Source organism: Leptodactylus fuscus, chromosome 8 (assembly GCF_031893055.1).
Source record: "Leptodactylus fuscus isolate aLepFus1 chromosome 8, aLepFus1.hap2, whole genome shotgun sequence".
Taxonomy (NCBI): domain Eukaryota; kingdom Metazoa; phylum Chordata; class Amphibia; order Anura; family Leptodactylidae; genus Leptodactylus; species Leptodactylus fuscus.
In genome coordinates, this window is record NC_134272.1 from 27,230,096 (window position 1) to 27,374,274 (window position 144,179).

A 144,179-nucleotide genomic window follows, 5' to 3' on the forward strand; every position below is an offset into this window, starting at 1 on the left:
ATTATTGACATGCTTGGATTTCCAAAACTGCAGCGTTTTTGGGAACCGTACTGTTAATGATATCTGTATTTTTCTGCAATGTGTGGATGGGATTTGTGGCATTTACACCTGGGGCCCCCGTCCTTAGCAGCGTTTTACGGTATCTGCTAAATGCAAGAGATTCTGGCTAATCCCATCCACACATTGCAGAAAAAAAAATGGCAGTGGAAAAGCTGCAGTATGTCAATCATACCTGGGGAAATGCAAAATCTGCAAAATCGCAATGAAAAATATTATGGAAAAAAATGCAGCAGAAACGCATAGGATTTCTAAGTCTTGGACTGAGTCTTGTGGTGCCGCACAACAATGGCTAGATGTGCCAGATACAAACTACTGTAGAGACCATGACCAGCCGGGGCTTTCTCACCAGAGAACCAGCTAAGACAACAAGGGTCCAACATTGGAAGGGATAGAGGAGGCAGCAGGAATACAAAAAGGAGCATAATAGCAACGTCAGTAAGGTGACGCCTGAGGAGGGGTGTATCTATACAGCAGAGTAACTACTGGGGAAGCAGCAGTAGCAGCTGCCACAAGGCCGGGATATTAGGGGGCCTGGCGGTAGCCACAACCACTGCAGATTTTTTTTAAAAATAGGACCTTTACCTGCTGGAGTCACTCCAGCAGGTAACAGTCCCTATTTACTTACCAATCCTGGCTCCTACTCACGACCGCCTGCGCTTCCCCTTCTGTGGAGGCAGCTGTGAGCAGAGCCAGGATTGGTAAGTAAGGCCATGGGCCCACAAACCCCACAAAACACCATCATTATACTTGGGGGTCTTTTCAGACCGAGTATAATGATCGGAGCGCTAGGAGAGGTGAAGGAACATAAAAAATACTGTTACTTACCTCTCCTGGTTCTGGAAGGCTTCGGGCTTACTTGGTGACGTCACAGACATCACGTGGGCCGAGCTTGCGTCTATATGTGTCACGACGCAAGCACGACTCAAGTGACGTCTCATTCATCATTGGAAATGTCTGACATCAGTGGGGAGTGTGCTGGAGCCCAGGAGAGGTAAGTAACAGTGGTTTTTATGTTTGTATTCTCCTATGGATCTTCAATTATTATACTCTTGGGTCTAAAAAGTCTGGGGGGGGGATTGATAGGGGGGTAACCCATGTCAGATGTTTGCCTTGGGGCCCCACCAGTTCTAGCTCACTGTATCTATAGGGGTTGGAGCCGTCACTACTGGGTCCAGGACCTTGAAGGGGCCCTAAAGGTCCCTCTACCGCATAAGATATACCACTATTATTGTCACAGGTTTTATATTGGGGCCAAGGAGCTTCAAGATATGTCTCTGTACCTAAGTTTTCATTATTTATTCTTAAATTTTGTTTTCTTTCTATATATCTGCACTAAACAATGGGCCATATTTAGTAATACAGTACAAACCTAGACAGTCAGTCTTAAAATATACCAGGTTTATCACAGTGATCGATCAGTTGTATCTTTAGACTGTCTAATCTCCATCGATACCACCATTTAGTCACCTTACTTCGTGCCAGGACTTTTTAACGCTACTTTGGCACATCGAGGTCCATTTACGCTATGCCTACTTCTTCTGATATTCCACATTTCTAGCATGTAGAAAAATTGTAGCCAAACTAGATTTTCCACATTCCGCCAGAGATGTTCCACCGTGCGCCATGTTCACACCCGTGTCTAGTGGTAACCACAGTAGTAAACCTGGCCCAGTCTTGTGTTATTCTGCTGGTCTGAAGGTTTCTATGTTTCCATATTTCTTAGCCACTGGAGTTTTATGAGGTTTGTTGCTTATTTTTACTTAATTTTTTTTCTTTCCAATAACCATATAAAAGCGCTGAAACCCCTGAAGGATAGGCTGTGTGTCGGTTAGTAGAAGAACATTGTGACCTTCTTCACCTTGTTATTTCCTTCTCTGTGGTGGAGACCTGTTTTATAAAAGCAGTAGGAAGGAGTGTACATGCCATGCCGTATCGAGAGGAACATCAATTCACTCCACAGGAAGCAAAGAAACTCACAGAGGACTCTTCATTCCTCGGAATTCTTTACAGAAAGCCTCCTATTACAAGATGATTGGAAGACGCGGCTCTTAGAGCCATTATTGTGTGCAACTTCTGTTTTCCTGAAAGAATACAATGTACCTCATTAAATGCCACAAAGGTCGGTCAGGTGCACAGAAGAGTCCAATATAAAGGCAGATAGAAAATTCCTATTACACTGTAAATATCCTATATAAATAGGGATCGGGTCATGGCGGTGGGTTACACCTTTAGGGCAATTTTATTCTATTTCATAAAAGTAAATATGGCAAAGAATGAAGGAGAGTTAGTCCAATATTCTTGGGAGATTTATGAGATATTTAAAGGGATTCTATCATTAAAATTATATTTTTTTTCCCTAACACATAGGAATAGCCTTAAGAAAGGCTATTCTTCTCCTACCTTTAGATGTGTTCTCCGCACTGCCGTTTGGCAGAAATCCTGGTTTTCTTCGGTAGGCAAATGAGTTCTCTCGCAGCACTGGGGGCGGGCCCCAGCGCTCAAACAGCACTGGGGGCGTCCCCAATGCTCCGAGAGAAATCTCCAGTGCCGCCTCCATCTTCATCCGGAACGGCCTCTCTATGCGTCTTCTATCGATGCTGGGGTCAAACTTCTACGCATGCGCAGTTGAATTTTCCGTCGGGCCTCGGGCAAAGTCGACTGCACATGCCCGAGGCCCGATGACAGAGCTGACTGCGCATGTGTAGAAGTTTGACCCTGGCGCCAAAAGAAGACGCGGAGCGAGAACTCATTTGCATACCGAAGAAAACCGAGATGACATCTAAAGGTAGGAGAAGAATAGCCTTTCTTAAGGCTATTCCTACATGTTAGGGACAAAAAAAAAATGTCATTTTAATGATAGAATCCCTTTAATACCCTCAGAGCAATGCAGGATAATAAAGCAGAAATAATTGGTCATCATTGCTGTGTTTTACTTTTTACAAAATTATTAGTCAAATTTGGTACTCAATGTTTAGTGAAGACAAAATTCGCATCACCAAAGCCAGTCCTCTAAAGACAATACGTCTTCAATGTTGTAGAGATCAGAGACCTTGGAACTACAACTCCCAGCATGCTCCAAGAAAAGCAGAGCAACAAGGCATGCTGGGAGTTGTAGTTCCACAAGAGCTGGGGAGCTGGAGGTTGCCTATCCCTGTTCTATACATTGGAAGTATGTATACAATAAATCCATACCTGTATACTGTACTGATGACATATACAGTGCCCATTTCTTATTATAGATATCTATAATAGACTATGGGCTGATATTTTGTACTCCAGTCTTAGACAGGTGTAAGATGACCCACTATGGGCGCTGTAAATGGGACTTTTTTTCCTCCCCATTGTCATATAAATCCACATTACTATATAAACACGCATCACACAGGACAATATCCTGCTACTTGATTCTCTTATACCACATAGGTGACCGAATCTAGAACTTCTGAACCCACTTGTATTTTCCATGAATGAATGCCAATGAACCAAGCCCAGATGGTGGCGTTTGTGGGTGTAGACGTGCTATTGTAACAAGACCTGACTTCTACACTTCTAACTCACCTCTAGGCTTCACTTCTGTGGTTTTGTTTTGTTTAATGTTATGTAATATATCATTTTATTATGAAAGGTTTCCGAAAAACTGATGAATAATCTGCTAGGGGGGAAACTGAACACCAAAGAAGTAGCAAATCACTAATATGCATTCAAGTGACTATGAGAAAAACAGAAAACTGAAGACTGGAAATTATGATTAACTAGCATTTGTCAACCCGCCTGCGCCCGCATACAGATCGGGATATGCACAAGTACCCAACTCCCGAGCGTCCCCCTTTACCCTCTTCCAAATTCCTCTTCTGTGTGACCCCCGGTGACGCTGGTCCCCACACCCTTTCCCTCTCTCAAATTCCTGCCCTGTCTCACCCCCAGTGACGCTGGTCTCTGCCCCCCCCCCCAAATTCCTGTTGCAAGGGCAACTCTCCCATGCGCCCCCGTGTGGGTCTTTCTAAAGTAGTAACTCGTGGCCCCTGGCCCGCGTGGCTCCAGCCCACCCAAACCCTTGTAGCGCAGCCCCCTCCTCCCGTATGTACCCCCAAACCTCACCCCCACGGCATCCTTGCTAAGGGGGCCCTGGGCACCCCTCTGGTTCCTCAAACCCCTCTTGTATGCCCCCCTCCCCTCCTACACGACCCCCTGCACCCAAAAAGTCATCTACCGGGGCCCCCGGAACGAACACTACAGGCCGCGTGTCCGCATTGCTCCAAAGCTGTGGGCATGCACCGTTGTTTCCGGAGCGCAGACTGTGCACACCTGATCGGCTCGTCCTGCACCGCACAGCCAGCCCACATGCGAGGGCAGTGCAAAAGTGTTAGGCAGGTGTGAAAAAATGCTGCAAAGTACAAATTATATAACAAAAGTGTTAGGCCTTCTTCACATCTGCATCGGTAATCCATTCAGGAGAGTCCGCATGGGAACCCCCCCCCCCCCCCCCAAATAGACTACTTAACGCATTGACAAGTGGTATGCAGTGAAAGTACATGAACCCCATAGACTATAATGGGGTCCGTATGCTATCCGCACGGTCTCCACACGAGTCATGATCATGAACTACTTTTATGTCCGCATGTTCCATGCGGAAAGACACGGACCCTGTTATAGTCTATGGGGTCCATATGCTTTCACTGCACATCGCTTTCCAATGCATTCGGTAGTCCATTCAGGGGGTCCCCATGCAGACTCCCCCGAATGGATTACAAAAGAGAAATTTTTCGGACTGGACTATAAGACGCACCCAGGTTTTAGAGGAGAAAAATAGGGAAAAAAAAAATTTCAGGCAAAAAATGGTAAAATATTTAATATATGGGAGTTGTAGTTTTGGAACAGCTGCAAGGCCACATTTGACAGGTGACCCTGCAGCTGTACGGGGATGTATAGGGCGTTTTTTTTGTGGGGCCAGGTGTACTTTTTAGATATACCATTTTGGGAAATGTTTATTGCTTAGATCACCTTTTATTTAATTCAGAGGCAAAACAGAGAGAAAAACCCGGCAGTTTAGCACTTTTGATTTTGACGTTCACTGTACATAAAAATATTAGTAGACCGGGCATTTTCAGACACAGGGATACCTAATGTATATGTTTCACAGTAATGTTATACTTTTATATGTATTCTAGGGAAAGGAGGTGAACTTTTATTTATTTTATATTATATTTTTTTTAAGTGTTTTTTTTTTTTTACTATTTTAATATCCCCCGCCTAGGGGGCTTGAACCTGCAATCATTTGATTGCAAGTCCCATAGACGGCAATACAAGTCTATTGCCGTCTATGGGAGATTCTATACATTACTATCGCGGAGGGTCATAGACCAGCCGCGATAGTAATATATATCTATGACAGGCCTGGGAGCCTTCATTAGGCTCCCGGCTGTCATCGGAACAGGTCGGCTCCTGCGGCCTCGCCGTGCAGGAGCCGGCCTGCATCACTAAAGGTATGGGGCCGGTGGGGGGGCTAACTGACTGCGGAGGAGGAGTGGGTTTGCAGCATGGCCGCGCTACTGCCACCGCTGGTTTTCTTCAGCGGCAGTAGCGCGGCAATCTGCAGGACCCGGCAGCTAAGACAGTCCCCGGCATCTGCTGTAATAGGCCGGCGGATGCCGGGGAGTCTCTTAGCTGTCGGGGCCTGCAGTATAGTCACACTCCTGCCGCTGAAGAAAACCAGCGGTGGCAGTAGCGCGGCAATCTGCAGGCCCCGGCAGCTAAGACACTACAGCAGATGCCGGGGACTGTCTTAGCTGCCGGGGCCTGCAGATTGCCGCGCTACTGCCGCTGAAGAAAACCAGCGGTGGCAGTAGCGCGGCCATGCTGCAAACCCACATTCAGACTATAAGACGCACCCTCATTTTCCTCCGAAATTTTTTGGGAAAAAAGTGCGTCTTATAGTCCGAAAAATACGGTAAATCCCATTGATATTTGATGTGACCATCCTTTACCGCCAAACAGACTAATTTCTTCTAGGTACACTTGCACACAATTTTTGGAGGAGGTTGTTCCCGCCATCTTGGAGAACTAAGAACAGATCTTCTGTGGATGTTGGCTGCTCCAATCCGTCTCTCTGTATATGTAATCCCAGACAGACTGGATGATGTTGAGATCCCTACTATGATACTGAACCCATATATCATTTTAGGCCCAAATCCAGAGATTCTGGGATGCCTAGATGCATTGGGTCTGGATACTGCAGGAATTGGATCATTATATCTTATTTCAGAACTGACGGTTACCTTGTTGTTACCTTGTTCAAGAATTTTTTTTTTTTAGAAACAAGGATTAGGGGTTAGTTGCTCTTCTAACATGGTAATTTGAACCCTGTGTTATCCCTTTGTCTACATTTTGCTGTCAAGTACAGCTGCACCTCTGCGAGAGGCTGAATATGGGTTAATCTTCAAAGTTCTCTCCCCTGCAAGGTTGCACGGATCTAAGAGAGCAATATAATTACACAGAGTAGTGCAGAGCTTGGCGGCACACATCTCCGTCTATTTATCTTCAGGTCTTTGTATGAGGCCTTTATTTACCAACACAGGTCCCTTGGGGAACAAAGGATGTGCTTCTGTTTGATGTGTATAAAACACAGGATAAGACTGGGGGAAAAGGCAGCGCAGGAGACAGCTCCAACCGGCCTCACCTCCCCTTCATGCTCTTTGATAATGTTCAGGCCTTCGGATTGTTTGTTGGAACTGGTTATGCCGGCAGATATTGAGCGCAGGCCTATAAGACTGGACGCATCTTTAGCCTTTCGCTGTAACAATGCAAAATCCACCCAATATGCATGTGCGTCAACGTAAAGGGGTCCTCCACGTTCCCAATACATTTCAGAAAGGCCATACACCAATGTGTAATGTTATAAGTAACTGTAAAATGCTTCTGGGCTTACCTTGGCTATCACCAGGAAGACCTAGTACCATAGGTAATGTTTGTAACCTTTAATAGTGTCTATACGGTATCAAGATGGTGCCACATCTTCTACTTCTACCACTGACAGCGTATAGCACATGCACAGATACAACATATATTGCTGTCTATACCTGCATCTGCACTGAATACTTTCACCTCCTGCCCAGTAGAGAGCGTATTCACTGCCATCTTGGAAAGACATGGACATTTTGCATGTGCCCCTGTACTGGACACTTTCAACACCAGTATGGTATAGGATGCAGACATCACTATCTTGGTAACCATTATACATTGGCATATGGTGTTTCTGAAGTGTGTTGGGATAGTGGACAGCTCCTATATGGCTAATATTTCCCAGTACAGAAGTAGCTAGATTCTCCTTTACTGGAGCAAATATTCCACTCTCTGCTTTATTCCTGCACTAGCTGTACCCGCGACTTCGTCCGCAGACCCCCTGACCCTGGCGTGAACCACCTGCAGCGCGGGCCGTGGCCTCCCACGTCCCTTTCCTTGCGGCCGCCGCGGGCCCCTCCTACAGGATGATGGGTTGGGAGGCCACGGCCTTGCTGCTGTGCCTCAGCCCCCCCCCCTTTCCCGCTACCCGCGCCCCTGCCCTTACTCACCACCCGCTCCCCCGGCCCCCTGCCCCCATTTAGAGATTACAGTGACCTCCTACATCTCCCCCTTACCCCCAGAACCAGCCACCCATGACCCCGATGACCCTAACCCCCCCTCCCTTCCACATGTGCAATCTGAGCCCCCCCCTCCCCTAATCACCTTCGGCCCTGTGGTCCCATTTCCTCCCCCACCAGGCCCCCTCCCTAATATGTAGGTGTGTGGAATTTGTAAGAAGTCCGTTCAGCCGTTCGGGTGTGACTGAGTAACAAACATCCAGACACACAAACCCAGAAACATCCAAACTCACAAACTTTCACATTTATAATATTAATAGGATTAATAGGATATAAATACCCTGGCCAAGGCAGAATGGCTTGTTACTAACCTTCTATGGCATGTGCCCAGCCAGTCTCTACTCTCCTCCCTAGTCCAGTGTATTTAGGTCATATTTAGAAGACTTAAAATGGGTTGTCCATAGGTTAGGCTAGAAATATCTGATGGGGGGGTTGTCTGACACAGATTAGCTGTTTAGGGGTGCATCCAATCTCTGTGTTGTGCAGTGCAGGGAGCTATAAGCAGTAAGCTTCACGCCCTGTAGTAACTGCACCTGGCCACTATACAGTGCATGGAGATATCTGCTTCCAGTGCATTCTATAGTATGTATACTATGTACCTCTCATACAGGTGATACTAGGGATAGGCCATAAATAAACAAAATTTGTGGAATCCCCCAAGGTAGATTAATAGGAGCATGCTTGTTATTAAAATATAGTTATTGCAATATCCCTGCCCATTAACAGTGAACAAGATGACAAGATAAAGCCCCAGTCTCACAGTCCTCTCCCTACATCCACAGCCTACTTAAAATTAGAAAACAATCCCTTCCATCCCTAGATAGGTCCATTGTTTGCTAAGTGTACGTATCAATCCATTACAGTATTATAGCAATATTCCACCTGACTGGAGTATTATAGTTCTTATCCATACAGCCTGCCTTCTTCTAAAGAACTTTCTGTCAATGGATTTTCCATGATTTGTATATGGAATTATATATTTAACAGATATCTCACGTCATTTTTACTAGTTTACTATTGAACACTTATTCTATAGAGGACATTGCTAATCATTATGTATAGAAATTGTCAGATTCTGTTCTGATTCCATGCTGTTAGTGTCGTGTCATCTTAGGTAGATGGAGATAGCATTTCAGATAATTAAAAATAAATTACGGTAATCAGTTTATATACTCATTGATGGGTAGACGGGAGGTGTTCTGCAATGAGTGCAATGCAAGGTACAGGGGTATAACTAGAAGGGGTGCAGAGGTAGTAATCACTGTAGGACCCCAAAGTTACCAAATATACCACCATTCTAAATGCTAAAACATAGGTAGTGACTCCATTATGGATTTAGCATGGGCCGGGCCAGGCCAGGAACATGCCATGTAATATATTATGCAGTAGAAGCTTCATGCAAGCAACAACTAAAATATTGTATAACTGTATTCATGAGTCTGACCTCTCCCAACTGCTAATGCCGTAAATCAAGAAATTTGCTGATAACATCAAGTGTGTGTAATAAATAATCTTCAGTAATTTGCTTTACTACCTCTCTTACACAGGACCTTTCATCACCTCCAGGATGACACCCACATGACTGGAGTATATAGGGCACTAAACCTAACAGCACCAATTGCTCAGAAATAGTGGGGACTGGAGGAAATCTTCAAAATGTGCTGAAATCAGTTCAGCAACATCTATTAAAGGATAGATGCATAGAGCTGGAATTGGTGGAAAGTCCTCTTTAAGACGAGCTCCTACCTTCTGTATGTTGTGGCAATTCTCCTGATCTGATAAGTACAATCACATATACTGACACCGATGTCCTGACGTAAGGCGCTCAGCTACTATTGGATACTATTGGACATTACATAGCCAATTCAGTACTGAATGGGAAATATAAAGCTGACAATTTGTATTGGTTGGGGTTGAGCCGATCTTGAGATTTCAGGATCTATTTTAAAATCCAATTTCCGATCATTTTCCAGTCGATCCCAATCGCCGATCGGGATGCAATCTTTCCCGTTCCCGATCGCTCAACCCTAGTCAATACTTCTCTATGGAAAAAGTCACTTTTAGGGTGCATTCACACTTCGGATACGCTACAGATTCTGAATGTTAAAACACGTTCAGAATCAGCGCGTATAAAACAGATCCCATTCATTTCAATGGGAGCTGGCATACGAGCGCTCCCCATTGAAATGAATGGGCTGCTTTTTTCTCTACGAGCGCTCCCATTGAAGTGAATGGGAAGTTAGAAGCGCTCGTGTGTACGACTCAGAATGAGCCGAGCGCTTACGCCGTGTGAAGGGGCAAATAGAGAAGAAAGCAGCCCATTCATTTCAATGGGGAGTGCTCGTATGTCGGCTCCCATTGAAATGAATGGGATCTGCTTTATACGCGCTGATTCTGAACGTGTTTTAACGTTCAGAATCAGTAGCGTATCCGAAGTGTCAATGCACCCTTAGGGTTAAATTGATCTTCAGATTTCAAAATCTGATTTCTGATCATTTTCCAACCAATCCTGATCATGAAATTTGCTCGATCGCCGATCTGGATCCGATCTTTCCCGATCCCGATCGCTCAACCCTAGTAATGGTCTATTTGGCTGATAAAAATAATCAGGTGCACAAAAGAGTGAAAACCCTTTTATTCACTAAGTCTTGGCCAAAAAAATGCAACAAAAGTCAAACTTCCACTCCAAAACCCCCATTAATACTGTGTATAAATACACTATATATTTCAATTATGTTAATCTTTCAATTCTAGCTTCACGTATGAAATTGGATTGTAGACAATTTATAGGACAGAGACCAGAAGGCCCAGCACCGGCACCGGTATAATAATGAAATAAGGCTAATGGCAGAGGAGATTGGACACAAGCCAAATGTACATTGCTTTCAAGACGGACTGTGTAGGATGCTGGAAATTAGAGGCTGGAGACGCAGCTTAGAGGTAAGAAGATGCAGGCCTGTAATCATGGACAGGATAATGGGACATTTCACAAGATATACGTTGACAAGATAGATACGAGATCTATAACCCCTTCTTACCTGGAGATTCTTCCAGCATTTATAGATGATGTCCTTTAAATCACATAGGATTTTTTTTTTTAACAGAGATACATTCTTGTCTTGAGAGTGCCCTACTCTAGAAATGGCTGAAAAAGGCAATCTAGGCCATTTTCTACTGATCGGTGAGTCTACAGATCAAAGGCAGATGTATAGAAGTTGCTGAATAATTTCAGTTATTATCACTATCACTCTCATGCCATATGATAGAGGTGTACCCTGTCAACAGAAATCCAGGCCAGGTCACAGAATAAAGGTAACCTTATTAATGTCCATTGCGGTCATCCTTCATAAGACGACAGCAACGGACAATGACTGTAGCAGAGTAATGGACAATGTTATGTAAACAACATGATGGACACTTTCTTCCATAATGTTCTGTAACAGAAGAAAAGTCCTGCATGCACAACTTTCCCGTCCATCAGAAAAGGGAAAAACATGATGAAAGAAAGTTTTGAACATATCTTTACTCCACCCGACGGAGGGGGCACAGTCTGCATCTGTCATTTAATGTCCATTGCTCTTATCCTGTTATGGATGGGAGCAAAAGACATTAACAGCGAGGTAGTGTGAACCCTAAAGCTCCATTCAGATCATATTTATTACATCCGTTTAATGTATGCAAAAAATGGGCACAAATAGATGGCCATCACTTTACATAGACATCATATCCATTTTTTTGAAGAATACAAAAAAAGTAGTGTACCATATTTTTGTGTCCATCCAATAAAAGATTTTTTTTTATATTGATGTCTATAAAAACCACCCATTTGCATCTATGTGAGCCAGTTTTTTGGACCTGTTAAACGGTGGTCCTAAAAGAATGTAAAAAGCAGGATCTGAATAGAGCCTTAGACTTCTCTGTGAAATACAATGCATGTGCAGACTGTATTTTCTTGACTTACTGGAACTTACTGCATCATAGCGAGGTATATCAGTTCGATATCATGGAACACTGGCCATTCAAGAGCTCAATAAATCACAAGCACAATAAATTTATTGTATACATACCACAAGCTGTACAAATTGTAGTGGCAAGTGTGAGTACTGCAGTACAGCCCCATAGATTTTAGTGGGACAGCGATGCAGTACTCATACTCGCTGCTACAGTACTCATACTCGCTGCTGCAGTATTCATACTCGCTGCTATAGTACTCATACTTGCTACAGTACTCATACTCGCTGCTACAGTATTCATACTCGCTGCTATAGTACTCATACTCGCTGCTATAGTACTCATACTTGCTACAGTACTCATACTCGCTGCTACAGTATTCATACTCGCTGCTATAGTACTCATACTTGCTACAGTACTCATACTCGCTGCTACAGTATTCATACTCGCTGCTATAGTACTCATACTTGCTACAGTACTCATACTCGCTGCTACAGTATTCATACTCGCTGCTATAGTACTCATACTTGCTACAGTACTCATACTCGCTGCTACAGTACTCATACTCGCTGCTATAGTACTCATACTTGCTACAGTACTCATACTCGCTGCTACAGTATTCATACTCGCTGCTATAGTACTCATATTCGCTGCTGTAGTATTCATACTCGCTGCTACAGTACTCATACTCACTGTTTCAATTTATATGGCGAGTGAGAAGCATGGATCTCGGAAAACAGACAATACCAAGAGGCATGCTGTGGGGGTTCTAAGGATAGGCCATCATTGTTAGAAACCAGATACCCCAGGACTTAAAGGGGGTATCTCAATACTATGAGCCACAGGTAGTATGTGGGAAAGGTGACTGCTACAGGTGAGGTCCAGCTCTATTCTCATTGTAAAACCTTCATTAGATCAGACAAATTCTCTCTCCTTCAGAAGGAAGAAAACTGTCTCTAAAACCACCTATATGCCATTACCTTGTAAGTCAATGTCTGACCCAATAAAAAGCCTTGAAACATGACTAGGGAAAAAAAAAAAACTGTGTCAGAGACTTCTCACTTCGCCCCCCAGCTCTGTACTGTGGATAGACAAGAACCCCGGGAGCCGGCTTTACACGCGCTCCCATTGAAGTGAATGGGATGTGTCTTGAAGCGCTCGCGTGTACGGGTCTAAATAAGCGGCGCGCTTACGCCATGTAAAGGGGCCCTTAACATGCTAGCTGCTTCTATGTGCCATGAGAGAGACATTCGTCTTTCTTATAGATGAGAGCTCATTTACTTATCTTTTCTAAGGGAGCATTGCTTCATAAACTCCCTATGCCTGAGAACGGTCTCCACACGAGGAGAAACAGTCCTCCCTCTCCCCGTGAGTATCTTTCAATTTGTCACGACCCATTACCAAAGCTTATTCACTAACAAATTATTATTTTGGATAATTCTATTATTACAGCGGAGGTCTTTTGCTCAGTTAGTGCTTAATGGAAGTTGAAGTAATAGATGAATGTACAATGCCGGTAATACACAACAGTAATATTAGCACTTACGTAGAAACTTCGTAATAATCCAAGAAAAAGGAAAAATACATTAACAAAATGGTGCATGATTTCAGTTCTAGTTCTTCTACAATATCTCCAATGAAGATACTGAGTCTTTTAACATAGTATACAGAAGAGTATAGTTAGTCTGTTTCTCCAACAATTGCCAAAATGCCTAGTCTCCAACACTCGAGCGCTCCTACACAACTTAGACACTTAGTATGTATATGTGATTGGCGCCTATTACTACGTATGTCACCTCTGGTAAAACATGACATATGGAAACGCGTAAGGTGTTATTGGAGGGAGCTAGGTGCTGCAGCAAAACTAGATCGACATTGGCCCTGTTGGAGATCTGATATATGTATAAGCTGCATCATTCCTTACTAGTAGGGATCAATGATAGATGTTTTTGCGTTTCCTTGTTTTTATCAAGACTTAATAAAAATTAGGTTTTAATCTTCCTATTTCTCTACATTTCTCACCCATGGTGCCCATTTTTCTGGAATCAAATCAATTCCATATAATGCATTCTGAAATCCTAGAAAACACCTGCCACACTATGATGTTAGGGATTTTTTTTAACCTTATTTTTAGGTTCATTGTACGTATGCCACCAAGTTTTCATTTTAAGCTATCCTCTATGAAAATGTAAAATTCTTTGACTTGCTTTTACTTATATACTTATATTTACTTAGGAAGAATATACAAATCTGTCTTCCATGATGTAATTAGGAATTCAGTGCCTCAGGCATGCAGCCCAAAAGAGGGCGCTCACTCTGGTGGTGTGCATGCCTGAGGCACTGACTTCCTAATTACATCATGGAAGTCAGATTTGCATATTCTTCCCATGTTCCTTTGCACAGTGGAGCGCTCATGGCTTAATAAGACTCCACACACCTAAATGGTGGTCTCTCCCTATGGAGTGACGATATCCCACCAACCCTATCTAAGCCTCTCACCTCTGCCAGGTTAGTCCTCTCTGCGCCAAGCTGATGAGATGCCATAACATTGAAACAGCTGTCCTTGGCTGAGAGACTACCTGGTAAAATCCCAACATCATTGCAAAAAAAGGCCTCTGAGGAGGTCGGCATGATGTTAAAGGGAGCGCCCTCTATTGGATTGCTTGACTGAGGCTCTGTCTTCCCAATTACATCATGGAAGATAGACTTGCACATTCTCAGTGAGCGCCCTCTATTGGGCTGCATGCCTGAGGCACTGACTTCCTAATTACATCATGGAAGTCAGATTTGCATATTCTTCCCATGTTCCTTTGCACAGTGGGGCGCTCATGGCTTAATAAGACTTCACACACCTAAATGGTGGTCTCTCCCTATGGAGTGACGATATCCCCTCAACCCTATATTTACCAGTCAGGTAAATCAACCTATAGGTAAAGCTGAGATCCACAAGCTTATATGATCTGAAGAAGGACTGCTGAGCAAAATACAAAGAGAATCCTATCGAGACTCTTAGGAGAGCAGCACGGTGGCTCAGTGGTTAGCATATCTGCAAGGAGTTTGTATGTTCTCCCCGTGTTTGCGTGGGTTTCCTCTGGGTACTCTGGTTTCCTCCCACACACCAAAGCCATACTGATAGGGAATGTAGATTGTGAGCCCTATATGGGACAGTGACTGACAATATCTGTAAAGCGCTGCAGAATATGATGGCGCTATATAAGCATAATAAATAAAAGTCCTGCTTACCTTGCCCACACATGGTGGTTGACAGCCGTCTATGTACAGTCACTGATACAAGGAAAGCTGTCAATCTCTGTGATATAAAGTTGTGTGTGAGCAGGGTATACAGGACTTTCACTGTCTCTATGAGGAATCCTGATAGGGTTGTTTTAAGCAGGAATAAAGAGAAAAGGTCTGCGGCCGAAAGACATTGTGGATTTCTGATGGTGACACTGCATATATCAGCAATTTAATATTAGTGACATGCCGGTGGTGGCTCAGTGACATTGGGGTTTGGGATTGGAACTGACAAGGTGCAACATTTGCATGGATGACCTAGGCTCTAAGATTCCTAAAACACTCCTAAAAACATACTAATAGATTAATTCAATATTTTTATTTGAGTTCATATTGTATGTAAGCGGATTAGGTTTGCATGTCAGGGTTTCCTTTTAGTCCCAGTCGAGCCCTGCCACTCCATTATCCAGACCTTCTTATACAGACGTGCTAAGGCGAATGTATGTAGATGTGCTTTGGTGTCCATCGGGTTCTGACATGGACCGTAATGATTTCACTGGACAACAAGTTATACTATCATCATGCCTTAGGATCGTGACTATGTGATGGCCTAACCACTGTGACATAAAAGCTTCCGTTAAAATGAATTGCCACTTTTAGACTTTGGGACTTCCTTGAATTCTGCCAGCTCATGTGGAGCCCTTTCGTGCAGGTTCTAACATAGTAGAGAGAAATATAAAGACGTTTTACACTTGCTAAGATGTAACTAAAACTGCAGCAAAACTAGTGAATGAACATGGTGTGGTAAAGTGTACGGTAAGGTGGTGGATGGAGTGTATATCTCTCCTGGTTTCCTCAGCCAGGCGAGATAAAGGAAAGCCAGGGTAATCAGGTTCGAGCAGAGCATAGTCTGCTGGAACTCTTGTTCCACATTATGGGCTGGCTTTTCTGGACTGGAGGGCAGGTTGGTAGTGGGAGCCTTCCAGTCCACACTTACTCCACCACGGGTTTTGCCCTGAGTCCGGGGCAGTCACAGGTGAGGCTTCCTTATAGCTATTTTACTGGGGAAGGAAGCTCAGTTAGGAGCCCTGGTACACACAAGGAGTGTGTGAGGAAAACAGGTACCTTGTGGACTTTGACTGGCTCATATGGTGACTCAACCTGCTGTAGGTCAGAGAGGTAACCTGCTGTATAGGTAGAGCCGGACAAGGCTTAGGTTTTGTTTGTTGTTTTGTTTTTTTTGCTGGCACAGTGTTTTATGCCGAATGCTCAAATAAAACACTGGACTTATTTATTTTACTACCTGTCTGCATGGTGTCATTGCCGTTCCCTACCGTGTGAGCGGAACCCCTTACAATGAGTTAAAGCACGTAAATGCCTACATTGCTGGTAGAAAATCTCTATAAGGCTGAGGCACCACCTTACAGAAACGCAGCTTTTTTGTTGCAGATTTTGCTCTGTTTTTTTGAGCCAAAGCCAAGAATAGCTATAAAAGGAATGGGAAAATTATAGAAAGCTCTTATATTTCTACCTTCTGATCAATCTGGTTGAGAAACGCAGAAAAATCTGCACAAAAAAGCTACGTTTCCACAACTTGGGCCTCAGAACTAAGACTAAGGGCCCACAATGTGGAAATGCAACATTTTTGGAAAAGGGCAAAAAATGTTCAAATATTAGAGGACTCCCTTGGTGTTTCAAAAACATAAAAGAACCGCAACAAAATAGCAGGGGTGAGCCTAGCTTTTATGCCGCCTGAGGCGGACAACAGAAAGCCGCCGCCCCCCCCCCCCCCGGGAGGAGGGGGAGGGGCGGAGCGAAGGGAGGCGGGGCGGACAAAGAGGCGTTAGCAGGCAGAGAGCAGGCAGGGAGAGGACCTGCACTCTGCCTGAGCGTGAGGGGAGGCCGGTGGAGCAGCGCTGCGTCCACAGGGCCTCCCCAATCCACCGCTCACTTCCCGTGCCGGGCTGCCGAGACGGTGACACTAGGAACAGCTTGTCCTGGACTGGCTTAGGTCAGCAAAAATGCCGCCCCCCCCACCCCCTCGCCTCATGGGAGGTGCAGCACTGCAAAATAGTATACATATATTTAACATGTACCCCCAGGACTAGGAATACTGTACATTCCACTTACTTATAAGTCAAGTTCGTATTGCTATTCCTCATATGTATGAATAAATTGACAACTGGGTGTCACCTGCTGTGGACTGACACTGTCCAATCAGAGCTGACCATGCCATACTATGTAGGAACACAGCCACATAACAAAAAGGTATGGTAACGCCCAGTTGTCTATTTCTAGGACGAATAATGCACAATACAGTTGTAAGAAAGGTTGCTCTAGGATTGTTGTATTACGAGGAGCATTTACTATAATGTCAGGAGCGGTGCGCGATCCTCTTTACAATCACATGGCTTCTATCCATTAAACTTTACCACATGTAATCTTTTATGTCTACGTGGGTTTAGAGCAGCTAAATGATGTTACAATGCCATTAAGTGTAGATTACAAGTCTCAAGTCCCCGTCAGAAGTCTGAGCTGTAGCCATCCTGGTCCCTCTTGTTTTGAATAGTATCAAAGCACTTGGCTGGAGATAGAAATCTCTGGTGGTGGGCTTATACGGAGCACAGACGTAAGTCTATCAGCTCTCCTATCAGACTAATGTGGTATTAGATCCCCTTTAAAAACAGGGCTCACATAAGTCTTGCTGGGCTTCGGTAAAACGTGGATGACGGGTATAGGTTCATTCAATGTAGCAAATGTAGATGTCAAAAACCCATCTAACCAGACACATTACTAAAGAGACACAATGTCATAGGTGTCAGAGTTTATAGAGGAACTTATATGTAGATGGTCACAAATGTTAACTTAAGAAATATTACATATCTATGGCAAGGTCTAATAATAGGTTCCCCCTCACGCTCCGTTCTTCCATAAAACATTGAAAATCTAAGAATCTATCTTTTGGGGATTTTATTCCCAAATAGGCTTAAAAAAGGAAGAAAGAATAGCATTAGCATTTTTTGGTTAGAAACCCTGTGGACACCATTGTAGTCTATGGGGTCTGGTGGTTTCTGCGGGTAACTGCTTTGTAAGCGGGTTGGGTTTCCAAGGAACGGAAACCCAACCGCAGGTGTCAACTTAGTAAGTAATGTCCACTGGATTTCTTTCTGGAAACATTTTATATTGCAAATGGTTTGCACCTTTTTATAGAATAAAAGTGACATAGGGCAATGATAAATCTGCATGATAGAGAACAATATTGAAAGAATTTCCCCACCATTAGAAGTGATGGAATATTGCAAGAATATACGATACTGATGAATAAAGGAGCTACAGTTATTTCATAGTCAGTGGAGAATGGATACAAAAATATAACCCCTTTACTTTTGATATGGTTGGGGTCCCAGTGGATGGACCCCACTGACCCTAATATTATGGCATATCCTAGTGATATAAGAGGGAACTACATGGAATGGAAATACATAGCTTAATGTCCGGGTCACTACAAAATCTACAGAGAAACCAAATGCAAATGTGCTACGCTGTTTCCATAACCCCCATAGAAGTAATAATGAGCTACAAAAACAGCATTACACAGCAGGTAACACCTTTTTTTTTTTTTACAATACAGTCGTTGCAGAAATATAATCTGCAGTTTCTATAGATCTGGTTTACTTCCATGGGTTTTACAGAAACAGCATAATATACCTGGATTCATTGGTTTTTGTAATCACAACCAAATCTCATTTTAGACTTTCATGGCTACAAAGTTACATAGTAGATGAGGTTGCATGAAGACATCAGTCCATCAAGTCCAACCTATAACCCTACAATCCCTACACTGTGGATCTAGGGGAAGCAAAAAAACCCCATGAGGCTTATGCCAATTGCCCCATTTCAGGGCTCCTTTAAATGACATTCTACAGTAATATTTAGCAGGAACATTTCAATCTTTGCAATCTCTCAAAAAAGGGAGTGAGCACCACGAATGCAGGTACAGTTCTATAAGAAGCTACTTATTATATATGATAGAATGTGGAGCTTTGATACTTGGTACCTCTACACTCGCAGGAGCTATGTGTATTAAGCACAAAAACATCAACTCTCAAATCATTAGGGTGGGAAGAAATCTTTTGTTTGTTCCGTCTCTTGATCATATTTACTCTTCTGGACACTAAACATTCCAGGATCGGCTTGTCATACTCAGGGTAAGTGGCAGCTTTGTTAATTACGGAATTTGGTCCTATTAAGACACAATGTCCTCTGGCACACTCTGCATTAAGGAATCATGAGGCATTACCTATTAGCATCGCACTACTCCAGTGAGCTACATGTCATTAGGAGACTCGGCTCCTGACTGACAGCCAGCACATAGCTAATAGGATATTATATTGTTAATTGGACAGTAACGGAGCTCCAGTGATAGACTTAAAGGGTCATTCAGGGGCTTACATACAGGGGTCTTTAAAAAGGGTGGCACCCTTTTCATTCATGCTAAAGATCCCTGTGACAGAAGAATGTCCCATAGCGGCCCTCCACACAGAATAATGTCCTACAGTAGCCCCTTCATACAGTATAATGTCCCATAGTGGCCTCCATACAGTGTAATGTGAGATATTGCCTCTTCACACATTATAATGTCCCATAGCGGGCCTACACACAGTATAATGTTCCATATTGGCCCTCCACACAAAATAATATTCTACAGTAGCCCCTTTACACAGTATAATTCTCCATAATGGCCTCCATATAGTATAATGTGGGATATTGCCCCTTCACACAGTATAATGTCCCATAGTGGCCCCTTCACACAGCATAATGCCCCATAGTGGCCTCCATACATTATAATGTCCCACAGTGGCCCCTTCATACAGTATAATGCACCATAGTGCAACATACAAAGGGATGACCATATAGGTCCCCATTCCAAATGTTACCAAATATTTTGTGTTCGGCCACAATTTTGGGGTTTATCATCTCACAAACTACTATTTCTGTGGGGACCTGAATACCACAGCCCAGGGGAGGTGAGTAACACTTATGTTTACTCCCACTCCCCTCCCCTGGGACCCTAGAGTATAATAATGGCAGTTCCAATTTGGATGCTTGGTCTTAACTAAACCGTCGGGAAACCACATGAGGCAAATTTTGTGAGGTTCCATTGACAAATACTCACCTCCAGTAGGCTCCCATGTCTATCTACAGTAATTGTATATAATAAGGGCAAAAATCTACGTGAAAACGCAATGAAAAACACCATGGAAAAAAAAAGTGATGCGTTTCTGCTGCAGAACATTTTTTTTTGTTGCTTTTTGTTGCTTAATGTTAGACAGCGCAGACGAAGACTAGACAGTCTAAAAACTGCAGATGTCTACCAATATAGATAACAATATAGATGCACCACTTAGTGATCCGGTAGTCACGCCTCGTGCAAAATCCATAATTGCTTCAATATGAGCCATGGGAAGGCGCTCAATAAACATCTAATAAACCTACAACAAATGTATTCAGCTCAACTACCAATGAATAGAAAAATCAATGATCTTTATCATGTCAGTAATATAATACAAAAATCATTAAAATAAGACTTACAAGGTGATAAGCGGCATCACGGGAGGAGATATAATTACACCACATCAATATCTTCAGTAATAACCCAATATACATGTATCAATAATCTTATTTAACAAGCACACGTATCAGTATACCGCAGTATAGTCAATAACCCACAGCACAAGGAAGCGCCGACTTCTAGTATAACACACGTGTATCCGGCTAAAAGTAAAAAAATCATCCATAACTCGATGTAGAGAAAGATATATGCATAGGTTACCCGCACTTCATAGAGCAAACCTCTCAGGGTGTATATAAATATACGTTACAGTACCATATACCTGCACAGTTATGGCTATTCACAGGATATGACTTTTTGGCATTTTGTTGCACTTCTTCAATACTTGACAATATCCTACTGTCCTTAGGAGCCGTTACTGGACATTGTATGGAGTTCCTTAGTCTATGATCTTCAAGTACATCCATGTCCTTCTCTACTAGTGACCTGAGTCAGACTGGGCTGCCATGGACCCACCACTAGAATTCATTTTGGGCGCCCAAAATCCACATACAAATGTTACCCGAAACTTGTTTGCAAATTCCAACATACACTTATATTTCAGTAGTATCTCGCTGGCCAGCCCTTGCCTCTGGTTGTTTCTGTCCTGGGGTCTTGTCAGTAGTCTGCTCTCTGGCTCTTGCCTTGGACTAGGTTTGTCTTAGCTCTGTGAGCCTGGGACATGTGCACACACAGCAGCAGACCTTAGGCAACCGAAAGATGCTGATCAGTGATTGGGACCCCTGCAGTGTCACTGAGAAGATGGGGCCCAAGGAGGAAGGGTAGTGTTTGGCCTCACTCTCTTCCAATTTTTTTTTTTTTTTTTTTTAATGTAGATTGTGAGCCCCATATAGGAATCACAATGTACATTTTTTTTCCTAAATCAGTATGTCTTTGTAGAATGGGAGGAAATCCCAGCAAACACGGGGAGAACATACAAACACCTTGCAGATGTTGTTCCTGGCAAGATTTGAACCCAGGACTCCAGCGCTGCAATGCTAACCACTGAGCCACCGTGTTGCCCCACTCTCTTGATTTGTCATCATATATCTACAGTGTATAGAAATACATAGGGTAGTCTCTTAAATAATCTGCCCAGTATGTTACCCCAACCCATAGCCTGAGATGCTGTATGATGAGGTTACTGTGCCATGCTAGGATAAGCTGGGGGCCACATGACTTAGGGGCCCTCTAAGGCTAGTCCGAGCCAGGTTGTGATTCTACCAGTTCATGTTGCATGAATGTTTTTTGCATGTATAGAAACATGAATTCACATTTATCCATATTAAATTGCATTATTAGACACATAACAGATGAATACATTCTTCTACCATAATAAATAATAATAATAATACATTTTATTTATATAGCGCCAACATATTCCACAGCACTGTACAATTTATAGGGTTCAGATACAGACAGACATACATAACAAAGAACGTCATTTCACACAATGGGACTGAGGGCCCTGCTCAAAAGAGCTTACAATCTATGAGAGAGCTTACAATATTACATGACTCTAGAATTTATAAATTAATTCTACAATATGTGCTGAACCGTATACTGTGTATACCTCTAATACATGGGACCATTCAGAATACCTCTAATACATGGGGACCATTCATTATACCTCTAATACGGGGGGGACCATTCAGTATACCTCTAATACATGGGGATCATTCAGTATACCTCTAATACGTGGGGACCACTCAGAATGGGATCAGTATTGATCAGGTTCTTAAACCCATTTTCAATCTAATTACAAACTTTACTTACTAAACCAATGTGAACAGTGCCAAAGCCTTTTGTAAAGTTGACAAATACTATATTCCTATTATTTAACATACTGTCTCAAATTCTACAGAACTCTTCATCACTCATCATCTAACCCTCTATCTGATGGCGGACACGTGACAGAGATGCTATAACAACCTTGCTGTGATATAGGCAGAATAGCGGATGCTGTAAGAGGTGGTTTGGTATCTGTTGACGGACAGAAGTAATGTATAATGTCTGTGGTTTGTGTCTCTCATCGCAACTCATCTCCACTGAAGTGAATAAGACTGAGTTGCAGTACCGCACACAACCTGTAGACAAGAGGGGCACTCTGCTTAGAAAAAAAAAAAGTCATGTCGACTTTTAGGATACTGTAAGATTAAACATTGAGCTTCGTGCTTATTTTCTATGATAAGTTTTGCTATTAACTTTTTATTATCAGCATCGCATGTAATCCATTTCCTTTAACTGACCACGCTGACCTGAAAGCGTCTCCTACATCTACGGGTAAATCTAAATCTCATAAGCTGTTAATGTTTGACTTGAGAAGTGCGTGGTCAGATAGCAATGGAAATGTCGGCATTTCTTAAGTTACTAGTGTAGGACTTCATGGCTCAGTGGGTCAACAAACATATCCGCGCTTTTCATCTCCCCTGCGGCCGGTATATAGCCTGGCTTCTCTGATACTGTATTAACTCTTTAAATGGCTTGGATTACTATCGTCATATGTACAAGAAACTTGTATATTCAGTGTGTTTAGCTAATAAGCATAGAACATTCTGCAAACACGGAGAAGATCTTACGGATATACAGAGAACAAGAGGGCGATATCCTGCGTACTCAGCGGCATGCACCGCCATCACCATGGTCACATACAGATGAATATGTAATATAGATGTAATATGGTAATATCTGCATTATTCATTTATAAGTTACTTTTTCTAGATGGATTTAGTTTGAGGCAGATGATCTGACTTTCAATGACTTTCCTATTACTTAGGCGTTCACACTACCACCGCTGTCCACCCAGGGGTTTGCGTCCCAAACCCCCCAGGGAAACTGGACAGGGGACAGATTGCCGGAGGTCAGCTTTAACACCCATTCATTTGAATGGGATTTTAAAGGTGACCGCCGGTGTCCATATGCAGCTCTCCGAGGGGAAACTGTTTTTATTGCACGGACACAAAGTCGTACATGCAGGACTTTGTATCCATGCAAAAAAACGGAGAGGCCACATACGGACACCGACGGTTACCTTTAAAATCCCATTCATATGAATGGCTGTTAAAGTCGTCCCCTGTCCAGTTTCCCTTTGGTTTAGGGTGGATATCCCGGACGGACAGCGGCAGTAGTGTGACCGCCCTCTTAAGAGAAGATACATTATGGTAAACAAATCAATGAATATTTATTTGAGGGCGTATATATTAGTTATTAAAGGTAATTGTGAAGACTCACAAACAATTACAATACACGTCACCTTTAACAACACGGTGACCCATACGTGAAACAAGCCAAGCCTAGAAATAAAACATTTTATCCCTAGATCAATAAAGAACTAAGAATATCTGTAACAATTTACTTACATTAATGGATATATCCTGATCACGCTGTGTACATAATATTACATTTACATATAAGTAAACCCACAACTAGGGTTCGGATTGTCACTGACTCCCAGGAGTGGGCTATTGGAAACCATATTTGTATTTGTAGTGCATAAAGTAATCCTAACTATCCCACTCCTGCCCATCATTGTATAATCCTCCACTCACTCACGTACCTGAAAGCCTTGCAGTAAGACACACTCAGGTGCACGGCTTCTTCCTCGCTCCGCCTTTGTTAGTAATATATTCTTTGTAAGGGCAGAGTCATTTACAGTGGGAAATTCCTTCACCTGGGGAGGGCTGGGCAAAAGATGAAAAGATCCTAGAGAGGAGAAAATGACAGGGAACTCATTTAAATGTCTGGATATTTGGCTTGTGCCTGGAAACTCACCTGCTCATCCGTCAGACGCAGGGAGGCTCACCTGTTGTATCCTGATCTCTGCAACACCGACACTTACAGGAGATTCTCAGCTCTAGACCATTTCAAAACTCTCTTAGCAACAAACCAAGATGATCCAGGGATGATTCTCTATCTCAAGCCATAGTCCTGTAGCCTCCATCTTGACCATAATGGTAGGATTCAAGCACAGTGATCAAGCCAGATCATGACAAGGTTCATTTATCCCAACTTTTGGGGCCATGAAGACTTTGCGTTCTAGCCTCTAACTAGTGTTGACAGAGATTTGTGAAAATTGGACCCTATGTTTGAGAAACTCCACTGATGTCTGCCTTGCTCCCGGTCTGTCTTTGGGTTGTCTTAAGCTTAACTACCGGTCTGAAATCATGGACACCATGCACAGGTAAGAACGTCAACGTATAACTATTTCAGCGTTGTGTGAACTTGGCTTCGTTGCCATTCATTTCACCTTTAAAGGTTGCAATCGCCCTGATTTTTAGGAGAACTTTTTAATATTACACTTTGACAACCGCACATTACTTGTGCTTGCTAAGTGGAGAAACACCAACACCGCTAAGGTGCTAAAAGCAACATTAAATGGTATTAATAAGAAGGCCGAAATGTCACATTGATAAAATGGGCACTGTACCTTGAGTTTTCCGCTAAGTGGCTCAGAACCCTATAGGATAAGCTTATGGAAGTAATTGCTAAACCTTGCAATATCACATTTAATAAGGACATGTATTTTTTTGATTCAGTATCGCACAGAAGTATAGTAGTAAATGGTACGGGGTAAATAGTATAGGGGTGTACCCCAATAACAAGAGCCCTTCTTCTAGCGTTACATTGTAACTGTCATTAGATACTTTCTTATCTTACATTCTTGCCTATTACTATGATTGGGAATATTCTGTAACCTGCTGAGACCACTGATGGACCTTGAGACTTAGACAGTTCCTTGACACTGTCTTATTATAGCGAACCCAGTGACAGCCAATCACTAGAAAAGTCGGAGCCCAAGTTGTCAGAGAATCACTATTCATTACACAGAGTGCACAAGGCACATGATACTTTCTCCTTAACCTTGAAGGATAATGATAGTGTTCACACCTGGGGATCAGACTACTATACAATTGCCTGGGAAATACAATATATGATAATTATGAGGACTAGCAAAAGGATCATTGAAAGTTTATCATTTTACATCCAGTAAAGGCAGAATGAGAGGAAGTGCAGGAAGTCGGACGATCTTCTACCGCAATGGCTTAGTTTACACTCTGCAAGGTGTTTTTTTTTTTAAGCAGACCTGTCGCCTTTGTGGGTTCGGGGAGAATTTTAATTAGGTCTACTTGGTTATCTACAGCAATTAAAATACACAATATTAACGATGTATCTCTGCTGAACCGTCAATCCAGTAGCAAGAGGTAAAGCAAAGGCTTCATTCAAGTGCAATAAGCTGTAACATTGAAATGTATTATTCTGTATTACACCAACACGTTCTTCCCTGTACAGAGATTGTCACGCTTCAGCCAGTCTCAATGCAAATATGGAAGAAACAGAATTTCATTTAGATATCACCTTGGGCAGTGGCATAACTAAAGTCTGCAATCTTTTGTCCGGGGCCCCCTACCTCATCCCTACAGTGAATTCTTGATAGTGATGGTTACGGGTGCTCAGGAGTTTAATCCACCTTAGTGTGGTTACAGATAATCTGTAGGTCTCCTTGGCTTATGGACCAGATGGAAACTGCAATACTGATGCCAGTGCTTATGGGCCCCCTAAGGCTCCCGGGCCCCGGGGCGAATGCACCCTCTGCACCCCCTCAAGTTATGCCCCTGGCCTTGTTTTAGATTTTAACCCAGTTCCCCAGAGCTAGAAAACAGCACTACTAACCCCCGAGCCCTGGATTTCCTGCACTATGTATGCAACTTCTATTGGTGGGCTCAGCACTCATTTTTAAACATGTTTAACCCCATACAGAAATCTACAAGTACAAACAATATCTGTTGTGCTATTTTCTGGAAGAAAAATGAAGCTGTTCTAGTCATAAAAAAGTGCAAATAAATTCTGGATTAAGAAAGCAACATGAAATTTAACTAGACATTCAGAAGGGTGTAACTCATCAAAGAACTAATAAAAAGCATCACTGGAGGCTATATATACACACACACACTTTATATATTTTTATAGTATTATTTATATTTTATATTTTCATATATATAATTTCTACTTTTTAACCTTTTCAATATAATCTTCCTACTGGGGCCACATGAGTCCTGGTGCTCAAATCCTGCCAAGGGCAAAAAAAAAACCCATCTGCAAAGAGTTTGTATGTTCTGCCTGTGTTTGCATGGATTTCCATCCCATATTCCAAAGACATACTGATAGGGAAAATGTACATTGTGAGCTCTATGTGGGGCTCACAGTCTACATAAAAAATAGAGATGAGCGAGTACTGTTCGGATCAGCCGATCCAAACAGCACGCTCGCATAGAAATGAATGGACGTAGCTGGCACGTGGGGGGTTAAGCGGCCGGCCGACGTCAAAGCAGAAGTACCAGGTGCATCCATTAATTTCTATGGAGCGTGCTGTTCGGATCAGCTGATCCGAACAGTACTCGCTCATCTCTAAAAAAGAAATTTTATATATATATATATATATATATATATATATATATATATATATATATATTATCTTCCTACAAAGAATAAAGCAACAAAATGCAATAAAATGAAAACAAAAACCTCATCCCTTCCCTGGTAAACCTCCAACCCTCCAGCACTGATGTTGCGTGAGTCCCTGCAGGCATTGATGTTACGCGAGTCCCTGCAGGCACTGATGTTACGGGAGTCCCTGCAGATGATGATGTTATGTGAGTCCCTGCAGGAATTGATGTTGCGTGAGTCCCTGCAGGCACTGATGTTACATGAGTCCCTGCAGGCATTACTTTCATAGTCATGATATGGCTGGAGTGGTGACGCCAGTAGGTTAAGGAAAGAGTAGCTAGTACTAGAGCTATGGTGGATTATATAGGTGAGCTTTATGGGATTTTTTTATTGTGCTATATTTTCTTCCAAAAGCTTTTTTTGACTCTTTGACAAGTCCTTTAACAAAACTTTGTTTTAATAATTGTCAAGTAATTCTGCAAAAAATTGCTACCATTATATATAGAGATGACTCAGTATCAGGGATAATATATTTTGCCTATATTGTCTACCTCTAATGAAACCCAATCCAGTTTGCGGAAATCTGATCATACATATACAAGAGGGGAGTCTTATAGTCAAAATCTGTCCCGTTCACAAGAGTGTTCGGTAATGCTGCTGGTCACATCCTCCTAAGGGGGATTAGGCAAATGTTATACAACCAACCCTTCTCCAGGCTCCATATCAAGAGCAAAAACAACCTCTGTGCAACACGATACAAGGCTTAATCTTATATGGAGGTCAATATTGTATTAAGTTTCTTATAAGATGACATATCCCATAGTTGTGGTAGACATTAATAAGTGTGTGGGAACATAATTCTGGGATAATTATCCATAATACATAACCAGACCAGCGACTAATGAAGTATAATGGCTTATATGTAGGCTATAGGTATCGTAGGGTCACCTGGTGATAGACTCCCTTTAAAGGGATGTCCACAGAAATCATACAGTACAGGATCTTTAATATTGATGGTTAGTCCTTCAAGGGGTTTTTCTTAGGATAGCTCATCAGTATCAGATTGGTGGGGGAGTTAACGTCCAGCTTCACTACCAATCAGCTGAATGAAATGACGCCATGTGCACCAGTCATGTCAATAACATTTAATTCAGTTTAGATAAGGTGCAATACAAGTCACAAGCACAATGCAATGTGTACCATTCATGTACACCGAAAAGGTAAACCAAATCATGTTGCGACAATTTGATGAAATTGTTGCATCTAGGTCTGAATTTACTAATCTACCTAATAGACAGCATTAGGGGAATAACTTGAAGGTTCTGGCTCCCAAAGCAAAAGCTCCTACATACCCTGTGTACTTTTGAGTATATTCATGTGCCAGGATCCATTCCTACCATGCACCCTCAATAGCTGAACTCCTGGACAGCATTAGTAAATGTGGGTCATTGGTGTACATTTCCTAATCCATTTATTACACAGCTAGTTCCATGCATTGCAGAACTAATGAACTATATAACAAGACATACCCAATGAGAATGATCTGTCAGGAACGTCCTTCTGCACAGCAGTGCCTATAGCGCTGTACTGTGAGAGTGGGGCGGAACGCCCCCTCGCTCTGCTCACAGTGCTCGTCCATAGACAAGTATTATCAGGAGGGGAGGGGGTGTTCCTCCCTGCTCTCACAGTACAGCGCTATAGGCATTGCTGTGCAGAAGGACGTTCCTGACAGAGTGTCAGAAACACCCTTCTGACGGTACCGGCACCAATAGCTCTTCACCCAGGCACAGATCGGGAAAGCCACTGAATTCAGTGCACTGTTAGCTTTCCAGCGGTATATAACACCGCATGTGCCAAAATCCATGTAAGGTCCTCTTTAAAGAACATTTCACTTGTACAATGAAGTTGGGTATATTTGTGTAGAAAAATAAGAAACTCTATAGTATAAAGGATTTCTTATGATTTTCACTTTATGTAATTTTTACTTGTATTTCACTTAAATTGTCACTATCTTTTCAGACAACTTAGTCTCATTTCATAGAGCAATGTTTCTGGGTCAAAATGTAATGTACTTTCTGCTTGAAAAACCTACTGCCACTAGGCGCCTCTCCTCTAGCTATTTTGAAGTTTACTCCTTGTTAATAGGGAAAGCCTGTCCATAAATACAAGAAGCAAGAAAGCTTCAGAGTGAGTGTAAGGAAGAACAGATTGCTCTTTGGTTTGGTTTTCCTTACAGCATGTCTGCAAACAGCTTTCTCTGTGCACTACACTGCACATCTTATTGCTTACAATGTAAGAAGAGACTTCTATGTACTTGTATAGGCTGCTTATTGTGCTCGCAGATTGCTCTTTTCCTGTGTCAGGGATCTTGCATCATGACTAAGGGGTAGTAATACCTTGAAACTCGTTGGCGTTTATTTTATCTCACCATACGTGTTTTTTCTGACTTTTTTCACTTCTTTGGATGTGTGGAGTGTCTTTTGTTTTAATGGCTAATTAAAAGTTACATTTTATGGAACCTGGATAAGTTGCAGACCAGCTTTATTTCATCAAACATATTGATCTTGCACCATGCCTGTGTATATCTGCCCTATATTTGCAGTTTAGTGCTCCTAGGTTGGGGCTGAACCCGAGACTTTTGAGAACTGCAATACTGATTTACAAAGTACTAGAAGGAGGACAAGAATGGACAAATGGGTCCATACTATGATGGACAGAGACGAAGCCTTATTGACACCATTGAATATAATAGGGTCTGTTGGTTGTCTGTCAGATGTCTGTCCTTTTTAACTGAAATCACTGGACGAAGAAGGTCAGTCTTGCAGATTTCAGACTGATCTGTCTTGAAGGCTCCAAACAGAGACTCCAAGGCGGATGTGAACCCAGCCTTACGAACAATAAATACAATAATTCAATTAAAGCAGGGATAATCCTAAATCTGTGTGGTCTATCAGTGGTGAAATGATAAGGTAGAACCATCAATGGGGGAAAGTCATTTTTCTCATAGAGTGATGACTTTGATGCGTACATCTGGGTTGTATATTACGACTGTATGACAGTCCGAATGTGCCATACATAGCTAGGGTTGAGCGATCGGGATCAGGAAAGATCGGATTCCAATCAGTGATCGAGCAAATTTCACAATCGGGATCGGCTGAAAAATGATTGAATATCAGATTTTAAAAACGATCCTGAAATCTCAAAATTGGCTCAACCCCACTCCATAAACAAAGTAACTAGGGTTGGGATCAGGAAAGATCGGATCCCGATCGGCGATTGAGCACATTTCATGATCGGGATCGGCTGGAAAATGATCGGAAATCGGATTTTAAAAACGATCCTGAAATCTCTAGATCGGCTCAACCCTATACATAGCCAATAATCTAACTGTACCCAATGTGAACAAAGCTAATTAACACCATAAGTAGCAATTAATAAACATGCCTAATAAAACAATAACTGATAAAACAACAATCCCTAATACATTGCACTGGTTCTCCAAAGCTTTTGTTACAGGGACGTTTTGATAGTTTTACGACTTCACTGGATTTCGCCGAGCTTATTTAACCTACTATACTAGAGATCCGTGTTAAGCCGCCATCAATTGTTAATGATTTACTGCAGTTGGAAGCTTTCGACTTGCCAAACATGTCCCTGGCTGAAGTACAATATATTCATATCATTGTGCAACTCCCTGTTGGAATTGCCTTGTTACTTCTGAGTGCTGGGAGGTTTTCTATTATCCGTCGATACTGCCTGCTGACAGCCGACTATACTGTACTGGGGACGGCCTGGAGAGATATACTAAGAAACCCTCTGTGAGGTACAAGGCACATACAAGTCCTTCCCTGTAGTGCCACAAGGTATTATCCCACCCTGCAGAGTGCATGCATTGCTCTAATGACATGTTCTTAATAGAGCGTGATAATTGCAAAAATCCAAAATTAAAAAGCACCCTGGAATGAGGATGAATGAGTAAATCTAGAATTTCCCGTTGACTGTTACTACATGATTTTAGAGCATTTACTTCTAAATAAATGAAAAAGTGATTGTTATTAATCCAGTTTTTATAAAAAAAAAAATATTTGCCAGTTTCACAATTAGAATATATTTACATTTCTATAAGGGTATAAAAACAGATACCATGTAGTCCTCATGTGACCAGATGCCGGCAAGTGTACGAGCTGCAGGTATTATAAAGTCGGAAGAATTCTACACTGTGGCATACATGATCAACCTGTGAACTCCTGTGACTGGATTAAAGTCCTATATGCACTTGAGAAAGGGCTAGTGCCCGAAACGCGTAGTGCCTTGTCAATAAAGGTTCTGGAAGAATTTATGTCCAGCTGGTTTCTGTGCGCCTTACCCCACTCCTCTGCTACCCGATTGGTCTTGGACTTTGAGGGCCACCTGTACGTTTAATAGACTATAACGGGTCAGTGTGATTTCCGCACGGTCTCCACATGAGTCATGAGGACAGGAAAGTAGATTGTGAACTACTTTTCTGTCTGCATGTTCCGTGCAGAGACCGTGCGCAAAGCACACGGACCCCATTATAGTCTATAGGGTCCATGTGCTTTCACTGTACACCACTTGCCAATGCGTCTGGTAGTCCATTCATGGGGGTCCCTATGTGGACTCCCCCGAATGGATTACCGACACAGATGTAAACCAGGCCTTAGAGCCGCTTGCAATGAATTGCAAGCACAGACTGTGCAACCAATTTATTAAGAATTTTCTATGCCCTCTTTAAAGGGGTTGTCCCATCTCAAAGATTCTATCTATACTGGTAGTTTTCCTAAATATATTGCTTTAGAAATGCTGCATTGTTTACCCTCTGGACCTGCGAGATAGGACAAGTGACATCACTCACTGCTCTGCCAGCAGGACAAATAGCTCAGCTAATTGCAGTTTGCTGATAAAGGCGAGTCTGTTATCTCTCTATGTAAACACACATAACACTGAGCTGGGTTCTTGAGCTTTTACAGGATTATCTAATTATTTTGGTAGTGTAGCAAAGTCCTATAGACTTCAATGGGACAGCACTATCTAAAGACACAGCTACAGTTTGTAGGGTGAGCAGGCAGCTCAGCTTTCATCATGTAGATATTACCAGGAGCCCTATTGTCTTGGAGCAGCTGATCTGCAACAGTCCCAGTTGCCAGACCCCCACAGATCTAATATGGACGTCCCATAATAAGGATACACCATCAATATTAGAAAGTGGATAACCCCTTTAATATATGTATCATCTGGGGAAAAACAAACTGTGAATGGAACAAAAATTATCCTCTGCACACGGACACCATTATTTTGTTCCTATCAAAGCAATCTATACACATTAGCTCTGAGGCTTTCACGTGAACTTGATGGCCTATTGGCTCCAACATTACAGCTGTTTACTTACACCAGCAATATCCATAGTGACATTACGGTCCGGTTAAATGTCAGGTATTATGTCGTATTTCTACTAAGGGTTGACTTTAGCCTCAAATCTCTTTTTTCTTATAAAATATCAGGGTGTAAATACAAACTAAAATGCTTCAGACATGGAGATTTACTATTAGAAGTATCGTCAGTATTACTAATTGATATTATATGATTCCTATACATATATTCTTATATTATTAGATCATATTTATTAATAATTATTATTATTATTATTATTACTAGCCTCTGCTCATGACTTCGTCTGCATGTTGTTGGCGTCGATCCATTTATATTCAGCAAATTGATGCCGTCGATGGTTCGCCTGCTCCGGCACTCTCAAGCTGTCCTGTTGTTGAACTTGTTCCTTGTGCCGTGCCTGTGATTGTTTCGGCATCTCAGCTGACTGGGATGTCACATAATGAGCATGTTGTTGACATTGATGATCTGTCCATTGCAGCGTTTCGGCAGCTGTCAAGCTGGTCTTCCACTGAACTTGTTCCTAGCACCATGCCTGTGATTGTTCCGGCATCTCAGCAGCTTGCTGGGACGCCATATAATGAGTGCGTTGTTGGCGTTGATGATCTCCTTGAGAAGTCTGTGACTTCTGACTTCCTTCATAGCTCTCGTTGTTTTAGAATTTTACGACAAATTAGATTTTTTTTTCCCAGCATGTTTACAATTGACAAACTGCCAATTTGGATTAAAGGGTGGACTCAGTGTTAGCTGTGTATTTACCTAGATAGATAACAGACCAAGCTTTATCAGCCTGCTGCTTAGAGCTAGTGTAATATAGTATGTGAACATAAATTCATAACAGTCGTGAAGCCATGTCATTTACCAGGATAAAAAGTAGCCTATGTGTTAACCGAGGTAACAAACTATCTATGTGCCGAATTTTATCCAAATCCGTTCAGCCGTTTTTGCGTGATCGAGTAACAAACACACAAACATCCAAACTTTCACATTATTATTATGTATTTTCATATCAGAATAATAAAAACAGAATCAATTAGAGTTCCTCTTTGCAGCACTAAGAGCACATGTCTCCTTTCCTCTCTTTTTAGCTAGTCTGGTTCAGTAACAGAAGGTTGGGGCTCTCCAATCATTGAATAAATGTCCGTAGTATTTACAATTCATGATACCCATCTGCTACTATGTGACTTCTCAATGGCCTTCCTTGATCATTAGTAGATTGTCCATAATGTACAGAATGTTTTGTGTTACAGTGATATATCATTGTTGGGAAAGGGCCAGTTCATTGTCCAGGTCCAGGATTTTCCATCACTCTGCCAATGACTAAAGGGGTCATCTGGGGAATAATAAAGCTTACATTCCCCACACTGGTTAAGCTTTATTACTAATGTATATGTTGACCCTCAGGGGCCTAAAGTTTACCGCTGCAGAAGGAATCTGGGAAGGCCAAGGCTCCTGTGCCTAGCCTTGCGCTGCCCGACTCTCACGCACATAGTTAAGTCCATTCTACTCAATGGACCTCTGGGGAGACAGCGCTCATACCGTTCTGGCATCAAGTAACTTTAGGATCTCTGGGGACCTGGCTTTATATTAGTAATAAACCTTAACTAGTATGGGCAATGTTCATGTAAGCCTTATTATTCCCTGAGTAACCCCTTTAATAGAAGAATATCTTATACTCTACTATATGCAAAGTGATCCGTGTATGTCAGTACATTGTGGAGCAGATTTATTAATCCTGGCATTGCCACATGATCTGTCCCTGACCTGACTGATAAATGATGATGAATAATCGTATGCAGAGCAATGCTGGCATCAAGGGAAGTCTTCATGGGGATCAGAATTACCTACTCCATCTACTATTCGCATGTGCTATGAGTGATATGTACTTAGTTTACTAAGCGTGTACAAGGAAGTCAGATCTATACGAGGTCTTAGCTAGATTTTAACTATAATCTACACCAGTTTCAGTGACTTTGTCAAGTACCGGAGGCCCAGCTATCTCTAGCTAATGCACAACCACTTTTTGGAAAAGCGGCAAGGACAACAAGTTTGGAAATACTCCAAAGGCCTGACGTATGTACAACAAAGCGCAATAAGAAAATCTATCCATACCCAGCTATTCGATGATACATTTCCTTGAACTGCAGTGCCCATATGTTTTCCTATCACTGACATTGTCCTCCAGCACTTCAACATTACACTTGAGTCATTCCCTTCCAAGATATTGTGGTGCTTAATGTGTCCATCATTTCGATCAGGCAGACTTGAAAAATGTGGAGTGTTTTGTTTTTTATCTTGGTGTCCCTGGAACTATCATTAGAGGCCTCTCTTTCTAGTCTTTGGTCTCTGGATTGCAGCCTGGAAACATACTAGATGCTTTTACAAAAGAAACATCTGTGCTAGGGCGACGCGTTTCAGAGCAGTTGTATCGTGCTAAAAGCTTGTCTATCAAGTGTCACTCACTATGTGTGCAACTTGGCAACTGTCTGCACCTGATGTACTCCAATGTTTTTCAGAATGCACTAAAAACAGCCATCTGCAAATAGGAGATGTTTATTCGCCATGAAGAGACAAAAAGCGGACCTGGGCACAAAGCAAAAGGCCATCTACATAAAGCGATGGCTGTCCAGTCCAACTGTCCAGCAATATGTCCAGTAATCTGGCCAACATTATTAATACTTTTGTTGGCCAAAGTTAATGTAATTGCAATATAGTTAGGAGAATTAAAACCAAGTTTGCATCGAGAGCTCATAAAGTAATGTGCTTTGCATTTCAATTGCTCAGCATTTAGATATTTGTTTACTGTCCGTCTTCTCTACATTCGGAGGCAGCGAGTCTGTGCATAGAGCTGCTGAGGAATCTTAGACCGGGTACAATGTCATTCTCTTCTCGGCTGATGGCAGGGCTAGGTGAGTTCCTGGTTGTTACCACTGAATATACACAAGAGTTCTTTGCTGAGTTCTTCACATCTGCGTTCGGTATTCCATTTCGGGAGCCCACTTGGGGACCCCCCGAATGGAAACCTACACACATTAAAAAGCGGTGAGCAATGAAAACACACGGACACCATAGACCAGGGGTCCTCAAACTGCGGCCCATGAGCCACATGCGGCCCGCCTAGCACTTCTGTCTGGCCCCGCCGGCAGGCGTCCATTTATAATGAAGCTCCTGGGGAGCTCGGGCCAGGCCATGGAGCGCACTTCACTTTACCTATTGGAGGGCACCGCTAACGATGTTTGTGCGACCTGCTCTGCCTCCAGCCCACTGTTTAAAAAGTTTGAGGACCCCTGCCATAGACCATAATGTGGTCAGTGTGTTTTCCGCGAGGAGTCCACACGAGTCATGCAGAGAGAAAAGTACTGCTTGAAATACTTTTGTCTCCGAATGATTCGTGCAGACACCACGCGGAAAACACACAGACCCCATTATAGTCTATAGCAGGGGTGCCCAATACGTTGATCGTGATCTACCAGTCGATCGCAAAGGACGTATGGGTCGATCGCGGGATGCAGCCAGGGATCCCCGGTGTCTGCTTATTCATAGTGCAGGCTGAGAGTCGGACACTTGCAGGCCGAGCAGCAGCAGCTCCGGGGGATGACGCACAGCCCCGCTCTTAGGGATGAAGGGAGCCGGGGTGCTGCTTGTTCATAGCACAGGCTGAGAGTCCCAGCCTGCCAGTGTCCAGAGATAACGTTCAGCCTGCGCTGTGAACAAGCAGACATCGGGGATCCCTGGGCAGCCACAGAACGCCGCTGTCTCCTGCTCTCACACTCTACCCGACTCCGCCCACATGCCAGACCCCACCCACAGACACGCCCCGGCCCCACCCCGCCCACAGGCCCACCCTGGCCCTGCCCAGTAGCTCACATGCTGAAAAAGTGTGAGCACCCCTGGTCTATAGTGTCCGTGTGCTTTCTTTGCTTTTTAATGCATTCGGTATTCTGTTCTGGGGATCCCCAAGCAGACTTCCCGAACGGAATACCCAATGCAGATGTGAACCTGACAGCAAACAAGGACTTGAAGCACAAAGTACATCATCCAATCTGTCTGGGATTACATTAAGAAACAGAAGGATTGGAGCAAGTCTACATGAACAGAATATCTGTGCTTAGTTCTCCTAGATGCTTGGAACAATTTCCTTGTCGAGATCCTTTAAAAACTGCCTGCAAGTGTACCTAGAAGACCTGATGGAAGGCAAAAGACGGTCACACCAAATATCGATGGGATTTAGATCTCTCTTTGTTCAATCACTCAATTTTATTAATTATTTACACTTCTATATTCAGAAAGCATTCTTACTTTGCAGCAACCCCACCTGCCTAAAACTTTTGCACATCATTGCATGTACAATGCAAAACACCCTTGCAATCATATAAGCAATGCAATGTAAGTAACATATCTTTCCATTAAGTTTTCAATGTAGATTTATACAGAATCCGTTTGCACAGATGAAATAAAACCGTTGCACTGCTTTGACATTGACATCATTTCTGGCACTTTCCTAACCCCCAGCTGCTTTCTCTGGAGTGATTTTTACACCTCTGTGAATAGTTATGTCCTAATTCATTGAGCTTTGTAAAGGGATCTCAGCAGCATTTGTACAAACTCGAAAACAGAAATGGAAGACAACTTGTTCTTAAACCTGAGAACTATTAGCAGAACGCCCAGGGATTTATGGGGTTCTCGGGGTTTATGGCGATAACTGCGGATTTCTAATGCTTTGTCTATCTTGCTGATTCTATGTTTTACTTCTGATGGCAACTGTTAGAAAGTCCATCCGGGCAGATTTTGTGTTCATAGAGGAGAATGTGAAATATCCAGTCCAGTCTATGGTCCAGTGATTCTAAAAAGGATTTATTCTCTTTATAAGGTTACACAGCGGTGTTGTATTCATGTAGAGCTCGGCAGCAACCTGACACTAAGATAATGCTGCCGTATCTGAGCTCAGCGTGTATTAGTGATGGGGATGCTGCATAGAGGAGATCTCCCGCCTTGTATACCCGGTCATGGCCAGTTTAATTGTCATGGGTTTGTGTAGACATGTTGGATGGGCAGCCCCCTCTGCATTCGATCACCCTGCGCACTTTAATTGACATTTCTCCTCTTATACACAGATGGTCACAGATTTTCTTAAACGCCTATTTTGTAATGATGGGACTACCGCCATAGTAACCATACCGCCATAGTAGCCATACCGCCATGGTAGCCATACCGCCATCCGCTTTATTTCGGGTTGATAAGCTATGTAAAGTACAATGAACCAATAGATAGTCAGCTCTTCTATACAGATATGGGACAGCCATTTCTACTCTACCTGACTCCTAAGATGGAAAGCTAAATTTGGCCTCATTTACACTTCCGTCACTCATATTGTGGTATTTGTGTAATCATCATATTGTCTATTTCATGTGGTAATATTGTGGTTACATTTTTTGCAAAACATCAGGACCGATTAACTAAAAATGATGGCTGTCCACTATATTAGGGACACCTGCACTTTCACAACTGAAGATTACTTCACAATTTTGGGGGTTTTAGTTTCTTTTCCTTGTAACAAAACACAATTTTTAACTATTTTTTAAGCATGTATGCATTTATAATGCATTATTACACATATTTCCCCCCCAAAAAAAGCTAACTTCCCTGATGTGTCTGTTCCCTTGAGATTAGCTTTGTGCCGTATCCAAGAATGCGCAGTACGAAATGGCCAAACCTCAAGTTTTTCCTTTTATGGAACAAATGTGAACGTTCCTTCTAAACTTTGTAATACTTAAGGACTGCGAGACCACAAGAATCTGTCCTTAGCATGACATCAGAGAAGGAAATTTGTCAGTCTCAGAAGTTGTAAATGAGTCTCTTTGTAGATGTCGCTGGTTGGTGATACTTCACACACAGCTGTTTAACTCTCGCAGCTCACTGACACTACGCCAAGGAGATAAGGACGGGATTATTTGATGAATTTTGGTTAATGTGTGGCTTGTTACAAGTGTTCATTATTGAAATACAATGTCAAAGTCATTCCAAGATCACAGTTTAAGACACTTCCTTGCAAGTCCAAGCTAGACATTATAAGGGCCAATGATTTGGGTGGAGATAGTCATCGGTCTGATAAATCGGATACGGCCATTTTTAACAGATTTTCTTTTCATCTTTCTAGACCACTTAAAGGGATTTTTTCCATTAACAACCTATTGTACTTAAGTTCACTATAAGGAGATACAAACAGTAATGCACTTCATACAACTGAACTATCATTGCATATTTGTGGATGAGGCTGAACATTACCCTGCTGGTAACGTCGATGACAAATAAATGGTATTTTACAGCAATTTAATCCCTGTTATAATCCCTACTTTTGTTGGTGCTGACTACACATGGACTTGCTCAATACGACTTTGTGCGTAAATTATCTTGAATTTTTGATTCCACAATATCATTAAATCTATCAGTCTAATATCGTGTTGATACCTTTAATGTCACCGAAACAGCTCTGACCTGTTAAGGTAAAGACTCCAAATAACCTGGTGTTCTTCTGTTGTATCTGGCACCAAGATGTCAACAGAATATCCTTTAAGAGCGGCTTCTCCTCTACATACTGTGTGCAGTGCAGTTACTTACTCCAATAAGTCTGTGGGTGCACATAGAAGTTGCAATGCACTGTGTGTTCTGACATCTTCCTATTATAGCCAACATTAATGTTTTCTAGCAATTTTTGCTGCAGTAGCTTTTCTGTAACTAGCCTCTTGTGGCCTGGTTCACATCTGCGTTCGGTATTTTGTTCGGGAAGTTAGCTTAGGGACCCCCCCAAACAGAATATTGTCCGCATTGACAAGCGGTGAGCAGACCCCATAGACATTAATGGGGTCCGTGTGTTTTCCGTGCAGTGTCTGCACGAGTCTTGCGGAGAGGAAAGTAGTTCATGAAGTACCGTATTTTTCGGATCATAAGACACACCGGACCATAAGACGCACTAAGGTTTTAGAGGAGGAAAATAGGGGAAAAAAAAAAATTTATGAAGCAAAAAAATTTGTAAAATTTTTAATAACATAATATAATATTTCACCAATGTAAATAGAACCGGGGGGTTTTGGACACAGGGATACCAAATGTGTATGTTTTCCAACAGTAATGTTTTTGTTTTCTATGTATTCTAGGGATATGGGGGTGATTTGAACATATATATATATATATATATATATATATATTATATATATATGTAGCGGAGACTCGGTAACTATGGCAATCACTCTGCAGGAGCGGCCGCCATCTTTAAGACCCCCGCCCCACCCGGTCCAGTCCTCTATCCTTCACATGTCTTTAGAGCGCCCTGTAGAGATGCAGGGAGTAGGCGGGGCTTGGTGCGGCTGGAGAGTGTGGGCGGGGAGACTTAAGTGCATCGCTCACGTCTCCCCTCCCAGTGCCCACCCACACTCTCCTAAGCCCCACTTTCTCTATAATACTAGTATAGGGAGGTGGAGGCAGGTGCGGGGCGCAGGGCGCTCTGAAGCCACATGAAGGACAGAGGAACGGACCAGCAGAGTGCGGCGGCAGCAGGTAAGTTGAGTGACGTTCACGAGTAGATAGATATTACTGTACATAGATACTACTGTACATTGACTTGTCTATCTACTCGTGAACTTGCCTCGTCGTCCTCACAGCAGCGCAGCACCTGCTGCATTTGGACTATAAGACACCCCCCCATTTTCCTCCCATATATGGAGGAAAAAATACGGTTCTGCGCGGACATCGCATGGAAAAGACACAGACCCTGTTATAGTCTATGGTGTCTGTGTGTTTCATAAGCTCACCGCTTGTCAATGTATTCGGTATTCCATTTGGGGAGTCCCCAAGTGGACTCTCTGAACGGAATACCGAGCGCAGATGTGAACCAGGCCTTAGGGTGGAAACAAGTGTATAATTTATATCTCAGTACAATTATTCACATATAAATGTAATATCTTGCAGAAACATTCCACCGATAGCAAATTATATTCAGGACAGTGAATTCGGGTTTTCCAGATTTCGTTTTGAGGAAGGAGGAATAGCTTTAATGTAGAATAGCATGTACTCATTTTGCAATTATTGTAGAACATCGACTTGGCGAGAACACACATGTGACATAAATAGGTATATTAACAGTCATTTGTAGGCAATGATGACAATTAGAGCTGCGTTTGCATTCATAGGCAAAACTGACGAAAGACGAGGACGCCTCGAGAAGGCGAAGATTATAATTGAGCAGCACTTCAATTCTCTTGGCTGCATTAGGGCTCTGAAGGCAACAGCTAAAGATATGTCTCAGATGTTCCATGAAGCCCTCATGAACCCTCTGAGAAAAAGTAGATATTTCCATGCCAGCCTTGCTGGAGATCAGTCCTTTCAGAGGATTCTGCTTTTAAGAGGTATATTCTCTTGATGTCTAGAAATACTGTACTATCCGCCTCCAGAAATAGAACAGAAAAAGACCCCTGGGGGAACCTGGCGAAATGAGGCAGGAAAAACTTTGAAAAAACTGAACAAGACATTGAAAAATAAACACTTCAAAACTTCAAGCTATGGGGTGATCAAGGAAGCTTTATCCTAGTATATCAAGGTGATAAGAGCCGAGACCAAGCAACGTTACGGGACTTTATTTACCAAGGAGGATTCATCAAACGGTTAAGAAGGAGCTACATGGGCCTATTATCTAAGACGTCTCTTTACAAAGATACCGGCTATTTTTAACTTTTTACAATTGCATATTTCAGAAAAATGAAAATGGGTCAGCAAAAATATTTAAGCCTTGTCGAAAGCAAAGAAGAACTATTTTTCATTACGACTATTTTTCAGTCTGTAGATCAACAAATGTCACAGGTCAAGAAGACCTATCGAGATATTGTCTATGGATGGAAGAATGCACTCCAGGATTAAAATTAGACGCATGAATGGGTGAATTCAGAATATTTCTGTGCAAGATGTCTGATTCACTTTCATGCAATCTCATGTCAAATTGACCCTTCCTTAAAGGGATGGTTCTATAGAATCCAGCCAAGCAAACTATTGATCATCATGGGGTTGGTTTCTATAAAGCATAAAGATTGCCTCTGGCTATACACGGGAGTGCTAAGCGTGACTTTTAGTTGCTAATAGGGCATGAGGTCATTCCTTATCCATATTTCTCTAGTTGGTTGAAAAATCTATATAATAGTGCTCCATGGTTTGCGTCTGTTATTGTAACTGAACTTCAATGAAGTGAATAGGTTTGAGATACAAGGGTGCAGCTGAGGAGGGAGGGGGGAGAGGGAGAAGGGGTGCATGTGCTTCGAGTGCTCGTTGTATGGAGAATGCCAGGAAGCCACTTTGATGCATTTAGATATACAAGGTGGGTCATAAGTATGGATACATCCAAGGGCTCCAGATCTCAATCACTTGGGCTTCTATCTCTGGGGCCATTGATGTATTGACAATGGGCAGCACTTTGATCCTTTAGTGGGTTACTATCGTTGCTCCATGTCACAAACATCTCAATAATGAATAAAGCTATGTTAAAATGAGCACAACATTCTTTTTCTTGTGCAATTATCCATGTGTTTGATTTGTCACATGACCCCCTTCCCATTGAAAAAGTAAAGTTGAATCCAAAATGGCGGCTTTGCAGAAAGCCGCCATGGGCATCACCCTGCCTCAAATGTTTCTCCCTTCCCATGTACTAATATGCCACTAACGGTAAGGTGATATCAGCAACCACTTCCATTTTATCTCTTTTGTATCCATACTTTTGGCTCATCCTGTAGAGTAAGAGGAGGGGGCCATAAGTATGGATACACCCAGATAAAATGAGTGTATCCATACGGAAAGCATCCATTTTTATAAATCCTGTACAACCCCTTTAAGAATGGGATGACTGGTGTTCTCTTTCTGAGATGCAGATGAAAGGAAAGCAAAGAAAATCAGTTAAAGAAACTTCAATATCTCACTATAGAGCCCCCTGCGGAAACACCCTGCCAAAAAACGGAGGTGTTATAGGACTCACAAAGTAAATGGGGTTCTGGCTAATCCCATCCACACATTATAGAAAAAAATCTGACGCAGAAAAGCTGTGTTTTAAAAAAAACCCTGGCATTTTCCCTATAGGTATAATGAGAGCAGAAAGTCTGTAGTCGAAAAGTCTGCAAAAACGCAATGATAAATGCTGCGGAAAAAAAAGCGTAAGCTACTTTGTTTTCCTTTGCAATTTTTGTTCACACCGGGGTTTTTTTTGCATTTTTTTTCACCTACAATGAAATGAATAGATCTTATACCCTGATCATGCTTTGTTCTGAAAATAATGACAAGCAAGCCAAAAATGCCAGTAAAAATACATGGAAAAAAGTGCAATATACTGTATGTAGAGATTCAGAGACCTGAAAACGGCTGTCTACCAACGTTCACCATCCAACCTGACGGAACTGGAGAGGATCTGCAAGGAAGAATGGCAGAGGATCCCCAAATACAGATGGGAAAAACTTGTTGCATCATTCCCAAGAAGACTCCTGTCTGTACTAGCTCAAAAGGGAGCAAATACTCAATACTGAGCAAAGACTCGCAATACTTATGACCATGTGAGATTTCAGTTTTTCTTTTTTTAACATATTTGCAAAAATATCTACATTTCTGTTTTTTTCTGTCAAGATGGGGCTGAGTGCACATTAATGAGAAATAACATGAACTGTTTTGCTTTTAGCAAATGGCTGCAATGAAACAAAGAGTGAAAAATTCAAATGGGTCTAAATACTTTCCGCACCCACTGTATGTAGTAAACCAGACCACATACGGTATACCAAATACACAGAGGTGCACGGCTCGTTACAGTAATTATCTGCCTGGTAACGAGCTGTGCACCTGTGTGTCCATCACATGACCATGAACTGTATAGCACAAGCCCATGAACTGATTTTTATCCACTAGAAATATCTAAAAAATTCTGATGAATTGATACACATATTGGTAATTTTACCTTATATCCTTCAAAAACAGTCCAAGTCCTGACATTTGACTGCTTTAAAGAGGTTAAAAGTCATATGTGTACTGTAACTAAAGTTCATCTCTGTATTGTCTCTATTGTACTGTATAATGAGAGGACAAAACCATAATAAATATAGTAATTCATATCTTATTGGTATGATGGTATTTCTGGACTACAAAGAAATCCGAATAAATCCCCATAAGGCTCCATCGTCTCACCTTATGTACTGTGTATACTTAGCTATGGAGGTAATCGGAGTGTCCCTGCACAAATCACAGCATCTCCTCATAGCATCTATAGGGACATATAGATACCTTATCAGCACACTATATCCAGAATGCTGATGGGTAGGAAAAATTATTCATCACCCCAGGCAAGAAAGTAAACAACATGGAAAGCTACTCATGTATAAGGATCCTTTCCCCGGCCGCGCTCCCCTGTGCCTTTTTGTACCGTTTCTGCAGTTTTTACTGTTTCTAAATTTGGAAACAGACATATTTTAATGTTATTGCTAAAATAGTTGCGACACAAGCCATGCCTGAGATAATGTCTGGTATTGAACTTTGAAAAACGGTATGATATCGATTTTTCGAGAAAGATCAATACTTTCCTCTATGTGTTTTAATGGCCTCCTGTTCACATAAATGTCACACAAGATTAAAAAACACATTTACTATGGTGGAAACAGCTTCTATACAGAGGAAATGTAGAATGTAGTATACCGGTACTTTACTGAAGAACGCCGCGGGATTGTCAACAGGTCTGGGACACGAGCTCATTGAGACTCCTACGGCACTTAGGGAGGTATGAGGGACACAGTTTCTGTTGTCATACATTTTAGATAGATAGATAGTGAAGTGGAGAGAGGTATAGTGTGGGAGAACCGCTATTTTTCCCCCAAGACTGTTGCAGTATGCACAGGCATTTAGCTTGTAGGTCCCGGACTGGAGTAAAACTTCAGGCCGGTCCTGCAGGGCCATCCACTCCGGACTTGGGAAACAGACCATCAGGGCTTGGTAAGTAGCACAGGTGGGCTAGTTAGTGAGGGAGAGAGAGAGGAGAGAGACTGAAACACACACTCAACCAGTCTGGGAAAGCTCTGCCAAAAAGGACGCTGTTAAAGGCCTGGGTATGTGTACCCCTTGTTTACTTGTGAACCTTGTTTGTTAGGAGGTCAGCAGTAGGTTGACCCCCTGGTTAATGAGGGAATAACTCGTTTAGTAAGCCGCCGGAGAGGCGTAGGTCTTTATTTTCATTTGTTTGTTTTGACGTGCTGAACTGCTAAGCAGCACTACCTGTACCTTTAAGCTTGTCTGCTGCAATAAAGACTGCTTTTGGGAAAGAAACCAGAGCTTCTGAATCCCCCGTACATTGAGATATATATATATATATATATATATATATATATATTTATACACTATGTGGAGGATCTGTAAAAATGGGGGCCCCTCAGGTGCAAGTCTGCCGTGAAAATGGACGTATTTCACAGCTGTTTTGCATCTCGGTTGTCTGAATGTAGCCTAAAACCTTACTCACATGTCTATTCTTCATGGACGTCTGCCATTTGTGTTCTACATAAACCACTCATGGTCCTATTGACCTTTGTTGTGTCTAGGATTAGGTGAACCAGTTTGCAACAAGCAGTTTTGTTATCAATTTTCAAAAATAAAAATGCTGGGTCTAATGAATTAAAAATTTTTGGGATTCACCTTAGACTATTCCAGAATGGTTTGCAGAATGGGGTCTACTGTCACGGTGCTAGTGGCACAGGATCAGGCGTCCAGTCGTCGGGTAATGCAGAGGAGGCTGGAGACAGCACGTGGGTAGCCCACAGGGGGGCTGGGGTAATAGTCCAAGATCAGGTGAGCCAATACCAGGTAGGAGTCTGTAGAAGTTCAGGAGCTGTAATATAGCTACGGTGAGCTGGCAGCCAGCAGGTAAAGTTCCAAGGAACTAAAGAAGGGCTCCAGCAACAAGTCTCCTAGGTGTCCAGGCTGTATTCAGAAGTTCAGAACACAATACCAACACAACAGGAAGTGTCAGAGTCACCTATATATAGGCAACCCAATCAGGGTAATACAGGGCGGGTTCCAATCATGAGACTCAGCTGATGAGCCTCAGCAGTAGGCTCCTCACAGAAGTCCAACAGGCTGTTATTCAACAAGCTTGATAGCTCAGGAAACAAGGAGACACCGGGCAAGACAGCAGGTCACAGGTTCAAATCCTGACATCTACATTGTGGGGTATGGGGTGTATTGGGTTTTGGTGGGTAATACATGTTTTTCTTGTCCTAGTTGACTCTGTTTCACCCCTCTCCTTCAACGATAGAGTCATCACAGTTATCTGGTATCCTTCTACTACTTTATGACTCATGTAAAATATTTGTAAGGCTCCTTGTACTCGGCCATGTGCTAGTTCAGTGTGTTATCTGGGTTTTTTCTGGATAGCACACTGACCCATTAATTTTTGTTGGCCCACGTACACAACTGTGTAATACATGGTTCCACGTGCGGGCCGACAGTCCGGGCTACAATCCTCAGGACTGGTTTTCTGACCAAGCTTCCACGACCCCTATTCATTGAATTAACGGGGCAGCAGAATCATGTGCCATTCATTCACAGCTGGCGGCCTGTACACGGTAGTGTGCAAGGAGCTTAATTTACAGGTTTGACAAAACTTCTTCCTCACTGAAACAACTTTTGTCTAGTCTTAGACTTAGATGATAAATGGATTCTTCAGTCTCTGTCACTTCTCATATTTGTACCTGCTGCAAAATAATATTTTCTGCAACTTTTTTTTGTCTCGGTAGAACCTGAGCTTCAGTTTCAATTATTATCCCAATGTCTCTTGTATATAATAGGAGAATAAAATACGTATCGGTGGTTAGATCCAGCTCATTCACAAACTCTAGCAATTCCAGGCATTGCATATGCACCAGCATAAAGCTTGCCATATAGTTTACGACTGTAATTAATGTGAATTGTGTTCTGCACATAGGGCTCAGTATGCCGACTTCCAAATATTAATGCACATCAAAGCCAGTCTTGTATTGTTCGGCTGTGCTACGACGCTGCATAGAGCTGATAAGGCGCCGGTTTCAGTCAGGTGTAGAGAGCGCCGGTGTCTGATGCTTGGTCTCTGTGCAGATGGCGATGGCTGGGGATCCGCTGCCTCCAGCACAACCACTTGTTTTTGTTTGGCTGGGTTGCAGCTGTCAGATCTGTGCCTGGATGTTCTCTATTTGATCAGCTGAAGACGCCTTTCCTTTGTCACTGATGATGGACAGCTAACATAATAAGTGCCGGGATTCACTTTTATCTGCAGTATGTTACTATTAGAATACCACCGCACTATACCTGTAACTATGTGTTACTGTATACAAGTATATCAGAAGGCCTCCTAATGTTTGATCAGATCTGCAAAATCAGGTTACTGTTTAAAAGGAGTCTGTCACTGGGAAACCAGCCCGAGTACATTGTAGGGGACATTATGCTGAGCACCATCATAGCTTTAGATCAGGGGTGCCCAATACGTCGATCGCGATCTACCGGTCGATCGCAAAGGACGTATGGGTCGATCGCGGGATGCAGCCAGGGATCCCCAGTGTCTGCTTGTTCACAGTGCAGACTCTCAGCCTGTGCTGTGAACAAGCACTCCGGACACTTGCAGGCCGAGCAGCAGCAGCTCTGGGGGATGACGCGCTCCCTGCTCTTAGGGATGGAGGGAGCCGGGGTGCTGCTTGTTCACAGCACAGGCTGAGAGTCCTCTCTGGACACTGGCAGGCAGGGCTGCCGCAGCCCCAGCCTGCCAGTGTCCAGAGATAACTCTCAGCCTGCGCTGTGAATAAGCAGACACCAGGGATCCCAGGACAGCCACAGAACGCCGCTGTCTCCTGCTCTCACGCTCCGCGCCGGCGCCGACCCCGCCCACAGGCTTGCCCCGGGCGATGGCATATTGTTAGGACGTTATCACTTGGGGGTTCAACCTGCTGGGGTGTTGGGTAAGTGCTTCCTATTGTTCTGAATTTTCCTTATGCAGCTGCAACCCCTTTAATTCTTATTATTGTGGAGATCCCAGAGGTCAGTCCTGCTGATCATAAACCTATAGAAAGACATTATGTTGTCATTTAAGGGGAATGAGGGCAAGCTTTTCCTAATCCTTGATATTTGCCTAACAGTAGGGTTTAGTCCCCATAGCAGCCCATGACTCCTGTATTACAGATCTATGTCACATGGATCTATTATTCAGCTATATGCATGGTAGATGCTAGAATGCAGTGAGTAAAATAAGGAGCTGCCTGGTGTGCCATGGATCATCCAGTAGGGGGCACTTCCCCCTATGCTCTTACAAAGAAGCACCACCTGCTGTACCCATGTTTAACCAGGCGGGTTAGGGTTGCATATAGGAGAGACATAGTTATCCTCTACTTTGACAATGCAACATTCAAAAATGCCAAGGCTCAGGGTGTGATCACCATATTGCACAGCTGACACTGCCAAAGCCAAGACAGCGCCACCTACCGGATCCATGACACACCTGATGTAAACCTCTCCATTCTAGACTCAACCCTATATCCATGAGATCTTCAAAGAATGTCAAGATGTAGAATGATAACCATTGATTAGAATATAAAAACATATTTTATAGAACATTATTGTTTACTTGTTTGCTAGTATTGTGGAAGCATTAGAATAATTGACCTTATCAATAGATCTTATATATTATTGTCAGATGTCTTTATAATAGCATCTATAATGAAGTTATCTTCATATCTCCACAGACCTTCAGCCACTGGACATGTTGTCAGAAGTGATCTCTTCCAGCCAGTCCTTAGCTGGTGTACGGATGGTGCAGTCTCAGGGGGCCCGTGGGTTTCGTCTTTCTGCTTCACCGCATGTACTTAGTTTTCCTTCCTCCCGTCTGTTCAAAAACTGCCATCTCTTTCCGGAGGAATTTTCCCTTCTTGTCACTGTAAAGATCCCCAGCCTTCCACCCAAGGTAACTCATCTGATGGCGGAAAGTCTTATCTACATTATGTCCTGTCATTCACATTCTATGAACATTTTGTATCCAAAGTGGTGAAACACATTTGCAATGTCATAATGTTAGGTTACATCTAATGTACATCACATCAGCATGGACTGTCTATCACAGGGGTAGGCAACCTTTTCTGTTCGGCGTGCCGATTTAAATTAAAAAATCAAAGATGAGGTCCTCGGAGTGCCGGGCAATAATTGTAAAGCTGACGACACCTACACTAAAGTCATATAGCACAAACCGCAACATAGGGGTGCTGTCATACTGCGCTCCCAGCCACATGCGCTTACCACTATTTGCCTGGATACACATGTTCTTTTCCATTAGAAGCAATGTAAGTACATGTGTAACCCACAATTAGTGGTAATATATGTGACTGGGAGCAGAGGAAGGTCATACCTGTAAAGAGCTGACACACAATGTACCTGTATGCTCCATCCAGTCCTTGGCCGTTAGTAACTTCAGTATTCTGTAAGGGAGAGCGTTCACACTACCGTAGGTGTCCGACAGCTAGTGTCCGCTGCTAATGTCCGTTCAAAATCTTGTGCGGACATTAGCATCGGACACTATCTGTGTCTGTGACATTTTGCATTGATGTAGGACTTGTAGGTTTTTCTGTCCGCTTGAAAAGTCAGACATCTTTGGGAACGGACACTTAACGACAGGCACTGACTGTAAAAGAACGCACCCGATGTCCATTTAAATCAATGCAAAATGTCACAGACACAGCTAGTGTCCGCACAAGATTTTGAACAGACATTAGCAGCGGACGCTAGCTGTCGGACACAGACGGTAGTGTGAACGCTCCCTAAGTGAAACGCAGATTAATTTCAAGGGTTCACTGAAAGAGTAACTAATAAAATATAACCTTTATTAAATTCAATTAAAATAGATTTAAAATAGTAGTCCAAAAAATAGCAGTTTGTGTAAAGGACAGAATGGTCAATGATAAGCCTGTAGATAAAGGCAAATAGGATACAAATATTGCTCTGTCCTACTGACACACTACCAGTAACCCCTTATGTGCTGACAAGGGGATAATATACATGCCAAGAGCCTATGGATATCAGCTCTGACATAAACGCAGGATTAACAGGGACTGTGGGCATACAAGTGTCCCAATTAGACCACCCATGATAGGGAAAGACACAGCCTATCCTGCTCTAATACATAACGCTCCTCAACGCGTTTCCCTAACCCTATCTCGGGTTAATTCATCAGGAGGAGTAAGCTTCACAATGGTAGTGGATGGATGCGGTAAAAACCGCAGTTCCCCTGCCCCGTATGGTAGGACAGGGTACTGGTATATGCCCATGCAGATTAATTCCAGTCACTTTTAGTTCCTGGCAGTGCAGTAACAGCAAAACCCCAGCCAGGAATTAATGGGTGTCACACTTTCAACAAAGTGAATGCACTGGTGCCCAGGAACTGGATTTGTCTATAATTGCATCTAGTTACAGTGTCACCACCCAATAGAATCACACTAAGGCTGAGGCCCCACATTACAAAAATTCAGCTTTTTTTATTGCAAATTTAGCTGTGTTTTTTTCTTTCCGTTAAAGCCAAGAATGGCTAGAAAACGAATGGGAAATATATAGGAAGCGTCTTATATGTCTCCCTCCTGCTCAATCTACTCCTGGCTTTGGCTCAAAAAAAAAACAGCAAAATCTGCAATGAAAAAAAGCTGTTTCTGCAACGTGGGGCTTTAGCCTAAAGCCCCCATGTTGTTGGAACACAGCTTTTTTTGTTACATATTTTGCTGTGTTTTTCTAAGCCTAAACCAGGAGTGGACTGAGCAGAAGGGAGACGTATAAGAAGCTTCCTATATATTTCTCATTCCTTCTGTAGCCATTTTTAGCTTTGGTTGAAATAAACCGCATCAAAATCTGCAACAAAAACTCTGCATTTCTGCAATGTGGGGCCTCAGCCTTACGCCTCCTGCATACAAGTGGTACGGATGTGGTTTTCACTGACCTATATGTTAAAAATGAGTTGACAGGGCTGCAAATGCAGACAGATATAGGGGATGTATAGGACAGATATAGGAGTCGTATAGGACAGATATAGGGGATGTATAGGACAGATGTAGGACCTGCTCAATAGTTTTCAGCTCTTCAATTTGGCCCAGATACACAGCCACAAAAAGAATGGCTATATATATGGGTCAATAGAAGTATATAGGTCTGTACTTTATCCACAGTTGTAGATAAAGAGTCTGGTCATGTGCATTGCAGGTTAATTCAATGTGCCTCATATTAATAGCAGTTAACCCCATCATGTCCCTCACATTAACCCCCTGTGTGCTTCACATAAGGGACACTGATATGTGAGACATATGGAGGTAATAAATGAATATCTTCATTATATAGGTCCTTTATTAGTACCTCCACATGTCTCACATATCAGTAACCCTTATGTGAGCAACACAGGGGTTAATGTGAAGGACATGATGGGGTTAACTGCTATTAATGTGAGGCACATGGAGTTACTAAAACTAAATTAATAACCCCAAATGCCTGACATTAATGAGAATAGTTAGTAACACACACGTACCTGGTGTTGTTTTTCCTTTCACTTTGCTCCCCGGAGCTTCCTCTCCTAGTCAGGGCTGCAGACGGCAGGAGCTCCTCACATGTAGCAGCAGGTCCAGGGAGCCCTTATCCTGTGCAGTGAGAGGCTCACCTCTGATTGGTGGGCAGTGAGAGAAGGGGGCGTGTCCTACACCGCAGCTCTACCAGAGCACTGAAAGGACTCTCTCTCTTAATTTAGTGTATGAAAGTTGCAGGCTGGCTGCCGTGCCAGCAAAATATGCCTCGCGTGCCAGTCTTGGCACGCGTGCCAGGGGTTGCCGACCCCTGGTCTATCACATGAGCATGGACTGTATATCACATGAGCATGGACTGTATATCACATGAGCATTGACTGTATATCACATGACCATGGACCATATATCACATGACCATGGACTGTACATCATATGACCAAGCACTGTATATCACATGACTATGGACTGTACATCACATGACCATGGACTGTATATCACATGACCATAGACTGTACATCACATGACCATAGACTGTACATCACATGACCATGGACTGTATACACATGACCATAGACTGTACATCACATGACCATGGACTGTACATCACTTGACCATGGATTGTATATCACATGACCATGGACTGCACATCACATGACCATGGACTGTATACACATGACCATGGACTGTATATCACATGACCATAGACTACATCACATGACCATGGACTGTACATCACATGACCATGGACTGTACATCACATGACCATGGACTGTACATCACATGACCATGGACTGTTTATCACATGACCATGGACTGTTTATCACATGACCATGGACTGTATACACATGACCATGGACTGTATATCACATGACCATGGAGTGTATACCACATGACCATGGAGTGGTTTTTATCCACTGGAAGTAAGCAGAATGAATGACATCAAGCAGAGATCTAAAAACCCACGAGGAATTGATACAGAAAGTATATTGGAAACTTGGACAACTTTTTATTATATAAACAATAACATTTATCTCTCAATATTTGCCTGAAACTGGACAACCCCTTTAAAGTATATAAGAAGTCTATGGCTGAAAAAAAACACACCATGCCATGCTCTGTTTTTATAAAATAAATGCAAAAACTACTCAACGAAATACTGAATGACAAAATCTTGTGGGAGGCGCGTTTGCATACGAAACTGGAGGTATACTTTAAATCGTAAATCTAATTTCAGCAAGTTGCTAAGCTCCCCCTAGTGGTAGCTGTGTAAAGTGAAGTGATAGGGAACTCTGAAGAGTTCGAGGTAGAAAGGAGTTTGGAATATTGCCTAAAAACCTCATTTCACATAGTTAGATATAGCAACATGTGTGCTATATAGATAAAACGCAAATTGCAGATTTATGTATTATAACAACTGCTCTTACACCAGGTTCACACTAGTGTTCGGTTATCCGTTCTTCAGGTCCACCTGGGGACATGGAGAACGTAAAGCTAATCCAGTTATGACTCAGCCAGTTTTTTGAGTTTTTCTTTTCTTGTTTTAGAAAAATGAATATCTGTTCACCGTGATACCGGAAGGAAGAGGAAATGTCCTCCTTGGCTTAAGATACTCAGAAAACAAACTTCACTTTTTATTCTGGAATATGGAAGACTCCCAAGAATGGCAGACCAAAGTTACCTTCCGTGGGATCTTCCTGGCCAATGATCGGTGGCACACGTTGGTTGTAGCTGTCTCTGGTGTTTCTGTTTCGCTCTCCATTGACTGCAGTATCCCGATAGAAGTGTGAGTCAAGTATACAGCAAACCTTCTGGTACATCGAAATGAATACTCATAGCCTTTAAGCAAAACTTTTCTTAAATTACTTCTTTGACCTTGCATTCGCCTGAGCTTATCTCAGACATCTTTGTGAATTGTTATGAGCCATTAATGTTCAAGATTGTTTTTCAACTTTGATAACATTCGACGCAGACCACGAATACAGTCACAACACGCTGCCCACTTACCCAATGTCCACCTCTGTTTTACTGAAGACTCATTTACATTTTATATTAATTAACAAACTTATTGCTCTGCATGACATGTCTATAGGTGCTCCCTGGCATTCTAATATTAGGGCTCCTCCCTGCTCCTCATCAACAAAATGAATTTTAAGCTTTTGTAGTGCTAAATCTATAACAATTTAATAAATAATAAATCTATAACAATGACAATGTAACAATGGTGATGACTTCTACTAAATATCAGGCAATACCCCTACACTAGAGATGGGCAAACCTCTCAGGATTCAATTTGTTTCGTGTAACAGTGTGTTAGTTTGGGTAACTTGAGACCAAGTATAAATTTGGGTAGAAGAATTTCACTATGAACCATACATTAAAATGGCTTAAAAAATAGTGTAGAACACTGTCAGGGCTCCTAGGAACCTATCTATAAAACATAGTGTAGAACACTGTCAGGGCAAGTAGGAACTTATCAATAAAACATAGTGTAGAATACTGTCAGGGCTCCTGGGAATCTAACTATAAAACATAGTGTATGACACTGTCAGGGCTCCTAGGAACCTATCTATAAAACATAGTGTAGAACACTGTCAGGACTCCTAGGAACCTATCTATAAAACATAGTGTATGACACTGTCAGGGCTCCTAGGAACCTATCTATAAAACATAGTGCAGAACACTGTCAGGGCTCCTAGGAACCTATCTATAAAACATAGTGTAGAACACTGTCAGGACTCCTAGGAACCTATCTATAAAACATAGTGTATGACACTTTCAGGGTTCCAAGGAACATATCTATAAAACATAGTGTAGAATAGTGTCAGGGCTCCTAGCAACCTATCTATAAAACATAGTGTATGACACTGTCAGGACTCCTAGCAACCTATCTATAAAACATAGTGTATGACACTGTCAGGGCAAGTAGGAACTTATCAATAAAACATAGTGTAGAATACTGTCAGGGCTCCTGGGAATCTAACTATAAAACATAGTGTATGACACTGTCAGGGCTCCTAGGAACCTATCTATAAAACATAGTGTATGACACTGTCAGGGCTCCTAGGAACCTATCTATAAAACATAGTGCAGAACACTGTCAGGGCTCCTAGGAACCTATCTATAAAACATAGTGTAGAACACTGTCAGGACTCCTAGGAACCTATCTATAAAACATAGTGTATGACACTTTCAGGGTTCCAAGGAACATATCTATAAAACATAGTGTAGAATAGTGTCAGGGCTCCTAGCAACCTATCTATAAAACATAGTGTATGACACTGTCAGGACTCCTAGCAACCTATCTATAAAACATAGTGTATGACACTGTCAGGGCTCCTAGGAACCTATCTATAAAACATAGTGTAGAACACTGTCAGGGCTCCTAGGAACCTATCTATAAAACATAGTGTAGAACACTGTCAGGGCTCCTAGGAACCTATCTATAAAACATAGTGTAGAACAATGTCAGGGCTCCTAGCAACCTGTCTATAAAACATAGTGTATAACAGTCAGGGCTCCTAGGAACCTATCTATAATACATAGTGTAGAACACTGTCAGGGCTCCTAGGAACCTATCTATAATACATAGTGTATGACACTGTCAGGGCTCCTAGCAACCTATCTATAAAACATAGTGTAGAACAATGTCAGGGCTCCTAGCAACCTGTCTATAAAACATAGTGTATGACACTGTCAGGGCTAGTAGTGTCCATATAACAGAGACAGCTATACTTTCCACATGATTCCACAGAATAAGGAGCTTAGGCTGGGATAAGAAGTACAGTGTTAGTGCTATATGACTTTAAGAGCAGCAGCTCCATGATATAAACTTATAGTGGGACCAAACGTTGGCTATCACCAGTGGCCCTTGTGAGTAGTAAGTTGCTATAGTGGGATAACCCCTTGAATCTAATGTGTATGTCTAGCACAACATCACCTCTTTGTATGCTCCCAAGATAATATAGTATACGCTAACGCTGGTTGTACATCAAAAGACAGTGACATATTCAAGGCGACAGTGACAATGACTCATTGCTCTCCACAATATGACCAGAGGGGTCAAGATGGGAACAAAGATACAACATTGGCGTAATTCAGATATCAGCTCTCATCTCCTGATCTTCATTTACAAGCTAAAAGTTAAAGTGTCTCTGTCAGGTCTCCTATGTTGTTTTATATTCATGGTGGGAATTGGGTCTTATTGTTACCTCCTTCTTCTGCCCAGGTAACATCATCTTATATACCGCTCCATGTCCATCCTGTATAAGTTATCATATTTATATATACTCACATAAAACCGTATAATGTACTAGACAAGTCTAACAAGGGTCTGTTAATTTGGAGTTTTCCATTTATGTATTGGAAGGATATTTGTCAGCTTAACAGATGGATGTTTTTATTTTCAGATGCTTTTCTTTATTTGCCAGTTAAAATGAATTATTGCGCACAATTGTGGGGAAATAATTACAGTGAATTGAAGCGGCCGCCGCGTTTTACCCGCACAAACAATAAAAATTAGTTTGGAATAAATCTGTTGCGTCTCCGGGCTCATTAATGGCTGCAGCCACTTGCCAGTCTGTGTCTAAATTAGAATTTAAGCTCTCCGGGGAAATAAGATTGCCAAGAATAAGATATAAGCCGAGCTTAGACACGGCTTCTTCTAATGTGCGTGACTTCTTCGTAGTGTAGAACACAATATAATTTAACAATGAACTTGTGAGACTTTGTCATAAGCATCAGCTGTACATAAATCTATATTATTTCTGCCTAATCTGGAGTTTTTTTATTGCTTGAAGTAGTTGCTTTTTCTTACTATCGTGGTTATAACGAAGCAATTATTTTTCATGTTTAGCGTCCTGGACAAATCCTTTCCAGCGTTCCTAAACACCACCAACTCTCGGATATATGTTGGAAGCAGAAGGCGACGGAAAGGTTTTTTTTCTGTAAGTGTAAACTTTATATAAGAGATGGTTAACATGCTTGCCTGTTTATATTGTGCCCTACTGTAAAATATCGGAATATTCTGTGACCCTACCAAACTACAAAACCAGAGGCTGGGTATATCTATACAAGTCATAGAACACCCAATTGACTCCTATTATTCGTATGTTTTACATTATGTTACTCCTGAGGCCCGGTTCACATCTGCATTTGGTGTTCACTTGGGGACCCCCCCCCCGAAAGGAAACCTATACACATTAAAAAGTGGTTAGCTAAGAACCCGCACGAACCCCATAAACCAGGGAGAGGGAAACTTCGGCTCTCCAGCTGCTTGTGAAACTACAACTCCCATCATGCTCCATTCTCTTCCATGGGAGTTCCAAGAAAAGCAGAGCAAATATGCATGCTGGGAGTTGTAGTTTTGCAACAGCTGGAGAGCCGTACATTCCCTAGCCCTACCAACTTGCAATGGCTCAGCTCTCAATCTCTATAATATATTAAAGTCAAATAGTTGAATAAAAATATCCCAAAATTGGTTAAGTTAAGAAGTTTTCAGGTACTTAGTTCACTTATTATTAAAGCTAAATCCGCATATTATAGGCTTAGATTCTGAGCCTAAATCATCCTGATCTGCTAATATATTGCATCCAATGCAAGTGGCTCAGGAATATTACGCAGCAGTGACCTGCAGCAGAATAAAATATGTACGACAATAATAACTATGCACTTTATCCTTGTGGAACGGATAGGGAAAAGCAGATGGCAACTAGACTTATCCTCATGTAGATCTGTAGCTCAACAACAGCATGAATCTGAGGGGCAGCCTAAGATTGGATCACCTAGTAATAGGCCAGAATTTCCATAGGCTTAGCTTTAATATGTGTGTAACTAAAACAAGTTCTATCCCAATATATCCACTATAGATAAAACTGTAATAATAATAATAATAATAATAATAGCAAATGTGGATTGGTCCTGTAGCAATGGACAATATAATTATAGTGGTTGGTAACAGATGATGACTATTATTTCCAATGAGTCCTGACTATTCTTAGTCCAATTCAATGTCTCCTGTACAATGTCTCTTATACAGTGTCTCTTATACAATGTCTCCTATGCAATGTCTCTTATACAGTGTCTCCTATACAATGTCTCCTATACAATGTCTCTTATACAGTGTCTCCTATACAATGTCTCCTATACAATGTCTCCTGTACAATGTCTCTTATACAGTGTCTCCTATACAAAGTCTCCTATACAATGTCCCCTATACAATGTCTCCTGTACAATGTCTCCTGTACAATGTCTCTTATACAGTGTCTCCTATACAATGTCTCATATATAATGTCCCCTATACAATGTCTCCTATACAATGTCTCCTGTACAATGTCTCTTATACAGTGTCTCCTATACAATGTCTCATATATAATGTCCCCTATACAATGTCTCCTGTACAATGTCTCCTGTACAATGTCTCCTATACAATGTCTCCTGTACAATGTCTCTTATACAGTGTCTCCTATACAATGTCTCATATATAATGTCCCCTATACAATGTCTCCTGTACAATGTCTCTTATATAATGTCTCCTACACAATGTCTCCTATACAATGTCTCCTATATAATGTCCCCTATACAATGTCTCCTATACAATGTCTCCTATACAATGTCTCCTGTGCACACTTATTACAGCTATTTTCCACTTCCATCTCTTTTTCTAAACTTCTCAGAACTGGTATTTGCAGTGACTTATTAGATATTTTTTAGGGTGACAGCTACATCTTCTGATTTATATTTGCAGTTTATGTTTCTGCTTAAATTTGATACAGTTAAGAAGAATTTCCTGCTGAGAAATAATGCAATTTAGGCAGGATTCTTTTGGGAGGTAAAATGTAATTCTGATACATCTTAATATCATAAGAATCTTGTGAATATAAAACGAGGTCAAAGTTTGGATCAGATCTGCGGTTTCAAGTCTAAAGCAAGCAGCGCTCTAGGAGGTTCAGCAGACACATTTTCTGTTTCCATTTGTATTTCCTTCTAGAATATTCTATGTAAAGTCGTAACAAATTCTGTATGAATTGTGTCTTTGAAAATCACATTGCGAGAAGGATGTTTTATGTATTCCAGGGCTTGTTGAGGCAACTCGTTCTTCTGCCAGGAGCGGATGCAACATCTACTATATGTCCTAATGCCAGGCCAAGGCTAGCGGAGCTGTCCGTCCCCGAGGTGCTGAAAGAGCTACCTCTTAGGACTGAAGGAGGTGAAATCCAACTGATGTACCCATATGGTTGGTAGACATGTAACTACTTTAAGACACGTGCAGAAGTAGTGTGACAATAATCCAATATCCTTATCTCTTGATGTTTACATACCATTATCGACATGGCTCCTGGCTAGAACATTATTAAAGTGAAAGAAGGAATTTAGGTGATAGGATTTAGCAAATTACATTTGTGTATTTGCTTCTGCGGATTGGAAATTATAGTAATGACGGATGCTGTGTTTACCTTGCCCATAAATCTCCATTATGGAAATCTTGATTTGCAAATTTCAATACAATTGAGTACAAGCTCAACGTCTTAGAGCCGTAGATATTAACTTACATCCATTTCACAAATATCTATCTGCAAAGATCCATCGGTATAATATTTGTATTATTATCCTTTGCTTTTATAGTGTGAACATGTCCACAGTTTGGGGGAAATATAATAAGAATAACTATATGATAGAAGGAAATCATGACTTTGTAGACATATGGGAACCATATACTCACATAAACACATACTGCCATGTTGTCAGGAATACATTCATTTATATGAGCGTCAACCTCAGTATTCAGAAATATCTATATATTACATTTTAAGTCAATTGTTGTCCAAGTTGGTGCAAAACCATAGTGTCGTAGAAAAGTTGAGACATACATGTTTGCGCAGCGACTGTGTAACCTGCAGAAGACAGATGAATGGTAGAATGGTTTCATGACCTGACTACAATGGGTTTGTTTGTTGTCTGTAACCATGGTGATACATAGGTTTGTAAAGGAGCTATATACACACAATGAATATGATACTTTTAATGAACAGTATGTGCAAGATCCTTAAAGGGGATAATTATAATTATCCTCTATACTAAACTCCATTCCCCACCTAACTTCTATTTTACTTCAATTAAAAAAAAAAAGTATAATCACCCATATCCCTGGAGCGGTCATGTGACCACTCCCGGGACACTTTCTGATAATCTGGTGACGTTCCGCTTCACCGCTTCTGAAACGGAATGTCACCATCACTCTTCCCCCTCCTCTATCCCCTCTAAGCCTTCTTGTGTCTAGGGAATGGCTTTTCCCCCTCTTCCTGTCTTTTAGCAGTGGGTGAAATAGGTTAGCTAGGGAGATGGGATGAGTGAGAGGGACTAGTAATGGGTGGGATCGCAAGGCTAGAGAGAAACAAGGAAGGGTGGGAGGGGCTAGTAATAGATGGGATCGTTTGTCAGTGAGGGTGGGAGGGGCTAGGCTTAGCAAGATGGAGGGCTTTGTAATGGAGTGAGAGAGGAAGGGGGCTAAGTGAGAAGGAGTTAGTGCAGCAGCTACACAGGAAGTCTGCACAGCAGGAAGCTACACCAGTAAACAAAGGCAGAGAATGCAGGAGCAACCAGAGACACCTAGAAATCACTCCAATAACTGCTAAAGGTATATGGGTGTATTTATTAACCCATCACTAGCACTAACAGACCTTTATCAAAAAAAGATTTTCTGCCCGGAAAACCCCTTTAATTTTTTTTATACAGATAGAACAGAGAAACTCAATATGAATAAGACTGTTTGCATTATCAAGAAGTTTTGTATCTTAGTCATGAAGACTTATATGATTTCTGTTTTCCTATTGGTCTTTCTAGAAGCTGACATGAAGGTGACATTGGGTCCAAAGCCCCCATGCTCAAATAGTGAAATTTCCCAATTTTGGATGGATACGTCTCTCAAAGGTCTCTTCCTCTGTAATGGCATTGAGTGGATACCAGTACTTGAAAGTAGGAATGCTATCATATCTTAATATATCAAAGGCTATTATTGTATTCTTGTATTTACTATCCAGTAATGTATTTGTAATTGTGCCTATTCATGATAATAGAGGACCATATAGTGCATGGCTGGACTGGATTCATTGTTGGGGCAGTTGTAGTTTCTTACTGGTGCTCCGCTCTGGCTGCTATGTTCTATACAGTGTTGGGGTTATACCAAAAGAGTGCAGCAACCCCGCCAACCAGTGGATCAGTGGGGGTGATGCGAGGCAGACCCCCACTTACCTAATATTGATGGCCTATACTAAGAAAAGGCCATACATGTTGTATCCTCCTTAAGAATTTAATGAAATTTCACAAATACTAACACTTCTGGATATCTGGATTCTTAGCGGACGCCTTCTCTCCATTGTTTGTACTGGTCATTGTTACATTTGGTAGCGGCATTGATAGGGAGAATTGGCTCTGTGATACGCTGCAAGCAGGTTGTATTTCACGTAATCTTAATGAAAATCACATTATGTTCAGCAGCTTACTTGTTATGGCAGAACGAAGGAATTAAAGCATTTCTTTAAAATGTGCTAAACCTCTGAAGTTATTCAGATTCTGGTACATTTAGAGGTTAATCATTTTGTTCATACTATATAGAAGAAAAACAGATTATAGCTTTAATCTATGGAGCCTACCGTACTTAGTCTGACTTGTACTAATGGAATAGAAAAATCCTTAAATCAAATATAAATATATATCTATATATGTATGTACTGTGCCAACTCATAAAGAGGCTTTTCCATTAAAAAAGGAACCATTTAGAGATATACAGCATTAAATTAAGGATTGTTACTTCTCCTGACTTGTCTATTACTAAGAAATACTTGCATTTTCTGTAAAATGACAGTTCTGGTGCATATATATATATATATATATATATATATATATATATATATATATATATATATATATACTGTATATATATATATATATATATATATATATATATATATATATATATATACTGTGTATATATATATATATATATATATATATATATATATTTATTTTTATATATATATATATATATATATATATATATATATATATATGTATTATATTTTCCGCTCTCTAGGTTGTGCCATTTTGGTGTTATTCCGTCTAGAATTTATTGAATAAATAAATACATTGACAACTTGGTGTTACCATTCCCCTGGTCAAAGGCGAGTGTCTATCCAGAGATTGCAGGGACACCCACCTTCCCCCAGCCGGCAGCTCCTCATTTTCAATTTATTCAGACATTTTTAGGAGTAACGAAGGGACAGCAATGCCCAATTCTAAAGAAAAGGGAATCCAGAATTGTTATTTTATGGGGAACACGAGTATTAAAGGAGCTATTTATATTATTATATTTAAAAACGCTATTCAGGTGCTGCTAATCATTTTTGAACCCCTCCCGTTTTTCTGAATTACCGTTAAATATTATATGTAAATTAGTCCTACTGTGCATGGTTGGAGTTCCGTGCACCCCCCGCATCATAGCTTGTTCACGCCCTCCTCTCTTATTTGAATTCCTGCTTCTTGTGATTCACTGCCTCCAGCCCGGCGATTTCGATGGAAATCTTGTGCATAGGCAGTAGCGCTCCCATCGGAGCGCTACTACTTACGCTCCCACGCCATTTTTGTGTAGAGAGCTTCTCAGTTCCTCTGCAGTTGCGATGTTCACTACAGGAAAATGGTGCTGGAGCATGTGCAGTAGCCGGGCTGGAGGCAGTGAATCACAAGAAGGATGAAGTCAAAGAAGAGAGGAGGGCGTGAACAAGCTATGTTGCACAGGTGCACGGAACGCCCACCGTGAACGGTAGGACTAATTTACATATACTTTTTAACAGTAATTCAGAAAAACAGGGGGGGTGGGTCAAAACTGATTAGCAGACCCTGAATAGCCTTTTTAAAGGCTTGCACTTCATTCAGGGATTTCGTCCCCAAATCAGCTTGAAAATGCGGGCGGAAACTGGGCAGAAACCTGGTGAACCCCTGGTAACCACTTATTAAGCAGGATGGGTTTCTGTTTCTCGGGTCCCCAAGCGGACCTGAAAATTGGAGACCCAAATGCTAGTGTGAACCTAGAGGAAATATAGACTGATTTTTCCAGCTTTCAAATATGGACTATGTGTTGTGTTTTTGGAAGTTTGGATGATGTGGAGGATGGGATATGGTGGTTGATGGATACATTATTTGTTTATGTTAAAAAGATAGAAAAAATTTCAGCAAAAACATCTAAGAAAATGTATGCTTTGATATCTTTATAACTTCACATTATTACATGGAAAGATTACACATGATGGGGTCAGTTTACGGTGGAAAACCCATCTGACACTGCTTAAAGTTCTTACATAATGTATAGACCAGAACTGTCCACAGTCAATATTTTTCTCAATGTTAGTTTTCACATTGCAGTTTCCTAGAGGTTATACAGGTAATTGTAGACTTCTCTGAGGGTCAATACTTTCCCACGTAGAAATACTATACTTAGAAGCTTGCAGCCGTTAAAGTAAGGCAACCAATTTTAACCAAGATCTACAATTTAGCGAAAGGTCAATGAATCGTCTCTTAGCAGGGCAAGAAGTGTGTGAATTGTACCTGCAGTAATGTATTGTATGCTTAACTGTTACTAGGGAAGGAGAAACTTGACTATGTGGAGGAGTATCAGAATCTCGCCACTGCTTCAGAGTCAATGGGATTGGAGATCTTCCTCATCCCAAATGTGGGATACTTTGCTGTAATGGCTAACAAGAACAACCAGCCTGGCTCAGCCCTGTACAGGTGGACCAACGGAAAATTTGCAATCCATCAATACTTCGCCACCTACCAAGCACAAGCCTGGAAGCACTTCACAATAGAGAAAAGGGTGAGAATTTATTGCATTTATTCACCTAACCAACTATTTGGGCTTATATACTCTTTGGTGGAAAACTATCTGGACTCCAATCTCTCATGATACTGATTCAGTAAACTATTATGACATGCTATCCTTAAAGATCTTTTAATAGGTTCCACTCCACTTATATCAGTGCAGTTGGAATTTCCCATTCCCCACCATTCCTGAGCATTCAGTGCTTCAGCATCAGATATACCAATTAGGCTCTCTGCTGTCAATTGGGCAGTCCTAGTTCACCTGACAGTACAGAGCTTACTTAGCATATTGAATGCTCAGGAATGGTCGGAGCTTCCACACAGCTTTACCAGCCTCCAGAAGATTCTCACAGATGAAAGTGAATGGATTTATTTCTGACTAGTTGCTTGTAATATAATATACTGTAATATAATATAATATAATATATCATCAATAATAATTATTACTAATGATATATTAGTTATAAGCAGTAGCAAGCAGTTTTCCTTGTGCTCAGGTTTCTTTTTTCCATATCAGGGATCTATCTAGCTGCATCATGATCTGTATTTGTAGTCCAGTGTCCCAAGATCTCCTATAGCCTTGTCTATTGATCTTTTCTTTGTTTTCTGCTATTTTACAGTTACGACCAGTAGTAGTTATAATGGATAGCTTTTCTGACTGTAAAGAGCTACAGTACTGGGACCGAAAGCTCTTTACCCAGGGCACAGATCTGCCTGTATATAGAACTGCCTGTGCCCCAAACCATGAAAGGTCCTCTTTAAGTAGCACAGAAAAAATCAATGGCCATACACAGAGGGCAGGAACTGAGCACATCTTGGATTTCCGTCTGTAGTGTCTTCAGACTCCCTTCCCTTTTTGTCTGCCCCAAGGACAGTTTCTGTGCTGCTTGAAGGACAGGTCAGCGAAGGTAATGCAGGACTTGTATCCATTCTGTGAAAAAAGTTATTAAGAAGCCACAATGACCTGAAGGTGAGGAGGGAGGTTGGAACAAGAACAGGTAAGGATTAGAGATGAGCGAGTAGTATTCAATCGAGTAGGTATTCGATCGAATACTACGGTATTCGAAATACTCGTACTCGATCTAGTACCACTCACTATTCAAATAGTTTGATGCAGAACCAGTGTTGATTGGCCGAATGCTATACAGTCGGCCAATCAACGCTGGTTCTTTTCCTACCTTTAGAAGTCTCTGTTCAGCGTCCCCGCAGCGTCTTCCGGCTCTGAATTCACTCTGCCAGGCATCGGGCCTGGGCAGAGCCGACTGCGCATGCCCGCGCTACAAAAAAATGGCCGCATTGACTGTAAGCGGCCATTTTCTTGTAGTGCGGACATGCGCAGTTGGCTATGCCCAGGCCCGATGCCTGGCAGAGTGAATTCAGAGCCGGAAGATGCCGCGGGGACGCTGCACAGAAAAGACATCTTGGAGTATCCAGCCCGACCCTCACTCGTGGACTTGGTAAGTTCAATTTGATCGAATGTTGCCTACCCCTGAAACAAGCATTTTCCACCATAGAATTTAATAGGATTTGATATTCGATTAGAGTAGTCGAATATTGAGGGGCTACTCGAAACGAATATCGAGTATTTACCTACTCGCTCATCTCTAGTAAGAATGTGGTGAAATGGAGAGGGAACTGACTCTGCATCTTGTACCCCTCCACCTTGTTTCTTAACTTAGCTTCCATAGCATATTCCTCCACATACTATCTAATATGCCAGAATTTTATCAGAACAGACGTAACGCGCATCTGAAATTCTGTATTTATGACAAAGTCACCTATCAAACCTTAGAATTGCATATGAGGAGCCTGAAGTGGAGCATGTCCATGAATATCCTTCACCTGCATAGAGATACAGAATGTTACCTTCTCTGGGATCTTTCATCTTTAATATTCTAAACTTTTTCTTTCGAGCCTGTGAATAATAATGACCCAACTTTAAGAGTTTTGAAGGTGAGTTTAAAGACATTCCAAAAGGTACAGTAAGAAAACAGCAGCCCATATGGAATTGCAATCCTTTGTATCCCTAGGACGTCTGCTCCGTGCATTGCATTATCCTGGGCAAATATCTCGCTTTTAAATTATAAAACAATTTACTCCCAGTTGGTTTAGACAAGATTCTGTCCCAGATAGAATCAATATGTAATGGGGATGTTGGCGTTTGTTAAAGACTGTACTTTATAGCATTTGCAGATGTGGCTTTGTCATGTTCGCCTTATCTTTTCCAGGGAACATGTTTTGATAAACCTAGGTGCCGCGCAGATCTGCCACTGTACACTTTGTTTTATGTTGTTTGAACATAAAGCAAGAGAAATGATGAAAAGATTTTGGTGCGATTATGAAACACCCCAGGAGGTATGAAGTACAGGCAAGGACATGCTGTGAATAAATTACCACTTTATATATAAACAGCTGTGTCAGGGGCTTATGTTCTACCAGCTGGGAAGTTGCAGCCTTCCTCATGTCGGCGGAGAAAATCAGAGAGAATGCACTGTGGATTAAGAAAGGAGTCTGTCGGGGTAGGAAGAAGCGAGAACTTGAGGGTTGTAGAATCCAGTCTGGGGTAGAGAAAATTAGGCAGAATGATACATCACAATAACAATGTTCATCTAATTGGTTTATTATGTAAGGATGTAGCATCAAAACACTCCTATCAATGTGGCTGTGAAGATAAATCACTCGCTTAGTTGTCTCCAGATTTCATATTACCACATACGTTTACCATTCAGGATGCTATAAAAGCTGGGTGACAACCAATATGGCATTTTACTGACAAATATAATTAGGAAAACACCTAGCAAATTTTTAACAATGAGAACATAGAAGGTAAGATAAAGACTACATAAGGAGGTTGTCCTAGGTATCTATGAAAAGGGTTGAGTGTTTAGTATGTGGAAGTCCAGTCTCTCCTGTTTGGATGATGCTCAAAAACAAAAAGAGGACACCGAGAGGCCCATAGAGTAATTGTGTAAGATAGAAACAATGCTGAAGGAAAAAAAGAGAGGCTCTCACCTTGGGGGGTTGTGAAAATGGTCACAACTCCTCACTACACATGGGGACCAAATTGGTCAGAGGATCCCTTTCCCTAGATGGGGTCAAGCTGCAGAGTTCCAAACACCTCTCGGGTGTAGACAAGATGAACAAAAGGACCGGCACGCAGATTCGTTTGTGAGTCTGATGCATCATGACCAGCGCTGCACCTCCCATGAGGCGACCTGAAGCGACCACTTCAGGCGGCGCTATGCGCTCCAGCGGCCGCCCCTCACGCTTAGCAGAGAGCAACTCCTCTCCCTGCCTGCTAACGCCGCCCCCTTCTCCCCACATGCTGGATGACATGGCCACGTAATCAGGTCCGCACCCGACGTGTGCCTGCGCTCTGAAGACCGGACAGAGGACCGGACCAAGAAGAAGAGGGAGCTGCAGGTAAGTGGATACCGGTGGGGGGAGGGGGTTAATCACTACACAGCGTGGGGTCCAAAAATTGAAACAATTTTTGGACTACATGCTGTGTAGTCAGGGGTGAACCTAGCCTTTTTGCCGTGGGGGGGTGGGATTGGGGGGCACCTTTCTGTCGTCCGCCTGAGGCGGCAAAAAGACTAGTTTCACCCCTGGTCATGACCCAGCGGCAGAGAAGTATTACACCTGAGGAAGGACGGTTTATAAACGCCCAAAACGCGTTGTGTTAAAGTTTTTCTATTAATAAAGCCGTTAACTCAACTTTCATGGTGGGAGCGCAGTTCCTTCAAACCAGACTCACAATCGAATCTGTGTGCCGGTCCTTTTGTTCCTCCTGTTTGGATGAAACCAAGATTAACGGGATTGTCCAGGATAAACTAAAAAATAAATCAATTGAAATCTGTTTTTATGCTGTGGTTTATATGACATTGGAATCTACACGCACTGATTTGAGATCGGTGTCACAGTAAAAAAAAAAAAAAAAAAAGAAGTCAATTTTAGACAAGATTTCTGGGCAGAAAGAGTATGGAAACCACAGCAGATTGTCACCATAGGGTTAATAAATGTGGCAGAGTAACCTGCAAAAACAAAGCAGAAAGCTGGGCCTCACCAATTCCACTGTAAATATACATAAGATAACAAATATGTAAAATTGTGTGAATATACGCTAATACTTTCACTTTAAAAAGAACATCTGAGTATTTATCCAAATCCATTCCTCTCTTCCAAAGTTATAAGTCCTGTTAGACTTGGTACAAATTAGGGTATACTAGCCAAGTGGCCGGTAACACACCATGACATCCAGCACACAAAGACCCCACCCCAGAGAAACCACAGTGTTACTGTCCACTTTGCATCAACACATGCAGGGCTTTTATCTTTGGAATAGCCGAACAGGTTGTGTGAACCAAAACACCAAAATGCTCAGTGTGACAGCACCTGTCTGATGTATATCCTTGGGCTTGTTAGATCTGCGGACAGGTCCTCTTTAACAATATTTTGGAAGTCGCTAAACATGCCCTATAATCAGCAGCTTCTTTATCAGTGATTCCCTGTTTGTATATTGAATAGTGAGGAGCAGAAATGAAGTTGTGACCCCTGATGGGTTAGTCAGGTACATTATATCATTAGATGAATGTTTTCTTCAATTGTACAAGACATAAGTGTCACTTTGCAGATCTTGGTGTTAGGTTTATTGAATACTTTAATAGCCAGAAGCAAAACTCTATATTATCGGACACATTGGATGAATGGCGCCCTGATAGAATTAATCCTTCTGCAGTATACGGGTCTCACAGCAGCCTATGGATTTTTCCTGGAAACTGGAAGATAAGGAAATAGCAAGTAAACGTATTAACTCTTACCAGGCCCCATAATGTTAGGGCAACCCCAGGCCATCTGTTTTATTAGGACATCATAAAGGGGACTCTTGTCTGGACTCTCTAGAATGACTACTGTTTGCTAGGTTAACCCACCTCCAGACTGCAGTATATCGTGGATGAATCCATGACCCCCTCCCCGCAAGTTAGATGGTTTTACAGATCAACAGCTTCATCCCTACCTGGAAGAATATATTTGCTAAAAAGCAATTCACTGACATTCAGTAGGGTTTATGGAAATATCAAGTTTCCTATGGTGTCGCTGAGTATCTGTCAAAGGATAAAGAATCATGAAAACAGCCTGCAATTTGCTAAAAGGTAAAAAGGAAATGTGTGGAGATTTCCTTTTTATATTGCGGGGTCACTCTAAAGCGGAAAGGAATAGTTCAGTATATACAGTATATAGCGCTCTGGCTGTTCAGGTGCTTGCGGCCGCGTAACTCATTTTAATATACTAGGCTCTAGTGATGAGCGAGTAGTATTTGATCGAATACCTCACCGGCATAGGAATGCGTGTAAGCGGCCAAACACCAAGGGGTTAAATGCTTTGAATATTCGATGCGTTTAACCCCTTGGTGTTTGGCCGCTTACACGCATTCCTATGCCGGCGAGGTATTCGATCGAATACTACTCACTCATCACTACTAAGCTCCATTCACACATCTGTGGTTAGACCGAAAAAATACAGACGGCATGTGGACTTACTGAAAGGGGATCTTCCACCAACTCCAACTCTTAAATGGTGTTCTAGGGCAGTTGTTTTTTCTTCTGTAGCCACTAGCTTTTCTGAGAAATAGGTGTTGTCAATATGGTATAATCCCTTCTGTCAGTTGGGTGGTCCCTGACTAACTGCGCCAATCCAAGCAAAAACTAATTGAAACTAACAAAAATTATTGCTTGGGAATGGTTAGGGAAAATTTCCAACACTGTTAGAATCTGTAGAGGGGTGAGTATTGAAGGATGCAAAGGGGAGTTGGTGAAGGTGGTAACAAGTCCTTTTTAGAGAGGACCCTTCACCACCTCCACCGATTCAAGTCCTTAGCATGTGTTAATAGTCACTGCTCTACTGATTCCAGCAGAGTTGGAATTTTCTCTTTAGCCCCCACCATTCCTGAGCAACAAGCACAGTTAGTTTTGATCCCTGATGTGCTATTCAGACTCTGTAATGTCTAGTGGGCGGTGTCAGGCAGGGGGTGTGATTCAGAGCTCCAATCAGAGGCATCCAGTGTCAGAGCTCAGAATCACACCCCTTTCCTGCTCCTGCCTGACACCGCCCTCCTGACAGTACAGAGCATAAATAACATATCATTCACCAAAACTAACAGCATTGATTGCTCAGGAATGGTGGGGTCTAAAAAAAAATTCCAACTGTGCCAGAATCAGTGGATCAGCGACTATTAATTGAACTAACATATTGGAGGTGGTGAAAGGTTCACTTTAAAAACATATAATGGCACATTAGAGGTAGTATACATTTTGCTCATTAAATGGTGACACTGTTGCCTTGTGTCGGTAGGAACATCTATCTTCTTGACCGAATTGTTTTTGCTTCTTCTTTTGTAGCTTCACTGTCTTGTACAATATATAATGGCTTGTTAGTTACTGTACAAATAATGGCTGATGGCGGTAACAATAATAAGACTTGGAAATTAATCCAGATAAGATGTCCAGCGGTTTCCCTAGGTTACGGCATTATCACAGTCTTTGGAAACTATCGTACACTACATTCAGGATCTAGTTAGAATTTCAGCAGAGTCGAACAAGAAATTGACATGCGACATGCAGCGTTATAATAAAACCCAGACAGATGCAATTTTAATAAACCTATGAGGCTTCCTCCAGTGCTGTGTATGTGTGCAGTGTATCTCGCTCGTGAGAAGGAGCCTTTAGGGACATCAACGAGAAAGCGTGTAAATAGTTGAAGTCGTGAATGATGACTTGAAGAATTTTTGTTGTGGTATTGCATGTGACATTACCAACACGTGTGCTGATGTTTCTCGGCCATATGATTAATGGTTTCCAGCAGGAACGTTTTATGTGGTTCTTCTCTTCCCACCTCTTCCTGTCAAGATGTTGTGACTGTCGTTTCACTCATGTGTAGAGACAGATCTTAAGGGAGTCTTACATTTGGACGCAGTATATCGGCTGTAAACTATGTGTTTTTAGGTTGCACCTAAGAATCAAGAATGAAGTAAGTTACATACAACTACTGGGAAGAGTCGGAGGATATATCATATATATACAGTATATATATATATTATATATATATATATATATACTGTATATATATGATGTATCCTCTGACTCCTCCCAGTAGTATGTAACTATATGTATATATATATATATATATATATATATATATATATATATGTGTATATATATATATATATATATATATATGTGTATAAATACTCTCACCGGCCACTTTATTAGGTACACCATGCTAGTAACGGGTTGGACCCCCTTTTGCCTTCAGAACTGCCTCAATTCTTCGTGGCATAGATACAACAAGGTGCTGGAAGCATTCCTCAGAGATTTTGGTCCATATTGACATGATGGCATCACACAGTTGCCGCAGATTTGTCGGCTGCACATCCATGATGCGAATCTCCCGTTCCACCACATCCCAAAGATGCTCTATTGGATTGAGATCTGGTGACTGTGGAGGCCATTGGAGTACAGTGAACTCATTGTCATGTTCAAGAAACCAGTCTGAGATGATTCCAGCTTTATGACATGGCATTGCATTATCCTGCTGAAAGTAGCCATCAGATGTTGGGTACATTGTGGTCATAAAGGGATGGACATGGTCAGCAACAATACTCAGGTAGGCTTTGGCGTTGCAACGATGCTCAATTGGTACCAAGGGGCCCAAAGAGTGCCAAGAAAATATTCCCCACACCATGACACCACCACCACCAGCCTGAACCGTTGATACAAGGCAGGATGGATCCATGCTTTCATGTTGTTGACGCCAAATTCTGACCCTACCATCCGAATGTCGCAGCAGAAATCGAGACTCATCAGACCAGGCAACGTTTTTCCAATCTTCAATTGTCCAATTTCGATGAGCTTGTGCAAATTGTAGCCTCAGTTTCCTGTTCTTAGCTGAAAGGAGTGGCACCCGGTGTGGTCTTCTGCTGCTGTAGCCCATCTGCCTCAAAGTTCGACGTACTGTGCGTTCAGAGATGCTCTTCTGGCTACCTTGGTTGTAACGGGTGGCTATTTGAGTCACTGTTGCCTTTCTATCAGCTCGAACCAGTCTGGCCATTCTCCTCTGACCTCTGGCATCAACAACGCATTTCCGCCCACAGAACTGCCGCTCACTGGATGTTTTTTCTTTTTCGGACCATTCTCTGTTAAACCTAGAGATGGTTGTGCGTGAAAATCCCAGTAGATCAGCAGTTTCTGAAATACTCAGACCAGCCCTTCTGGCACCAACAACCATGCCACGTTCAAAGGCACTCAAATCACCTTTCTTCCCCATACTGATGCTCGGTTTGAACTGCAGGAGATTGTCTTGACCATGTCTACATGCCTAAATGCACTGAGTTGCCGCCATGTGATTGGCTGATTAGAAATTAAGTGTTAACGAGCAGTTGGACAGGTGTACCTAATAAAGTGGCCGGTGAGTGTGTGTATATATATATATATATATATATATATATATATATATATATATATATATCTTTATTACTCCTTGGCATTAGCAATGTACATTCCTCCATCAGCTAAACAGAACAAACACTAAATGGTCTCGGACTTTGCAATGTTAGCTCTAGTAGGCTTTATAGAGTACACACTAGTCTTAGGGGCCACTCACACGGAGGAAAACTGTGCTGAATTTGGTGTGGAATTTCAGCGCTGAAAAAAACCCCCTCCCATTGCAATCAATGGGAGGCCTTTTTTTCAGCGCTGAAATTCCACACCAAATTCCTCACCATTTTCCCTAAGGCTGTGGCCTAACATTGCAAAAACGCACCTTTTTTTTTTTATTGCAGATTTGGTGCGATTTTTTTGAGCCAAATCCTAGAATGGCTATAAAAGAAACAAGATATATAGGAAGCTCTTATACCTCTACCTTCTGCTCACTCCTCTGCTGATTCTCAGTTAAAAAATAAAAAGCAGCAAAATCTGTAACAATAGTATATGCAAAAAGAGAAAGACATGGCCCGCACATCCCAGTCTTATACATTGATCTAGCGCTTCTCAGCAAATTCTACAATACTGAACATGGGGTTCTTAGTATACATATTGATCAAGGTGTATAAGCCCACTAGCCACTTCATGGCGACCTCTTTATAGTGGGTCCCTACACTACTGGATGCGGCACTGCACATGACCGCCACAACCGCAACATGGTGCCCACAGGGGGAGCGACCCAATGGTCCGGCAACACCCCTGCCACCAGACCAAACCCCTAGTCTCTGGGCCACGCCGCCCCATGGGACCCACCTACTAGCTCTCAGTCCTCTGACTGGGGCAATATGGTAAGATGAATTTTTGAGATCTGTTCACATGGTGCGGTGCTGCGTGGTGTCTGCTGCTTCTGTGGTGCAGTGCCCATGGGGCAGCATGGCCCAGAGCTTGGGGGCTTGGTCTGGTGGCAGGGGTGTTGCTGAACCACTGGGTCGCTCGCCCTGTGGGCGCCGTGTTGCGGTTGTGGCAGTCGTGTGCAGCACCGCACCAAGTAGGGTAGAGACCGAGTATAAAGAGGTCGCCATGAAGTGGCTAGTGGGCTCAAACACCTTGATCAAAATGTATACTAAGAACCTCATGTTCGGTATTGTAGAATTTTCTGAGAAGCACTAGATCAATGTATAAGGTTGGGATGTGCGGGCCATGTCTTTCTCTTTTTGCATATGTATCTGTAACAATAATAGCTGCTTTTTCACAATGTGGGGCTCCAGCCTAAGGGGGCTTTCCAACTTGAGTAAGCAATTAAACAATTGGGTAAAATGTAATAAAATAATAAAGCCCTTTATACCCCTGGCGCTCTGGTGCTGCCTCTGGCCCCCCCATGGTCTGCTTGGCTGGTGCAGTGATATAGCCGTCAATCCTTCATGGCTGGACCAGTCAACCACTGGCCTTAGCAGTCTTGCACCATGTAACACTGATGGCTGCCGTGGCCCTGTGGGACCTATGGCTACACATGCCATAGAAACAGACCAGTAGGGAGGACTACAATGGTATCACTGGAGTGGTGGGGTAATAAATATGACCTATAGTACCCCTATAACATCCAAAACAGCCACATCACTCCCATAGTGCTGAAAGTCAAAGTGTACCCACATGGTGTGGAATTCGTTTGCGCTATATAAGTAACGGTAAATAAATCGCAGGCATTATGGCATTGGTGCTGCGTATTTTCAGCGCTGCAATAGGAACAGTATCCGTATATATATGAATGGGACATCCTCATGATGGAAGTGGCTGTGCCAAATGAAACATATTAAAATAAATGCATAGGGTCATGTATACGGCTGCTTTCCTTCCACGTTCAGATATTACTTCTAAGTTAGCATCAATTTTCTTTCTCTTGTCTTAACCTTTGGTAGGAATTCTTTGTACTACTAATGGTCTGTAATAACTTGGCCATATGAAATAACTCATTTTCATAAGTATCTCTCTAAATCTTGAAACCTATTAGCATCCATACAATGCACGATTAAACAAAGCCCAAGCGTGACCTGCCGGCCAGTCTCTAAGAAGCTGAATTTCAATATTTCTCTAATTAGCGGGATTTCATTAATCTGCAGACAGGCATATTATGGTGATGATAATAGAAGACGGAAGAGAGGTAGCTTCAATGTGCCGGAAAGTAAATCTATACACAGGCGCGTCTTATTCTCTATAATAACTCAATTCTCACTCCGATTCATCATAAAATACCTATTTTTGTGCTTCCTTCCTTTAAGATATTCTTAGCGCTGGCTAACTTTGAAAAGAACGATGACGGGGAGGAGTTGTCGGCCATTTACAAGTGGAACCCAAAGAAAATGAAGTTTCTTCAGTATCAGACAATACCCACGTACAGCGCCCGGGACTGGGAGGCCTTTCACATAGACGGAGAGACTTTCTTGGCGGTCGCTAACCACAGGGAAGGTAATAGGAGAGCAATGTTTACATGGGACTATTGTCCTTGTATTGAGACGGAATTAGATGGATCACTGGATAGTCCCAATGCTAGGACCCCCAACGATCACAAGAATGTCTTCTCCAGCCACCTGACACTTAATCCTAATCTTACAGATGGGTAGATTTTCTTCCTGTCAAAACCCCTTTAATATTCATGGTACTAAAGATAGAAAGCCATTGTGTATTCTTCAACAGTATCATTTTCTTTTGTTTTTTATTGTAATTTTTTGTGGATTTGGAGATTGACTTGTTTACAGGTTCACCAATAATTTACTATGAAAAGGAACGTAAGTTTGGATGACGGGCTAGAGAGATATTTCAGAGCATATCATGTATAGCAACAGAAGTAAAGAATACCATAGAAAAATACATTTTAACAACTCGTTCGCCATATGTAAAATATTCTTGAACAGTTGAAGAGCCCTCCATTATATGCTTGATGCCTTGTGTATCATCCACTCACTGCAAAGAAATGCCATTCAGGTCTAGATATGAAGTGCACAGGACTCTTGTCCGCAGAAGAACACACCTGCAAACACTTTATGGGAAGCTTTTTTTTGGAGGCTGATTTAGAGGCGGATTCAGCTTCAAAATCAGCACCAAAAAACTCTGTGTGCACTGACCCTAAGAATAATCTGATTATTGTACATTGTTTTCATCAACTAAAATGTCTTCCTATATAGTGGTCACTAGAGATGAGCGAGTAGTATTCAATCGAGTAGGTATTCAGGAGAGCTGGCAGCTTGCTGTTACGAGGGAGCTTACTTTTTCCCATAGGAATGAATTGACCAGCATTGATTGGCCAGTGTACAGCATTCAGTCAATATACGCTGGTTCTGCCGGAGGCTATCTGCACCTGAACCTCTTAATATTTCAGACTCGCTCCTGTGCGTTAGAATAGAAACCTACGCCGGACAGGAGCTGGCATAGATTTCCTATATGATACACAATAGTTCACTCCTCCCTGGCCCAGTTTTGTCTGTCTTGGATTACACACTTTTGTATAAACTGCTGAGTGGCTGCAGAAAGATGGAAGTTAGGGTTGAGCGATCGGGATTGGAAAAGATCGGATTCCGAACGGCGATTGAGCAAATTTCACGATCGCGATTGGCTGGAAAATGATCGGAAATCAGCTTTTGAAATCTCAAGATCAGCTCAACCCTAAAAGTAACTTTTCCCATAGAGAAGCATTGACTAGGGCTGAAACGATTGGGATTGGGAAAGATCGGATCCTGATCGGCGATCGAGCAAATTTCACAGCCGCGATCGGGATTGGCTGGAAAATGATCGGAAATCGGATTTTAAAATTGATCCTGAAATCTCAAGATCGGCTCAACCCTAATGGAAGTGGACTTTTTTTTTAGTCCAGGACAAGCGCTTTATATATACTTTAATAGTATACACAAATGACAAACAACATTGTATTTTCTTATCATTTCTATTACAACAGGAAACAACCACAATATCAACAGTGTTATATACAAGTGGAACTCAAGCAACGGGCTATTTGAGATCAACCAAACCATCCCTACCTCAGGGGCTTATGACTGGGAATTCTTCAGCATTGGACCCTACTCATTTTTGGTTGTAGCCAACACATTTAATGGCACGTCTACCAACATCCAGTCTCATATCTACATCTGGCTGGGGGGCACCTTCAGGCCTTTCCAATCTGTAATGGTAAGTGTTTGCCCAGTGTTATCCATTCCCACCTCAGGGTCTTATGACTGGGAATTCATTAGTACTGGATCCCATTTATTTTAATAGTGATTATGACCCTCCCCCCCAACAGTGGCCTAACTAAAGCCTGGTGGGCTTGCGTGCAGTCTTTTGTCTGGGGCCCCCTACTTCATCCCTATAGCGAATTCTTGATAGTGATGGTTACGGCTAAGGAGTTTAATCCACCTTAGTGTGGTTACGGGAATCTGTGGGTCTCCTTGGTTTGTGGGCCAGATGGAAGCTGCAATCTCAATACTGATTCCAGTGCTTATGGGCCCCCTAAGGCTCCTGGGCTCCTGCACTTCCTCAAGTTACACCCCTGGTTATCAATTAGGAAACTTGATTAAGGCCCGGTTCACATCTGCATTCGGTATTCCGTTTGGGGAGTCCACCCCACAAACAGAAACCTATACACATTAAAAAGTGGTTAGCTAAGAAACCACATGGACCCCATAGTATTTATATAAGACAAGCCCTATTGGTAAGGCAATGCTAGCATTTGATTGTCAAGTTTTTGGATGGACTAATAGTAACATGCATAGTTCTGAGAAAAGATTTTCCGTAATAGCTATGTTAAAAGTGATTTTTTTTTCTTCCTGTTTAAATGTAGTTTTTTTCTACATGTCATTGTTAACTGCACGGTTGGAACGGTAGTCTTCCAACTAATGCATCCCATTAAATGACTTCCTTTATATCTGTGCAATATTGTAAGATGGAGTTAAAAGCTAGCAAGTTTATGACATGAGACTCGCATCTATTTAAAGGTTTCTTTGCACTCGTCTTTCTAAATCAGATGTAAATGGGAGGAAAATGTCGCATTCAGGGAGAGGACTGGGATGTCATGTTCGCCTGCTGCCATTCTCCTAAGCGTCGCTGTATCTATAGGCTCTTTGGTTATTTGGTTTTAGGAGGGGCAGATGGATCAGGAGGGAGAACCACATTGTTCTTCCATCTATTTCTCCGCATAATTTTGTATCATTTTGTATCATTTTTGGAGAAACGTTTTTTTGTTGAGCCTTTAAAAGCTTTTCTTTTTTTTCTAAATTGTACTGGGACAAAATGGAAGGCTGCAACAATGTACGTCAAGAAGTCATGTCAACAACTATAACTAGAATACCGGCTATTCTTGGATATGGCCGTTCTGGGCAGATAATTTGTTTATCGGCATAAGAGTCATTTAGACTTTAACACTCTAATGCTTTTTACTACCAAACAGCTCTCATAGTGCACTCAATAAAAGTAACTATAGCGGAGCCCGGTCAGACATGCACACAATATTAGTATCATTGTCATTCGGAAAGGAGGACTACAGATTGCTTTTCCTGCCTTAGAATGTTGCCCTCATAGTTAAGAAACATATCACGCTGACTTTTTCTATTTTTTGCAATGGCATTTGACTGTATATACAATCAGTGGCGTAACTAGGAATGGCGGAGCCCTGTGGCGAGCCTTTGACATGGGGCTCCCCTCCAAAGACCCCGACCGCCTGCTCCTTTTCCTCCGCATTCCTGCAGGCATTATTATGCCCCGTAGTGGCCCCTGTACACAATATTATACCCTATAGTGGCCCCTGCACACAGTATTATACCCTATAGTGCCCCTGCACAGAGTATTATTCCCCATAGTGGCCCCTGCACAGAGTATTATTCCCCATAGTGGCCCCTGCGCACAGTATTATCCCCCATAGTGGCCCCTGCACACAGTATTATTCCCCATAGTGGCCCCTGCACAGAGTATTATTCCCCATAGTGGCCCCTGCACACAGTATTATACCCCATAGTGGCCCCTGCACACAGTATTATACCCCATAGTGGCCCCTGCAAACAGTATTATGCCCCATAGCGGCCCCTGCACACAGTATTATGCCCCATAGCGGCCCCTGCACACAGTATTATGCCCCATAGTGGCTCCTGCACACAGTATTATACCCTATAGTGCCCCTGCACAGAGTATTATTCCCCATAGTGGCCCTTGCACACAGTATTATACCCCATAGTGACCCCTGCACACAGTATTATACCCCATAGTGTGCCCTGCACACAGTATTATGCCCCATAGTGGCCCTTGTAGCATAGTATTATGTACTGTAATAACCCCTTCATCCCCAGACAGTTGCCAGTACAGTATTGTGTGCTGACAGCCTGCCCTGCACACATAGGTTAAACTCACCAGCACTGCTCACTCCATCCCTAGCACAGTCTTCTTTCGGTGCGATGTCTCCACCCCTCCCCCACTGTCAGGACACAGGATGAGGCTCTCCACCGCCCGGAACCCAACACCTTAGGTGGCCTCAGGCCTCAAAAAGTAAAATTATTATTTTTTTGGGGGGGATATTAAGTAGTGAGGGGGCCTGGGCCCTGTGGCAGCTGCTACAACTGCTACTGTGATAGTTATGCCACTGTATACAATATATTATATCCATGGGCTCAATTTAGACCATGAACATGAAACAGCTAGGTGTACGTGCAAAGAAGTGACTACCAGAGTCTTAGGCTAAGGATACACAAAGCAAAATGCAGCTAAAAAAACACTGCAGAAAAAATGCAACAAAAATGTATTGTGTTTTTTTTCCCTGTAGCATTTGTCATTGAATTTTTGCAGCATTTTTCTACACATTTTTCCATTCAACTAATAAATCTGTAGGGAAAATGCTTGAAATTCTGCATCCAAACGCTACGTTTTTTAAATGGATTATATCATTAGAATCCCTTTTTTCAGTACTCTCCTAAGCCACAAGCTCCGCCTTCTCCCAGCATCTATAACACTAGCCTAGGGAGGCGGGGTCGCATACGGCACTCTGCAGGCATGTGAATGAGAGAGGAGAGGACTGAGAACAACGGGGAGCGGCAGTGGCAGCAGTTCTGTGCAGGTAAGTTGAGCAATCGGGATCGGAATTCCGTTCCCGATCTTTTTGGGCAAGATCGGAACCCGATTGTGATTGTGAAATTTACTCGATCGCCGATCGGGGTCCGATCTTTTTCGATCCTGATCGCTCAACCCTACTGGAGAGTCTTCAGTCAGCACAGGGGACACCCCCATGACAATTTTGGAAATCGCAGGGTGCCCGCAGCGCATATTTTTACTAGAAACTAGTTCACTAGAATCCCATCCAGTATACAGTGACTATAAAACGCTACCTTTTTCTTCAACGTTTATGCGACATGGGGTCCCCTGGCTAAAAAGATTATAAAAAACACGGAGAAAAACACAGCAGAGACGTATTGCGTTTCCGCTGCTTTTTCCGCAGCATTTTTTAGCCTTCTAAACGTTGGCAGAGGTGACACATTAATTGCTCATTTAGCGTGAAAGTCCTTGTGTAAAGGCGTGTTCACACATGCTGTTTTGATTTTTTGATGCAACCTTTGAAGCCAAAACGAGGAGATGCAGAATCTTTCCTGTATACTTTCCTCTCTGTGATCTGCTCCTGGCATTGCCTTAAAAAGCTGCATGTAAGACATGATAAGAAGGCCGGATTCTCAGTACTCGGCATAGCTGGCACCTGAAGCTGAGTGATCAGAACCATCGGAAGAAACATAAACTATACATAACACTACTGATCATCATAAACGATACGCCGCCACATATTAGTCTGACAGGCTTCCCCTCCAGCGCTCTATAAACACACTTACCACCTCCTGTCACAAATGATGACATTGATTTAATGATCTCTGGTTTTTTTTTGGTTTTCTCATTTCTGCGTTTTACTTAGATCTTAAAGGAATCTGACCTAAGATGCCTATATATGCCTTGTTCTATAGAATAATCTGTGCAAACATCGGAGGAGACAGCGCTATTTGCACATACACTTCACTCTAATGATAAGTAGGACACACAGACACGAGATCCATCATTCCGCCACATAGCGAATTATACCGTCCGACATCATTTTTGTTATTGTTATGTTCACTCTGACAAATTCTAAGCACTGCCTTGTAAATGCAAATTACGTCTAATCTCCTTCCATCTCAATTATGAGCGGCGGTGAATGTGCTTACAGTAATAGCGAGAAATAGGACACGCGGAATCTATGAGGTTTATTGGTTGTAATTAGGGAATTAGCAGGGCTGCCATAAATATGGCTTAATACCCAATATAGGCGCTTGATTTTTACCCAATTTACATCAAGGCGTCTTACAAGGAAAGATGTCCCTATGCTTCCGATATTCTTCAGCTGCTCTAAGAAGCTCAGACTATTAATAGGTTGTCGCAGAGATTATAGTCGCAGTGAAACTTCTCCATCACATATTGTTTTACTGGATATGACACATTTCAACTTTGTTATGACGTTTCCAGAAGCGAAAAAAAAAAAACAAAAACTTGAAATTCACAAAAAAATAGTCTATTCCTTTTTTTCCTAAAAGTGTCAATACAGTATACTGTGTTGGTTACATTGATGGCAGCGGCTCAACTGAGGTGGAAAAATCGCAAAATGTCAAAAAAGTCAAAAACTAGTCTATGCCGGGAAGAAAGTGGCGTGTAGTTATAGTAACATAATAACATGGTGACATAGGTGATAAGGTTAGATAAAGACACAAGTCCATCAAATTCTTGATTTCTCATAGTCACATCTTACAATGGTTTATGGCATTGATAACCTATTAATAGGTCATCAATATCAGATTAGCAGGAGTCCAACATCCAGGACCGCTGCTGATCAGTAGAGATGAGCGAGTAGTATTCGATCGAGTAGGTATTCGATCGAATACTACGGAATTCGAAATACTCGTACTCGATCGAGTACCACTCACTATTCGAATGTAAAAGTTTGATGCAGAACCAGCATTGATTGGCTGAATGCTATACAGTCGGCCAATCAACGCTGGTTCTTCTCCTACCTTTAGAAGTCTCCTCCGTGCAGCTTCCCCACGGCGTCTTCCAGCTCTGAATTTACTCTGCCAGGCATCGGGCATGTGCTTGTAGTGCGGGCATGCGTAGTCGGCTCTGCCCAGGCCCGATGCCTGACAGAGTGAATTCAGAGCCGGAAGATGCCGCGGGGACCCTGCACGGAGAAGACTTCTCGGAGGATCCAGCCCGACCCTCACTCGTCGACTTGGAAAGTATAATTTGATCGAATGTTGCCTACCCCTGAAACGAGCATTTTCCCCCCATAGACTATAATAGGGTTCGATATTCGATTCGAGTAGTCGAATATTGAGGGGTTACTCGAAACGAATATCAAACCTCGAACATTTTACTGTTCGCTCATCTCTACTGATCAGCTGTTCTCAGTACACATCATATGAAGAACAGAGTTGGAAGCAGATGGCACTGTTTTCCATGTAGTGGCTGTGCTAGGTTACTGCAGCTCAGTTCCTATACAGGAATGGGATTGGAGCTCCAGTAATGCACAAGCGCTATACAGAGAACAGCTGATTGACCAGGGTCTTCGGTGCTGGACCCCGGCCCATCTGATATCGATGACTTATTCTATTAACAATATAATTTGTCTGGCAAACCCCTTTAAATAGTAACCATGGACAGAGCCAATATGTGTTCTTCATGTTTCACTGGGTCGACAAAGAGGTGAAGGAAAGAAATGCAAATGGCGTAGTTACCGGCTGTCCCAATTTGTAATGGCCACTCCTGGCAAATATTTGTCCCATGCGATGTCGCAGACAAAATAAAGTGCCATTATTTTGTAATGAGCCACCACCTATTATACTCACAACTTGATCCTCTTTGTCCACAGACCTGCCTAGTGTTCAACTCCAGACAATGCCACATTATTTCCAGGTGCTGAACAACATCAGGACATTAGGTCCAGACACTGGTCAACATCAGGATATAATGTGTCGTACAAGTGCTGGAGCATTATACATTGTGCGGGGTAACAAGGGGGAGGGGCGTTATACAGTGTGAAGACACTAGGGGTCATTATATGGTGCGGGAGCACGGTAGAGCCATTAGACTGTGTGAAGGCTACAAGGGGACATTATATTATGTAGTGACACTGGGATGGCATTATACTGCGTGGGGTACTAAAGAGGCATAATTTTTGTTAAAGAGGACCTTTCACCACTTTTGGGCACATGCAGTGTTATATACTGCCAGAAAGCCGACAGTGCGCTGAATTCAGCGCACTGTCGGCTTTCCCGATCTGTGCCCGGTGTACAGAGCTTACGGTGCCGGTACCGTAGTGCTCTATGGTCAGAAGGGCGTTTCTGACCATTAGCCAGAGACGTCCTTCTGCCTCGCGGCGCCTATCGCGCTGTGCTGTGGAACGGGGAGGAACGCCCCCTCCCTCTGCTCACACAGCTCGTCCATAGACGAGTATTATCAGGAGAGGGAGGGGGGCATTCCTCCCTGCTCCACAGCACAGCGCGATTGGCGTCGCGAGGCAGAAGGACGTCTCTGGCTAATGGTCAGAAACGCCCTTCTGACCATAGAGCACTACGGTACCGGCACCGTAAGCTCTGTACACCGGGCACAGATCGGGAAAGCCGACAGTGCGCTGAATTCAGCGCACTGTCGGCTTTCTGGCAGTATATAACACTGCATGTGCCCAAAAGTGGTGAAAGGTCCTCTTTAAAGTGGTTTTCTCATCTCAGTGTTTCAGTAGTCTTTTCATCTCACTTCCTGTATTTCTCTGCCCCCTCCTCCCTCTTACTGAACGGGGCACATGATACTTAAGCAGATCATATAATATGCAGATGCTTGTACAGAATGGACTCTGCGTTATCTGTGTGTCTACATAGAGAGATAACAGAACAGGCTTTAGCAGCAAAACTACAATTAGCTGAACTGATTGTCCTGCCGGCAGAGCAGGGAGTGATGTCACTTGTCCTATAGGTCCGTGGTTATAGCAATGCTGTGTAAACAATGGGAGGAATAAGGTCAAATAGCAGGAGAACAAAACAGAATTTCTAAAGCAATGTATTTAGGAAAAGTCTTCAATTTACATAAGTTACCAGTATAGACAGGATCCTTGAGATGGGACAACCCCTTTAAATGTGTAATCTTTTTTGCCTTGCATTTGTAAAGTGCTATAGATAAACCTAGGGGAAAAACAATGGTCAATAACGAAATGTCCTTGCGCACCTATTCTATTATTACAACATATTGTACTGTCAAGCAAGGGTATAGTCATATACAGTATACCTGGTCTCTAGTATTTTTCCCCCACAATAATGTGACAATTCCTGTCTGTAGGCAGCATGTTATAAAGCAGACAGAGTAGAGCAGAATGATGTATAGGAGTGAAAAGAATCAGTATAACTTGTCATTTATACATTGAAATCTCTGCTTTTTCTACGGTGAGGAGTCAAGGAGTCGGGCCCAGCATGGAAAGATCAGAATTGTAATGGATAAATACAGGTTGTACTGAATCTTTTCCTACAATCCTATATATCAAGCTCCCCCTGCTCTGTAAAATATTTAACGCGCTTAATTCCATTACTCACAGCCATATTACAAACTGACATTGTACAGATATGTAATCTGGTGCCTATAGACTAGCATGGACATACTGGCACAAAAAGGTTTTATCTTGTATATTCATATGTTTTTGAATATATTCTAAGGCTGAGGATATGAAGCCACAGGATGACAAAATTCAGAAAAAAAGATGCTAAATCTTAAAGTGGTCATGCCATCCTAGTAGGGTTGAGCGATCGGGATCGGATTCCGATCAGCAATCGAGTAAATTTTACGATCGCGATCGGAATATCGATCCCGATCTTTTCCGGCGGGATCGAGGTCGGAGGTTATTTCCCACAATGTTTGGCTACTGGCCAATCATGGTGGGAAAAGCTAACATTAGGGTTGAGCGATTGGGATTGGGAAAGATCGGATTCTGATCGGAGATCGAGCAAATTTCACGTTCGGGATCGGCTGGAAAATAATCGAAAATTGGATTTTAAAAACTATTCTGAAATCTCAAGATCGGCTCAACCCCACATCCTAGACATCCTGAGGATATGCTATAAGTATCCAGTAGGATCATGGCTAGCCTGGAGGAGGCAGCTAGTGGTCACTTCACACTCGTCCTCGCATATACAAAGCTTACATAGGGAATGGTATATACCACCAATTTGTGATTCTGTGTTGAGCGTGTGTTCGACTCCTGGTATACACATCAATTACGGCAACAAAGGATGTGGAGTATCATGTCCCTTTGGAGTTTCTCCAGACTCCGCACCATTTGTCCCGTGTCCCGTGTCTGATTTTGCAAATGTAACTACACGTGTTGATCATAGCCTTTGATTCTTGTTGTTTGGTTGTTGTACGGACCTCATGGCCATTTAGAATACATTAAAGGCAATGCTTAAGGATAAATACTCGTGCCTGTACATAATGTGTCCCTCAGCTGCAGGCATACAAGAAAGGCTTTTACAGAGATATAATTATCTGCTTGGTCTCTTGATGACTTGAAACTACTTCAAATATCTTTTCAATGAAATGTAAAGGCAAGATAGGACTCAGACTGGGCCTGAGCTATTAATCCATTATTCTTCAAAGCGAGTGCCTTGCATGTTCTCCGAAAAGTACAGTATACCAGCATGTAACGTCTGGAAGAACATAATTATATATTTACGATTGTATTACCATATAGGACATAGTGTCAGTGTCCATAAAAAAGCTACATAGGAGACTATAAAGCTTTAATCCTTGCAAAGCTCCACTTTGGCCAATGTATTTTGTCATTTATTGTGATTTTGCCCATTTTGTTCTCTTTTAAAAAGGAGTCTGAAAATAAAGAAACATTCTGATTCCAAGGATAGTTGTTACCCTTTTGCACCACGAGGGACATGCAGGAAATTATATTGCTTTGCCACAACTCCTAGGCTTGGTCAATATGGGCTATGGACAACGCATTTTGTAAGTTTCCCAAGAAGTGGAAATTTAGTTTTAAAATAATTTAGTTTTAGGCTAAGGCTCCACGTTGCGGAAATGCAGCTTTTTTTGTTGAATATTTTGTTGCGTTTTTTTTTAGTCAAAGCCAAGAATGGGTACAAAAGGAATGGGAATATATATAGGAAGTTCTTATACTTCTGCCTTCTGCTCAATCTATTCCTGAATTTGTCTCTAAAAGCCACAGCAAAATCTGCAAAAAAAAAGTTGCGTTTCTGCAACGTAGGGTTTCAACCTTAAAATAGTTCAAAGATGGCCAGGACAGGTTCCGATCCAAAAGCCAGATAGCCATGACTGAAAGCCGGTGCACTGCATCGGCATCCTGCCGCGCACTCCGCTCTGGATTAGGCCCAATGAATGGGCCTAGTCCAGAGAAAGGCGTTTCTTGAGGCCGAATCGCGAGGCGAAACCGCCTGAAGAACAAGCACCTCGCTTCTTTTTCCAGGCGCCGGGCTCCTGAGCAGATCCCATTGATTTCAATGGGAGCCGTCTTTTTGGTCAGGATTTTGAGACTGACCAATGAACATGATGTCATGGGTTGGTGAAGAGGAATTAGTGCTCATCCGTGAGCCACTTCTGCTGCAAACAAGGGTAGGTCATCAATATTTCAGCCCTATAATTCCCCTGTACTCTAGCCTACTAACTATATCAGCGGTGGTGGATTCTTATTCTGTAGAACATGAGCTTCAAAAAGACTGCAACATAGTAGCAGTCCTTTGTATTGTAGCTCAGATTGGTATTTAAGTCCCATAAAATCTCTGTAGTCAGCTGAAAGTCCTCTAAAGGATACCGACTGTATCAGCAATGTTGGAGGAGACGACATGCAAATTCCCTTGAGGCAAAGTCAACCAAAGGTTAGCCCATGGACAACATGGAAGGTGACCAAGGACCTCTTTAAGTTGGTCATAAAAATGGCTAACTTATGGTTCAATGAATGTTGGTTGCCAGCTATTATCTGTCCCATTTACTCCATTAACCCATTAACTGCTTTTTTAAACAAAAAAAGTAATATGGGAAATACACTGTGAAAATGACCTCGTGTGTGCAAGGCAATGCATGTACGTGATCAGTTTGGGTTTCCTATCATGGGCGACATCCTGCTGGAGCACGTGAATGTCCTGGCAGGTTAAAGTACCCGATCCCCAATTGGGGATCCTGGCAGTTAATGTGTTAATATGACAAGTGGTTGTAAGGGGCTCCTCTGTATAAAGCTACATAGGTTACATAGTCTCCCCCATAAATGTTACCATTAACATGCAAAAAGTAAAATTATTGAACAACTAGCTGATACCCGCGACTTCGTCTGCGGTGATTGTAGCAGTGGGTATATACAGGCGTGGGTAAGGTTTTCGTACTGTGTATAAGGGATGGGATATGAACTGTAACTTTGTATCTTGTTGTAATTCTGAGAACACGTGCTCCGGAGCGTTAAAGAGAGCCTCCTGGAGTATCGTTAAGGGGAGGGGCAAAGTGGTAAAGTATATGTATATGTGATTGTGTGGGGTTAGGGGCGAGGCTGCAGAGGGCAATATGAATTTTGTGGCTTCCTATGGTCCAAAGTGTGTGAGATTGCAGAGATGGTGGTGTGAGTTTGGGTTTTGTGGGGGTCCTGGCACAAACGTATGTGCGCTGTTGTGACGAAAAGTAGCCTATTGCGCAATCGGGTGTATTAACTATGTTTGTGGAAAATTTCAGCCAAATCGGTGGAGCGGGTTTTGCATGATTGAGGAACAAACATCCAAACATCCAAACATCCAAACACACAAACCCACAAACATCCAAACTCACAAACTTTCACATTTATAATATTAATAGGATTGTCTTATGGGTGGAGGGTCCTTTTTTTGTCCCTCTTGAGCTCCACAGTCCATGTATGATACAACGTGGCAGCTAGCTCTTTGTTATGATCTAATATTCCTACTTTATATTATCTCATATATGCCAACATTTCTGCTTTGTACAGGATGTGATATTGACTTCTCCGACTCTCATACTTAGCATCTAAGGTAATTTATTGTCACAAAGCGAGGTCACTGACCTCTGAAACTCGAAACGTGTAGCCTAAAGCATTAGGAATGACATGTAGCATTTTCCCTGCCCCAGAACATGCAAGTTACAGTGACGCTGTTCATGGCATTGCTTGTGGCAGGTGTCTGCTGTCTGCAATATAATAGGGACTGACAATGTAATGATACGTCTTGTGTCTTGGCCTTCGAGTCAAAATCTTAAATACATAACTTAAATACTCTTGAATATTGCAGAATGGAAAATAAATGAAAACTCCAATGTTAATGACAGTTGTATAGGTCTAATAATATGAAGGGCAGAGTAAGGGCAAGCACAGATGGCTATAGATTTATGCTAAACTGAAATTGCAATTCCACTAAAGTGGAAGAGAGTTCTACTTTGGGAGGTTGGAGGGAAAAAATTATATAGAAAGAGATTTACAGGGGAATTGACTCTCCGGATCGCCGCCTTTCCTGGGTTAGATGGAACGGCGCAACAAATACTTCAGTCCAACACAGCAGGTTTTCTGTTGTAAGCCGATCTCAGCCAGTTATATTGCACAGGTTGGACATGGAAACCAAACCATATCCTAAAAATCCTAGCCCTGCCCAGGTGCCAACTAAATAAACAATAGTTCCTGACTACTTGGATTAGGCTCAGGTCAGTCAAAACCAATCACAGTGTGAAGAGCAACCTGTTATACTTGCAGTTTCCAAAACTTCTGTATTGTCCCCCTCCAGGGAGATGTGTCCTCTCTCCTTCCCCAGGCTGGGAGACATGAGCAATAAATACCTTAAGGCTGGGGCCCCATGGCCCGGAAATGCCGTGATTTGACCGCGGCAGAAAAGCTACGTGAAAAATCGCGACTTTTTACAGTATCTGCAAAGTGGATGGGATTCATTCGAATTACATGCCCACTCTGCGTTTAAAACCGCAGTGCGGATATGCTGCAATTTCTGAAACTGTCGCAGTTTTGGAAATCGCAGCATGTCAATTATATCTCCAGAAACGCCGGCGGCTTTCCCGTAGATATAATGGTAACAGAAAGTCTGCGGAGGAAAACTCTGTGAACTTTCTGTTCAAAGCACTGGAGGAAGAACCGCAATGCGTTTCCACCGCGGTTTTCCCGCAGTGCTAAAGTGTCTCGTAGGGCCTTAGCCTAAAGAATATTGAGGGGCTACTCGAAACGAATATCGAACCTAGAACATTTTACTGTTCGCTCATCTCTATTTTTAAGATGTTGATACCTCTGATTCCACTGCGTCACATCAAACAGTCTTACCCATTGTCATTGACGGAGATGTTTTAGCCAGTTTGTGGGAGCCAAACCACAAAAAGTTGCATTTGAGTGAGCGAGGGATATGTCGGCAATATGACGTCCACTTATACATTTCCATTTCAGACCTTTGGAGCATCGGACTGGGAGTTCTTTAGAATTAAGGATCGCTTCTTTCTGGCTGTGGCCAACAGTCACAATTACACAGTTGGGATAAAAATGCAGAAAACTGAAGAATATGCCATCATCTCCTCTATATATGAGCTGAACATCACTGCACAGCAGTTTGTCAAGTACCAAGATATCCTCACTTACAGGTAATGTCTTTCTTGAGTTATTTCGGAGCATAGAGGGGCACAATCCCTATTGGAGGCCACTGAAGAAATGTAATGAAATTGGTCACTAGTAGTTTAGTAGAGATTGCCTGTAAGCCAAATATTTCAATTCAAGTCACACCTATCCATTGCTAGATGGTTGCTGTATACTGGTTTGTTAAATACCTATATACTGTACAAATGAGTACCTGGTAAGTGATGGACATTTACCCCCCCCCCCAGTCAATAAGGACCATACTGTTGCTTTAATGAAGAAAATGGGCTTAATTCTATTATTGTTTTATTCGATTCCTAATCTTCTACAGTGTCCTGTTATTACCCATCAAATGGCTGCTCTGTCTGATATCTGATATAGTCTCTGATATGTTATTTACTTTTTAAAACAAGTGGCTGAGACCGTCTCACAAGGACCCTTCTTCTTTCAGTGCTGTTGACTGGGAGTTTTTCACGGTTGGAGAAGACTATTTCCTAGTTGTGGCCAATTCCTATGATGGCAATTCATTCTCTGTTAACAGTGTTATTTACAGGTAAGTACAACGATTGTCCATTATCTCCAATAGCCAGGGAATTTGGGATTTTGATGTAACTACATCTAACTCAGGCTATAGTCATATCTGCAGATGCGAAGAACAGAAACCCGAACGCTAGTGTGAACCTAGCATTAGTAATGTTTTGAAATGCCCCTACTGACATATACCACATAACATACCGTATATACTCGAGTATAAGCCGACCTGAATATAAGCCCCTAATTTTACCACAAAAAACTGGAAAAACTTATTGACTCGAGTATAAGCCAAGGGGGAAAATGCAGCAGCTACTGGAAAATTTCAAAAATTAAAATGGTCGGAGTTTTTGGGTGCAGTAGGTGCTGGGAAAGAAGAGGGGGTGTTTTGGTTGTCTGTCTGCCCCTGCCCTGAGCTTGAGGACTGTTTTTTCTTCCCCACTTGGAATTCAGTCTGGCTGTATATAGGGTATCTGCAGTACTCCTATTAACCCCTTCCCGACGGAACAGGAGCACTGCAGATCCCCTATATTCAGTAGACCGGGCACTTTCAGACACAGGGATACCTAATGTGTATGTGTTTTGCAGTAATTTTCTACTTTTACCTGTATTTTTTTTAATCTTCTTTTTTTTTTTTTTTTTTTTTCCCCACTATTTTATGGGAGATTCTATACATTGATATTGTGGCTGGTCATAGACCCCCCTCCCTCCTAAAAAATAAACAAAAAAATTTAAAAAATTATTTTTATTTATTTTTTATTATTGTTTTTGCTGACTCGAGTATAAACCGAGGGGGGCTTTTTCAGCACAAAAAAATAAGCTGAAAAATTCAGTTTATATTCAAGTATATACAGTAATATTCATTCTGGAGAAAAACTTTACTTAATGGTCAAAGGTTATGAACACTTTTGAGTATTTTTACCTAGAAATAATTCTTATAATTGGGATTTAATCCAAATTTCCAACTTTTAATCTGCAGATTGGTTATGCTTTCATGCATTGCAGGCTGCTCAGTCCTGTTCAGTGTGAAATCCACCAAACATGCTCAGTCTGTAGCCATTATATCTGGAATTCTGAATGTTAAGAAAGTTGACCTCCCTTTTTTTTTATTTAAGTTTAATTTATTTGGTTGTAAAGGTGCCAGTATAAATTTGGGTCCAGGAGAATAGAAATAGAGGTGGATGTATGAGTATGAGTAAGCAGCCTGCAATGTATGAGAATACATGTAGGCTACAGAAAGCAAACAGTGGAAAAATTTTAATAATACTCAATGACAAAAATAATTTTAGTCAAATGAAGAATGTATAACGTGACTGGAGGCTCTATTACAGCTTGGTACAACTTGATAAGAATAGGAATTTAATGAATACTTGTCATCCAGCTATTATTTCCTATGTTGTTCTTTACAGGTGGCAGGGCTACGAGGGTTTTGTAGCCGTCCATTACTTGCCTACCTATGGTTGTCGAGATTGGGAAGCATTCAAAACCAACAACAGTTCCTATATAATGTACTCCAGTGCCAAGGAGCCGACGGCAAGGGTACTGAAGCTGAAGACTCTATAGCCTTCAGGAAAGCAAAAGTATACTAATAGTTAGGTCTGTGCGGCCAATGATTTGGAAAAGTAGTTTTGGATCACTGCATATGGAACAAACCTCTAGACATTGCAACTATTAAGAAGGGACGTCTGTATGTCCACAGATTGCTTAATATCAATCTAATGGTTATATCAACTGGGTAGGGAAATGGTGGTCGCAGGTACAACTTTAAGGCTATATTCACATGTAAAAGATTTATTTAAACATTTCTGGACCTGTTTCATACATCTGAATAGGATTTGCAGAAATCCATGGATATGCTAAAATAACTTCATTTAGATGTGAGATACTTGAGACTTTTGCAACAAATCTCCATTGTCTGAATAAATCCAGGTGCTGCTGTTAGGGTGATAACCCCATATGTGACAATGTAACCTTTGCAGCTTTTTGCTTTGCCAAATTGTGCGCAAAAACACTATAACCTAAAAAAGCATCACCCTCTCTTTATCCATAATACATAAGAGCACACAAGTGTTTTTTTTATATCAGCAATACACAGAATAGGCCTAGGTGGGGGTTTACATTTTAAAGGGTTTTTACAGGCTAAAAATACCAGATACCAGATTGGGGTCTGACAGCCAGCACCTGTACTGATCGGAGATCTCAGCAGCCGCTATAAAAAGAATAGAGCAGGAAATAGACAGCTCCGTTCTATGTATAGTGGCAGAACTGAGTCACTGCAGTTTAGCTCCAATTCAAGTGAGTAGTAGCTACAGTTACCTGGTCTGACCACTATTCAGAGAATGCAGTAATCGGCTGCAGATGAAAGCAGATCCGTGGGGGTGCCGGGTTTCAGACCTCCACTGATCTGATATTGAGGACCTGTCCTTAATATAGTATTTCTAGCCCGGATAACCCCTTTAATATGATGCTTGCATGGGATGAGCGCTGATATTGTCCCACTGACAAGACTGAGACTTGACCCTGCATTGTCGTCGTCCAGATCTGAATATCATCCATGGATGCTCAAGGTGGGCACCTCTGTGATGCCATCATTAGGATAAAAAGTGCATAGCTTTGTAAATAGGTATTATTTGTAATGGGTGTAAATTGACAAAATTCTTAAAATACAGTTTTCTAAATATAAATGTGATGACCAAACCACTGTAAAGGGCTATGAGCAAGACAATATTTAATACGGAATACAACAAAAAAAACCCATATGGAATCAGAGACATACAGAGGTACAGTATAGTCCCAGATAGTATTACAGTTCCATACAGAACATACAATATAGATGTATTTTTATAACTGTACTACATAGTAGAAACTTCTCTTTCCTGTATACATATCTCATTATATGATTTGGAGCGGGCCGTTTCGGATACTAACAATAACAATGGTGACATGGTGTATGATATAGTCGGGTAACACTCTATGACATACATATACAACATTATGGTGCGATCATCCGGCTTCAGATAAAAAGGAACTGTTTTAGATACATTTATGTCGCGTTGTATAGTTTTACGTACGAGAACAAAAAATTCCAAGCTACAAGGAAAGTGAACCATCAATGGATTGATAATGAAGTTCTAATAGTATTTGGATAGGTACATTGCAGTATAAGCTGTTATAGCGAGATCACAGTTTGCTGTTTGATTTTGGGTCAAACTCCAACCAAAGGTATGTTGGATAATTATATGCTCCTCCACTGAGCCGGTGATGTTATCTGAATATACTTAGTCATCCTTGCTTAAAATTCCCAAGTAATGTATTATTCAGAAGAAGTAAGCTGGCTTCCTAATTATACATATCCGCTCAAAAGACTTGTGATTTAATGGCTAGGAGGAATGTGCCGCCACAAGCATATTGTCTCCAAAATTAGTTTAATAAGAAGTCATGACCGTCGCATGCATTCCTTCCAATTATACTCGATTTTTTTCTGGGGCGTAGAAAGGGGGTACAGAGACAGCTATAGGGGTGCACCCAGGACTGATGTCAAAGGGGGCCTAAAAGTCAGATACAAAAAGCACCAGTATTATAAATGAGGCATACTAGTCTGGGGCTCTGGAACAAATTTTGACTTGGGTCCAAGTTATGCCCCTTTTGTAGGGTATTTGTATTTTCTCTGATATTTTTGATTTGATCTATAATATGCATGAGTAGAATAAGGCTTAGTGTTTCGGTACGGATTTGAGGCGGAGGCCGTCTCAGATTCCGGACTAAAAAACGGTAGCTGCGACTGGATGCGGCATCCGCTGCGGATTAGGCCCAAATGAATGGGCCTAGTCAGGAGGGAGTGTCTTCAGGTGGACGTCTCGCGGCTGAACCGGCTGTGGCATTTGCCTGAAGAATGAGCATGTCGCTTCCTTTTTCCGAGAGCCAGAACAGACCGCTCCTGATAAAAAGAACTGACTGGCTCCAATTGATTACAATGAAGCCAATTCCACCTCAAAATCCTGACTAAAATACCCTGTGTGAACTCAGCCTTATGCATTACATAGTTACATAGTAGATGAGGTTGGATGGAGACATCAGTCCATCAGGTCCAACATATAACCCTACAGTGTTGATCCAGAGGAAGGCAAAAAACCCCATGAGGCTTATACCAATTGCCCCATGTCAGGGAAAAAATTCCTTCCCGACTCCAATCTTGCAATCAGTATAAACCCTGGATCGACATGTCCGTAACAAAATCTAGAGTCCAGTAATATAGAGTCTGTGTTAGGAGCCATCTGACCAGGGCAGTGAACTTGGAGTCAGAGTCAGGTCCAGGTTTGGATGGAGTAACCAACTCAGACTCCGGCTTCAAAATAAAATATGAATTATGTTTAATTATATTATACAATTATTAATATTGTATAATTACTTAGATACATAGTTCGTTCCATATATATTTTCTTATCTAATTTTCTTCATATAGAGGAACTTTAATGCTTCTGTCTGACAATGGCTGCCATCTATTTAGGCTAAGGCTCCACATAGCGGGCCGCAGAAAAAAGTGCTCGGAAAAAAACGCAGCGGTAACACATCACAATATTTCCAGCTGTGCTTTTCACAGAAAGACCACAGAGGTTTCCTGTACGGATCTTCTGCTTCAATCATACCTATATGGAAATGACCGGCATTTCCATAGGTATAATGGATTGCCAAACCAAGACGGTGCAAACCGCGGCATTTACACTACGTGGGACCTTGGCCTCTTAAAGGAGTAGGAGATAGACATACATCCTATAGTCTGTGTTTTTACTCTCTATATAATATAACTCTTATGTATATGGCAGGTTAGGAACCGGTCATAGAGAGGGTCACATGAAGACTTACGTCTCCTTATTTGACTTTCCGACACACTAGAAAGTAGGATCAAGTAACTTTTCTGAAAAGCAAAATGTTTATTCCGTGTCCCGGTCGTGTCACCGCGCAGTCGCCTCTGCTGACAATGCAGAGGTCAGGACAATGCGACCAGCAGTACAGATTTCTTCTGGCCACCATGGAATACACGTTCACACGTAAGGACTATTTCTGGGCTTTTACACATCACTTCTTAAGTGTTGCTATTTGACCTCTTACAAAGCTGAGAAGTTTGGTCAGGCGACCTTCACACAAGCCAATATTAGTTTTACCCGGGGTGTAAATATAGTAGGAGAGTCCCAGTTGTGTCACAGAATGGTTCATCCACCTCACATAGCCAAGTTTAGAAAGCAATGTGTCAGTGAAGTCTTTAAGATAACACCGTGAATATTTTTTTACAGAAATCTTTAAAGGGTAAGTTCGCTTTCATAGCCATTTTGTTTGCATTATTTCAAGGCATGCAAATTGAAAAATGAATCAACTTGTAGAAAAATATCCCGCCGTTCTGTATATACAGCTCCAATGCGTCTCTATGGTAACACCCCGAAAACAAACCTGTGTCCTGCTGTCAGATTCTTTACATACCGTATAAATCATGGCATGTACAGCGTCTGTATCCAACATGTCATTTGTTTTCCAGACTGAATAAGAATAGCGCTATGTACTGGTGGTGAAGAGCCCGCTGGGGGTCATCTGTCTTGTATAAGCTTTTATTGTACTCTGGTGACTTATTGCTATTAGCTACCGATAGATTGCATTTGTATGTTTATAGAACTATTATATTTATAATGTGTAAATCAATGAACTTATATTTAAATTGTATTAATTTTAATATTATCAACGTATTTATTTTCTATTCTCGACTGACTTCAGCTGGAATGTCCAAAAAGATTTTATATGTATTTAACATTAAAGTTATGTGAATTCATTTTTTTTTTATTATTCATTTTCTTAATCTTTTATCTATCTCATATCATATCTATCTATCTATCTATCTATCTATCTATCTATCTATCTCATATCTATCTCCCATCTATCTATCTATCTATCTATCTATCTATCTATCTATCTATCTATCTATCTATCTATCTATCTACAGTCCTATGAAAAAGTTTGGGCACCCCTATTAATCTTAATCATTTTTTGTTCTAAATATTTTGGTGTTTGCAACAGCCATTTCAGTTTGATATATCTAATAACTGATGGACACAGTAATATTTCAGGATTGAAATGAGGTTTATTGTACTAACAGAAAATGTGCAATATGCATTAAACCAAAATTTGACCGGTGCAAAAGTATGGGCACCCTTATCATTTTATTGATTTGAATTCCCCTAACTACTTTTTACTGACTTACTGAAGCACAAAATTAGTTTTGTAACCTCAGTGAGCTTTGAACTTCATAGCCAGATGTATCCACTCATAAGAAAAGGTATTTAAGGTGGCCAATTGCAAGTTGATCTCCTATTTGAATCTCCTCTGAAGAGTGGCATCATGGGCTACTCAAAACAACTCTCAAATGATCTGAAAACAAAGATTGTTCAACATAGTTGTTCAGGGGAAGGATACAAAAAGTTGTCTCAGAGATTTAACCTGTCAGTTTCCACTGTGAGGAACATAGTAAGGAAATGGAAGACCACAGGGACAGTTCTTGTTAAGCCCAGAAGTGGCAGGCCAAGAAAAATATCAGAAAGGCAGAGAAGAAGAATGGTGAGAACAGTCAAGGACAATCCACAGACCACCTCCAAAGAGCTGCAGCATCATCTTGCTGCAGATGGTGTCACTGTGCATCGGTAACAATACAGCGCACTTTGCACAAATAGAAGCTGTATGGGAGAGTGATGAGAAAGAAGCCGTTTCTGCACGTACGCCACAAATAGAGTTGCCTGAGGTATGAAAAAGCACATTTGGACAAGGCAGCTTCATTTTGGAAACAAAAATTGAGTTGTTTGGTTATAAAAAAAGGCGTTATGCATGGCGTCCAAAAAGAAACAGCATTCCAAGAAAAACACATGCTACCCACTGAAAAATTTGGTGGAGGTTCCATCATGCTTTGGGGCTGTGTGGCCAATGCCGGCATCAGGAATCTTGTTAAAGTTGAGAGTCGCATGGATTCCACTCAGTATCAGCAGATTCTTGAGAATAATGTTCAAGAATCAGTGACGAAGTTGAAGTTACGCCGGGGATGGATATTTCAGCAAGACAATGATCCAAAACACTGCTCCAAATCCTCAGGCATTCATGCAGAGGAACAATTACAATGTTCTGGAATGGCCATCCCAGTCCCCAGACCTGAATATCATTGAACATCTGTGGGATGATTTGAAGCGGGCTGTCCATGCTCGGCGACCATCTAACTTAACTGAACTTGAATTGTTTGTCCAAAATACCTTTATCCAGGATCCAGGAACTGATTAAAAGCTACAGGAAGCGACTAGAGGCTGTTATCTTTGCAAAAGGAGGATGTACTAAATATTAATGTCACTTTTCTGTTGAGGTGCCCATACTTTTGCACCGGTCAAATTTTGGTTTAATGCATATTGCACATTTTCTGTTAGTACAATAAACCTCATTTCAATCCTGAAATATTACTGTGTCCATCAGTTATTAGATATATCAAACTGAAATGGCTGTTATAAACACCAAAATATTTAGAACTAAAAATGATTAAGATTAATAGGGGTGCCCAAACTTTTTCATAGGACTGTATCTATGTATCATCTAGCTATCTATCTCTGTAAATATCCTCCTTATTTAAGACGCCTTCAACCACATGGGACAATTCTATGGCAGCAAGATTAGCTTAGAGGCTTAAAGAGCAGAGAGACTTTGGATCTTTCGACCATCGCATATTCTCAAAGATGGAGTTAAAGCAGAGTCTAGATGAAAGAATCATTATAAATGATATGTACCAGGTAAGGTCACTGGTCTGGAGACTTATTCCGACCTCCATATTTGAAGTTTAGAAGGAAAATTTCTCAAGAAAACAATCGCTACCAAAAAGTTTTTGCCTTCCTCTGGATAAACTCATTAAAATACACACATACAGCATACTGTACTACAGTAGTATAGGATAAACATGGTTGACCAATGTATTTTTTATAGGATGTTCTCCAATGAGCAGTACACAACACAGTTATTAAAGGGATTCTATCATTAGAATCCCTTTTTGAACAAAGACTACGGCGGAATAGCCTTAAGAAAGGCTTTTCCTCTCCTACCTTTATTATTCTGATCCATGCTGCCATTATGGTGTTATTTAGTTTTTTCACTGTTTGCAAATGAATCTTCAGAGAGCACAGGGGGAAACCCTTGTGCTGTCCGAAAACTCTCCAACAATGCCTCTGTCTTCTTCTCCCAACCACCTCTTTGCCACATTTTCAGCCGGCAGAGCTGACGGCGCATGTTAGTTCGGCCATTTTCCTGTGGCCAAACGGATGCTCGTGTAACAGGCCAGAGGTAAATAACCAAACAGACATGTGCAGTCGGCTGATGAAGTAGATGCAACTACACCCTACTTCTACTCCAGAAATCAGATACTGTGCTTTGGATCTGAGGAAGGGGTATATCCTAAGTAGTGCATTATACCCCGAAACGCGTTATCCCAGTTGTACCTGTAATAAGAAAAAGTTCTGTCTTATTCAGTCTTGTGTTGACTCTGACTCTGGAAGAGGAGCACACATCCTGTTTTTTTTTTGTTTGGATCATCCTAGCCCCACAAGACGACAACTTTTAAAAGGAACACATCAGGCAATGATACAAATTCTGCCCATAATGACTTTATCACTATTGAGGCGATAACCACATCCAGTGGTTCCCAGGCCTGTTTTGGACATTGTATTACTGGCCTGATGAAGACACTGATTTCGTGTTGAAACGCGTTGCCTTTTATGTCCTTGGAACCAATAAACTAATTTTATTCTATTCATTTATCCTCGTTTGTTACTTCATCATTAGCATACCCAATACCAGTAGCGCTCTACATTTTCCCATTTTTTTCTACCGTTCTTTTCACAATGGAACTAGAACAGAGTAATTTCACCAAGCAGGGTTGCCCTGTATTACCACATACAGTATTATTCAACATTTACTAGACCTATTGTACACTTGCCTACAAGTCCAAAGTGTTGCAAATCCAGAATGGTTTTTAATCAAAGGTTGTAGCCTTAAAAATGTTCTTCAAATAAAAGTAGTAACACTAAATGTATACTGACAGACAAATAAGTCTCTTCACACAGCCGGTGTCAGGCATTTATTGTAGAAATTAGGCACTTACAGCTTTATTTCCCAGCTGTGTCTTTCCTCCTAACAGCTTAGCAATTACCCAAGCTGGCACTTACAAATACTATTAGGTCACTGCTCACCAGTAGGCATCAAATCACGACCATTCAGCAATTTCCTTCTGCTAGCCCTCTTCAGCATGATGTACACTGTATGTGAGTATGGATAATAACCATACTAGTTTTAGTGGTAGACTTTCTGCAGTCTGAAAGCTTATCTAAACGCCACCGACTTTCTACTAGATCTAAAATATAGTACATGAACTTCTGTACATCATATCTATGTCTGTGCATCACCTTATTTCAAGCCGTAACCATTTGGATTGACCTGGCGGCACCTATGTTACTGTTGAGACAGACCCCTGGGAAAGGTTTTATAATACCTCAGTACATTAACTCAGAAGAACAGAACATCACTGAATGGCACGGCTTTTGGATGAGAAAGAGCGGTTCACAGCTACAAATTACTATCACCACTGGTACCAACTTCTTCCACTCTTGTCACCTTGTCACACTGACCCGATTGTCAGGTTATATTAAAAAAAGAATCATCATTTGTAATATCATGATTTTTCCCATTATGGTGATAGGTTTTCTGCATACCATCTTAACTTCCATCTTTAGATTTCCTCCAGTGCCCGTACCGTCACAAACTACCAGTACAACACCCCTTACCTCGGTTCTTGTCGGTATGTAAAATAGTTCTCTCGCAGCACTGGGGGCATCCCCAATGCTGCCAGAGAACTCTGTCCAGCGCCGCCTCCATCTTCGTCAGGAACGTCCTCTTCTTCCACCGCAGGTCTCAGACTTTTAGGTCTCGGGCCTCGGGCAGAGCAGACTGTGCATGCCCACAGGCTACGAGAAAATGGCCGCTTACAATACTGGGTAAGGCTATTCTGTCATGTTACTAAGAAAAAATCTGTATGATAGGATCCCTTTAAGAAAATGCACCATAGACTACAACATGTCAGTCATCTTGGTTTTCTGCCGTGTTAATGGCACTTTGTATGTATAAATTAACAAAAAACACTACTGCACAAATAAACGCCTTAGTAAAATTAGATTTTTCACTAAAAGGACTGACTTTGTCAGTAAAAGATATGTAATACACTCTGTGGAAAGTCAAATAACAGCGCATCAAGCTGCACCTAGTGATTGCAAATTTGATATCGTATTACAATAAAAAACCCTATTGCAAAAAAAGACAACAAAATGAGATTATTGACAATGAAAAGGGTGAACTGTCCAGTGTATTGAAAACTGCATTCACACAGACATCACAGCACAGTGCAGAAATTCTCCCTCTCCACTGGATTAAATCTTAACTAAACTGTGCTCCACTAGTTCGTCTCCTAAAATTCTGTAGTTCTATTGCAATGTTGGTGTTAATTGCCCAGTAGCAAATTGCAGCAATTGCTTTGGCTCATGCAGTGATAACAACAATATAACATATTTTTCCCTAAGCTTGCAATATCATAAAAATAGCTTTCCATTCTCAGCATTGTATATTCTGTATGTGACATCACCTCTGTAACCGCCTATTCTTCATGATTGCCAGAAAGTCTTCCAAGTGATGCCAGAAGCCAGCCTATCACTGAGCCCGTGTGATCCTCCTTGTCCTCTGTATTGTACATGTCGAGTTGGCCATTTTAGTTCACGCGAGACAAATCGCAAAGGTTTTGGTTTAGTTAAAAAACAAAACTTTTGGAAAAATTGGGTCGGAACTGGTTTGTTAGAAAACAGTTCACTCATCTCTAGTCTTATTCTGGTTTGTTTTCCTACATCAGAATAGCACATGTCAATGTGATGTCCGACAGTTCCTTACATAGTTCCCTTAGGACTTTGCAAAGGAAAAAAATAAGGTTTGCATGAGTACTGTCTTAATGTTCCAATTCATGTAGTAGGAAAGTGATGTAGCAGGGGTGATGGAACTTGAAAATAATATAACTGAGATAATTTATATAGACATCACTATGTGCACATTGTCGTGCCAGCAGGACTCCAACTGGGTAAAAAATACAGTTCTCCAGAAGGTTATTGAATGCCGTAGCAATGGGATTTCCATTCAGTCGAACTAAGGGGCTTAAGTGCAAGTTATATAAAAAATCCAAGACTACTTATTCCCCTCCAGCAAACTTTACATTTGGCAGTATATCTGAGGAATCGTTTCTGTGTCTCCTTCTGCCAAACTTTGATCTAACAGCGCGCCGGGTGGTGAAACACAAATTATTACCGGAGAAAACATTTCACCAATGGAAGTGTATGGCTGCAGTCAAGCCTAGCAATGTGCATTGTAATCACAGGCTGCATAAAAATCTATACCCATAGACATGGTGGTAAATACCAGGGTAGCAGATATAGCACCAGTATGGGGTCCAACATCTAAGAGAGTCATACGTACTGAGACCGAGGGTGCGATTATTCATGGATTTGGAAAACTATATGCAACTCCATTACTTTACTGGGAGGTCATAATGCCTACATGTGACATCATTAGAATTTTTTTTGATTATTTAATAATACATTGTACCTAATATTCTTTTTGTGCTTACCATACATTGCCCATGTGCTATGATGTGCTTTATCTCTGTACTGTGCTATATACAGACATATGTACATATGACATGCCTTAGAAAAGCAGAAATAACACAAGGTATTTTTTTTCCATATAATTCAATAGCTACATTTTTTTCATTCTTAGTAACATGATCATTTTCAGTAATTCCAATAGCAGTAGTGGTTTAGGGGATTGATAGGACAATTTCACAATATATTCTTCTGGGTCCCACAATGGTGGACAAAGCCTATTGTTTCATTCGATTCTTCAGAATTAGCTATTACTGTTTGTGTGTGTATATGAAGAGTAACATTATATCTGGTCATTATACAGTAAGACTAGGGTTGAGCAATCGGGATGGGAAAAGATCGGATCCCGATCGGTGATTGAGTAAATTTCACAATCGTGATTGTGTTCCGATCTCGCCTAAAAAAGATCATGAACGGAATTCAGATCCCGATCGCTCAACTTACCTGCACAGAACCCCTGCTGCTCCCTGTTGTTCTCAGTCTTCTCTTCTCTCATTCACACGTGGGGCTTGTGGCTTAGGAGAGTGTGGGCGGGTATTGGGAGGAGAGATGTGAGTGATGCACTCACGTCTCCCCGTCATGTACCCTCCCACACTCTGCTAAGCCTCAACAAGGCCCGCCTACTCCCAGCATCAGTAACACTAGCCTAGGGAGGTGGGGGCCCGTACGGCGCTCTGCAGGCATGTTAATGAGAGAGGAGAGGACTGAAAACAACGGGGAGCGGCAGCGGTTCTGTGCAGGTAAGCGGACAGCAGAGGGGACTAAGTAGCCAGCGGATTTTTTTTAATCACTACACAGTGTGGAGTCCAAAAATTGAAGAGTTCAATCTTTGGACTCCACGCTGTGTAGTGAATAGGATCGTTTTTAAAATCCAATTTTCGATCATTAAAAAATCCAATTGACTTGCATTAGGATTGGAATTGGGTTCAGATGGAAAATGATCAGAAATTGGATTTTAAAAACGATCCTGAAATCTCAGACTTATGGTCTACAGGTTTTAACAGACTGTATCTGGAGACTGTAGCTCTTTCTGAGTTGGTGGCTTCACCTCTGTGTTGGAGTCTCGGTTGGAGACTCCACCACAGATTCCGCCTAAAATGGCCGGAGAGAAAAGTCTGCCGAGGACCCCATTATAGTCTAAGGAGCCTGCTGTGTCTGTGCGTAACTGCTTCTTAAGCGGACAGGCTCTCCATCTTTTGGATCCCCATTCGGACCAGAACAATGAAGAGATGAACACTATTGTGAACCTAGTGTAAGAGGCATTTCTGATAAGTTATCCTGCGAAGTACCAACATAATCCATAGGCAGAGTTATTTTGGAAAAAATATGGAATAAAAGTGCAACCGCAGCTAACTTATTTCACAAAGTGTTCCTGCATTCAGCAGAAAATTACATGAATTACCAACCAGGAATTGAGTTTCTTATAAAGATGTTTAGAAAGGTTAAAGTCTGTAAATGGAAATCAAAGATTATTGTGTTCTAAAAGAGTCCGGCAGTCTAATAATCACTCACGCTAGGATATAGGGCACAGTTACATCCCTATGGAAAGTTTTAAATAGACACTGTCTTCTCAAGAAACTTTACATAGATGAATAGCACAGGTGGTTCTAAGAAACTTTGTAATATAGTAGATGAGGTTGGATAAAGACATCAGTCCATCAAATCCAACCTATAACCCTACAATCCAATACAGTGTTGATCCAGGGGAAGGCAAAAAACCCCATGAGGCTCATGCCAATTGCCCCATTTCAGGGAAAAAATTCCTTCCCGACTCCAATCTGGCAGTCTGTATAAAAACCCTGGATCAACATGTCCTTATAATCTAGAATCCATAACCTGGTATATTTTTCTCTTCAGGAAAGGGATCCAGTCCCTCTTTGAACTTGTTTAATCAATCCACCATCACCACTTCCCAGGGCAGCCTCGCTGTTCTTGCTGTGAAGAATCCCCTTCACTGGATTTCTCTCCCTTTTTCTCCATTAGCAGCTGTGATTGCATTATGTCTTATTGCTGCTTTATAGATTATAAGTGTGCGGGCGGGTTTTTTCTATAAGTATCAGATTAGATATCTTGTTTGTTTGGTCTTGTACTTGTTGGAATTGTACTATGCATCATAGACTCATTGATATCTAAAATACCCTTTAAATCGGCACTGTCACAAGTATGGGAAAACACTAAGTATAAAGCAATATAAAACATAGTTTTCAAAGATATAGCATAAAATATAGTTCGCACTTCAATGGCAAAACAGTACAGACAGAACAACCAAATACAGAGTGCCATTTAAGATAGTAATACTATTATACTACCGCCTCTGTCCGCCCCGGGGTTTCCATCCTAAACCCTGGGGAAACTGGCTTGCCAGCGGTCTGTTTTAAAACCTGGTGTCCGTATGCAGCCTCTTCGCCTGGAAACCGTTTTTATTCCACGGACACAAAGTCCTACATACAGTTATCCTGTTCCATAGACAGCATACTGATATAATATAACTCACAACTCTTGACTTATGTGTATTACTGAAAAAAGGACAGATCGATGTGTAGGGGTGCAAGTGTTTCTGCATTCATATGGAAAGCTACACCATACCATGCTTCTCTGAAAATAAGACAGGGTCTTGTATTATTTTTTGCTTGGAAAGATGGGTTAGGGCTTATTTTCAGGGCATGTCTTATTTTTATCCATGAACAACAATCCACTGACCGGACCCCTTAGATCCAAAACAATTAGAGTTTGCAAGTGTCAATGGTGGATGGGCCCTCACACACAGATCTGTCACTTCTGCCTAAGGCTTGTCCCTGCCAGGTCCCTTGCCATTGCAGCAGCGTTCCACTGCAGCCAAGTGTAGCAGTTGGCTTCCCCTGGTGCCCAGGAGCCGCCACAATGAAAGGATGCCAGCATGACTACCCAATGTGTGTGAGAGCCCAGTAGTCAACCCTTACATTTGTGGAGAACAATCTCACTGGTGCCATCTTGTACAGACAGCTCCCTTTAAGTCAATGTTTGATTCTTTTGGGGGTGCAATTATTTGGGGGGTGTCTTATTTCCTTGATGAAGGGGCTACTATATCTGTCCTGCTGTATTCTAGTCACTTTTTTACATTTATAGCTGCCTGGACACTTTAAATAGGGCTTATTTTAGGAGTAGGGCTTATATTTCAAGCATTCTCCAAAAATCCTGAAAAATCAATCTAGGGCATATTTTTGGGTTATGTTCTATTTTCAGAGAAACACGGTAGATACCAGCACTTTCGTGAGTGCCATGACACAATCCGTCGGCATCCTACATGGTGAGGAAGTGTGGTACAAACATACATAATACCTCCATAACATTAAATGCCCAAAGATCTGCCCATCCAAGAGCAACGGGAATTTTGCTGCTCCAACATCAACTTCAGGCCTAAGCATAAACGTGACAATATATGACAATAAAGCTCAATTAGATGCCATAAATATAATGATAGTCTATTCTAGGAAAACATGTTTTAGCATGAAATTCCTCCGTAGATATAGGAGTCTATTAATACAGAGTACTGTGCAAAGGTTTTAGGCAAGTGCAGAAAAAAAAGTTGCAACATGTGTTAATAGTTTATTTTTCTAAATTAATAAAATGAAGTGAATGAACAAAAGATCTAAACTCCATTTAGATTTGGTGTGACTATCCATTGCCTTCCGTCCATTCTAGGAGCACAGTTCTTGCTCCAAACCTTCTGTCTCTTGTATGTGAATAGACGGGATGATGTGGAGATCAGGAGTCTTATATAAAAGAAAATGTGTTTTGTATATTTATAAGCAGAAAACATAAAGTAATAAAACAATATGCTAATATTCCCATGTAAGCCCAGCAAGGACAACGTTAGGAGAAGTTTTAGGCTGATATGTAAGAAGATGCCAGTATAACCCCCAGACCTCCCCTACACAGAGAATTCTTGTGAGGTCACTTATGATGCCATCTGGATTCCCTAGCATTCACACCAATCTAAAGCTGCACAAAAAAATAAGGGGCTTCTGGCATGGGAACAGTACCATTGTGGTGGTTACAAATGGGTTAACTTATGTAAGGATCTCTACTTGCTTTCTATGAAATACTAGAGAAGCCTAAATCCTAATGGATGGGGTTTATTTCTGTAGACACAGGTGCATAGTACAATTTCTAAGGCCATAAATTCTTGTATAGTTGCCACTGGTGCTAATGGCAACCTTACAAGAACCAATTATTGTGCAAGTAACAAAGAATACAAAGGTACACAACATCTAACCATGGTCCAATGTGGCTCGCGTCCAGACTTGCAGTTTAATTACAGACCTTGGATAGACACTTGGATAACAGAGACTTCAAGAAATCAGCAGAGACTGCACGGATCTGTACCCTGTGCCTATGTAAGGCTCATGTGATATACAGTCCATGGCCATGTGATATACAGTCCATGGTCATGTGATATACAGTCCATGGTCATGTGATGAGCACACAGACGCACGGATCATTACCAGGAAGATTACTGATTAATGTGCTGTGGCTATAGCGAGCTGTGCACCTGTGTGTACATCACATGACCATGGACTGTATATCACATGACCATGGACCGTATATCACATGACCATGGACTGTATATCACATGACCATGGACCGTATATCACATGACCATGGACCATATATCACATGACCATAGACTGTATATCACATGACCATGAACCGTATATCACATGACCATGGACTGTACATCACATGACCATGGACCGTATATCACATGACCATGGACCGTACATCACATGACCATGGACCGTACATCACATGACCATGGACCGTATATCACATGACCATGGACCATATATCAACTGACCATGGACCGTATATCACATGACCATGGACCGTATATCACATGACCATGGACCGTACATCACATGACCATGGACCGTACATCACATGACCATGGACCGTATATCACATGACCATGGACCGTATATCACATGACCATAGACTGTATATCACATGACCATGAACCGTATATCACATGACCATGGACTGTATATCACATGACCATGGACTGTCCCTTGAAAAAAAACCCCAGAAATTATTTAGATAAAAATCAACAGATTTTCTGATATTCATAAGCTGTTTATTGTATTGTGAAAAAGAAAGAAAGGGTAACAACAAAGTAACAAGTGACGAAATATTAGAAGGACAAATCTATTATTTTAGGACATTAGTAAAAAAAAAAATATTAAGGCCACTGCACTGTATCAATTATTGTCCTAAAGGCTTCGATATGTCACTGCCCAGTATATATTTTTCATGTATATATTTGTATGTCCCATAAGCTACGGTCATAACATTCATGTTACCCTTTCTATTGCAGCACCTCTGGGCTGAAATTATACAGTAAGTCATTATGAGAAGTCTTATTACCAATTTTCCTTGTCTTTGTTGCGTGTCATTTATCATTACTCACAGTCTTCTGTCTTGCACAAGGGATAACTTATTGCTTCTAGTAGAAATGTGAAGTATTATTATCTGTTCAGTTCAGTGGCGTAACTACTGCCATGGCAGCAGAGGCAGCTGCCACAGGGCCCGGGACATTAGGGGCCCGGTGACAGCCGCTACTGCTGTTATTAATATACTCGGGGGTCTTTTCGGACCCCCGAGTATAATGATCGGTGGCCCGGGAGAGGTCAGGGCCAACGTTGGGGGGAACTTGGCTATTGCCCAGGGCCCTAGCACTTGCAGAGGCCCGCTGTTGGTGGAATACTATATGTCCAAAGCTGCAGCAACGGCTGATACACAGGAGCCTATGCAGGAGCTGCAGGTCAGGCTCCACTCAGCGCTCTCAGGACGCCCCCCTCCCTTTCTCTGGCTGTCCTCTGCCCACCAATGAGAGGGCTGAAGAGATCCCAGGAGGCGGGGCTTATCCCTATACAGAAAATGGACCCCTGCTGCGCTCCTGCCATCCTGCACATAAGATTAGGAGCAGAAGAAGCTCCAGGAAAGTGACACTAAAAAAAGAAAACACAGATACACAGGACATACTGGGGTTACAATGCTTATTAATATCAGGCATTTGGGGCGATTAATTTTGTTTTAGTAACTCCATGTGCCTCATATTAATAGCAATTAACCCCATCGTGTCCCTCAGATTAACCCCTGTGTGCCCCATATAAGGGTTACTTATATGTGAGACATATGGGGGTAATAATAATGAAGATACTTTATTATTACCTCCATGTTTCTCACGTATCAGTAACTCTTATGTGAGGTACACAAGGGTTAATGTGAGGGACATGATGGGGTTAACTACTATTAATATGAGGCACATGGAGTCACTAAATTGTAATGCACATGACCAGACTTTTTATCCACAATTGTCCTGGTATAGCGGTCAGCGAGTGACAGTATTTAGTCCTGTAGGGGCCACTGAGGGACATAATACTGTGTGCAGGGGCCACTATGGGGCATAATACTATGTGCAGGGGCCACTATGGGGCATAATAGAGCGCGCAGGAATGCGTAGGAGGGGCTCGGTCAAGATCTTCGGCATCGGTGTAAGGGGGGGTGGGCCCATATCAAAAGTTTGCCATGGGGCCTCACCATTCCTAGTTATGCCACTGCTTCAGTTAATGCTTTCAAAGTATTTTTTACCTTTGTTTTCTTGCCCTGCACAACAAAACATTAATTATGGAAGAAAAAAACAATCTAAAAAATACTTGGAAAGTGAGAATAGTATTTTGACAACACTTAATACTGAAGCTATTACCATGTTCTATGGGCCAGGAGATAACACAAAGAAGGCATCTTCCATAGTGATATAGGTAAAGTATATATGGCAGTAACAATGACATAAGCAGCTACTTCTCCTTCTGGCACTGGTTCCTAGGTGTGATTGTTACCTATGTACAGTGACATGTTCTCCGACCAAAAGATGATGACATGTCCGTGCCAAGATGTCTAATAGCTCCAATAGATCTTCTTCAGTTAGATTGTGAATATGAAACTGCACACAGAGCTGAAGAAATGAATATTATTGGACTTGCAATATGCAATACAGTTTTGATATTTCCATAGATCCATTTTCATTGCTGAACCTTGATGTTATACATATCTTACCATAATGTCTAGTCTGGCTGCATTAGAAATATATCTAAAGGTATAAAGAATAAATGTTGCACTATATATAGTTATTGAGTTGTCTGAGCCCATTACATCCATTATAGGTTCTGATATTAGACTGTGATTTCTTTACATATACAGTCCTATGAAAAAGTTTGGGCACCCCTATTAATCTTAATCATTTTTTGTTCTAAATATTTTGGTGTTTGCAACAGCCATTTCAGTTTGATATATCTAATAACTGATGGACACAGTAATATTTCAGGATTGAAATGAGGTTTATTGTACTAACAGAAAATGTGCAATATGCATTAAACCAAAATTTGACCGGTGCAAAAGTATGGGCACCCTTATCATTTTATTGATTTGAATTCCCCTAACTACTTTTTACTGACTTACTGAAGCACAAAATTGGTTTTGTAACCTCAGTGAGCTTTGAACTTCATAGCCAGATGTATCCAATCATAAGAAAAGGTATTTAAGGTGGCCAATTGCAAGTTGATCTCCTATTTGAATCTCCTCTGAAGAGTGGCATCATGGGCTACTCAAAACAACTCTCAAATGATCTGAAAACAAAGATTGTTCAACATAGTTGTTCAGGGGAAGGATACAAAAAGTTGTCTCAGAGATTTAACCTGTCAGTTTCCACTGTGAGGAACATAGTAAGGAAATGGAAGACCACAGGGACAGTTCTTGTTAAGCCCAGAAGTGGCAGGCCAAGAAAAATATCAGAAAGGCAGAGAAGAAGAATGGTGAGAACAGTCAAGGACAATCCACAGACCACCTCCAAAGAGCTGCAGCATCATCTTGCTGCAGATGGTGTCACTGTGCATCGGTCAACTATACAGCGCACTTTGCACAAATAGAAGCTGTATGGGAGAGTGATGAGAAAGAAGCCGTTTCTGCACGTACGCCACAAATAGAGTTGCCTGAGGTATGAAAAAGCACATTTAAACAAGGCAGCTTCATTTTGGAAACAAAAATTGAGTTGTTTGGTTATAAAAAAAGGCGTTATGCATGGCGTCCAAAAAGAAACAGCATTCCAAGAAAAACACATGCTACCCACTGTAAAATTTGGTGGAGGTTCCATCATGCTTTGGGGCTGTGTGGCCAATGCCGGCATCGGGAATCTTGTTAAAGTTGAGAGTCGCATGGATTCCACTCAGTATCAGCAGATTCTTGAGAATAATGTTCAAGAATCAGTGACGAAGTTGAAGTTACGCCGGGGATGGATATTTCAGCAAGACAATGATCCAAAACACTGCTCCAAATCCTCAGGCATTCATGCAGAGGAACAATTACAATGTTCTGGAATGGCCATCCCAGTCCCCAGACCTGAATATCATTGAACATCTGTGGGATGATTTGAAGTGGGCTGTCCATGCTCGGCGACCATCTAACTTAACTGAACTTGAATTGTTTGTCCAAAATACCTTTATCCAGGATCCAGGAACTGATTAAAAGCTACAGGAAGCGACTAGAGGCTGTTATCTTTGCAAAAGGAGGATCTACTAAATATTAATGTCACTTTTCTGTTGAGGTGCCCATACTTTTGCACCGGTCAAATTTTGGTTTAATGCATATTGCTTATTTTCTGTTAGTACAATAAACCTCATTTCAATCCTGAAATATTACTGTGTCCATCAGTTATTAGATATATCAAACTGAAATGGCTGTTATAAACACCAAAATATTTAGAACTAAAAATGATTAAGATTAATAGGGGTGCCCAAACTTTTTCATAGGACTGTATACTTTTGTTTCTGGTGACTCACTCTTTATGGCTTTTTTTCTTTAATAATTATTATTAGTAGAGGAAAATCCCTTTAACATGGCATTCAAATTGTTCCCACCTGAGATATTATGGAGTTCTTAAAGGGATTCAATCATTAAAAAGCAATTTTTTTCTCCATAATACGTGGGTATAGCGTTACGAAAGGCTATTCTTCTCCTACCTTTAGATGTCTTCTTCGCGCCACCGTTCAGTAGAAATCCTGGTTTTCTTCTGTATGCAAATGAGTTCTCAAACAGCACTGGGGACTCTCCAGTGCTGCCTCTATCTTCGTCTGGAACGGCCTCTCCTTGCGTCTTCCTCCAGTGCTGGCTTCAAACTTCTAGGCATGCGCAGTCGGCTCTGCCGTCGGGGCTGGGGCAGAGCCGACTGCGTATGCCTGTGGCCATTTTCTTGTGGCTGCTTACACCACTTTATTGTGTAAGCAGCCACAGGAAAATTGCCATGGGCATGTGCAGTAGGATCTGCCCGAGGCATGACGGCAGAGCCGACTGCGCATGCTTAGAAGTTTGAAGCCAGTGCCAGAGGAAGACGCAAGGAGAGGCCGTTCCAGACGAAGATAGAGGCGGCACTGGAGAGTTCTATCGCAGCATTGGGGACACCCCCAGTGCTCAAACAGCCCCCAGTGATGAAGAAAACTGGGATTTCTACCGAACGGAGAAGACATCTAAAGGAAGGAGAAGAATTGCCTTTCTTAAGGCTATTCCTATGTGTTAGGGAGAAAAAATAGCTTTTTAATAATTGAATACCTTTAAGATTAAGTAGTTCTCCTTATGGCCTGATTCACATCTGCGTTCGGGCCATTCTGTTCCCCTCTCCGCATGAAAAATGCATTTTTCATGCCGAAACCAAACAGAAACCACACAGATCTCATTATAGTCTATGGAGTCCGCAGGATTCCTTAGGTAACATTTTTTCATGACTAGGTTTCCATTCGGGGGGAGGTACCAAGTGGACTTCCTGACGAAGCCGGGTGTTGGCGAAACGCGCATCAGGCGTTTCTGATAGTCCCACGGATGATGTACTGAGAGTCTCCCCTGTTGTGCTATCATTTGACTTGGAATCATGTCTGTACCCATGGTTATGTATGAGTATTGGGGGCACTCTTTATTCTTTGATAGCAATACAACCATGGCTTTATATATCTTTTGGTCAGACTGATATACATTGGATGTATTCCACCACCGTTTGTTAGGTGATGGATTAGGATTATTCTTCTGACCATATTAGTTATTATTTTTTCAGGCATCCTTCCAATTTTTGATACTTTATAGTTACTTGGGGTTTCTTCTCAACTCTCATCTGTGGGAGGGTTATGGTATTATACTGCCACCTTGTGGGGGGGTCTTTTCCCCTTGTTTGTGTTTTTATGTGTTGTTTGATTTGGATTATGTATATTATCAATAAAATTATTTATATTTTATTATATCTTGTAAGTCTCAAGTTGTTTTTTGCATAGTCTATGGAGTCCACAGGATCCCTTAGGTAACTTTTTTTTATGACTAGGTTTCCATTCGGGGGGAGGTACCAAGTGGACTTCCGGAACGTTAACCCATGTGCAGATGTGAAAAGGACCTATGATGAAGAATCTCTATAGTCTATAATTTATGTAAATCTATTGGGGAAGATCCCTCACCCTCTGTCTGCCATACACTTGGAGTGGAATTTACGACCCCTTTTTGGGACAATGATGTGACCGGCACAAAAACACCAGCTGGCATAAATAAAATAATAATAAATCTGTCCCATTGATTCCATATTAAAGGAATTCTACTCTTCTACTTTTATTACACAGAATTATTACAATGTATCCCGCATGTCCAAATATAAAACTAGAAAAATGTGACAATCTGAAGAATTGTGTAATACAAGAGTGTTCATAACAATCAAGTCAAAGTTATTTTACTTAGACACTGGACTTCCAATAATGGCGGCACTGGATTGCTTGCCATGGGCAATATAAATAAATTTAGCAATTTAGCTTGTAGGTGGTGTGCTTTTGGGGTCTTTTTACATAAATTGGTAAAATGAGTTAGTCGCTTACACAAAGGGTTAAAACTGTGCCCTTGTGGACCATGGTTGGCTATGCTGTAGTGAATGATGATAGCATAGTAACCAATGAGCACCTCCCTCCGTAATAACTAACTATTGGCAGGGAGTAAGTGGTGAGTACGATTCTCAGTACTCACCTCTCCTAGGATTCCCTGTTGCCTCTGTGTGCATAGCCTAGGGTGTAAATGGTGAGTCCGATTCTCAGTACTCACCTCTCATAGGACTCCCTGTTCCCTCTCTGTGCATAGCTCTGATATAGGAGCCAGGACCGGAGAAGAAGTTGGGAGTCCTGAGAACAATGAGTACTGAGAATTGTACTCACTGCTCACTCCCCAGGTCATGTACTGTATAGGCCTGAAACATTACACTGTGTGGGATCTGGGGACATTATACAGTATAGGACTAACAGTTATCATAGCTTGTGGGACCTGGGGACATTAGACGGTGGAGGGGCACTTAGAGGGTTTATATACTGTCTGGGGGTACTGAGGGGGCATTATACCGTGTGTGAGAGCTCCCACTGCTCTATGGGAATCCTGAACTATGATCCCCCAGCAATATTGCTCCATCCTCACCAGAAATTCCCCTCCAGAGAATCGTTATTATAAAGATATTAATATTCCCAAGGTTTGCAGTTATATTATGTTACAATACCCACACGTTGTCTTTGTAGTTATGATTATTTGTGAAATTGTCTTTTCTCCTCTCATGCTGTTTCCATTACAAATGATAGGCAGATGCCTGTTCATATGAATACGAGGTCGACAGAAACGGCAAGCAAGTAAATTCTGGCTGGTCAGTGGCTCACTGTAAATGTTACACCATAGTTGGGAACGTTCACTCGATCTAACAATCGATTATTGCCCCCTGTAAAAGGCCTTTAGAGTAAACAGCGACACAGTGTCTAATGTCATTGAATTATCTACAAGACGGTACTGATTGTATCAAAGTCTTTGGTTATCTGAGTGCTGGGCAATGACTTGAGGTACTCCAGATGTCTTCTGGCATCCTCTTGGTTGTGTCTTACATAATAAACCACATAGGTTATCACCATAGTAAACCAGCCAAACATAGTAATGAACATGGCCACATCTGTGGTCCTGTGGTGGATATTGCAAAAATTTATGCCCGAGTCAAGAACCTGGATTAAAGGTTTCCCAACATATTCCTCCTGTACCGAAGTCTGGCAGGAAATGTCATTAACTGTGTCAGGGTCCAAGTTTAGTTCTCGTAACATCTCCTGAAGGGAACAATCACAATGTAAAGGATTATTGGAGAGGCGGATTTTGCCTTTTAAATTGGCCAAAGCTTCTTTGGGGATGGTCTGAATCTGGTTTCCAGACAAATCCAGTAACCTCAACCCATCGGTAACTCCTTTGAAAGCAGACAGTTCAATTTTCTCAATAGAGTTCCTGGAAAGATCCAGTTCTTGGAGATAGCTCAAGTCCTTAAATGCATTATTGGGTACCTGTTGGATCTTGTTTGCATCCAGCTTTAAGGAAACAGTGTCCATGGGAAGGTCTATTGGTATTTCCTCTAGGTTTCTTGAACTGCATTGGACCACCATGGCACCGCTGTTGTCCGAGCACTGGCAGCTTTTGGGGCAAGATACAATGAATTGGAACTGGAAAAAGAGCAGCAGAAGTCCTCTGTTGAAAATATAGTCTGTACACCTAGTTGTTTGCTCTGCTGGGTGCATTTTATAGAGGTATACATACAGTGGAGAGAATATTACTTGTAAACTCTTCATCTGCAACTTATGTCGTACTTGTATAGAAATGTGCACTTGGCTCAGTTGGAATTCTTCTGCTAGTAGCCATGATAAATGCTTGTTTCTGCAACCGCCTGTAAAATGAAAAGAAAGAAATATCATCTCTGACAGTAGTTTTGTGTCCCATTTCATCACTTTAAATATATGCAGAACATTATCCAAGTCCATAGATAATATCAAACGTACGTGTCTCCGTCTGCCGCCACAATAAACATGAAATACAAAGCTCGATTTAATAGCAATCCGGATGCTGCAAAGGGACGATGTATCCAAGGAGCATCTTCACACGCACAAATGTTCTAGTTTATATTGCTTTCGTTTCCAGATGAATATACAACATGAAATGTGAAGAAATCCTTGACATCATCAAGTACTAAAGAGGGGACCCCTGAGAATTGGTTTACAAATATATAGTCATCCCTGTCTACAAATGAGCAAATAGATTTTACCAAAGAAACAATTTGCACAGATCCGAATACAGCAAAGGAAATCAAAAGTTACGCTCAAAGAGTTTAGCAAGGAACAACATTCCCCCTGGAAATACAAAATGGTAGAAATACTTTTATGTTTAATGTGTTCGCCTCTTCTTTCTGCACTTGACAAAAAAGTTTTAGGATTGGCAATTTATGGGAGAAATACTTTCAATCTAAAATTCAGTACAACAGACACCCTGCACTTCACCATTACCCAGTCATGCAATATAACCTTGGACTCCTTTATAGCCCTACAGAACACAGGCTATAAAGTCTCTGCTGGATCCTAAGATAACACAAGACATATTGAATCTGACTGAGCTAGAACAAGTTATGGAATGGTCACGTGTATTCAGATTACCCTATTCCATATCATCCATGGGACATCTGCATCACAAGTAAGTAAGTGAGTTTCGTTTGTGAATCTTTGTTGCCACCATTGGAACAAGTAGAATGCTACCTATTTCCTGCAGGAAAAGCAGAGGATTAGCCGTGAACCAACCTAGCACAATCCTAGCCGAAATCCAAGTTTGATTATTTCTACTTGGCGAATTTCATAACTTGTGGCCATAGACTTATAGTTCTGTAAACTCCCACAGAAAATCTGTTTATATTGCTGGCAGCTATCAAATGAAGAATTATCCTTCTGGCTATTTGGTACCTACAGTGTAAACTGGGACGATTCTGGTTTTTCTGCTGCCCGAGGCGAAAATGAAAACCAAAGTTAGAAAATTGACTATGACTGCGCATGCATATGACTCAGTACTGAAGCCCCCTGAATGAGATATGTCATTCACAGTGATTGAAAGAAGCTGGGGACATGCACCGAACCAAAGTGCTCAGTTTAAAAGGTTTGTCCAGGAATTAGACAAACTCCTGAGAGGCCCTGGCCAGGTATAACATTAGAAAAAAAACATACTCCATAAAACATAAAGCCATCCCCATCAATCCAGTTCTGTCATGTCTCCAGAAACCCTGTGCCCCAAGTGACCACTAAGGTCAATCATCAGAGTACAGGTGAATATGTTTTTGGTTTTTTTTTTGTTATGTGACACCTGCCCCAGTTTTCTGGCACAGAGGGATGATATTGTGGTGCACATTATATATATATATATATATATATATATATATATATATATATATATATATATATATATATACAGTCCTATGAAAAAGTTTGGGCACCCCTATTAATCTTAATCATTTTTAGTTCTAAATATTTTGGTGTTTGCAGCAGCCATTTCAGTTTGATATATCTAATAACTGATGGACACAGTAATATTTCAGGACTGAAATGAGGTTTATTGTACTAACAGAAAATGTGCAATATGCATTAAACCAAAATTTGAGTGGTGCAAAAGTATGGGCACCTCAACAGAAAAGTGACATTAATATTTAGTAGATCCTCCTTTTGCAAAGATAACAGCCTCTAGTCGCTTCCTGTAGCTTTTAATCAGTTCCTGGATCCTGGATGAAGGTATTTTGGACCATTCCTCTTTACAAAACAATTCAAGTTCAGTTAAGTTTGATGGTCGCTGAGCATGGACAGCCCGCTTCAAATCATCCCACAGATGTTCAATGATATTCAGGTCTGGGGACTGGGATGGCCATTCCAGAACATTGTAATTGTTCCTCTGCATGAATGCCTGAGGATTTGGAGCGGTGTTTTGGATCATTGTCTTGCTGAAATATCCATCCCCGGCGTAACTTCAACTTCGTCACTGATTCTTGAACATTATTCTCAAGAATCTGCTGATACTGAGTGGAATCCATGCGACTCTCAACTTTAACAAGATTCCCGATGCCGGCATTGGCCACACAGCCCCAAAGCATGATGGAACCTCCACCAAATTTTACAGTGGGTAGCATGTGTTTTTCTTGGAATGCTGTTTCTTTTTGGACGCCATGCATAACGCCTTTTTGTATGACCAAACAACTCAATCTTTGTTTCATCAGTCCACAGGACCTTCTTCCAAAATGAACCTGGCTTGTCCAAATGTGCTTTTGCATACCTCAGGCGACTCTGTTTGTGGCATGCTTGCAGAAACGGCTTCTTTCTCATCACTCTCCCATACAGCTTCTCCTTATGCAAAGTGCACTGTATTGTTGACCGATGCACAGTGAAACCATCTGCAGCAAGATGATGCTGCAGCTCTTTGGAGGTGGTCTGTGGATTGTCCTTGACTGTTCTCACCATTCTTCTTCTCTGCCTTTCTGATATTTTTCTTGGCCTGCCACTTCTGGGCTTAACAAGAACTGTCCCTGTGGTCTTCCATTTCCTTACTATGTTCCTCACAGTGGAAACTGACAGGTTAAATCTCTGAGACACCTTTTTGTATCCTTCCCCTGAACAACTATGCTGAACAATCTTTGTTTTCAGATCATTTGACAGCGGGCTGTCCATGCTTGGGGACCATCAAACCTAACTGAACTTGAATTGTTTTGTAAAGAGGAATGGTCCAAAATACCTTCATCCAGGATCCAGGAACTGATTAAAAGCTACAGGAAGCGACTAGAGGCTGTTATCTTTGCAAAAGGAGGATCTACTAAATATTAATGTCACTTTTCTGTTGAGGTGCCCATACTTTTGCACCGCTCAAATTTTGGTTTAATGCATATTGCACATTTTCTGTTAGTACAATAAACCTCATTTCAGTCCTGAAATATTACTGTGTCCATCAGTTATTAGATATATCAAACTGAAATGGCTGTTGCAAACACCAAAATATTTAGAACTAAAAATGATTAAGATTAATAGGGGTGCCCAAACTTTTTCATAGGACTGTATACACTCACCGGCCACTTTATTAGGTACACCTGTCCAACTGCTCGTTAACACTTAATTTCTAATCAGCCAATCACATGGCGGCAACTCAGTGCACTTAGGCATGTAGACATGGTCAAGACAATCTCCTGCAGTTCAAACCGAGCATCATTATGGGGAAGAAAGGTGATTTGAGTGCCTTTGAATGTGGCATGGTTGTTGGTGCCAGAAGGGCTGGTCTGAGTATTTCAGAAACTGCTGATCTACTGGGATTTTCATGCACAACCATCTCTAGGGTTTACAGAGAATGGTCCGAAAAAGAAAAACATCCAGTGAGCGGCAGTTCTGTGGGCGGAAATGCGTTGTTGATGCCAGAGGTCAGAGGAGAATGGCCAGACTGGTTCGAGCTGATAGAAAGGCAACAGTGACTCAAATAGCCACCCGTTACAACCAAGGTAGCCAGAAGAGCATCTCTGAACGCACAGTACGTCGAACTTTGAGGCAGATGGGCTACAGCAGCAGAAGACCACACCGGGTGCCACTCCTTTCAGCTAAGAACAGGAAACTGAGGCTACAATTTGCACAAGCTCATCGAAATTGGACAATTGAAGATTGGAAAAACGTTGCCTGGTCTGATGAGTCTCGGTTTCTGCTGCGACATTCAGATGGTAGGGTCAGAATTTGGCGTCAACAACATGAAAGCATGGATCCATCCTGCCTTGTATCAACGGTTCAGGCTGGTGGTGGTGGTGTCATGGTGTGGGGAATATTTTCTTGGCACTCTTTGGGCCCCTTGGTACCAATTGAGCATCGTTGCAACGCCAAAGCCTACCTGAGTATTGTTGCTGACCATGTCCATCCCTTTATGACCACAATGTACCCAACATCTGATGGCTACTTTCAGCAGGATAATGCGCCATGTCATAAAGCTGGAATCATCTCAGACTGGTTTCTTGAACATGACAATGAGTTCACTGTACTCCAATGGCCTCCACAGTCACCAGATCTCAATCCAATAGAGCATCTTTGGGATGTGGTGGAACGGGAGATTCGCATCATGGATGTGCAGCCGACAAATCTGCGGCAACTGTGTGATGCCATCATGTCAATATGGACCAAAATCTCTGAGGAATGCTTCCAGCACCTTGTTGAATCTATGCCACGAAGAATTGAGGCAGTTCTGAAGGCAAAAGGGGGTCCAACCCGTTACTAGCATGGTGTACCTAATAAAGTGGCCGGTGAGTGTATATTGTGATCCCCCTTATGAGGATCACAATGTACTTCTTTTTTTCCCCCTATCAGTATGTCTGTAGAATGAGAGGAAATCCATGTAAACACAGGGAGAACATACAAACTCCTTGCAGATGTTGTTCCTGGTAGGATTCGAAGTCCAAAGGACTCCAATGGTGCAAGGCGGTAGTGCTAACCACTGAGCCACCGTGTTGCCCCCATCATGGGGTACATTTGTCTTGTGCCAAATGCACTCCACAACCCCCCCTCTTTAGCTCACTTACCACACTATGAGGCAGGCCAACGCACCATTCATTATAACTCAGCTCCCATTCTGGCACTGAGATGTTCGGCCTCTTCCCTAGACCAGTTGGGACCTTTATTAAGACTGACGTATGAAACACCAGTCTTAATAAATCTGCGCCAAAGGTTTCTGTAGGTGCCATATTACATCTCTTCTCATAAAGAAATCTCTATTGAAAAGTGCATTGCTAAAAATGGAAGTTTGGACATTTTTTTCAATTCAAAATTGGAATTTGTATCTTTTCTATGATTATGAAACGATGACACATATATGGAAAGGTGCAGGAGAATTTTTTTCCTTTCTTCGTAGCAGGGTCCCTTTATTCTTCAGCTTGCCCGTCTAAATATAGCACCCTTTAACTCTGTTGGAAAATCAGTATAATACCAATTAAGGTCCTTTTGCCTTTTCCAGGGTTCTGTGGTCATTTGTATTCTGTGAGATTCTTAACACCACTCACTGTCTCTTACATCTGTTCTGCTGCAGCATCTCCTTAGAAAAGTCTCTGGCTGTTGCCGTGTGATGTTCGGCTTCTCTATGAAATCCCGAGGCTGAAAGGAGCTCATTTCATTAAAAAAATCTCTTGTCAGATGCTGTTTAAACAAACTCATTATAGGCAGAAAAACAGTTCCCATTCTGTAGCCTTTCATGTGTGTGATAGGAAATCCTGGAATAATAAACCTGGATTAGCCATGGCTTTCATTATATATTTTTTTGTAATTTCTAAGTAAAATAACTTACAGTGTGAATGAGAAGTAAGGAATGAGCCCTTTAGAATTTAACATAGATGACATAGGTTTATTACAGACCTTCATTCATTGTTAATGTGACAGCTTGTTTACTCTGTAATAAATACAGCTTGTTAGAAGTAAAGACTAGAGATGAGCGAACACTAAAATGTTCGAGGTTCGAAATTCGATTCGAACAGCCGCTCACTGTTCGAGTGTTCGAATGGGTTTCGAACCCCATTATAGTCTATGGGGAACATAAACTCGTTAAGGGGGAAACCCAAATTCGTGTCTGGAGGGTCACCAAGTCCACTATGACACCCCAGGAAATGATACCAACACCCTGGAATGACACTGGGACAGCAGGGGAAGCATGTCTGGGGGCATAAAAGTCACTTTATTTCATGGAAATCCCTGTCAGTTTGCGATTTTCGCAAGCTAACTTTTCCCCATAGAAATGCATTGGCCAGTGCTGATTGGCCAGAGTACGGAACTCGACCAATCAGCGCTGGCTCTGCTGGAGGAGGCGGAGTCTAAGATAGCTCCACACCAGTCTCCATTCAGGTCCGACCTTAGACTCCGCCTCCTCCGGCAGAGCCAGCGCTGATTGGCCGAAGGCTGGCCAATGCATTCCTATGCGAATGCAGACTTAGCAGTGCTGAGTCAGTTTTGCTCAACTACACATCTGATGCACACTCGGCACTGCTACATCAGATGTAGCAATCTGATGTAGCAGAGCCGAGGGTGCACTAGAACCCCTGTGCAAACTCAGTTCACGCTAATAGAATGCATTGGCCAGCGCTGATTGGCCAATGCATTCTATTAGCCCGATGAAGTAGAGCTGAATGTGTGTGCTAAGCACACACATTCAGCACTGCTTCATCAAGCCAATACAATGCATTAGCCAGTGCTGATTGGCCAGAGTACGGAATTCGGCCAATCAGCGCTGGCCAATGCATTCTATTAGCCCGATGAAGTAGAGCTGAATGTGTGTGCTAAGCACACACATTCAGCTCTACTTCATCGGGCTAATAGAATGCATTGGCCAGCGCTGATTGGCCAGAGTACGGAACTCGACCAATCAGCGCTGGCTCTGCTGGAGGAGGCGGAGTCTAAGGTCGGACCTGAATGGAGACTGGTGTGGAGCGATCTTAGACTCCGCCTCCTCCAGCAGAGCCAGCGCTGATTGGCCGAATTCCGTACTCTGGCCAATCAGCACTGGCTAATGCATTGTATTGGCGTGATGAAGCAGTGCTGAATGTGTGTGCTTAGCACACACATTCAGCTCTACTTCATCGGGCTAATAGAATGCATTGGCCAGCGCTGATTGGCCAATGTATTCTATTAGCCTGATGAAGTAGAGCTGAATGTGTGTGCTAAGCACACACATTCAGCTCTACTTCATCGGGCTAATAGAATGCATTGGCCAGCGCTGATTGGCCAGAGTACGGAACTCGACCAATCAGCGCTGGCTCTGCTGGAGGAGGCGGAGTCTAAGATCGCTCCACACCAGTCTCCATTCAGGTCCGACCTTAGACTCCGCCTCCTCCAGCAGAGCCAGCGCTGATTGGCCGAATTCCGTACTCTGGCCAATCAGCACTGGCTAATGCATTGTATTGGCTTGATGAAGCAGTGCTGAATGTGTGTGCTTAGCACACACATTCAGCTCTACTTCATCGGGCTAATAGAATGCATTGGCCAATCAGCGCTGGCCAATGCATTCTATTAGCGTGAACTGAGTTTGCACAGGGGTTCTAGTGCACCCTCGGCTCTGCTACATCAGATTGCTACATCTGATGTAGCAGTGCCGAGTGTGCATCAGATGTGTAGTTGAGCAAAACTGACTCAGCACTGCTAAGTATGCATTCGCATAGGAATGCATTGGCCAGCCTTCGGCCAATCAGCGCTGGCTCTGCCGGAGGAGGCGGAGTCTAAGGTCGGACCTGAATGGAGACTGGTGTGGAGCGACCTTAGACTCCGCCTCCTCCAGCAGAGCCAGCGCTGATTGGCCGAATTCCGTACTCTGGCCAATCAGCACTGGCTAATGCATTGTATTGGCTTGATGAAGCAGTGCTGAATGTGTGTGCTTAGCACACACATTCAGCTCTACTTCATCGGGCTAATAGAATGCATTGGCCAATCAGCGCTGGCCAATGCATTCTATTAGCGTGAACTGAGTTTGCACAGGGGTTCTAGTGCACCCTCGGCTCTGCTACATCAGATTGCTACATCTGATGTAGCAGTGCCGAGTGTGCATCAGATGTGTAGTTGAGCAAAACTGACTCAGCACTGCTAAGTCTCTGCATTCGCATAGGAATGCATTGGCCAGCCTTCGGCCAATCAGCGCTGGCTCTGCCGGAGGAGGCGGAGTCTAAGGTCGGACCTGAATGGAGACTGGTGTGGAGCGATCTTAGACTCCGCCTCCTCCAGCAGAGCCAGCGCTGATTGGTCGAGTTCCGTACTCTGGCCAATCAGCGCTGGCCAATGCATTCTATTAGCCCGATGAAGTAGAGCTGAATGTGTGTGCTTAGCACACACATTCAGCTCTACTTCATCAGGCTAATAGAATACATTGGCCAATCAGCGCTGGCCAATGCATTCTATTAGCTTGATGAAGCAGAGTGTGCACAAGGGTTCAAGCGCACCCTCGGCTCTGATGTAGCAGAGCTGAGGGTGCACAAGGGTTCAAGTGCACCCTCGGCTCTCCTACATCAGAGCCGAGGGTGCGCTTGAACCCTTGTGCAGCCTCGGCTCTGCTACATCAGAGCCGAGGGTGCGCTTGAACCCTTGTGCACACTCTGCTTCATCAAGCTAATAGAATGCATTGGCCAGCACTGATTGGCCAGAGTACGGAATTCGGCCAATCAGCGCTGGCCAATGCATCCCTATGGGAAAAAGTTTATCTCACAAAAATCACAATTACACACCCGATAGAGCCCCAAAAAGTTATTTTTAATAACATTCCCCCCTAAATAAAGGTTATCCCTAGCTATCCCTGCCTGTACAGCTATCCCTGTCTCATAGTCACAAAGTTCACATTCTCATATGACCCGGATTTGAAATCCACTATTCGTCTAAAATGGAGGTCACCTGATTTCGGCAGCCAATGACTTTTTCCAATTTTTTTCAATGCCCCCAGTGTCGTAGTTCCTGTCCCACCTCCCCTGCGCTGTTATTGGTGCAAAAAAGGCGCCAGGGAAGGTGGGAGGGGAATCGAATTTTGGCGCACTTTACCACGTGGTGTTCGATTCGATTCGAACATGGCGAACACCCTGATATCCGATCGAACATGTGTTCGATAGAACACTGTTCGCTCATCTCTAGTAAAGACAAAGGTAAACCATGAATATTAATAGCTCATTTGCTTTTAAGGAAAAATATGCAAACAAATTTGAGTTGATACAATACTGAAGTATTCTGGATGAAATATGTTATGCTTTAAAAACAATATGATATACTTGGTATACAACACTATATGCTATATGAGATATTCAACTTTTTTTTTTTTTTTTAAAGTTTGTTTCTTAAAGAGAGACTGTTTCAATACTTACTGTATATACTCGAGTATAAGCCGACCCGAATATAAGCCGAGGCCCCTAATTTTACAACAAAAAACTTGGAAAATGTATTGACTTGAGTATAAGCCTAGTGAGGAAATGCAACAGCTACTGGAAAATTTCAAAAATTAAAATGGTCGGAGTTTTTGGGTGCAGTAGTTGCTGGGTGCTGGGGAAGGGGAGGGGGTGTTTTGGTTGTCTGTCTGCCCCTTCCCTGAGCTTGAGGACTGGGTTTTTTCTTCCCCCACTTGGAATTCAGTCTGGCTGAATATAGGGTATCTGCAGTGCTCCTATTAACCCTTTCCCGACAGAACAGGAGCACTGCAGATCCCCTATATTCAGTAGACCGGCAACTTTCAGACACAGATATACCTAATGTGTATGTGTATCACAGTCATTCTCTACTTGTATATGTATTCTAGGGAAAGGAGGTGATTTACAACTTTTATTTATTTTTATTTTTTTTAAATCTTCTTCTTTTTTTTTTTTTTTTTTTTTTTTGCACTATTTTATGGGAGATTCTATACATTAATATTTTGGCTGGTCATAGACCAGCCCACTCCTAAAAAAATAAATAATTTTTTTTTTTTTTTTTGCTGACTTGAGTATAAGCCGAGGGGGACTTCTTCAGCACAAAAACTGGGCTGAAAAATTTGGCTTATACTCGAGTATATACAGTTCCTCTGTGGCTTTATTTGTGACAAACCACAGGTTTCTGGGCTGGTTTGGATCCCAATTCACATGATCAGAACCAGCACCTGGTTCTCCGCTCTGCCTTCTTCCACCTTTCCTGCTAGATTATTAAATTTATTATTATAAAGATCTGATCTGCCATCACAGTACAGGTAAATAACAGTGAACGTAGGAGAGGAGAGAAAAAGCAGGGTCAGGGGCTGAATACGGTTTCTGATCAAGGGTAAGAACCAGCCCGAAAATCCATGGCTCATCGGGTTCGAATGAAAAATGATCGAAAATTGGATTTTAAAATCGATCCTGAAAGTCAGGATCGGCTCAACCCTAGACACTAAGCATTCTAAAGGACAAGAGTCCCCAAGTGTCTCATATGAACAGAAGTCTGATGTACATGCTTATTCACCATTCCATTGTCTTCTATGGGTCACGTAGAATGGCGATTTCCATCACAGAAGCCAATGGAGTGTTGAACTAGTATCCAATGCTTTATTCACACTTGGGGACCATCATTTTTATGACCGTGGGGGTTCCCGCAGTTGGACCCCAGTTATTAGACAGTTCACAAGTTTACAGAATAGGTTCACAGCATATGGAAATGCTCGGTGAGTAAAGGTCATTGGTTCTTGACTGCAACACTCACCAGTCACCCCAAACTACCACATACCAAAGTCATTTCAGAACATCAGACATTCATGTAGGAGTGCATGGACTGGGATTCTGCTGCTGAAACAAGAGTAAAAAAAAAACAAACCACAATCCTTAGGTCACTATGGAGATGGACTCTCTAAAGAAATCCAATAAATCAATCTGGGCTCGATGCTTGGAGAATGCTCCCTGCTCGAATGTACAGCGCTAATAGTACTGAAAAATATCTACAACTGTTTTGAATGTTTTCATCTAGCGTTCCTATAAAGGGAATGTTGGAAAGGTTCCCGGTTTTATGAAAAAACGGCAATTGTTCATATTGAATTTTTTTTTTAAGTTATAAACAACGTAAAGACAGTCTGTCATCAAAAGCCAGCATGTCAAACAAGATAGGTCAGAGTCACCCGAATCAGACCGCGTATTCCTCTTGTGAATTGATGTCTCGGTCTCATTGCTGTTTTTGGTAATATGCAAATGAGCTCTTTGATGCAACAAGTGCATTATCATTGCTCTACAGAGGTCAGCTGCCCACTGCTCTGTGCTGACCCCCTCCCTGCTCTGATTGACAGGGCCAAGTAATGTATACCTAATCTGGCCTGGCCTTACGTTCTGTTACATTTGCGACTGATCATATTCACAATGAAGACATACTAACATACTGATAGGGGAAAAAAAGTACATTGTGAGCCTTGTATGGGGCTCACAATCTACAAAAAAAATGCAGTCTTGCAAAAGAAAAAAAAATAATTTTATTCCATATGCAAATGAGTTGTTCAGTGCACTTGGGGCGGGGCTGAGTGAACTCATCCAGGCGTCGGAGGGCTGTACGGACCTTACTGAGCATGCGCAGTACACTCTGTTCGGCAAATACTTAGTGGAGTGTACTGCGCATGCGCGCAATTGCGGTCTCGCAAATATGGCCGCCGGCCGGCATGCGCAGTCGGTTCTAACAGGGTCTTGCTGCCAGAGCTGACTACACATGCGTCACCCATGACGACGAAAGAAGAGGACACAGAAGGGGAGGAGGCAGATCAGGAAGAAGGCATCGCTGGATTGCCCAATTCCGGCCGAAGTGGGGACGCCTCCATCGGCGTTTGAGCGCTGGGGCCCGCCCTCATTGCTGCTGGACACTCATTAACATACCGGGAAAAACCGGTTTTTCGGATGACCGTCGCGGCGGAGACCACATCAAAAGATAGGAGACAAATAGCCTTTCGTAAGGCTATTCCGACGTGGTCATTAGAAAAAAACATGTTTTAATGGTAGAATCCCTTTAAATATCCGTATGTAACCAACCTAAATGTTTGTAAGTATCGAAGTTCGTATAACTTGGTACAATCATTTTGGTGAAATTGGAGGTGCACAAAGTACAGTATAGTTATGGCGACTCTTGGTGATACTTACATTACAGTATATACGGTGTATGGGTAGGCCATAAAAAATACACACCTGGACAACCCCTTTAACCCCTTCCCGACATGCGCCGTAATAGTACGGCGCGTGTCGGGTCTGTAACTATGGCGACCGCCCGGGAGCCGGGCGGCCGTCATAGCCGCCGGGTGTCTACTGCTTCAAGCAGTAGACAACCGGCTCTAATGCCTCCGATCGGTCCCTGGACCGATCGGAGGCATTAACCCCTCCGGCGCTGCTGTCAAAGGCGCCGGAGGCGCCATCTTCCCGGCGGCGCATGGGCGCCGCCATTTTGGCAGGGATCGCCGGCTCCTGGAGCATGCTCCAGGGCCGACCCCCCGTTGCCATGACAGCCGGGAGCCTTGTTAAAGGCTCCCAGCCAGTCTGCAAATTCTCTCTTTTGCAGGCTGGTGTATACAGCCTGCAAAAGAGATGATGATTTTTTGCAATGCATTGCAATGCATTAGCATTGTAATGCATTGCATTAGTGATCAGACCCCCTGGGGTTCAACACCCCTAGGGGGTCTAATAAATGCAAAAAAAAAAATAAAAAAAAAAGTAAAAAAAAATATAAAAAAATATAAAAAGTATTAAAAGTTCAAATCACCCCCCTTTCCCTAGAACAAATATAAAAGTAGTTAAAAACTGTGAAACATATACATGTTAGGTATCCCCGCGTCCGAAATCGCCCGCTCTACAAATCTATAAAAATATTTTTCCTGTTCGGTAAACGCCGTAGCAGGAAAAATAGTCAAAAGTGCCAAACCGGCCCCGCAAAAAAAGACGCCCTATGCATCCCTGTACACCTATGTATAAAAAAGTTACGGCCGTTGGAATATGGTGACTTTTAGAAAAAAAATTTTTTAACACCGTTTTGGAATTTTTTTAGGGGTCAAAATGTAAATAAAACCATATAAATTTGGTATCCCTGGAACCGTACAAAAACACAGAATACAGGGGACATGTCATTTTGGCTGCACAGTGAACGCCGTAAAACCAAAGCCCGTAAGAAAGTCGCAGAAATGCATTTTTTCTTCAAATCCACCCCATTCTGAATTTTTTTCCTGCTTCCCAGTACATTATATAGAATAATTAATGGTGGCATCATGAAGAAAAAATTGTCCCGCAAAAATTAAGACCTCATATGACTCTGGGAGCGGAGAAATAAAAAAGTTATGGGGTTTAGAAGGAGGGGAGTCAAAAACGAAAAACGAAAATCAAAAAATGCCATCGGCGGGAAGGGGTTAATAAGTTCCGTTGTGTCTATGCTTTCTGTTTCTTATACTTTTGGATTAAACATGGACTGTACCTAGTATATTCACTGAGTATACAAAAAATATAGCACAAATATTGGAGGAATGGATGTGGCTAGTCATAGTTCAATCCTAACTCCCACCATATTAAAGCCCTTAAAAACCTAGCGTGTCTAGAACCACAACAAATATACAGATACAAAACTGGACCAAACCAGATGGTTATCGACACTCAACATATTCAAATCCAAATTTAAATACAAAGATACATCTTTATTAACATAATGTTGAAAATACATATACAAGTAACAAAAAATAGACACTGAACACATATTGGCCAGACGAGAAAAACACCGTATGTGACAGAACACCTAAAACGATCCTTCAATTACAAGGTAATACACATATAGTTAAAAAGAGCTACATCTAATGTAATCCAATCAACACTAAGCATGTATATAGTCAAGAAATCCTGATATAAAAAAAACTGTCACCAGAAAAATGTATATGAGGTACGAACTAAGACCTAAATATATATAGAGGAGACAGGAAACAGGATAAGTATATACCTACAGCCTATAGTAAATAAAGGAGTAAAGTCATGGATGTAGATAGTGAAGGATAAGATAGGAAGCAATCTAATAGATATAGGTCTGCATCAGGAAAAAAATAACATCTTACCCATCTTTAATCGCTGCAATGTGCAACAGGATCGTCTAGTGTCTGCTACCAGCCCGACGCGCGTTTCGGCACGCTTAGCCTTCTTCCGGGGGTGATTGCTTCCTATCTTATCCTTCACTATCTACATCCATGACTTTACTCCTTTATTTACTATAGGCTGTAGGTATATACTTATCCTGTTTCCTGTCTCCTCTATATATATTTAGGTCTTAGTTCGTACCTCATATACATTTTTCTGGTGACAGTTTTTTTGATATCAGGATTTCTTGACTATATACATGCTTAGTGTTGATTGGATTACATTAGATGTAGCTCTTTTTAACTATATGTGTATTACCTTGTAATTGAAGGATCGTTTTAGGTGTTCTGTCACATACGGTGTTTTTCTCGTCTGTCCAATATGTGTTCAGTGTCTATTTTTTGTTACTTGTATATGTATTTTCAACATTATGTTAATAAAGATGTATCTTTGTATTTGAATATGTTGAGTGTCGATAACCATCTGGTTTGGTCCAGTTTTGTACTAGTAAATTCACAGCTCAGAGTCATGCCCAAATGTTCCGTCAGCCCTGGGAGGTGCAGAAATGGCAAATTGTGTGATACTTTTTATGTAGTTTTCTTCCTTTTCTCGAAACTTTCAAAAATGTCTCATAAAGCAAAGTACAGTGTGCATGAGGTCAGCTCGCTTGACACTTGAGTTAGTTCTTTTCATCGAGGTTTCCATTGCTCTTTGATAGTCAGAATTGTGTTGCTTGCTCTGTACGATATTCTATCTAGTAACGAAAAAAAAACCATAGTGCTTGAAAGAAATCCGATGTGGCCATTATGGGATCCATCACGGAGGAAAAAATGGATCATTATGGATGAAAGGGTGGTCTCATTACTGCCAAGACTCTTTGCCCTTTCTTCACTCTCAAATCCGTGAAATGCTGACCTTTGACTGGAGACCTGAGAAACTGGTTGCTAGCATCGTGGGACCAGACGACCCTGTTTAGTAGGGTTTCCCTAGTAACTAGTGGGTCGCAAACGGCTCAGCTGTTGAGCACAGTGATGGCCTGACACTCCGCTGACTGCAGAGAAGGGGATGAGCAGCTGGGACCAGCCAAGTCATTTCTCTTCCATATTATAAATCCTGCTCATTCCTTATGTTCAGTGAGGGCAACATAACAGGATGTCCTATAGAGCGCTCCCATACACATTAGACCTCAGAGGGCTTTTATAAAGCCCCCGTTTTGTGATGTGTACTCATATTGCGCCGGGTACACCCCTGTTTTGTTATACAGGGTTAGGCAGGGAGGTATGGATGATTTTAATGGGGTGCCACACAAGGTGGGATAACCTTGGTGGATAAAGAGTGGGGGTATCTGCTCGTCAGGAGCTGGCATTTCAGTAGCAATGGAGACGGGGTCGATAGAGCATCATTTGTTCGTGTAAACACCTTTATTAAAACGGGCCGTTCTGCCATTCAAACACAGAGACGTTTCCAGAATCATTTTAACGTTGGCCGCCATGGTCGTGTTCCGAAGTTTTACACGATAATGAATTCGGTGAATCACTTTCAACGAACAGGTTCTTTGAGACCCGGAACTGCGCAAAGAGGTGACCGAACGGTACGGACCCCGTAAGACATCGAAAGGGTGCGTCAAGCAGTTGAAGCCAGCCCTTGACATTTGGCCATAATCAATGTTTTAATTTCTTTTTTCTTTTGTTTTTCTTTGATTTTATGTAATGGCAACATCCAAGCTACACATTGAAAAAATAAAATTTGAGTTTTGTTGAAAATTGAGTGTGTAACTGTTATTTCACATCATCCATACCTCCCTGCTTAACCCTGTATGACTGGCACACTGGCACTATAACATAACCAACCGCACGGTGGATGTGGGATAATTCTGCCAGGTCTGGTTTCGGGAAATTTGGCAAGTACACTATAACTTTTTCAAGAAAACTGTCTGGAGTCTCTCAATAATTCTCCGTTGGCAGGAGATGCAGCAGAAGTAATGGGGAAAAAAAAACCTGTCTTAGGCCGGGGCCCTACATAGTGTAAACTGCGGCAAATTCTGTCTAATCCCATCCACACATTGCAGAAAAATATCCACAGTGGGCATGCTGTGATTTTAAAAACCACTTTTGTCAATCTAAGGAAACGCTGATGTTTTCCGTATTGGTATAATTAAAGCAAAAACTTCACTTTTTGTGAAAAGTTCTGCAAGAAAAACCGCAGCAGGAATTGTTTTTGGCTGTGGCTCACTACATGGGGCCTTAACCTTAAATTCCCTGCACTATATCTATATAAAAATGCCCAATCTTAGCAGACAAATTATAGACCGCAATCCCTGAGGACCCTTGACAACAGCAAAGACTACAATGATGATAGGGATAGAGCAGAACTGACAGGTATATTCTGCAATAGTGAGTTGTGGAATCACAAAAATAACCTTGAATAGTGGAAACTTTATATACTGCATATATCCCATATACTACATTAAATCCATTATATCCAATTTCGTAGAAACTTACTATATTGATGTCAGCGAACCATTTATTGTGGTCAATGGGTTGTCTACAATATTACGTGACCAATATCGAGGAGGTGCCTGCATTGTCCCATGTAACACTACTCAACGAAGGAGGTTTACTAAGCCAGAATTTTGGCTTAATTTGAGGCAAAAAAAAAAAAATGGCATATTATACACACTTTGCACCACATCTATTATATATTTTAGTTTTTTTTGTGCCTCTTTTAACAAGGGACATGACTTATTTGGTATAAGGTAAACAGGGGCGTAACTACCGGGGTAGCAGCGGTAGCAGCTGCCACAGGGCCCGGGACATTAGAGGCCACTATGGGGCATAATAGATCGAGCAGGAATGCGGGGAGGAAGGGGGGGTTATGTTGGTCGAGGTCTTCGGCGTCGGTTGGGGGGGCCATGTCAAAAGTTCACGACGGGTCCCCGCCATTCCTAGTTACGCCACTGCATCAAGTATATCATCTAACATAAGCCTCCTAAATGTGGCATATTTTATGAATTCCTGTTTTACACTGTCTAAAATTAGTAAAGGATTAGTAAATCTGTTAATAATTCATATTACGTCATAATCTATTATTATAATTATTATTGCATATCATTGGCCAACTTTTTATTTATATTCTCTTCGCTGTTCTTGTTTTATTGTTCATCAGGGGCGTAACTTGAGGGGGTGCAGAGGGTGCAGTCGCACCAAGGCCCAGGAGCCTTAGGAGGCCCATAAGCACTGGCATCAGTATTGAGATTGCAGCTTCCATCTGGCCCATAAACCAAGGAACCTAGATTACCCTAACCGCACTAAGGTGGATTAAACTCCTTAGCACTCATAACCATCACTATCAAGAATTCGCTGTAGGGATCAAGTAGGGGCCCCGGACAAAAGATTGCATCGGGGCCCACAAAACTTTAGCTATGCCACTGGTGTTCATTTCTGTTCCATTTACAGAAAAACCTGAAACTCCCTCAATATTGTCAATGCAATTTTCTAAATGACATCCATTAACTTCCCTTGTCTTTTGTTCCTTCAGGTTTCTATTGTTTGATAAGTAAAACAAATGAAAACTGACAGATTTCATTAAAGTCAAATGGATCCTTTAGGATCTGTTACGCTACCACTTCATTTTTTTTATTCATGCGTCATAACGATATTGGAAAGAGAAGTCTGGACACAGATGTGAACAGTGCCTAAGGCCCATTTCTACATTATTTGGAAATGCAAAAAAAAGGACAAACTTCTAAGAATAATCTAAACATCTACAGATTTAATAAAAGTTGCAGTGCGGTACAAGGCAAAGCAAAGTTTTCAGAAGATGTAAAAGTATTTAACAGTCAACATGAGACCTCAGAGTTATAAATAACTTACTAATATAGTGTATAATGATAGCGTCCTGATGACACATCATATTATTCTAGCATTACTAGACATATATTCCTAGTAACATGCACTTAGCACCTGTTGTCAGTGAATTCTTCAGCAATAAGTGTTCAACAAACATTTATCCTAAATTTAATGTGATCTAGAAATAGGCTCTCCACAATGATTTTTTGCACACAATCCCCCTAAAAAGCGATATGAATAATGATGCGGTCACACTAGCTTTCATGGACCATTCGGGGACTCCGCGTAATATGCAAACAGGACTTTTCTCTCTCGATTTAAGGCGGAAACCTGGCAGACCCCATTATAGTCTATGGGGTCCACAGGCTTCTGCGGCTAACCACTCTTTAAGTGGATAGGGTCTGCTTGGGGATTCAAAAAACAGAACATAACATGTTATCACGTGACTGCTATACAATGTTGTTGGAAATGGAGTGCACAGGATGCTATGTGCCTACACTTTGTTTCTGATTTACTTGTGTAAATCCTATGAAACCAATTCTTTATAATGTTATGCAGCAGTTATAGCGATAAAATTGTGAAAAGGACGGTCTACAGGTCTAGCTTGTAGACTGAAATGATGATAAATCGCAAAGAAAGGGTGAACTTTTTATGGTCATATGGGGCACACTACAAAACTAGGGTGCAACAAGTTAAATGTGTTCATGCATCTGTAAAGAAACATTAAGTTGTATTGTATCCATTGTCTCTTCTGTCACTTATATACTGCCACTGTATATACTCAGTTATCTGGATTAAATAAATAAATATATATAAATACATATATATATATATATATATATATATATATATATGTGCACATATATATATATATATATATATATATATATATATATACAGCGCTGGAGCCCTGGGTTCATTCTGGCTAAGGACAATATCTGCAAGGAGTTTGTATGTTCACCCTAAGTTTGCATGGGTTTCCTCTAGGAACTCTGGTTTCCTCCCACAATCCAAAGACACACTGATGGGGAATTTAGAATTGGAACCCTATTTGAGACAGTGTTGATAATATCTGTAAAGCGGTGTGGAATATGACGATACTAACAAATAAATTAAATATTTAGAAATAAATTTAGATGGATAGATAGGAGATAGACAGATAGATAGAAAGATAGATAGATAGATAGATAGATAGATAGATAGATAGATAGAATTTTTTATTAGAATTCTTACTTATTGTTTGGTAAATAAGTATTGGTATACATTAAAAGTTAAAAAAACATATATGGATAACAATCTTACAAATTTTACACTATAAACTACAATCAACAACTGTTTACTATAAAAACTAAAGAAGCAAAATACAAAGTAATAATAATAATAATAATAATAATAATAATAATAATATATTACATTTATATCAAACATTTTGGGAACCATGGAGCAGAAAGGATAGGAAAAGGAGATGAATGGGTTTTATTCCTGAAATGCTCTTCTGCCAAAACAGACAACTATGATTGACATACACAAGGTTTTGCTATACTATAATACTACCACATTACCATGCACACTTACTGTTTCTGGCTGTGTTGTTGAGGTCTGTAACTTCAGAGGATGTTCCTGCACCAGGTCTAGTTCATTCACAAAATCCTCAGGACATTACAGGACACTTCTCATCAATCCTTCCAGCTATTGCTGCCAAATATCTCCAGCATAACAGCAGACAATCAGAATGGGAATTTGCTGTCCCAGTGTAACCAGAGCCACATAGGCAGCTGTATTCTGTAGGCTGATGCTAAACATGTCCAGGGGAGTCACACTCACCATGTGGATCATCAGCTCTTTAACATCACAGCTTGCTATGCCTCAGTCAGAAATGCTGAAAATGGAATGATAATGAAAAACCAGGAAAAAATGAAGCTGAGCCCAGGCAGCTAAAGTGTGCCACAAGTTCCCATGCAGTGGACACAGCAGGAGGGGGACAGGGGCAGCCCTCCTCTGGTCAGCTGCACTTGTTGCTATTTCCAGAGACCACAAAATCCATTCTGTTTAGCTGGTAACATCAAGACTCCTACAGACCAATCAGACTTCCTAGGGGGCAGTAACTGGATCTTGTCTCTTCCCTGTCAGTGAAATTTCTGCAAAAAGCCTTTTCTGTAACAGGCAAACTGCTCACAGCAGACTAACATGTACCTAATGCATTCCCCTGGGATTCGAAGAAGGTGGATGGAAGAAATCCTGGACTAGCTAGACGATATGCTGGTGTATTAATAGTTACTTACTACTACTATTGTTGTTGAGAAAAAATAGTATTGCTACAGGCGTGATCAGTTATATAAATACGTATATAACTATCAATTATACAACTACAGTATATGGACTATACATTATTGTATACACTGCTCTCTCTCTATATATGTATGTATATAGTGATCCATGGTACTACACGCCAGGATGATCTGATCCTCTGGACAACACATGATCTATTATATTTTTTAGGTGCACTGCAATACTTTTCCGGACCCTGAACCTCCTTTCACCATCATAGAAAGTGATTTACAGATTTGAGCAGCTTTATCTGACTTTTATAGGTAATAATTTGATAGGTTTATATTAGTTATGGTTTTGTTTTGTTTTTTTTCTTCATTGTTTTATATTTATAGTGATATTTTGGGTTTTTGGAACCAATTATTTGGTCCTCAGGTTACAATGGCTTCAAACTACAATGGTTGTCCTGGAACCAATTAACCCCTTGCTGACATGCGCCATTCTATTATGGCAGATTTTCGGCTTTAAATATGATGACCTCTGAGGAGCGGAATAGACGCCATAGCTGTGGGCTCTATATAGCAGGGACTCCTCAGCAGTGGCCATGATCAGAGATATCTCTGATCATGGACATGTAACGACTCTGATGCCATGGTCAGATGGTATCTGGGTGGTCACTTAAAGAGGACCTTTTACCATTTGGGGCACATGCGGTTTAATACACTGCTAGAAAGCCAACAGTGTGCTTTCCTGTTCTGTGCCCCTGGTGAAGAGCTATCGGTGCCGGTACCATAGCTCTTCACTGTCAGAAGGTCGTTTCTGACAGTCAGTCAGAAACTCCCTTCCTCATGGTAGTGTCTATTGCGCTGTACTGTGAGAGGGTTTGTTCCTTACACCCAGTTATGACACTGGGTGGCGGGAGGGGGCGTTCCTCATCGCTCTCACAGTACAGCGCAATAGGCGCTACTGTGAGGAAGGGTGTTCCTGACTGACTATCAGTAACGCCCTTCTAACAGTGAAGAGCTACGGTTCCAGCATCGATAGCTCTTCACTGGGGGAACAGAACGTGAAAGCCGATAGTGCGCTGAATTCAGTGCACTTCCGGCTTTCTAGTGGTGTATTAAACTGCATGTGCCTCAAATGGTGAAAGGTCCTCTTTAATGGAAGATATCGCTGGAGCCGCTCTGTTATCGTGGTAGCTGGGGGTCTTCTGCAGGCCAACAGAATAAAACTAACATCATTTTTAATGTGCGACCTGTAAGAGAATGGCAAAATTGTGTTTTTTTTCCCCCTATTCCACCCCAGTACAGAATATTATAATAAATGTCGTCATTATGAAGTACCATTAAAAAAATAAATCCTCATATGATTCCGAATAGAAAAATAAAAAGTTGTGACTTTTGAAGGGCTCTGTCCTCAAGGGGTTAATATTGTAACTTGAGTTACAAATGAATTTTATTACAGCTTTTAACTAGAAAACATTTAAACTTCTAAAAACCAGTAGACAGAATAACAAGAAAAAAATCCCAACACCTTGTGAATTATTTAGCTTTCCAGGTGTTCGGATTAATTGTATCTTTGATTGATCAAATTTTCTAACGTTTATTGTCTGCCAGATGTGTCACACAAAGAGGTGCGATCTATAAATATCAGACTGACAGAAATGGAAATTACACATCATAATTAGTATTAAAGAAGACCTGTCATCTCCCATGACACATTTGTTTTAGGGGATATCGTCACTCCATAGGGAGAGACCACCATATAGGTGTGTGGAGTCTTATTAAGCCATGAACGCTCCAGTGCAAAGGAACATGGGAAGAATATGCAAATCTGACTTCCATGATGTAATTAGGAAGGCAGAGCCTCAGTCAAGCAAGCCTATAGAGGGTGCTCCCTTTAACATCATGCCGACTTTCTCAGAGGCCTTTGTTTGCAATGATGTTGGGATTATACCAGATACAGTCTTCTCAGCCAAGGACAGCTGTTTCGATGTACTTGTACTATCTATAAAACATAGTGTAGAACACTGTCAGGGCTCCTAGGAACCTATCTATAAAACATAGTATAGAACACTGTCAGGGCTCCTAGGAACCTACTTATAAAACATAGTGTAGAACACTGTCAGGGCTCCTAGCAACCTATCTATAAAACATAGTGTAGAACACTGTCAGGACTCCTAGGAACCTATCTATAAAACATAGTGTAGAACACTGTCAGGGCTCCTAGGAACCTATCTATAAAACATAGTGTAGAACACTGTCAGGGCTCCTAGGAACCTATCTATAAAACATAGTGTAGAACGCCGTCAAGGCTCCTAGGAACCTGTCTATAAAACATAGTGTAGAACACTGTCAGGACTCCTAGGAACCTATCTATAAAACATAGTGTAGAACACTTTCAGGGCTCCTAGGAACCCGTCTATAAAACATAGTACAGAACTGTCAGAACTCCTAAAAACCTATTTTTTATCTCAATACAGAAAAAACTGTATGTCACAGTAAAAGTGACATTATTGTACTTTGCGGTCTCCAGAGTATCTTGCCTCTGCCTGCCTGTAATGTTTGGTCAGAACAATAACTGAACCTCTTGACTAGGCCTGCATGGCAAGTACATCTGACAAACGTTGGTTGCTGAGCTTAGATTCTGCCTCATATTTCATGAACAACAGTTTTATCTTATTCTATAACCTTGGCCAGAGCAACACAGAAAAAGATGATATCTGCCTATCCAGTATTAGGCTACAAAAAGAATAAGGGATGGATATTCTCAATGCCACCAGTGCCCTCCTGCTAAAATCAACTTGTTGTCGCAAACGAAATCACAAAGCAAGGGAATATAGTGCAATTCAATGGTGACATCTGTAAGATCACAAAAGGAGGTGAAAAAATAAACCAAGGACAAGCTGTACCATCTGAAATGCAAATAAGCTGTTAACATTGTAAAAGAGGAACAACACATGCAGTTTTTATAGTGGCTGAACCATCATCATCCAGGAAGGCAAGGCCGGTTTTAGACAAAATGTGGCCTTGGGCAAAATTAAAAGTGGAGCCCTAATTGCTGATAAACAAACAACACCATAGTCTTCCAGTGGCAGCCCCTATAATTTATGCCTCCTTTCTGCCAACAAAAAAGTAATAACAAGCCCCATTTTCCCACACACAATTCAAATAAGCACCTTTGTGCCGCCCAATAGATTTTTGCACCCAGTCACCAGTTATTATAGTGCCTCCTTATAAATAATAGTCCCTGCCATAAACAATATTACATCTTTATCAGTAGTAGTGCCCTTATAAATGATAACTAGTACCCTGTATCAGTGATATTCCTCCTTATATGTAATAGTTCCCCCTTATCAGTAACAGTCACCCCATAAAAATAATACTGCTCCCTTATAAATAGTTCCTCCTTTATAAATAGTAACCCATCTTATAAATAAAATTACAAAATTATAGGGAGAGACCTGTGGTGCAGACATAGCATAGAATTTTGAGTCCCTTCCCACAGTATAATGCTCCACATGGTATATAATGCTCCACAGTATAAACTGCTCCCTGCACCCTCCACAGTTTCCTCACATGGTATATAGTGCTCCACAGTGGCCCCACACAGTATAATATTGGCCCCACATGATATATAAGGCACCACACAGTATAATATGCTCCCCAGAGCCCCAACACAGTATAATACTCCACAAAGGCCCACACAGTGTAATAGTGGCCCCACATGGTATATAAGGTACCACACAATATAGTATGCTCCCCAGAGCCCCAAGACAGTATAATACTCCACAGTGGCCACACAGTATACTACACCTCAGTGGCCCCGGACAGTACAATATGCTCCGCACAATTCACTGACGGGTATTCTACTCAAAATATTTTGTGTATACAGCTGCGGGAGTAGAAATAAAACATAACTTTTATTTTTTAATATATTAAAATTGTGCCCATTATAGCATAAAATATTCCAATAGGGAGATTCACTAACCAGTAAAGAGATTAGGTAGATATAGCTTCTATCTCTTTGATAAAGTGAAACTCTCCCCTTTATCTTTCCAATTGGAAGGAAAAAATAGATAAGTATTCCATTTGTTCAGCAGGACTTGGAGGAGCAAGAGTTAATATGCAGCATTAGCTCCCAACAGTACTCAGAGGTCTGACCAGGTAATGATATAGCCAGTATACAATGGATAAGCAGCAGTCCTATCTATCCTCTGCTTCAATTTAAATGTATTGTAAGTCCCTGAACTATTACATGGAGAAAAAGATATTCCATGTTTACAGCCTCTAATTGTCTCACAATAGGTTAATATTGCCGCAGTTTTAATATCAATGTTGCTATATTATTACTACCCCCTTTCTGTATCATGGATGCCCTAGTATTAATAATACACTGAAGAGATTCGAACAGAAAACATTTATTCTCTAGCTGGGACTTGTGGTTCTCCAGCTAGACTTACATATATCCATAGGAGCACTAATGAGAGTGCCTCCCCGCCCCCTGAGCGTCATATGACATCTACGTGGGTGTAATCCTTTGGAATCACGTGGTGCCTGCATGGGCGTTGACTGGGGGTGTGGTTAAGCTTTAAAAGGCTTGACTGCCGGCGCGCTCGCTGGCATTCTAACCTAATACCACGTCCTACCACCAAGGACGTGGGAAGTGCAGTTTTCACTGCAGCTTTCATCTTTCCTTAGAAAAACCTCCTGATGAGCTAGAATATCAGCTAGTGAAATACGTATAGAGGGTATTAGGAAATAGTTTTTTCTCCATGTAATAGTTCAGGGACTTACAATACATTTAAATTGAAGCAGAGGAAAGATAGGACTGCTGCTTATCCATTGTATACTGGCTATATCATTACCTGGTCAGACCTCTGAGTACTGTTGGGAGCTAATGCTGCGTATTAACTCTTGCTCCTCCAAGTCCTGCTGAACAAATGGAATACTTATCTATTTTTTCCTGCCAATTGGAAAGATAAAGGGGAGAGTTTCACTTTATCAAAGAGATAGAAGCTATATCTACCTAATCTCTTTACTGGTTAGTGAATCTCCCTATTGGAATATTTTATGCTATAATGGGCACAATTTTAATATATTAAAAAATAAAAGTTATGTTTTATTTCTACTCCCTCAGCTGTATACACAGAATATGCGCTGCACAGTATAATATGCACCCCCCAGTACCCCCCCCCCCCCAGTGTAATGCTTCACTATGGCCTAACACAGTATAACATGCTCTACAATGGCCTGCACAAAGCATAATATATTTCTCATATGGGTTCGCCAGTATAATGCTCCACAGTGGTCCCCCACAGTATAACATGATCCCCACAGTGCCACCCATTATAATACTATACAATGGCCCCACAGAGTATAATATGCTCCTGAGAAGCCCCACACATAATTCACTCCACAGTGACCCCACACAGCATAACAGGCTCCCCACACTGCCCCTCCCCCCAGTATAAAGCTCCACAGTGGCTCATAGTATAATATGTTTTCCAATAAGTCCCCCTAGTATAATACTCCACAGAGCCCCTCAGTATATTGCTCCACAGTGGCACCACACAATATATTATGCTCCCCAGAGTGTACCCCCATTATAATGCTCCATAGTAGGCCCCACGCAGTATAATATGCTCCCCAGAACACCCTCTAGTACAATGCTCCACAGTGGTGCCATGCAATATAATATGCTCTGCAGAGGGCCCCCCAGATAATGCTCTACCATGGCTCCACACAGTATAATATACTGCACAGAGAGGTACCCCCAGTATAATGCTAAAAAGGGGCCCCAAACAGTATAATATGCTCTCCAGAGGGGCCCGCCAGCATAATGCTCTACAGAGGCCCCACAGAATATACCATGCTCTGCAAAGGGTCCCCTCCCCCAGTAGAATGCTCCACAGTGGCCCCCACACAGTATAATATGCTATCCAGAGGGGGCCCCAATATAATGCTCCACAGTGGCCCTACAGACTCCCTTAGTGCTATTATTATATTATGCTCTGGGGTCTCTTCGAAGGCCCAGGTAAGGTAAGGGAAAATAACAAACAGTCACACTCACCTAGCTTTACCTCTCCCTGGCCTCCTGGCGCTGTTCCGCTGTCACCACTGGCGGCTTCCTCTTCTCTGCGGCTGACATCACGCGTTCTGGATGCTGATTGGGCCTCAGCGGTTACGTGGGACAAGCTGTTATCATGCCTCACTTTACTACTGAGGCCAGCTGTCCTTTTTTCAGGTGGATTCCGCAGATGAGTCAGCCCCGGCATCCCCCTCGCGACAGCACCCTCCAGACTAGGCCCATTCATTTGAGCCTACTCCGGAGGGGGAAGTCGCGACTGTCGGAGGGGGAAGCCGCGACTTTCTGTTTCTATTGCTTGAAAGGTATGTGGGTGGAGCTTCTGATTAGATACTAGAATGTGGAATTATGGGGGAACAAAGATTGGAAGGTGTATGACAGACACCATGATAGTACTTAAGGGTTAAGTACTGATGACTTATCCTATGCCGATGGCCTATGCAAGGCGCTGTGCTTGGTGAAGAGACCGCAGAGTTCATCCAAATACACAGGGCTTCTCCTATCTTCTGCTATAGCAAACAAATGAGGAGGAAACTGTCAGGATACGGAGTCGCCGCGGTCTCCTTGCTGCGCGGCGTCTCCCTGGGAGACGTGTTAGGAGTTCTATTGGGTGTGCTTAGGTCATTAAGGGTTAATCTTTTCCTTACCTTCAGTCTCCATGCCGTTAGCCATCAGGTGTGTTTTTCTGCTGCTATTTAATCCCCACCCAGGCATGGATCCTTGCCAGCCATTCACTTTGTGTTTCCTGGTCCCCCTGCTCAGTCTGATTCCCTGTCTGTTTGTATTCCATATGTTTCTTGGTTTTTAGACCCGGCTTGTATTTTTGACTATCCCTTGCCTTTTGATTTGGTACCTTTTATTATATCTCCTGGCTTGACCTCTTGCTCGTCTGACCTCGCCTTCTCTTCTGTGTCTTGCTGGGACTTGTGGTCCTCCCTGGTTCCATGCTGTTTAGTCTTTTGTTTTGCATTGCATTTACACTGTGCTTTCTGTTTAGGTGTGACCCTGTGACTCCAGTCCCTAGGACTTTCAGGGCCTCCTCTCCCCTTATCCTAGCCGCCGGGATAGAAGCGTAAGGAGTCGTGGTAGGCGCACTTCAATTAGGAAGTGCATTGGTCTGCCTCATCTCAGATATTACAGCATAGTTATAGCTGCAGGGCCTGCGACCCCTTTTGTCATTAGTTGCACAGTGTTGCTTTCCCAGCTGTGTCACTTTGCACTGCCTGACCCTGACTCCAATCCTTACAGAAACAGTCAGAAGTCCATGTTCTGTCCATGGAATTGAAGGAAAGTTGAGCGGAAGAAGCTCGGAACCTCCTGTTCACTAGACATGATGTGATAACAGGAATCAGCACCAGCATGGGCCTATGTTGGAATTGTAGTGCACACACCTGATGTCTCAGTGTCTGTATTTTGCTCATATTATGCTGTTAATAAAGTTTACTAATAAACAATAGATGCCTAAAATCTATCTAGAATAGTTGGTGCCTACACTAGATAACATGTCAGCGTGTCAAAGGTGAGATAAATACTAATCGGCATATGTGTCCGGTCCTCTAACATAGAAAGGGATCCAGTGACATATATATGAAGACTCCAATAATCCTTTTCTTTTTTTGGCGTCTTGGAGCAGGTGACCATCATCCATCACTGCACTGTCAGCACTTTGCTATATGCACCTCTCCTAATTTGGTTCCACCGATTGCTTTAATTTTCTTGCAGGTCTTAGAAAATGACAGCTATAATCGCACAGGTTGCTAACACGATACGGACAACGCCTTGACATTTTATGTGTACTTGCTGCGTAAGCCCTCCAAACAGCATTTTATCACTCCGACTCTGGTGACTTTTACAACAGGGCGACTGCTCCCAATTCAGCCCTAACAGATTTTGGATAGCAGCTGAGTACTGCTTACTTGGTGGTAACCATGGTTAACAGCAGAAGACAATGATTTCAAGCACCATCCCTCTTTTAAAGCAACCAGTCTGCACCTATAATCCAGACAGTATGACAGAGTGATATCAGTTGACTTTCTGTGAATTTTTGTTTACAGGTCTTTTTGTGGCAGGGCTAAAATTAAGTGGATTTGGGGTTTTTGTTGATGTTCATGGCATATAATGACTTTTCCATTTATTGAAGAAAATTCATAGGACATCCAGAAGGAGAACCTGTACAATATTAGGTTTAAGGCTAGCTACACACAACCTAGTTTTATCCGTGAATCTCGGTCCATGTATTAGCCAGTTGTACTGGCTTGAACTTCTTGCTGGGAGTGGGACTCCTAGCATCCTAGTTATCTTTTATGGTAGAAGTCCCAGTCCCTGAATACGTGAAACACAAAACGCAGACAAGACGAACAACAACAACGGGATGTCAGCTAGCCAAGGGTCAGTAACAGTCGAGCGATGCAGTGCCAAATCGGAGTCCAAAGAATAGTCAGTGAGGAAAGCCAAAGCTCAAGGATAATAGTGTAAGCAAAACAGGGACAGTAAAGAGCAAGTATGCACATGGCAATAGCAAGTGCTGGTGTGAATGGGAGCCAAGGCTAAATAGGGAGGAAGAACCCGCCCATGGAGTTGACAGGAAGGCAGGCTGTCAATCACAGGGCAAGGCCAGATTAACCATTAGAGGAGCAGAGAAAACTGAAGGTGAAGGAGATGGGTGTGGTGGAAAATCAATTACCAAGGTGAAAGAATAGGGCAGTGTTCAGACAGTGCAAGGAGAACCCAACAGAATAGATCACAACCGAACACATCTCCTGCGCCGCAGCATGTGGCCGGATGATGACGCCAAAGCCCGGATGGGCAAAGATGTTACAAATGGACAGTATATTGCTGGGACGAATGAACCAACAAAGTGCAGGACCAAAGTGGTTTCGGGTAAAGTGCGCCCAAGTGAGCAACTCATTTTTTTCAGGCTATCAGCCAGTCATTAATTTGCATTTGATAAAGGGCTTATAGCCCAAAACGCGTAGTGATTGCTAATAGAGTGTTGAAAAGGTACGCTGTACGGCTCCAGCCATTATTGTGCGCACTTCATCCAATTCCCTCCCACCACTTTGGTCCTGAACCTTGTTGGTTCATCTGTACTGTCAATCATGCATCCTACCAGTTGACGTGAAGGGGGAAGCTGGTGCCACCGATTTTTGGGTTTAACCATATGCTGTTTTGAGTGTTGTGACTGTTCACAACACTAAGAGGTAAGGGGCCACCTATTTGGCACATCTTACGTATTCATTTAAGCCCAAAATACTACACTATATTAGCGCTCAGTGTCTGTATGTACGAATATATCGCTGGGAGCAGGAACTTCTAGCATCATAGATAACAATTAGAGATGAGCGAACACTAAAATGTTCGAGGTTCGAAATTCGATTCGAACAGCCGCTCACTGTTCGAGTGTTCGAATGGGTTTCGAACCCCATTATAGTCTATGGGGAACATAAACTCGTTAAGGGGGAAACCCAAATTCGTGTCTGGAGGGTCACCAAGTCCACTATGACACCCCAGGAAATGATACCAACACCCTGGAATGACACTGGGACAGCAGGGGAAGCATGTCTGGGGGCATAAAAGTCACTTTATTTCATGGAAATCCCTGTCAGTTTGCGATTTTCGCAAGCTAACTTTTCCCCATAGAAATGCATTGGCCAGTGCTGATTGGCCAGAGTACGGAACTCGACCAATCAGCGCTGGCTCTGCTGGAGGAGGCGGAGTCTAAGATAGCTCCACACCAGTCTCCATTCAGGTCCGACCTTAGACTCCGCCTCCTCCGGCAGAGCCAGCGCTGATTGGCCGAAGGCTGGCCAATGCATTCCTATGCGAATGCAGACTTAGCAGTGCTGAGTCAGTTTTGCTCAACTACACATCTGATGCACACTCGGCACTGCTACATCAGATGTAGCAATCTGATGTAGCAGAGCCGAGGGTGCACTAGAACCCCTGTGCAAACTCAGTTCACGCTAATAGAATGCATTGGCCAGCGCTGATTGGCCAATGCATTCTATTAGCCCGATGAAGTAGAGCTGAATGTGTGTGCTAAGCACACACATTCAGCACTGCTTCATCACGCCAATACAATGCATTAGCCAGTGCTGATTGGCCAGAGTACGGAATTCGGCCAATCAGCGCTGGCTCTGCTGGAGGAGGCGGAGTCTAAGGTCGGACCTGAATGGAGACTGGTGTGGAGCGATCTTAGACTCCGCCTCCTCCAGCAGAGCCAGCGCTGATTGGCCGAATTCCGTACTCTGGCCAATCAGCGCTGGCCAATGCATTCTATTAGCGTGAACTGAGTTTGCACAGGGGTTCTAGTGCACCCTCGGCTCTGCTACATCAGATTGCTACATCTGATGTAGCAGTGCCGAGTGTGCATCAGATGTGTAGTTGAGCAAAACTGACTCAGCACTGCTAAGTCTGCATTCGCATAGGAATGCATTGGCCAGCCTTCGGCCAATCAGCGCTGGCTCTGCCGGAGGAGGCGGAGTCTAAGGTCGGACCTGAATGGAGACTGGTGTGGAGCGATCTTAGACTCCGCCTCCTCCAGCAGAGCCAGCGCTGATTGGTCGAGTTCCGTACTCTGGCCAATCAGCGCTGGCCAATGCATTCTATTAGCTTGATGAAGCAGAGTGTGCACAAGGGTTCAAGCGCACCCTCGGCTCTGATGTAGCAGAGCTGAGGCTGCACAAGGGTTCAAGCGCACCCTCGGCTCTGATGTAGGAGAGCCGAGGGTGCACTTGAACCCTTGTGCACCCTCAGCTCTGCTACATCAGAGCCGAGGGTGCGCTTGAACCCTTGTGCACACTCTGCTTCATCAAGCTAATAGAATGCATTGGCCAGCGCTGATTGGCCAATGTATTCTATTAGCCTGATGAAGTAGAGCTGAATGTGTGTGCTAAGCACACACATTCAGCTCTACTTCATCGGGCTAATAGAATGCATTGGCCAGCGCTGATTGGCCAGAGTACGGAACTCGACCAATCAGCGCTGGCTCTGCTGGAGGAGGCGGAGTCTAAGATCGCTCCACACTAGTCTCCATTCAGGTCCGACCTTAGACTCCGCCTCCTCCAGCAGAGCCAGCGCTGATTGGCCGAATTCCGTACTCTGGCCAATCAGCACTGGCTAATGCATTGTATTGGCGTGATGAAGCAGTGCTGAATGTGTGTGCTTAGCACACACATTCAGCTCTACTTCATCGGGCTAATAGAATGCATTGGCCAATCAGCGCTGGCCAATGCATTCTATTAGCGTGAACTGAGTTTGCACAGGGGTTCTAGTGCACCCTCGGCTCTGCTACATCAGATTGCTACATCTG

General features: G+C 42.1%; 2 protein-coding genes across 2 annotated transcripts; one reads left to right on the forward strand and one right to left on the reverse strand.

Moving 5' to 3' along the window:
* Positions 1 to 24,594: 24,594 nt before the first annotated feature.
* TSPEAR (thrombospondin type laminin G domain and EAR repeats) lies at positions 24,595 to 90,005 on the forward strand. Its single transcript, XM_075284950.1, has 12 exons — positions 24,595 to 24,673; positions 48,108 to 48,325; positions 52,454 to 52,692; positions 55,762 to 55,852; positions 57,981 to 58,140; positions 59,748 to 59,879; positions 62,540 to 62,772; positions 73,531 to 73,717; positions 75,201 to 75,430; positions 87,729 to 87,919; positions 88,363 to 88,464; positions 89,852 to 90,005. Exons 1-12 carry the CDS (start codon positions 24,595 to 24,597, stop codon positions 90,003 to 90,005), a joined length of 2,016 nt encoding a protein of 671 aa, XP_075141051.1.
* A 22,057-nt stretch (positions 90,006 to 112,062) lies between these two features.
* On the reverse strand, positions 112,063 to 132,510 carry LRRC3 (leucine rich repeat containing 3). The gene is made up of 2 exons (XM_075284953.1): positions 132,089 to 132,510; positions 112,063 to 112,985 (listed from the first exon to the last, which is right to left on the reverse strand). Exon 2 carries the CDS (start codon positions 112,888 to 112,890, stop codon positions 112,063 to 112,065), a length of 828 nt encoding a protein of 275 aa, XP_075141054.1. The 5' UTR covers positions 112,891 to 112,985; positions 132,089 to 132,510.
* Positions 132,511 to 144,179: the final 11,669 nt, after the last annotated feature.

Excerpts from the sequence above, each read along its gene's own strand:
- LRRC3 (XM_075284953.1), bottom strand. The coding sequence starts at position 112,890 with ATGAAGAGTTTACAAGTAATATTCTCTCCACTGTATGTATACCTCTAT.
- TSPEAR (XM_075284950.1), top strand. The coding sequence starts at position 24,595 with ATGTCTGCCTTGCTCCCGGTCTGTCTTTGGGTTGTCTTAAGCTTAACT. Across the intron at positions 73,718-75,200 it reads GGTCGCTAACCACAGGGAAG|GAAACAACCACAATATCAAC; the intron begins GTAATAGGAGAG and ends CTATTACAACAG. Across the intron at positions 88,465-89,851 it reads GTTAACAGTGTTATTTACAG|GTGGCAGGGCTACGAGGGTT; the intron begins GTAAGTACAACG and ends TGTTCTTTACAG.